The sequence below is a fragment of the Vipera ursinii genome (assembly GCF_947247035.1).
Source record: "Vipera ursinii genome assembly, chromosome: 2".
NCBI lineage: Eukaryota > Metazoa > Chordata > Lepidosauria > Squamata > Viperidae > Vipera > Vipera ursinii.
In genome coordinates, this window is record NC_139513.1 from 275,263,208 (window position 1) to 275,394,926 (window position 131,719).

At 39.9% G+C, this 131,719-nt stretch overlaps 1 protein-coding gene across 4 annotated transcripts; it reads left to right on the top strand.

Annotated features, from left to right (window-relative positions):
- Positions 1 to 21,459: 21,459 nt before the first annotated feature.
- On the top strand, positions 21,460 to 120,720 carry LIFR (LIF receptor subunit alpha). 4 transcript variants are annotated; one of them, XM_083356802.1, is made up of 21 exons: positions 21,598 to 21,615; positions 36,358 to 36,469; positions 58,038 to 58,188; positions 72,582 to 72,705; positions 76,143 to 76,306; positions 77,798 to 77,961; positions 79,336 to 79,510; positions 80,612 to 80,905; positions 83,284 to 83,413; positions 84,637 to 84,797; positions 85,821 to 85,966; positions 87,749 to 87,914; positions 88,711 to 88,778; positions 89,855 to 90,068; positions 97,732 to 97,908; positions 99,490 to 99,591; positions 100,567 to 100,734; positions 113,768 to 113,911; positions 115,582 to 115,675; positions 116,456 to 116,531; positions 117,811 to 120,720. In XM_083356802.1, the coding sequence occupies exons 3-21, from the start codon at positions 58,104 to 58,106 to the stop codon at positions 118,438 to 118,440; spliced, it is 3,282 nt and encodes a 1,093-aa protein (XP_083212928.1). In that variant the 5' UTR covers positions 21,598 to 21,615; positions 36,358 to 36,469; positions 58,038 to 58,103; the 3' UTR covers positions 118,441 to 120,720. The 4 variants fall into 4 exon arrangements, with proteins under 4 accessions (XP_083212927.1, XP_083212928.1, XP_083212929.1 ...); XM_083356801.1 differs by lacking the exon at positions 36,358 to 36,469 and having other exon boundaries at positions 21,460 to 21,615; XM_083356803.1 differs by lacking the exons at positions 21,598 to 21,615; positions 36,358 to 36,469 and adding an exon at positions 23,669 to 23,828.
- Positions 120,721 to 131,719: the final 10,999 nt, after the last annotated feature.

The following is a 131,719-nucleotide window of genomic DNA, read 5'->3' on the forward strand; positions in this document are numbered from 1 at the left end:
CATCGGGGTGCCCTCAACAGAGTTCTTAGGATTTAAAATTGATGCTAAGGGAATTCACCCCACTGAAACAAAAATCAAAGCTATTAAAACAGCACCAACCCCTAAAAATAAACAAGAACTTCAAGCCTTCCTAGGGTTAGTTAACTTTTATCATACCTTCCTGCCTCATAAAGCCTCCATTGCTGAACCCTTACACAGGCTATTAGATAAAGGCAAACCCTGGAACTGGTCATCTGAGCATGATAAAAGTTTTAATCTATTAAAAAACTTACTCTCCAGCAATACAACAGTAGCCCTGTTTAACGAACAGCTGCCCTTATGTCTGGCTTGTGATGCCTCCCCCTACGGCATCGGAGCGGTCCTAAGCCACTTAACTAAAGAAGGAACGCAGACCCCTGTAGCGTTCTATTCCAGAACGCTGTCAAAACCTGAGCGTAATTATGCTCAGATTGACAAAGAGGCTTTAGCTATAGTGGCTAGCGTAAAAAAAAAATTCATGACTACCTATACGGCCGACCCTTTACCATTTTTACGGACCATAAGCCCCTGTTAGGACTTTTTACAGTAAACAAACTAACCCCACAAATATTATCTCCCCGCATCCTGAGATGGTCTACCTTTCTGTCAGCCTATTCATACAACTTAGAATACAAGCCAGGGAAATCCATGGGCCATGCTGATGGCCTTAGCAGACTGCCCCAACCGATAGTCGACCCAGACCCAGCACCAGCTGGAAGGATACTGGCTATCTCAGACCTGCCAGAATGCCCATTATCTGTTAAAGACATCTCTGCAGCTACTGCTGCAGACAAAATTTTAGGCAGAGTCTTAGGCTATGTCACGTCTGGCTGGCAATACACACCCCCAGACCCACAATTCCAACCTTATATTTTAAAGCAAAAGGAATTATCCACCCATCAGGGGTGTCTATTATGGGGCAGCAGGGTAATCATACCCGACAAACACAGACTCAAGGTGTTAGAGAGCCTCCACGAAGGTCACCCTGGGACCGTCAAAATGAAGGCTCTGGCCAGAAGCTATGTCTGGTGGCCAGGATTAGACAAGCAGATTGAAGCACATGTAGCCGGCTGCTATTCCTGCCAACTTGTTAGAGCCGCCCAGCCACAGGCTCCCATACACAGATGGGAAACTACAAAGACACCCTGGTCTCGTATCCACATAGATTATGCAGGTCCATTCCAGGGACAATCGTTCTTAATAGTCGTGGATAGCTATTTGAAATGGCTAGAGGTGGCACCAGTGACTAGCACAACTTCAACAGCCACAATACAAGTTTTAAGGGGGTTGTCGCAACACATGGGCTTCCAGATGTTATAGTTTCCGATAACGGCCCCCAATTTACTTCCTACGAATTCCAGAGTTTCACAACGGCGAACTCTATTAGGCACACCACCACGGCTCCATTTCACCCATCCACGAACGGCTTGGCAGAGGTGATGGTGAAATCAACCAAAGAGGCACTGCGGAAAATCATCTCCGGCAACTGGCACCGAAGACTGGCTCAATTCCTTTTATCACAACACACCACCCCATGCACAACTACTGGAAAGTCTCCAGCAGAGCTCCGCTGGGGCAAAAGATTAACTACCAGACTAGACCGTCTACATCCTGACAGATCCCCTCCAGACCCAGAACTACCCCTCCAACATAGAACTCTCAACACAGGGCAAGCTGTCTGGGCAAGGAACTAGGGGGGGGGCAACAAATGGACACAGGGGGTGGTCATTGAACAAACAGGCCCCCTATCATACATCATAGACATTGGACATAATACCCATATCCGCAGACACATCGACCAACTTCGGTGTCGCAGTCCTCAAAACATAGGGGAGAGGGGGAACGACGAAATGCTGACAGAAGCACCGCCGCAAAGACTTGCACGCCAAAATCCCCCCGATCTTAATGTACCACTTCAACACCCCGCTCCAAACGACGCGGAACCCTCAGAGCCATGCCCCCTGCCCCCTGAGCCAGACCTAGAATCGCCTAGGGAAAGGGAACAACCAACCGAGACAACCCCCTGGCGCTCCGAAAGAATAAAAAGACCTCCCGCCTACTTAAAAGACTTCGAATGGGGAAACCCGAAAAAGAAACAGTTGGGGAAACATCAACTCAATCAGAGGGAGGGGTAAGGGGTGTTGTGTATTTACTTATTATTGTTATGTATTCACACATTGTGTTATGATAGAAATTAACAGGGCTGAGGTAAAAGCCGTGGCAGCTTTTGACAGCTGTCAAAAGCTGCCGGGCAGAACTACGCAGGCGCCAACCGACTGACAGCTCGACACGCGCTACCGATGACAGCTCCGAGCTGTCAAAACCTGCCGGCTCCGATTGGCGGAAACAAACGGCGCGGGAACTGACTCACCCCTGATTGGTTAAACTGTTGACAGCTGCCAGTATAAATAGATGTCATGTTCTTCTGTTGTTTGCCTGGTTCGGAATAAAAGGTTAAGCCGTTAACTCGCTGTCTCGCCTGCTTCTTAGTTAAAGCACTAGGAGACCATAAGTTCTAGTTCCACTTTAAGGCATGAAAGGTGGGCCAGTCACTTTTTCCAAGCCCAACTCACCTGACTGGGTTCTTGTGAGGAAAATAAGAGGAGAAAGGAGTATTAGGTGTGTTCACTGCCTTGAGTTATTTATAAAAATGATAATGGTAGATAGAAACAAAGATAAATCCCAGAAACTCAACCCTTACCTCTCCTGGGGGCACTCTTTTTGCCTAGGCTGGATAAGTCCTACTTCCCCTCCCCTAATCACACTTCCACAAATATTCTCTTCTGTTTATTTGTAAGATCTTTCAGTTGCAAAGTACAAAAGAAACAAAAGTTGTGACCTTGTTTCTGTGGAGCTGGCCTCTCCTTTTCTGTGGCAAAAAGTTTCAGAGGAATGTAGGAATCAAAGTGAAGCCTCTTCCTTGTTGCTTTGATGATAAACATAGCAGCAGAGCTATGATGGTACCCCATCAGGGGAAAAAAAACAAAATCTTTGAAAAGGTCTGGCTTTTGTACCAAGTGTCAAAAGATGGGATGGAAGACAACTCTAAAATGCATACATCTGGGAAAATCAAGGAAAGACATGGAGGCTGATGAAGAAAGGGGCAACCTACAATTTCAACAAATTAGGAATGAAGGCAAAAGTTATGTGTGTCCCAGGATAATGTTGTAGGATCCAATCTGGGTCAGTCACTGGCACCAGAGGTTTAGTCTCCTGAGCTTTTGGACTTGTGCTGGAGCCCAATTGTTGAGAGAGAGGGGGGGGTGGAGAGAGAGAGAGAGAGACAGAGACAGAGAGACAGAGACAGAGAGAGAGACAGAGACACAGAGAGATTCTCTCAGGATGGACTCCAGCACAAATCCAAAACCTCAGAAGACCTGGTGACTGACCCAGATTGGATTCTTCAACAAATTAGCTCTGAAGCTTCCAAGAAAGGAGCTATCAAGGAAGGCAAGCAGCAGAACATTTTTTTTCTGTTTACGTTGTATTATTTTAATTTTTTCTGTGCAGATAGTCCTCGATTTATGACTGGTCATTAAGTAATTGAAGTTACACTGGACCCTGAAAAAGCTACTTATAACCTGAATTCCAAGTTCCAACAGATGCCCCTTGCCCCTCCAAGGTCATGTGATCACAAATTTAGTACTTGATAACCAGCCTGCATTTATGGCCATTGGTAGCATCCCATAGTGATGGTGATTTATCATATTTTTACATTTACTTCTGGTGTCCTGCAGAAAATGTCCCTTAGTGGACAATAGGTTCATTTAACAACTGCAGTGTTCACTTTAAGATGGTTGGAAGAAAGGTCAAGAAAATGGGTGGAGTCACATGATGACTTGCTTAATGACCATCATGATTTACATCTATAACTGTGGGCTCAATTGTGGTCATAAATCAAGAACTACCTGTAAATAGCTTGCTTTTAATAGTTTGGAATAATATAATAAAGTAGATTTTTTAAAATAAAATAAAATAAACCCTAACCAAGTAAAAGAATGGGTTCACACAGGACCCAGTCAACCACATTTGCTTTCTCTGCATGGACAGGAAGGGCAGGAAAGAGGGGGAATGAGTCTTGCAAAGGCTCTAGTCCAGATTGGACACCAGGCCAGCCCCATTGCCAACCCACTGTACTCTAGACTAGAATTACTGAGGTTGTCTTAAGAAACAGATGGGAACAGCACGGGAGACACACAACTTTAAGCTGCAGTGCAAAACTGTCCTCCATCAAGTCCCTAGAATATTACAACAATGCTCTGGTTCCCACATACAACTTTTTCTGGGTCAAAAGCCCCCACCCTAAATAGGTAGCTGGTGGGACCAGGATGAAACTTAATTTTATGTCATTAAATTTATATTAAAATTAACTATACTAGCAAGGTGTAATCATGTATTTCATAAGGGAAACATGGAGCCTGAGGGAGAAAAATAAAGCACATCCAACAGGATTATTTTCACCATTTTTGCATTTCAGCTGAAGAAATAATTACTTTCTTAAATTCTGATCATCTGAGATGTCTGTTAAAAGGTTGCTGAAATGAATGTCTGTATATCTTTTCAATGAAGGGTATTGCTAATCTGGTAAACAATCATAAATATAAACTCATGCACTAATATCAGGGCTAATGACAGCCTTAAAAGAATGTTAATTACTAATGCATCATCTCTGCTTACTAGAAGCTCTTGCTTTGGATCCAGTTATCTGGATTAATTGTTTCTGCAAGACAGGATGGGAAAGCTCAGTTGTAAAGCAATCAGAATTCATAAAAGGGCATAACCTTATTTTTTTTTCTAAAGCAAATCCTTAAATCTTACCTCCATGGATCTTTTTTTCACTAAATGGCCAGTCTGAAAGCCTTCCTCCTCTTTATCCCATTCCAACCAATTACTAATTAGTAGCTGTCCCAATTCTGTAAAACTTGTGCAAGCTTTTCTCACCTTAAAATTACTAGAATTTGCAGCCACTTGATTTACTCCAATAATTGCACATTATAGAATTTCATGGGCCATAATCAGCACCCTTATCTTCACCAGCCCCCTTTTCTGTGCTCTTTCTAGAAACTCTGGAGTTTGCATGGCTAAATTCAGTAGCCCAGCACTAAATCAAAGAAGCATGATATGCCACCAATTTTAGCTAAACAAGCTTTTGGATAACCTTTGCATATTCAAAACAGAAAACCAACATAAATATCCAGTTGCTATGATGCCATTGCATTATTCGCTACCAACAGCAGTTCCAGAAATAATAATAAAAAAATCTCCTATTCTACTTTTCCAATAAACTTTGTGCCAGCTAAGAAGGATGCATACCAGATGTATGCTCTTCACTAAGAAATATACGAATGTGAGAAAGAAGCTTTATTGCATGTTTGTTGATTTGGGGAACCCATATGATGCGGTGAATAGGCTTTAATTATGGAATGTTTTACATAAATATGGACATGCACATTGATTGCTGAATTCAATAAGAAGGGTGCATTGGGGAAGTAAAGAAGGCTTGAGAGTGGCTTAACGCTGAGCTAGGAGTAAGAAAGAGTGATGTCCTTTGGTGGTTGAAGAATGATTTTGGGGAAATTACAGGTGTACCAGTTGGGATCTTGAATATATATGTGTTTTATATGCAGATTATGCTGTGTTCTTGTCTAAGAAACTGAATTATTTGCAGGCAATTAGTTTCAATGCTACCAGGTTCACCAGACTAAGAACTCAATGCCATGAAGTTCAGCATTACTTTTATTCTAACAGCCACAGCAACAGAATCTTGCAAGTCTGAAAGGTGAAAATTGGAAAGAATGGTGAAGTTTAAAGTTCAAAAGGCAATATATGAAAGGGCGTGTGGATTTGGTGGAAGCAAATATGGTTATAACCCCCCCACACACACACACACAGAGGGAGAGAGGGAGAGAGAGAGAGAGAGAGAGAGAGAGAGAGAGAGAGAGAGAGAGAGAGAGAAAGAGATACATTTGTAGGCTACTGAAAATTACATTAATGTAACATCATTACATTACATGGAAAAGATCAGTTTACATTCCAATTCCAAAGAAAGGCAGTGCCAAAGAATGTTCAAACTATCGCACCATTGCACTCATTTCTCATGCTAGTAAAGTTATGCTTAAAATTCTACAAGCTAGACTCCAGCAGTATGTGGATCGAGAACTACTAGAAGTACAGGCAGGATTTCGAAGAGGCAGAGGAACTAGAGATCAAATTGCTAACATACGCTGGATCATGGAGAAAGCTAGAGAGTTCCAGAAAAACATCTACTTCTGTTTCATTGACTATGCTAAAGCTTTTGATTGTGTGGATCATAACAAACTCTGGCAAGTCCTTAAAGAGATGGGCATACCAGACCATCTTATTTGTCTCTTGAGAAATCTATATGCGGGCCAAGAAGCAACAGTGAGAACTGGACACGGAACCACTGATTGGTTCAAAATTGGGAAAGGAGTCCGGCAAGGCTGTATACTGTCGCCTTGCCTATTTAACTTATATGCAGAGCACATCATGCGAAAGGCAGGGCTAGATGAATCAAAAGTTGGAATTAAGATTGCCGGAAGAAACATCAACAACCTAAGATATGCAGATGATACCACTCTAATGGCAGAAAGTGAAGAAGAACTAAAGAGCCTCTTGTTGCGGGTGAAGAAGGAGAGTGCAAAACTTGGGTTGAAACTAAACATTAAGAAAACCAAGATCATGGCATCTGGCCCTCTCAATTCCTGGCAAATAGATGGGGAAGAAATGGAGGTAGTGACAGATTTTATTTTCCTGGGCTCCAAGATCACTGCAGATGGGGACTGTAGCCAAGAAATTAAAAGACGCTTGCTCCTCGGGAGGAAAGCCATGACAAATCTAGACAGCACACTAAAAAGCAGAGACATCACCCTGTCAACAAAAGTGCGTATAGTCAAGGCTATGGTCTTCCCAGTTGCAATGTATGGCAGTGAAAGCTGGACCATAAGAAAGGCTGAGCGCCAAAGAATTGAAGCCTTTGAACTATGGTGCTGGAGAAGGCTCCTGCGAGTTCCTTGGACTGCAAGGCGATCAAACCGGTCAGTCCTAGAGGAGATCAACCCTGACTGCTCTTTAGAAGGCCAGATCCTGAAGCTAAAACTCAAATACTTTGGCCACCTAATGAGAAGGAAGGACTCACTGGAGAAGAGCCTAATGCTGGGAAAGATTGAGGGCAATAGAAGAAGGGGACGACAGAGAATGAGGTGGCTGGATGGAGTCATTGAAGCAGTAGGCGTGAGCTTAGATGGACTCCAGAAGATGGTAGAGGACAGGAAGGCCTGGAGGAACATTGTCCATAGGGTCGCGATGGGTCGGACACGACTTCGCAACTAACAACAACAACAACAACATCATCATCATCATCAACAACAATAATATTAATAATAATAATAATGATGATGATGATGATGATGATGATGATGATGATGATGATGTCAGAAGGGACCTTAAAGGTCATCAAGTCCAACCCCCTGCTCAGGTAGGAAACCCTGTACCATTTCAGACAAATGGTTATTTTAATATGTAAAATAATTGAGATAGTTCTATAATACTGTGACCTAGATCTCTTAGATACCTTTATTTTTAGTTCATTATAGTCATTATGGTATTTGTTAACCTAATTTGACTGTATTATATTTTGGGTTTTATATTTCATCAGATTTTAAAAAGATTTTAAAGTGAAAGATTAAAAAACAGTGAAAAGTGTTTCTTTTTTAAAAAAATTGTGAGCCCTCTTGGGATAATTATTCTTTTTGGATGAGATCTATGTGTTTTCTGATTCAGTAAAGTGACTTAACAGTATACGTCTGAATGGATAGTTCATAACAACTGCGTAATTTGGAGACAAACTGCTTATCAGCTACAGCAAAATGTCTCTAGAAAAATAATTAGACTTCAAAGTAATTCTGCTATCACTGCTTTTTTTCCCTATCACTGGGTTGAATGAATCATATGAACAACCTTCAGAAGAATTATAAACTGCTTCATCTCCACCTTAAACATATACTATCTATATCATCTTAATAGTACCTCCAACATATCAACTTTTGGGGATACTGAGAAATCACAGGTTCAGGATTCATAAAATTCATGTTCCTGGATGGTTTGATAAACCCATCCTCTGAGATAAAAAGAAACAGAAAATAGCTTTGCAGTGAGCTCGCTTATATACCTGTTTGAGTACGATAATAATAATAATAATAATAATAATAATAATAATAATAATAATAATAATAATAATAATAATAATAATAATAATATAAAGTTGGAAGGGACCTTGGAGGTCATCTAGTCCAACCCCCTGCTCAGGCAGGAAACCCTATACCATTTCAGGCAAATGGCTGTCCAGTCTCTTCATAAAAACCTCCAGTGTTGGAGCATTCACCACCTCTGGAGGCAGGTTGTTCCACTGGTTAATTGTTCTAACTGTCAGGAAGTTTCTCTTTAGGTCTAGGTTGCTTCTCTCCTTGACTAGTTTCCATCCGTTGCTTCTTGTCCTGCTTTCAGGTGCTTTGGAGAATAGCTTGGCTCCCTCTTCTTTGTGGCAGCCCCTGAGATATTGGAACACTGCTATCATGTCACCCCTCGCCCTTCTCTTCATTAAACTACACATACCCAATTCCAGCAGCCGTTCCCTATATGTTTTAGCTTTAGATGCAATTATAAGATGTCAGAAATCAAGTACTATTTTCAATCAAAGAAGCCATGCCTTGGAATAAGACACACAGTACTGCAGAATTAAAAACTGAAAATAACAAGGGGGCAGTGGTGGTGGGGATAATATCTCTAGAGATAAAAGAAGATAAAGACACTGAGACGAAAAAAAAAGAGAGTTATTTTATGAACTATTTACAGTCCTAGCCATGTCGGTCTAACCAAGATCATTGTCAGAGATTGTAGATTTCTAAAAAAAATATTAAATCATCAATGTGCTGCAAAAGATCTCTGAAACAATGGTTTCACTGCCCATTTAGATTTTCCTTTGCTGCCTTTGTTTTTATAGGATGCTTTCAATGTCTTGGTGCCAAACACGCTGCTTCTTATTTTATATCACCGCTTGAGCACTCTGAAGGGAAGGGTGGGACAGAAAAATAACAAACACAGTTTGCTCTTCTGTTAAACTCCTGTCCCTCCAGAATAATATGGTGCTTCCTTCTCTTCTGCAAACACCATACTGATTTTTTGTGGTCGTTAAAATCTCTAACTCTTTCAAATAAAAGGAGGTCACTTGCTCGTCTGAAGTTAAGGGCCCGATTCACTCAGCTTTCCCTTCCATCCAGTTTGCTCCAAACCTCACTCATGGAGGTGGGAAACAGTTATTCCTGGAGTTGCATGCCCATCAACCACAATCCTAAGAAACGTTCACTCGGGGACAAGTGAGAAGGAAAAGCAGTCCTAAGCGGGGCTGGCAATTTGACAGAAAATACTGGAGACAATAAAGGACAGAACAGATAAGCTGGGTGAGGCAGAGCTATAAAGAAAGGTGAAGGTTTGATGATAAATCATTCAGCGCCTTTTTCTTCAGCTACTTGACCAAAGAAAATGCTATGCTGATTGCAATGAATGTGCAATGCAAATTCCTTCTGTTCCTGAAATACAAACCTAACCATTTTTCTCACTAGGCAGAAGACTTTGGTCCTATAAATACAAATCAGTGCTTAATATTGTTTACTAAAAATAAATTATGTACTATGTTCCTTATGCAGACTCACTTATCCTCCAGGTTTCCAGGTCCTCTTCTAAGAAGTCTTGAACCTGGCAGAAGCTTCTCAGGCACTTGATTATTAGGTCTAAGACAAAAAAGTAGATTGAGCTCCAAAAGGTCCTTTTTTTCTATTAGTAACATATCGCTTCTCGGCCTTTGGGGTAAGATCAAGTGTAATGTTGTATTAGGAACATACGTTGGTTGGCTAGATTATCTAATGAGGCACTCAAATGTTTGCTTATGTAGGAGATCTACTTACTGGCTTATTTCCAGGATTGCAGCAACAGTGAAAGAGAAGAGTAGCATAGTGTCATAGATCCATACCATTATTAGGGATCCCACAGTTCATGTCCAACTTCATTGCCCAGAATCACTGGTTTGAGATAAGCAGCAATTCAAAATAAATAAATAAAGGAGATCCAATAATAGGGCATCATCCACAGTGCAATTAATAGGAATACTATATGGGACACCATACGAAGAGTCCTTGACTTACCACTACAACTGAGGCAGGAATTACAGAAATAGAATAGAATAGAATAGAATAGAATAGAATAGAATAGAATAGAATAGAATAGAATAGAATAGAATAGAATAGAATAGAATAGAATACAATACAATACAATACAATACAATACAATACAATACAATACAATACAATACAATACAATACAATACAATACAATAGAATCAGGGTTGGAAGGGACCTTGGAGTTCTTCTAATCCAACCCCCCGGCTCAGGCAGGAAACTCTATACCATTTCAGACAAATGGTTGTTCAGTCTCTTCTTAAAATCTCCAGTGTTGGAGCATTCACATAACTCATTGCGACCATAACTGGAGGCATCATGTGAATAGACCTATTTTTTTTTACATTTTTGCCATGATTGTTAAGCAAACACCACTTCTGGTAAATGAATGTTGCAGTTGTTATACAAGTTCATTTTTTCCCAATCATCTTATTTGGGAAGACAGGGACAGAAACTGCAAGTAAACCCCAGAAACCAACAAAAAAAGGAGCAAACTGCAGTCACATGATTACAGGACATTGCAAATGGCCATAAAAATGAGCTGGTTGCTAAGTGCCCAACACCCCCCCCCAGGAGGGAGTTTGCTGCTGCCATCATAACTTCAAAAATGGGTCAGATACAGCTCTGGGGGGGGTCCATCATAACCCTGTTGCCATGGGCACATATTTGTGACAATGGTAGAATAACCTAGGTCAGGGGTAGGCAACCTTGGGTCTTTTATGACGCGTGGACTTCAAGTCCCTAGGTGAGCTGCTGGGAGTTGAGGTTGGTACATATTTAGAGTGCCTGGGCTGAGAAAGGAGAAAAATAATAATAACAAAATAACAGATTTGGAAGAGACCTTGGAGATCTTCTAGTCCAGGGATAGGCAACCTTGGCTCTTTTATGACTCGTTGGACTTCAACTCCCAGAATTCCTGAGCCAGCATGGCTCAGCTTGGAAACTCTCCCTTCCCCCTCAGCATGGCTGGCTCAGGAATTATGGGAGTTGAAGTCCACAAGTCATAAAAGAGCCGAGGTTGCCTACCCCTGAGTAGAATGAAATACACTCAGAATGGTATAAAGGCAAAAGAGTGTATAAGAAACTGTAATCCAATAACAAGTAGTCCTCAATTAACAACTGGTCACTTAGCAACCGTTCAAAGTTACAGCAGATGCTCCCCTCCCCCCAAGTGATACTTATGACCTGGATTCAAATTCTGACAGCAATCCCCCTCCCACAGCACAAGATTGCATTTTGGATGCTCAACAATTGGCTGCAGCCACATTTTACACCCTTATTTGTGAAAATTAGCACTTTTGGTTTCCAGCAAAAAAAAAAGAAAAAGAAAAAAGTCCATTGTGGACAACGAATTCATTTAAGGATCATATTGTTTGATTTACAACTTCCACATTCACCTTATGACCACAAAACATCTAAAATTGGGTAGGTTACATGGGTGCCTTTACTTACAACCACCATGACATGTGATGGAAATTCCAGGCTCCGTTATGTTCATAAATTGAGGACTACCTGTAATTCATTCCCTGAAACAAATGAGTCCTTCTTCCTCCACTAAGGAATCAATCAACCCCAACTGAGCCTTGGTGGAGCCGTGGGCTAATGCCTCCTTAAGTAACACCAGCTGCCTGCAATTAGTGCAGGTTCGAGTCCCACCAGGCTCAAGGTTGACTCAGCCTTCCATCCTTCCGAGGTAGGTAAAATGAGGACCCAGATTGTTGGGGATAATAAGCTGACTTTGTAAAAATGCCGCTTGGGGCCCCCCGAAAGCCCTAATAAGCAGGCATATACATAGAATGAAGGCTATTGCTAAGCACATTGATTTGTGCTTCTTAGATTGTAAGCCGCCCTGAGTCTTCGGAGAAGGGCGGGATATAAATGTGATTAAAAAAACCAAAACCTGACTTTATAATAATGGTATTGATTTCCTAATCTGGTCTATCTTGAATGGCTGACAATCAAGAGAAGGAGATCTGTAGATTCCTGACTGATCCAGCCTATTTCTAATTCAGCTTCTTTGAATACAGACATCTATTTCCAAAGGAAGTGTGTATATTTACTTAATTATTGTCAAGAGAGGAAATTCTGGGGGTGGAACGGGGACTTGAAATTCTCTTTAAAATCAAGCTGGTGATCCTATCTCTAACTTTGGCAGCCCACGCTGACAGCTGATGAATAAATTGTTCTATGTCTTTTAAAAAGGTTCACGTTAATGTTGGAATTCTCTTGAGTAACTACAGTCTCAGGGAGCTGCAGCACAACAACACTTCTTGTTTCCAACACACTTCTGCACCCCTTGGGCAAAGCTGTTTCCTTGTGAATGAAACACAACACATGCACCATCCAGGGTCAGATTTGCTGAAATGTAAGTCTCTTTTTCAAATGATAATTTAAACAAAAGGATGTATTAAAAATTAGAATTTATAAAATTGCCACTACCAGCTAACGCTTTCCTTTCTTAGAGTTAAATAACTTACCTGTAAGAATCCAGATACCCAGGTTAGATTTTTTTAAAAAAATATTTTGCTTGCCGAAAAGTTCTGATAGAATTGCAGTTTTAGCAATATTGATATCAGATATCCTTAATTTTATTTTGGATAACCAGGAAGCTTTTACATTTGAGAACATTTTTGACTTTTTATTTTAAAAGGAAGATGTTACTTAATGAATAATAAAAAGAGAAAGAGGAAAGAAATGAGACTTGATATCTTCTTCTGTAAATATTTTATTTGTTCCATTTATATTCCACTTTTCCTCCAGAAGTTGAAGAAAGCATCACAGCAAATCTGTCATCACAATAACACAACTGCAAGGTAATTTTAATTTAAGAGACAATGAATGGTCCAAAATAAGCCCACTGAGCTTCAGGGCTGTGTAGAGATGCAAACTATGGGAGCATTTGCTTGACCTTTTTTGTGCTTATAAAACAGGACCAGGCCTGATTACTACCTGATTGTTTCACCGCCACAGAATACCAAACTAATCATTTCCATACTGCTAGGAAGAAAACTACAGATATTCCTCGACTTACAATAATTCATTTAGTGACCGTTCAAAGTTACAGCAGCAATGAAAAAAGTGATTTATGACCGTTTTTCACAGTTAGGCCCTTTGTCGGGGTGGTGGTGGTCCCTGACTTTTCGTATACCCTGTGGACATAAAATTACTCAAAAATATTTCTTTTTCTTTCTTTTTTAGTTTTTAAAAATTGATATTCTTTTTTAAAAAAAATTAGGAGAAGATTTAGGTTTGAGGAAGACTTCAGAGTTGAAACTAGGCGGAGAAGCTGGGAAGAGATTCTCTATAATCTGTATGGCAGATATCTTCCATTGCAATTTTTTTCTATGAAATCCCTATAAAAACTAAAGTTTCCTTCAGAATTTCAGGATTGGGAGAAAATGTCAGGAGTGCCACTTAGCAGACTGAGCAGGAGGATCAGCCACATAAATGCAGTGGAAATCTTGTTACATGCTCTTTGAAAAAAAGCCAAGTGCATTATTTCGAAATGAAAGGGGCATTAGACCCCTTCTTTAACACTATGGACTCCTAACTCCAAAACTGCCAAATTGCACTCTAGATGGCAAGGACAGAGTGGGTTTGTGGCTCCAATTCATTTCCACAGGACTTGAGAGCAGAAAGATTTATTTAGTCCTTAAAGTCCTTTGTGTCTTTAAAATGCTTACAGGAAACACAGGAGCAAGGCTGGGACAGGAATTGTTACTGAAGAATAGGTTTCCTATATTATCTCAAGGAAAGCAGATTTCAAATAAAGTCTACGGAAGTGGGGTACAATTATGGAGCGGAAAGGTCCCACACCATGAAGGCATCCGTTCCCTCCACACTGCCTCCCCCACTGCTCATCAATCATCCAGGCTCATTCTTTGATGAAAGCCAAGGCAAAACATCTCCAGGGAAATCTTGAAATGCAAAACACCTTTCTTTCTTCTGTGTGCTTTTCCTCTCATTTACTACAGCAGTGTTTCTTAACTCTCAGAACTTTAAAATGTATGGGCTTCCAACTCCCATGCTGACTGAGGAATTCTGGGAGTTGATGTCCCCACAACTGAAAGCTCCTAAGATTGAGAAACACTGCATTATCGCAGTTATCCTCCTCTATTTCTGTGTCAGCAGAAGTTTCTTTCAGCTACAATCTAGAAAAAGAAACCCACTGGGTAGTCTCATTTTTACGTGAACAATTCACTACACATCATGGATGGATGGCAGATCTCCTGTGCGTTTGAGCCTGCTTAATGAAAGAGACCGTTTGCCAGTGCCACTCCTGAGTAACCAGATGCATATCATTTCATGGTTATTTTAATGACAACTCCAGTTGACTCTGGGTGGATCACAAAACAAATAATATAAAATAATAATAATAATAATAATAATAATAATAATAATAATAATAATAATAATGATGATGATGATGATGATGATGATGATGATGATGAAGAAAATAGAGTTTTCTTGCTTGGCTTTTCCTTCTGAATTTGGGAAACATGCAGATTTTTCCTTGTTCATGAGTAGAATTCATAGCCGTTTGACCGAGTGAGAATCATGCAGGGAGTAAGCGCTTGGCTTCTAGATGATGCAAAAATTCAATTCCCAACAGCTTCAGCCTGTATAAAGAATGGGGAGGGATGCTGGGAATTGTAGTTCAACAGTAAATGGAGGTTTGCGAGTTTCATGTATGGAAACACATAGAATGTAGACAATAGAGGAAGACATTTATTATTTGATTTGATTTCTAATCCACTATATAAAATTGGACTGGCCCGAATCTGGAAAGTACCAGCAGGAGAGTTTCCTTAGCATGTTAAACAGCCAAAAAGCTGTCTGAATGCTTCAGGGGGGGTCATGAGAAATTTGATAGCCCATCAGATGCTCCTAAAATCAAATAACTCCAGCAAACATGCTAATTGTCAAGGATGGTGGGAATTATAACCAGAAGTATTCATAAGACCATAGTTTCCTCACCTCCTGCTTAAACAATCTAGCAGTCTAAACTTGTGTGAAAAATCATTCTAGAGGTTGTGGATGCTCTTATATCCCCAGTCGGTGATCAATCATTTGCCTATAAGATAATAATAAAGATCATCCAAAAAGAATGAATTGCAAAATAATTACAAGACAGCAATCAGGTTCAATCTCAAATATCAAAGATGTAGATTGATCACCGACTGGGGATATAAGAGCATCCACAACTTTCTAAAAGTCATGTGTCTTGGGTGGGGTGGGGAGATCCTTTTCCTGTTGAAACTGAGATCATGGGGGGGGGGGAGGGACCGTACTCAGTGAAAAGAAAAGAAATTCAGGGTGAATATTTAGGCAAATTTCCTGCTAAGGAGCAGTATAGTCTGTCCAGGACATTACAGAATGGCCTGTTTCACTTATTGGGGGCTTTCAAACATGGGTTGCTAAGATTGTTTCTATACACAGAGGATCATGTGGCCAATAGATTCCCTATGAGTCTATGGTTGGCTCAAGCATAGTTTAGTTAAAAAACCACACACACACTTGCCAGGCTTTACATAATGCACTAAATTCATTCTAGGGATTACTTTAAAAAAAAGGTGGGGTGTGTGTGGAATAAGAATGCATGCAGCTCACAGAGCTTCAAACTACCAATCCAGGCTTGTGTGCAAATACTATTATTTTTCTTAAACCATATTATTTTAATGAATACATTTTACAATTATTAAAATATTAAATGCACATGCACTGGATGGAAATAAATATGGTCCACAAAAGCTGATGGAACAATAACACTTTGAAAGAAAAGCACAACTTGTTCAGATGTGTTGAGCTTGTCATGTGTTTTAATTGGTGCAGGATGAACTTCAGTAGGGCAGAAATTAGTTTGCACATTATGGCACATCTGGTCTGCAGGATGGTAGAGGTGTTATCAGGACAGAAGGCAAAGGGGAATATAGATTTTTTAAAAAGAAAATCAAAAGAAGCAATAAACAGCTTTTATTCTTTTGAGTTGGCTGCTTTAGTCTAATGAAGTCCTCTGTACTATTTATTACAGTCACATAAATGATAAGAAGAAGAAAAATTGCCTTTACAATGTAAGGTTCCCTTCTTGGGAATTATGTTTAAAAGATTAACAAACCTTCAGCCTCCTCCCCCAATGTATACATCACATTAAGGGACTATCTTGACAATCAATTTCCTTTTAGCAAACAAAGTGTATGCAGCTTCCAATATTGCACTAAGCCATAGTAAATTTTAGTCATGATTTACCCATTTACATGTCCAGTGACATGTATGAAAGTCTGAATGTGTTCTGCTAACCTGGATAAACTTTCCTAAACTTATTTCACTGTAACATTAAAAGTTATTCATTCAAGCTTGACTGGGAGTTCTCCTGTATAATTAAGACTCCAAGAAGTGCAAAAGAGTCCTTGCATTTATTCCTTTGGCAGTTACCATTTCAAACTTGAGCAGAAGTTCAGCCAAGCTTTTCCAAGAAGGAGAAGTTGCTGCAGGTTCTAACTGTGAGCAAAATTGCAAACAGGGGCAACAGTTATGTCTCGTAATATAAGAGAAAGAATAGAATAAGATACGGAGATGATTCCATTTATGCTTCCTTGCGAGCAGCCTACTGAATTCAGGCTGTAAATTCATTTTTAAAAACATAATTATTTAAATTAAATTTAAATTTGATTTGATTTAAATGAATACATATTAGGTAAGGATGTAGGAGTGTGAAGTTATAAGAAAGTGAAAGTTTGTGTTAAGTCAGGTGTCCAACTTCATTTTTGCTGCTTATTTTAAGTTGTAACATCTTGTCTGGTAATCTATCCATGTTGCATATACTGTATATAGATTGTGGCCTAGTTCAGTGAACACACAGCTACAGGTATAATATGATCTTCTCGGGTTTTATGAATCTATCCAATTGTCAGTTATAGCATGTTGAATGAGACCAGCCAATCACGGTTTATTCAGTAAATCTGTGTAAAGCAATCATTTATTTATTTTATTTATTTATTTAGTTGCATTTGTATACCGCCCTTTCCCTGAGGACTCAGGGCGGTTTACAGGGAATTAAAAAAATCCAACATACAAAAGTTAAAACCATATTAAAAAATATTAAATTAACCCTGTACACAATTAAGACCCCAATTAAAAAATTTCTCTTCAGCCTGGGCCCGAGAGCTCAAAGAGCCAGGTCTTCAGGCCCCGGCGGAATGATCGGAGGTCGGGGGCAGTTCTCAGCTCCACCGGCAGCTGGTTCCAGAGGGCAGGCGCTCCCACTGAGAAGGCCCTATCCCTGGGTGTCACCCGCCGGCAATCTCTCACCGGCGGAACCCTGAGCAGACCCTCCCTGTGGGAGCGCACTGGGCGAAGGGCGTTTGATGCCGGCAGCAGGTGTTCCCTCAAATAACCCGGACCCAGGCCATGTAGGGCTTTATAGGTAATAACCAGCACCTTGAATTTCACCCGGAGGGCAACCGGAAGCCAATGCAGCTCGCGGAGTAGAGGTGTTACATGGGAGTATCGGGAAACCCCCATTACAACTCGCGCAGCCGCATTCTGCACCAGTTGAAGCCTCCGAGTGGTCTTCAAGGGCAGCCCCATGTAGAGAGCGTTACAGTAGTCCAAACGGGAGGTCACAAGCGCATGAGTGACTGTGCGTAGGGCGTCTCGGTCCAGATAGGGACGCAACTGGCGCACCAGGCGAACCTGTGCAAAAGCCCCCCTGGTCACGGCTCCTATGTGATCTTCAAAATTGAGCCGTGAATCCAGGAGGACGCCCAAGTTGCGAGCCCTATCAACGGGGGGTAACACCTCACCCCCCATCATTAGAGGTGGAATAACTTGGTTAACCCGAGACGCCGATATGCACAGCCACTCAGTCTTGGCGGGATTGAGACGAAGCCTGTTTCTCCCCATCCAGACCTGAACCACCTCCAGGCACCGGGACATCACGGAGAGGGCATCACTGGGTTGGTTCGGGGTGGAAAGAAAAAGTTGGGTATCATCAGCGTACTGGTGATACCCCACCCCAAAACCACGAATGATCTCGCCCAGCGGCTTCATATAGATGTTGAACAGGAGAGGCGAGAGAACCGACCCCTGAGGGACTCCACAAATGAGAGACCTCGGGGCGGATCTCTGCCCTCCTGTCAACACCGACTGCGAGCGGCCCTGGAGGTAGGAGAACCACCGTAGCACGGTGCCTCCCACTCCCAACCCCCTGAGACGCCGCAGCAGGATACCATGGTCGATGGTATCGAAAGCCGCTGAGAGATCTAATAGGACCAGGACAGAGGAGCAACCCCTGTCCCTAGCCCTCCAGAGATCATTCACCAGCGCGACCAATGCCGTCTCCGTGCTGTGTCCGGACCTGAAGCCCGATTGGTACGGGTCCAGATAATCAGTTTCCTCCAGGAACAGAGGGAGCTGATGCGCCACCACACTCTCAACAACCTTCGCCAGAAAGCGAAGGTTGGAGACTGGACGATAGTTGTTTAAAACAGCCGGGTCCAAAGCAGGCTTCCTGAGGAGGGGTCTCACCACCGCCTCCTTCAAGGCGGCAGGGAAGACACCCTCCTTCAAAGAAGCAGTTATTACTGCATGGAACCAGCCTCGTGTTCCCTCCCGAGCCGCATAAGCTAGCCAGGAGGGGCACGGATCCAACAAACAGGTGGTGGAGCTCAGTCTCCCCATGATCCTGTCCACATCATCAGGGGAAACAGGGTCGAACTCAGTCCAGATAACATGCTCAAGACCGCCTGATTCCTCCACATCAGACTCTGCCCAGTCAGAGTCCAAGCCGGTCCGGATCCGAGCGATTTTGTCCGTCAGATGATGACTAAACTCCTCGGCTCGTCCCTGCAAGGGATCCTCCCTCACCTCCTGGTTAAGGAGGGAGCGAGTCACCCTAAACAGGGCGGCCGGGCGATTATCTGCGGACGCGACAAGGGCGGCAAAGTAGTTAGACTTCGCCGTCCTTATCGCCGCAAGATAAGACCTTATAAAGGTTCTTAACTGCAATCGGTCGGATTCGGATCGGCTGGACCTCCAACCGCTCTCTAGACCTTGTCTCCGACGCTTCATCTCCCGGAGCTCCACCGAGAACCATGGAGCCCAACGGGATCTGCGCCGAGTCAGAGGTCGCATGGGTACAACACAGTCGAGTGCCCTGGTGGCAGCCGTTTCCCAGGCCTCCACCAGAGCCTCGACTGGGCTGTGGGTAAGGGTGATAGGTATCGGCCCAAGCGCCCTCTGGAACCGGTCCGGGTCCATTAGGCGCCTGGGGCGGAACCACCTGGTCGGTTCCGCCGCCCAGCGGCGGGGGATGGCATGCTGCAGGAATGATATTCTATACTGGTGACAGTGTATTCATAAAATTCAGTTGCTGTATGTCTGCCATGCATCTTAGAACAATTTGCTCAACATTGAGATCCACTAAATTTAAATCATAGGAGACTGCTCCAGGTAATTGTGAACCGGTTTGATGCTTTAATGCTGACTTGATGCTTAAAACTAGTGAGTCATATAGCCAGCCTTGAAACAGCCTCATGAGAAAGAGCAATGATAATAATCAGAATTACCTTGATATGTTCTCTCATTCTCTTTTGAAGTGATGTAAGAAAAATTGCATTTGTGGTGTCTTTTGAAGTACAAAGGATCTCTGCTGAAATTCTCATGGACGGAGCATGATGCTCTTGCTTTACTGAAAGGAGGGGGGGGGACAAGGATTATGATTCTCCTATTTTGCATCCACCTGGTGTCTTTAGGAAACTTCTGCACCCATCAGCTTAACTTCCAAAGCTATCATTAAATATCAGAGAAGACATCAGTATGAGGTCCTGTGGGCCTTTTTCAGGTTGGAAAGCAGAAATAGCCAGGCAGACTTCAGAAGGGAGATAATGCAGAAAGGTCCATAAAAAATGTCAGGATGATGTTCAGGATAGTGCAACCAAAGCTCTCCCTCTTTTTTTACATGTGCCTGTGGGTGACACACATCACAAAAAGGGCCCCCTGCCATTTTGCCTTGCTTGATTCCCTGTCCATGAAGAGATAGTAGCAGAACCCTTGGTAAGGCCAGTTTTGGTCTCCACGATGTAAAAAAAAGATGTTGAGACTCTAGAAAGAGTGCAGAGAAGAGCCAACAAAGATGATTAGGGGACTGGAGGCTAAAACATGTAAGGAACGGTTGCTGGAATTGCGTATGTCTAGTTTAATGAACAGAAGGACAAGCGGGTGACATGATAGCAGTGTTCCAATATCTCAGGGGTTGCCAGAAAGAAGAGGGAGTCAAGCTATTCTCCAAAGCACCTGAAGTACAAGGACAAGAAGTAATGGATAGAAACTAAACAAGGAGAGAAGCAACCTAGATCTAAGAAGAAATTTCCTGACAATTAGAACAATTAACCAGTGGAACGACCTGCCTCCAGATGTTGTGGATATTCCAACACTGGAAATTTTCAAGAAGAGGTTGGACAACCATTTGTCTGCAGTGGTCTAGACCAGCGTTTCCCAACCTTAGGAACTTGAAGATGCGTGGACTTCAACTCCCAGAATTCCCCAGCCAGCTGGGGAATTCTGGGAGTTGAAGTCCACGCATCTTCAAGTTCCTAAGGTTGGGAAACGCTGGTCTAGACTAGGGTTTGCTGCCCGAGCAGGGGTTTGGACTAGGAGGACTAAAGAATAGCCTTGAGGATCGTGCTAAACAGAGGTGGAGCTTCCCCATTTGGGGATCCGAACAAGGTCCCTGCCCGCTGCTGCGGTTTCAGCCTCATCCAGACCAGGGATCAGCTAGAGAAGGAGGTCGGGAGTGATGCCCAGACGGAGGAGGAAGCCGTCTCAGGGAGCCACTTCGGAGCAGGTAGGTGCTCCTGCGGGGTAAATCTGCGGGGTAGCCTGACTTAGAATCCAGCAGGCCAAGGGCCGGGCGGCTGCCTCCGGACGCCCCAAGCCTTCCACCGAGCAGCGTCTGTTGCCTGTCGACTCGCGGCTCCTCCTTCTCCGAGCCGTAGTCAGAAGTCAATCCTTCTCCATAGGCTGCTGCTGCCGCTGCTGCCGCCGCCGCGGCTCTTCTTGACTGCGCCTTTGCCAGGCCTCTCGCTGGAAGCCCATCCAGCAGCCGGGTGACCCTCTCGGAGCCCGCCTGCGGGCAAGGTCGAGTCCCAGGCTAGCTGGCTTTTACTAACAGGACTCCTCGTTCCCTGCACTCCCCCCACTCCCCCCCCCCACACACAACCGCCCCAGGCTTCCTGTTGGGACTACGTAATCCCGCCACCCGCAGCAGAGCGGAGGCCCGGCCCGCCTGGCATTGCTTTGCGTTATGGACAAGCGCGGCGGGAGGATAAAGGAGAAGCGGCGTTGTAAGGTGAGGGCTCTGGGTTTAAGGGCAAGAGGGGCCGGGAGGGTTTAAAAAGGGGGCAGAGGTTAGGGTGGAAAAAGCCTGGGATCGCCCCCGCGGTCTCTGTTTTTCCTCGCCTGGATCACCCCGCTCGGGTGCAAACAGATCCCCCCCCGGTTTCTCCCCGGAGGGAAACCCTAAATTAGACTTGGACCTGACGGACCTGATAGCTTCGCTCCAAATCGGCTAATCCCACCCACCCCGTTGGAAACCTTTCTGTGATCTGGGCACCACTTCCCGGGAAAACTTGGTGGGCTTCCATTGATTCGGGTCCCGTTTCCTGAGAAAGCTTGGAAGAAAGGGGGCAGTCCCGGACCGCCCCCTCCTCTCCTTCGTTGACACGTCGGGACCCCAAAAGGTCAAAGCGTTTCTTGGTTCCCAGGCAGCTTTTTCTCGCCACCCTGGACCTCGTAGCGCCCTCCTCCGCTATCCGCGCCTGTTTCTCTCAGGAGAGTAACTCCCACCCGCCCTCAAACACTGTCCCCACTGCCCCGACCAGCCCACGCGCGATTCCCCGTTTTCCTAAATGTCACGCCGTCTGGGACATCTCTTGTGTCTCGGGGAAGGGCTTAACGGTTGGCGCAGCTCCCTCCAGATTCCTTTTTGCAAGCATTTCCGCTGATTTCTAGTAGTAGGTGATGGATTCCGTAGACTCGCTCGGTCCCCCTTGTGAATTGAGATCCGAGCGGAAAAGAAAAGTGAGGCAGGAGGGAACGAGTGTTTGCAAATGAGGCCGGCTGGTTTCGATCCCGATTTGCTTGCTTTCGAGGTAGCCGCGGGGATGAATGCGGAGAGGAATTCTTTCTTTTTAGCCTGTACTGTTTATGTAGGTTGAAAGATTTTTTTTTCCTAAAAAAAAATGGTCTTGGGCATATGGGAACTCTGCGTCTTTGGGGGGGGGAGAGGTCGTGGGGCGAGCGTGGGACTGCGTGACACTACAGAAAGTGGGAGGAAGAGCAGAGTGACTCAGTGGTTCGTTTGTTCTTTCACTTGGGCTCCCCTCCTCCTTCCCCCGTCCCCATTTTTAGTACTGACGCGATATTGGCAGGATTTGTAGTGAAAGATATTTGTCTGTGTTCACTGACTGTAACAAAAGCTGAGCCACTGGATTCCGAGATAGTTTTAGCGGTTCTCTCACAACACTCTCTTTCTCTCTCAAAGAAACATATTTAATTATTTTTAAAGAGAGAACTGGAGAAAAATTCTGGCGGTCTTAGATCATAGCATCAAGGCAAATCCTTACTTTGCACACACCTTGCTAGCATGTATAAATATAAATACAGATATATAGGAAGAGAACAGAATAGAATAACAGAGTTGGAAGGGACCTTGGAGGTCTTTTAGTCCAACCCCTTGGTCAGGCGGGAAATCCTATGCCATTTCAGACAAATGGTTGTCCAAATTCTTCTTAAAAATTTCCAACGTTGGAGCATTTACAACTTCTGGAGGCAAGTTGTTTCACTATATAGGACAAGGCTGTTACAATCAGAATGACCGGAGTCATGCTTTGAGCTAAGCCTTTACTCATGATTTATTGAGTAAATTGCAACAAGTTCACGCATTTGGGATTGTAAACTAAAAGCCCAAAGCACAATAGGCTACCATTATTATTACATAGTAGAGGGCAGAATTTAATTTGATTGCCCTCACAGTACACTCGTTCCTGCATTTTTTTTAAAAAAATCCAGGCTTAATGAAAATAGCCTCTGTTTGAAAATGGCTTCAAGATAAACTAATGGTTAACTTTAAAATGGCCCTCTGATCAATAATTCATTAAGCTGCAGTGAATGTAGAAGGTTCTCTTAGATTTACATAAACAAGCTGTGTGTCTTCTGATTTTCTTGATTTGCAATGTAATTTGGATTATAAAATATATAACCTGAGCCTCAAAGGAACTCCATCTTGGCTTCCGACAATCAATTAACTAATTTCAGTAGCCCAATAGCAACTCTCATTAGAATGGTAATGTGAAATTGCTGGCAGTAAGTAACTCTTAAAAGCTTGCATACAGTTCAGTGTCTGCTTGGAAGCAGGTAAAAAAAAGGAGCCGGTTACAATTTCCAGAGAAGAAAACTGTTTCAAAGTCTCCTTCGTTCCTAAAGAACAGAAGACCTCGGAGCCTGAACTGAAAGGAATTTTGAAAGCTGAACCATACTTGCAGGAAAATTTATATCAAAAAGGTAATTCCCACAAAACTGACTTGAGAGCTGCTAAAACAGGAACGGTCAGTCCTCTGTTTTGTAACACATATGGATACCTCCCTTGGTATTTATCAGGTTGTTTGCTCCACTTGGGTCTTAAGGTGTTTTAATTTTTTTAAAAATAAAAAATGAAAAGCTGAGTAATTCAAGCACTGCTTATTTTTAGCAATGCCTCTGAGTCCTGTTGGGATGCTTAGAAAATAGCTTTGGTAGGGGAAAAGAAACATACTATAATAATCAGTAGCATTGTGGGAAGCTTCTTAAAGTAGCATGTGTGGCTTTGTGGCCTGGGAAAATGTGGATTAAAGGAAAGTTATTCCTGACAACATATAGGCCCGCATGCATTGTAAAATATTTTTAAAAAATATCTGTTTACTTGATCCTAATTGACCTTTGTAACTTGGGGCACTAAGGAACATTCTAGATGGCTAAAGACTGAATATTTTGCGGCTGGCCATGCTCAGCGTTGGTAACTGTTTTGTGAGAATGCCTGCAACATTCAGAAATGTATTGTGGATTGGACATTGGCTTTGCATTAGGAAAATGTGGATTGAGGGCACGGGACCTTTTAAACCATAGTGTATATGTTGAATATATTTTTCTAAGTTATCAAAGAAAAACATTTCCTAATCTAGCCGGCATCGACTTCCCTCCGCCCTGTGCGTTCCCACAGAGAGGGCCTCCTCAGGGTGCCACCGGTCAGAGAATGTTGACTGGTGGCCCCCAGGGGGAGATCCTTCTCTGTGGGCGCCCCGGAGCTATGGAACCAGCTACCGGTTGAGCTCCGGACGGCGCCTGACCTTCGCTCCTTTCGCCGCGAGCTAAAAACATACTTTTTTGAACAAGTTGGCCTGGCCTGATGAGGGGATTGGGGGGGGGGTTTGCTATTGTTATTTTACTAGGTTTTATAGATGTATTTTAGTATGTGGGCATTTATTTAATCTAGTTTTAACTTTTGTAATTTGTATTTTTATTCTTGCCCTGTTCACCGCCCTGAGTCCTTCGGGAGAAGGGCGGTATAGAAATATTATTAAATATTAAATATTAAATAAATACTCTCCCAAATTAATGCTTGAAATTAAATTCCTCATAGCCATGCTATAGAAGTGGAAAGGGTCTATTGTTATTTATGTAGTATTCCTATAAATGTCTGAAGACATTTTTATTAAAATCATGTTGATGACAAGCTTGTTTAAGTTGGATTTACATATGCAGAACAGTGGATTATGTCAAATAGGATTATTGGTAAATCTTATCTGAATCCTGTTCAGTATAATTCTTTTCAATATTTTGGAATATATTAAGATAATAGTTAATATATTTTTTCTTTTTCATTTTTCTGAAAAAATAGGCAAACTAAAAATGTAGCACCCTGGGAAGATTCCCCCCCACCAAAACACTATTGATCCCCCCCCGGGTTTTCTTGAAAATGATGCTTTCTATAACTTCATTTGCACTGATATAGTTTTAGCTGTCTATCTTCTCACTTCTGTCTCTGAATACAAGACTGAAAATGCCAACATCTGCAAACTCTGTCATAGTTCTCAATAGACTAATGCAGTAGAGATGTTAATAGAATTTGTAGAAATTATCTTTAATGTAAGTTGTCTTAATGTTAAACTTTTAATAATTTCATGGGCTGTCCATATAGTTTTGACAGCAGTATATAAAAATAGTTTACACTTTCCTTTTTAAAGAATATTTGTACCAATCTTCTAACAATTGTAAAATATAATAGAAAAGGGGTATGGAAAATGATTCAGATCTAAAATGTTATGAGGCACTGGTGAGGGATGGACAAAGCAGAAAATAAATGAAATTTTAAAGCTGGAAAAAATATTCCACATACTGCTGTTTTTATATGATTTCTGCACCTTTTCCTTTAATTGTGCCTGGTGCCCTTCTTACCCTAAAGTTCCAATTGTGTTGGCTGATGCTGCTTATTGATTAAGAAAAAAATCTGTTTGGATCCTGGGATCCAGGATTCTGGGATTTTTAAACATACATTTCCTCAGCTTTGTTTTGTTTTTCATTCTATAGGAAATTCTTTATTCTCTCTCATGGCAGCTTGCAGACTTGCTAAAATATCCATATGTTCCTTAGCAGTTCCGCCATATGTAGAAAACTATTTGGGGCCAAGCCAATCATCTGTTTAGTTTGGTATTTTTCAGACTAGCTGGAACAGTCTCAAGCAAACGATTAAATCAGGGAGCTTTTGCAAAGCATATGCCACTGCTTAGTCATCCTCTCGGTATAAATCTTAAGAACACTTATTTGGTGAATTACACAGCATCGATCATATAACACTACTTTTGTATGCCTGATAATTTATAAAAGCATACAAGACCCAAATGCCAATTGTTTTAAAGAATAGATCTCATTTTCTTTTTAAAATCATTTTCCCATTTAGTCTCTTGATTTCTATAATGTGTATCATGGTGGCATTTTTAATATTCTCTTGCGCTTTGTAGAGCTGGAATGTACTTGAAGGTTAATAAGTCCTCCAGTTTTTCCTCATTCCTTCTCAAGGCCTCTACATTGTTAGGCTGCTGCTTTCTTTTTGTACAAAACTACTTTGTGTCCTTTTTGCAGAGAAATATACAACATTTTTTTAATGAATTCCATGTTCTCTTTCCTTCCGATGAGCTTTCCATGAACCTTTTAACTATCTTACTAATTTCTACAGTGCAAATAATGCTTTTAGCGCTGAGGAGATAAAGTGCATTGAATTCACAATTTGTACTGACTATATAGAAAGGCCTGGGGGGTGGGGGTGTCATTTGCTTTTCACTCTAAACCTAACCCTAGTGATTTGCTCCAAGTGGATTTTAAAGTGCAGATTTCCTGTTGCATCTGTCCTGATTTTCTTTGGATGTGCTGGATTTTATCTGGAAATCAATGATCAACACATCTGGAGCTTACTAGAGTAGTTTGGGAGATGCTGAATTTGGTTCTCTGCCCAATGAAACTTAATCCACAGTAAAATGGGCAGCCTTGACAGCCTTGTGATTCAGACAGCCTTTTTAGTTAATATTACAGTGAATGTTCTTTCCAGTGAAGATTAGTGACAGAAGAATGTAATTTAAACACAAACTGTAAGAATGGCTTAGTCAAAGGATTCAATTCAGCAATCGGCAATCACGGCATATGCTGCCTTGGCCCTAATATGGGAACCTTTTTTCAAAGTGTTTCAGAAGTTCTGTGAGAGTTTGGAGGTGGGAAAGAATTGGAGGCAAGAAAGAAGGGGATTACATGTGAAAAGGAGATAAATGTTCCATCCCAATTGCAACTGGACATTCTCTCTTTCTGCTTCAGTCCTGTCTAATCATCCTGTATGTGGGAATGACCTTAGGAGAAAGCCACAGACTGGACAACCAGCATGTAAAAGTATCTCACTCCACAGAAGCACCGGAGGAGGAGGGGGAGAGAGCATATGGGAAGCATTTAAGAAAAGGGAATCCCCAGTTTTTGGAAAATAAAAGAAGTGGGGAGAAATACTTTGTCTTGCAACCTTGGCAACTTTAAGATTTGCTGGCTGAGGAATTCTGGGAGTTGAAGTCCACAAGTCTTAAAGTTACCAAGGTTGGAGACCCCTGTTCTAGTTCAACCGCTTGCTAAATAGGATACCCTATACCAGGGGTAGGCAACCTCAGCTCTTTTATGACTCATGGACTTCAACTCCCAGAATTCCTGAGTCAGCTATTCTGGGAGTTGAAGTCCATGAGTCATAAAAGAGCCGAGGTTGCCTACCCCTGCCCTATACCATTGCTTTATTTTTATGTTATGTATCTTGTTTCAAGGTTCTTATCTCTCCCAGTGTGACTATATGCTTCACACAAAATACTGTTGTATGAAAGTTCTGTTTATCAGGCTGCCATCTCTTTCTCCCCTCCACAAGGCATATAATATGGTTAGAGCTGGTGTTGCTTGTTGTCCTTCTTGTCTGAACTCTGCTGAAAGGCTAACTCATCCCTTGAAAAATGGTTCTTAATAAAAGTCACAAAATAATTGCCCATTTGCATTTTATGTGGAGTCCAAACATTGCAAAAAACCCCCCAACCCTATATTTTTACAGAGAATCCCTCTGATATTATTAAAAGCTATTTTGTGTGTGCCTTTAAGTCAGTATTGACTTCTGGTGACTGCCTGGATAGGTCTCTGCAGTTTTCTCGCCAACATTTCAGAAGAGGTTTGCCATCCTCATCCAGGAGCTATGGTCACCCAGCTTTATTTGTGCCCAAGGTAGGATTAGAACTCCTAGTCTCCCATTTTATAGCTTGGTGCCTTAACCACTGTACACCACAGTAATTCTCAAAGGTGAAATACCTGTCTTAAAAAAAAAGGTCTTCACTATGTATCTAGCCTACCAGAGTACTTGATTTTTGTAGTGGCCTAATGTGTTTACACACCAAAAATTAAACGGATTTAAATTGGAGGAAGGGCCATTATAACTATGAATGACAGTGGGGGCACGTTTTGAGTTGATAGCTTTGGAGAATGGTTTTAGCAGCATTGTGGATCTTGCTTGGGATTGTGCCATGGGATAGACACAATTTATCACTGCATGACGGAAGAATTGAGAATACACATGTTGAAAATAAGCATGGGCACACATGCTTAATTTATGTTTGGAAACTGGTAGAGTAGAACTCCATATTTTGGCCCTTGGATTTTTCTTTTCTTAGTGCTGGAGGTAATGAAAAAGACCAGTGAGGAGCAATATACTGGATCAAAAAAAATCTGGTTTAAATAACATGCTAATCCAGATTTTCTTAACCCATCATTTTGAAATAAACTGTAAGTGGTCAGGCTAAGTTAGTCCAAACATACTATATATTAGTGCTCATGGGAAGCAAACTGATGGGGTTAGAAAACCATGGTTTTGAGCAAGCAACCACAAAATGGTTGTTTGCTCTATCTCTGTGCTATATCTAGTGGTTTTCTGTATTTGTTTTTCAGACCAGATCTGGTAGCCTTACTTTTAGTGCAATCATGTCCTACAAATTGCAGTGTCAAGCTATGTTTCTCAACCTTAACTTTAAGATATGGCTGCATCTTAGCTGGAGAATTTGGGGAGTTGAAGTCTACCTTTCTTACAGTTGCTAAGGTTGAGAAACTCTGGTATAAAGTACATTCAGGAGACATATTTTCCCAAGTAAACAATATTAGAATTGCAGCCTGTTGGAAAGAAGTCATCTAATTCTCTATTTTCTCAAAGTTCTTTAGTTCTCAAAGTTTGCCTCTTATTGGGGTTACTATTACTGGAAAGTTCAATTTATTTTACTAGAATCACTCTGGTAATTCTCCTTAGCATGGAGAATTGCATACAGCCTCATTGTATAACATATTTTTTCCCTAGCAGACAGAAAGTTGGCTGCTGTTGATAGTTGGATTATAAATAACTTTGGGGGTGGGGAGGAGAAAACACTGATATGCCAATTAAGATATATTAGCGTGTTTTAAGAAAAAGGAAGCACTGACAATTATGGAACAATCATGCATGTACTAACCCCATGTGATTTATTTTAAACATTTTACCACATAAAGCCAGATATACTGTATCTTGCCTATCTTTCTGTCTATGTGAATAACCATAAAAGGTAAAGGTAAAGGTTCCCCCGCACATGCGTGCTAGTCGTTTCCAACTCTAGGGGCTGGTGCTCATCTCCGTTTAAAGCCGAAGAGCCAGCGCTTGTCCGAGGACGTCTCCGTGGTCATGTGGCCAGCATGACTAGATGCCAAAGGCGCACGGAACGCTGTTACCTTCCCACCGTAGTGGCCCTTATTTTTCTACTTGCATTTTTACGTGCTTTCGAACTGCTAGGTTGGCAGAAGCTGGGACGAGTAACAGGCGCTCACTCTGCTACGTGGCACTCAGGATTCGACCCGCCAAACTGCTGACCTGATCAACAAGCTCAGCGTCGTAACCCACTGAGCCACCCACTGTGAATAACCGTAGTGAAGGACAATTTTGCCAACCTCTGAAGATTCCAAGCCAAACTTTAGTTGCAAGATAGGAGGAACATGTTAATGAGTACTTTTGTCTTGAGAAGCCTGGGAATTTTTTTTCCAAAGCCAGTGCTGTGATATTTGGGGAGTATTTTGTAAAGGAGTGGCTTTATAATGCAGTGGTGTGAATACTGAATGCAATGCTTTCCCCTGGAAGGTTGCTTTGGCTTCCTCTGTTGCCAAGTTTTCAACAATGACAAAAGTCAGTGGGAAGCAGCACGTAGGTGATTATTCATCTCATTTAAAAATAGCTCAACCTATTAGAAGGACCTCTATTTTAATAGAAAGAGTGCTTCAGTATTAATAAATTCCTCCTATGACTTCCTTGTTAAACACCGAATAATAGATTTTCAATAAGGTATGCATGTTATTGTCTGTAAATGTACTGAATTTATCTGAAACGAAGATGAGTGTCTACAGATGGATTCAGATTTGGAATCTTTTCTTATGTTTATTTGGTAGTAAGTTATTCTGAGCTGAATGGTACATCTAGGTAAGGATCCTGGCAAGTCTAACTTCCAAAATGTAAGGTAGCATCTGCAGCCATAGAATTTAGCGGGATGGAAATTGAGGTCTCTTGGCCCCAAGGCAAACATTTAGAAGAGACCACCCACCCCATCATTAGTCATCATTTAAAGAGCTAGGTGTGAGTGAGCAGGCCTGTTTGGGTGTCTGGAGCTTGGACCCATGTGTTGCTCTGAGGGATGAGTGGCACCTGCAAAGGGGGGGGGACTCTGGTGTTTTTTTTTGGGAGCGGGGAGGTGAGGTGGGCAGAGCAGTGTTGATGGGTTGCTACTACTGTAGATCTTGGCTGCAGGAATCTGAACCACCATTAGATGCAGCAGAGTTAGAATTTTCTGTATGTCATTGTTGTCATCAGAATGCACTGCTGATCAGAAAGGGTAGACTGGAAAGAAGGAAATTTTGTTGTAATTTTAGAGAGGGTAAGATATCAGTGTACGTACTTGTAACTGCTGTTAAGATCAGAAGCTGCTTCTTTATAACCTCTCATTATCCCATCCCATCCCATTCCATCCTTTTCTATTTCTTCCTTTGCATTTTTCCTTTACTTATTATTTTTCTTTATATTCCTTTTCATTTTAAAATGTGAAATGCTTTTTTATTTTTTTAAAAGTTTCTTTGATAAATTTTTTAGAAGAGGATGCACTGCTGCTTATATATTCACCCATAACCCAGTTCTACCAGCTGCCTAGACCAAGATTTAGGTTCCTGTCTGAGTGCACACAGGCTCCACAACCAAGTTTGTTTTAATGACTGAAGTCCAAGTGGGTTTTCCTTTATCTGCAAACCGCAAGGTAGCCACCACTCCTTGATTATATTAGTGTAGCTGGATTTGAAATATCTAATATAATCGCCACACACACTACACATTTTGTGTGTGTGTTTTATGTTTATGTTTTTAAAATAACTCTGAACTTGGATGTATATATGTGGAAGATTGGACTATGAACAACTCTACTTTACAAAAGATATATAGAAGTACTTGTAAAAGCGATGCAAACTCAGGAAATATCACTAAAGAATTATTATTTCTCATTTCCAATGCTCCTTAACTTTCTGTGTTTCTGCTATCGCAAGAGTTAGTAGGTCTGTTTAAAAAACTGAGTGATGAAATGGTTACAATACCTCTTCTGAAAAAAGTTGGCCTTGTTAAAGAAAAGCAAAATACAATATGAGAACAGGAAGGAATCTGTAGCAATTAATGTATATCATCAAACTGTGATGCGTGGATGTAACTGTTAAGTCACCTTAAGAGGAGGCAAGGTTGGAACTAGACCAACAGTGGAGAAACATTGTTCTCTTTAAAGACCAATTCATTTGGCTAGAGCGATTAATTTAGTTGTAGCAGAATGAGTCATATCTTATTGTTTCCACAGTTATGAGCTGTGGATTTGCTGGGCACACAATGCCGGTCCTGAAAGTTATCAGTTGGGAACATCTGTCTGAACATATTCGCACATTTGAGCATAGAACAACTCAAAGAAGTGCTGCAAGATTGGAAGGCATGGAGAGAACCTGGCCCCTAGAACTGCCAAGAGTCAGACATGACTGAATGGATAACATCATCCTCATTGACACATAACAAAACATTGACAGTTTTCTCAGTGTGGCATCTTCCAGACGCATCCTTGCTGCATCCTCTGTGATATTCAGGCTGTTGTCCAGGACATCTGAAATGGGAACGGGAATGTGAAGAATCTAGTTTTATAGAAATATCAGGGGAAAAAAAATTTCAAATAAATAATGGATTGTATTGGGATTGTCAGAATAATGCTTTCATAATGGAACAATTGTTGGGAAAGTTCAAATGATTTCAGACACATGAAGTAAAATGCCAATCCAGTGGAAGAGAATACCTGTACCTCAGGGTTTTGCTATGAAGTCCATGGTGCTCTCTGAGCTTAGTTTTTTGCTCGTGGGTATTTCAATACCCAACTAGGTAATATCAGTGCTACAGAGTATGGGGTTTGCTGGGGGGGTTTTCTGGCAGTGTTGGTGGGGATGTGGTTTTCTCCTTGGTAGTTTCTTGATTAGAATATTATTTTCTGTTTGATTTGTTTGTCTGGTGTTAATCCCTGCTTATCAGGTTGCTGGGTACTGGAAAGGATGTGTTCTGTTTGTTTCTTACACAATGGTGTGTAAATGTGTTTATTTCTATATGTCTATTGATGTGTCTGATTTGTCTGAGTTTCAAGCTTTCAGGAATTTCCTAGCGGATACACAAACACACACATGCACAGCTGAAGATCAAGGCACACTCCCACGCTGTGAACCTGCTCTTTCAGATTAATGCAGTACAATTGTCCAAAACAAACTGCATTTACATTCAAAGCATTCCAAAATGATGTACAATATTTGTATAAAACCAGAAATTGGATTAATTTGGGAATGTCCTCAATAGATTTTTTTTAGAGTAGAACAGTATCTCTTACATAAGTGAAAGTGGGGGAGCAGGGAGGGGAACAGCCAAGGACAATGCTATCAGGCTTGTACTCTTGATACTGTTCTGAATGAAACTCTTCTGAATGGATCAATAAGATTGATAAAGAATAAGGTGAAGGTTAATTGTGAAGGTTAGTGATATGAAGGGTGTGTATAGAACTTACCTCTTCTTTTAAGAAGATAAATCATTTATCTAGCTGAAGTATCAGTAGTGGGGAAGCTGTTGCCTCACTGATTGATTTATTCAATTGCAGATAGACATCTGGGATGATTTCTCTTTGTCTTCTCCTATCAGCACACCCCAAGGAAACTTTTCTAAACTTTTATTGACTTTTTTTTAAACCTAAAATAGTGTTCCTTATCCTTATGTCCTCTGAATGTGTTGATTGACCCATGCTGGCTGAAGATAATGACAAGTTTAGTTAAATAACTTCTTTTTGGAGGATTCTAGGTCACAGAATTGAGAGGTGTATTTTTTACATGTTGTTTCTGATTAAAGCAAAGGAGAGAGAAAGGTACTTGTTGATTGTAATTGTTAGTACAATTCTAAGCTTTTTCTTTAGTACATTTCTATTTTTTTCTTTTAGAAAATGTGTTTTGTATGCATTATGGAGCTGGACCGTAGAAAGAAACAAATATCTGAACTGATCAGAAATTTGGCAGTTTTCCACCAGCTTCTCTCAAACTGGAATTCTTTGCATAGCTCACATGCTGAATAAAATTATACACAGATTCTCAAGACAAATTCCATAGCTTCTTTTAGCATTTTATTCAATTTATTTGAATCATAAGTATGGTTGACCTATTTTTAATATATACTTTACATCATCTCTACAGAGAATCTGGCTTTTAGGTGTACATGTGATTATGATGATGATAACTTTATTGTCACTTTGAATGTACACCAATCGGCATACATCAAAATGAAATTTCGTTGCATACAGCTCTCAAAGGGTCACCACCTCCGATATATACTCCTTGTTCGGGGCCTGCTCAAATTTCACATTGTCCATTTTAGTCTCTAGGGAGTGAACGATGGCAAACAGGACAGATGGAAATGGGGCTCCATGTGGATTAGCCCTCAAATTTGCTTGTATTCTGACAACCTTGCCTTCTTTCCTTTTTCTGATCCTGACTCTTCCACCCTTTCCTTAAAGAGGCCTTGCTTCTTTTCGCCCCTGGAGCACGCTGCTGCTGCTGCCGCCGCCAACTCCTCCAAAAGCCTCTCTCTCTTCCTCTGGGCCTGCCGACAGCCTCATCCAGTTCCTTCACTCCTTAAGCTCCAGGTCCTCTCCTCCTCTGCCTCCTCTGGAAACAGCCCTGATTTGCAGTAGAATCCATCACTGGGCCAGCAGTCAGATCTTGCTGCTGGCAGAACAAATTCAAACAGCGCCAACAACTTTTAACGGTCTCACCAACAGTTCCAAAACAACTAGAAACTTGCCAGGCCAGCAAAGATTGTCGGTCGTATGTCATATGTTACCTTAGTTCCACCATGTTGCTCAAACACGTTAAAATCTTCCTGATCATGTGGCCTATAGCCCTTACTATCCCTCCCAAAACTATTCACCTTCAAGAGCCAATGCAGCCGCAGCCATTCCAGGCGCCGCCATCTTAGAACAATATACCAAAGTGATAGGATAACAAAATCCTTAAAAACAACATTGAATTTCTGACTCTTAGCACATTAAGCTAATGGCAACTGCTTTGAAATGTTGGTCTTCTCTTTGCAGGTGTTCCTGATAGGTGAGCTTTGGGCAAACATTTGTTGACTTGAGCCTGCATTCAGAAGTAAACAATACAATTGATGTTCTATAAAGCATATGTTTTGGCCCTTAAAACTATTCTCTTGAGGATAAGATAACCATGTTTTTCCTTAGCAGTATTGAAATATATCCTTTGACCACAGGGACAAATATCTTTTTCTCCAGTCTCCAAAGTTGCTGATTATTGTCAAAAATCATTGGGATAGGACCCCAAACAAAGAGCACATGAGAAAAAAAATCCATGTGATGCTTCTATATGAGACACAGCTGTATCCAGTTTACACTGATGCCTTCAGCTGTTGTAAGACTGACTACTCCTGTCCAATCCCAAGTCTGTGTATGGTTTGAAATAACCTAACAGCATAAAACTACAAGCCAAAATTTGTACCGTACAGTACTGTTATATTTTAGAGGACTTCTTTTTTGTTGTTAAATGATTCCAAAGATTATATTTTGTAAGTAGCCTGGAGAAATTTGAGAGTAAGCTATATATAAATAAAATAATTAAAACTGAAACTAGAGAGAATTCATGATGCTGATTCTTGTTCAATAACTATATGCACTTCATATATACACTTCATTATAGCTGAAGAAGTTTCTTTAATGAGAAGAAAAAAGAAAAAACAAAACGAAGTCCAGTTGCCTCGTGGAAAAGCATCTTTGGGATATATGCACTTCACTTCCAAAGTGTGGCAAGCTACACATGCCTGAGTTGTGGTACCTCTCCACTTCTCTTCCTATTCCAGCAGGAGCTGGAGATCACTTGGTGTGATGTAGAGCACTGCATCTATCATAGCTATTCATTTTTTTGATGCCTTCTCATGTCACCTTGCATAGAAATTCTGGGAATTGAAGTCTAAAACATCTGGATAGAATAGAATAGAATAGAATAGAATAGAATAGAATAGAATAGAATAGAATAGAATAGAATAGAATAGAATAGAATAGAATCTGGAAGTGACCTTGGAGGTCTTCTAGTCCAGCCCCCTCCTCAAGCAGGAGAACAGACAAGTGACTGTCTAGACCAGGGGTGTCAAACTGCCAGCCTGCGGGCCAAACACATCAAAACGAAACCATGCAATGGGGAAAAAGCTCCAATATGTCACACAGCGTCACATGACGTTGTGAGTTTGACATGTCTGGTCTAGACTCTAGCCTCTTCTTAAAAGTCTCCAGTGATGGAGCGCCCACAATTTCTGAAAGCAAGCTGGTTAATTGTCCTCAATGTCAGGAATGTCCTTTAATTCCAGGTTCCTTCTCTCTTTGATCAGTTTCCAACCATTGTTTCTTGTCCTGCCCTCTGGTGCTTTGAAGTGACCCCCTCTTCTTTGTGGCTGGCCCTCAAATACTTGACTCATGTCTCCCATATTTCTTTTTTTCTTTAGACTAGCCAAACCCAAGTCCTGCAACTGCTCTTCATATTAGGCTCCAGGCCTTTGATCATCTTAGTTGCTCTTCTTTGAATTTTTTCCAAACTCTCAACATCTTTTTTGTGATATGGTGACCAAAATTGGCTGCAGTATTCCAGGTGTGGTCTTACTAGGGTTTTATAAAGTGGTACTAATACTTTGCGTGATCTTGATTCTATGCCTCTGTTTATACAACCCAGGATTGTATTAGCTTTTTTGGCTGCTGTAGAACACTGCTGGTTCATAGTCAAATGATTGTCCACTAGGACTCCAAGATCCCTCTCACAGTTACTGTTTTTAAGCTGAAGTATATTGCATATTTTATAAAATATATTTTAATGACATTTTTTATATTTCTAGATTCTAAGAAGGAATATTGAAGGGGGCAAGGAGAAGTAGAAAGAGAACAGAGGGCCCAGGATTGTCCCATGGTCCTAGTGAAGTATAGATGGACTTTCATCTTTCTACATAGGTTGTGGCAAAACCACTTTTGTGGATTACTTATTTACAAAATCATAGTTGACTTCTGTGTTAAGTTGGCAAGCCAGTTTATTCACCCAATTAACTCAGGAGATGCTTCATTTACTTCTATTGTGCTTTTGTAGGTCAGCCACATCCACTCAGATAACTCTTACTTTGTGCTACCCTTTAGTGTTCATTTGAATTTTTGTGGCCCAGGTATAGCAGCCATCACTGAAGGAACAGTTCATATATTGTACTGAGATGTGGTTTAATGTGTTATAATTAAAGTTTGAAGTACAGTATAGTTCTTTATTCTTGTAGAGTTAGGTGACTTCTAAATTGTTAATTAAATTAAATTAAACCTGAAAAGCTTGATGTTCACAATAAAGTAAAAACAAACCTCCAAATCTTGCATTATAAATTAAGATAAATGTAAATGAATATAATCCCTTTCTCATTTATGCATATTTTTCCCCCTCGTTCTTCCAGTAGTAATATAATGACATATTATTTTTGGTCAATTGCTATATTATACAGATAAGATCATTAGTGATAATATGTGCAAATAGAGCATTATACTGTAACAAGAACAAAACTGTAGAATATCAGATCCATGGTATAAATTGTCTCTTGCTCTGGCAGGGAATTGGAATAGTACTGATACTCCAGATTTTTAAAAACGTTCTTTTTTAAATAGAACATACATGCAATCATGTTTTTGTGAATGGGAGATTGTGGTCATTGAACACCCAGTTAGCTGAAAGCGGCTTTAAAGTTGAAACCATGAGAATCATTTACGGGAAGTAAATTGATTTCCTAGTCTTTTACGGATTCCTGAAAGCACAAATCTATACATTCTCCTTAAATTATGCTTAAAATCAGCATCATCTCCTAAACTTTGACCGTGATGTTTACTGATTCTCATCTTGAAGGCCTGGATCAATTGCCCTAAACAGTAATTTCCATGTAACTTTATTGGGTATGTCAGTAATGCAGTGATTTCAAAATATGAAGTGTTGCCCTTCCTGGGAATTGGAGAGAATTTACAGGATGGGAGGGTAAAAAGAAATAAAGTTCCAGGAAGTGAGAGCTTCTTTGGTCTCAATGGGGAAATGATATAGCATTAACTTAATTGCTTGGCTATCCATTGACCTGCACAAAGGCAGAGAATGTTCTTGGTCTTCTGACTGCAGCATCTCTTTCTTCACTTTCCTCCTTTTATTCACTTTACCCTTGATTTTTGGCTCATGTTGCTTCCCTCTTTCGCAATGTCACTTCTCTGCACATCAACTTTGCAAAGGCAAAGTTAGTTGCAATATACTTCAGCATGTTGTGGTTATTACACATGTATTGATTGAGAATACATATCATAAACTAAGTTTGAATTATTGAATGTTCTGCACAAATATAGAGTTTAAGTTTGGTTGCTGGTGATGAGAAAAGTTACACACACACACACACACACACACACACACACGAAAAGTTACACACACACACACACACACACACACACACACACACATATATATAAGTAAATAAATTTGGATTGCTGACAAAGAATTAAAGGGAGACTGATATAGCTATTTCAAGCTTCTTTGCTCTCAATCAGTCAGCCACACCCTTCCGAGATTCAAACCTGGGCTGCTTTGGATGTTAGGCTGTTGTTTTAACCTCTAGGCCACAGGCTCTTTCTCACTTTGTCAGCTGCATTAGGGAGGGAAGAGACGAGGGGAGGAGATATGTCTTGAGTGTTTTGAACACCTCATCGACCCAAATATGGGCGAACTCTTTTGCCTATATCAGCCCAAACTGGGGCCATCCATAGGCGGCAGTCGCAACTGAGACAATTGTTTATATTAAATAAATTTGGATTGCTGACAAAGAATTAAAGGGAGACTGATATCGCTATTTCAAGCTTCTTTGCTCTCATCAGTCACCCACACCTAGTTTGGGCTGATACAGACAAAAGATTTCGCCCATATTTGGATCAACGAGGTGCTCAAAACACTCAAGACATATACATATATACATATATACATATATAAATATGCATATACATATACATACACACACACACATTATAGAGATTAAAGCATTTTTTGTGAGAAAAATTGGATGGTTAAGAGTAATGAGGGCAAAATTGACATGCCATGATGTTTTGAAGTCAAGGTGCAAGCCTTGGCAGTACCCCTATTCAGAATGGTCAAGATTGTGGGGGGTGGGGGTGGGGGTGGAATAGAGAATTTCTTCTCTTTGTTTTGGGGGAGGTGACAACCAACAGAATCAAGTTAGGCATTTTCTGAATTTTTTACATGGCAATCCCAAAGGTTCATCATCACTGGTATAGAGACCATAGAAGTATAGTACGGTTTAAGTATAGCCTGAATTCAAAGTGGCCAGTTAAGAAAAAAAAACTATTTTGAGGTAGTTTGATTATATGACTGAGGATCAAACTGCAGGAAAAAGGAAGAGTGAGGACAGGTCATGAGGAAGGGCAAGACTGAGAAACTTATGTTTGGATGGAATTAGATTCTCAAAAAGGAGAAAAGTCAGGCGATAAAAGAACAAACACATGAAGTGGTAGGTGGACATTATGAAAAGAAGAATGGTTCACAAATATCGAAAGGTATGAATATTGCTGTTCTAAGCTAATCTTACCGATGATTCTTTTTCTTATCCTGTGTAATGGATATTTAATGTACATATGCTAATTCACCTGGTAGAAAATATGTACCGGTACTTTGGGTAGATTAGAGACTCTCTCTCTCTCTCTCTCTCTCTCTCTCTCTCTCTCTCTCTCTGTGTGTGTGTGTGTGTGTGTGTGTGTAATTGATTTTCAGTTGATTGATTTGCAGAATAGGACACTCTGGCTGGATTCAGTGTAGGCTGTTCAGGATTGTGGATGAATTGTATGCAGTGGAAGTGGCTTTTGGATTCCTATGCTCATAGGTTCATAGAATTCAAGGAGATTCACTTTTAGCAAATGCATGGGCACAATTGCACTCTAAATAACACACTTGGAAAATGGATAGTTTGCCAGAGTATGCAATGCACTCTTCATATACTATGGTATTTGCAAATGGTGCTTCAGCCTAATGTTTTTTTCTGGTGGTAAATGCATTTCGGAAGTGTGCCTCCATTTTGGTCTTTGAGATATATTAGCATTTATTCTTCTATACCATATCATTATAACAGATGCATTTATCATTCAGGAATCAGGGGCATGAAAACCATGTTGACTTTTAAGTGCTGCTCAGGACAATATTCATAACAGAAAACATACTCTAAGAATTGCATTAGCCATTAAGAACACAGTATTGTTTTCTTTTGCCATTTTAATCAGAATCTGAAAGACTGTGAATCAATTGTTAAAATAATGAATCTTTAGAAACTTTGTTTTAGACCTATGTCATGCAATTCTAGCTATGTTTCTTTCGAATAAGCCTGAATTGAGTAGGAATATCTGAATAGCTTTCATTTGTTGCTGCACCTAAGTACAAGAAAACCATACCTAAGAAGGTATTAGGTTTACCAATATTACTATTCTGAACTAACTGTATGCTTCCTTGTTTGGGCAAAATGTAATTCTTTTTTCTGATATGATATCTTGTTCCCTGCCTCTTAATTCTGTGTTTTAAAAAGGATTTTATTTTCTTTTGACCCACTATTTGCCTGCATATGAGGGATGGACAATGGACTAAAAATATGTCCATAAAGAAACTGTTTGGTTCGAATTGACGAGGACTCAGAGTGGTTAACACTGAACGAGTTTATTGAATACACAAAGTCAACTGTCAAATGTCAAATGTTGCAACCCTTTTATAGAGAAAGCGTTTGAACTGTAACCAATACAAACTGTCTGTTTTCCCGCTCCTTGGTTGTGGCGTCCAATGATTGCACCTTATTTTCCCGCTTTAAACCTTGCAAAGCTGCACAGTGTTTGCAATATCTTCTCTGGCTTATTGCTAACTATTTACATACACAACACCCCTTACCCCCCAGTTGGTGTCATTTCTTTACAAAGTCCTTTAGGTATTTTGGTGGCCTATGTATTCTAGAAGGGTATCTGTTACTTTGGCTGCTAGGGGCCCCTTTTCCTGGTTGACTGCTTGGCTGCTGGTTACTATGCTGGTTACTACTGGACCTGGGCTCAGGGTTACTGGCTTCAGATGTACTGCCTTGTGTATTAGGTTGTGTTTGGGATTCAGTTGTCACTGGCCTACTTCGCAGGGGTATTTCCCAATCAATTGGACTGAATTGTTGTTGATGGGCATCTGGAAATATGTCATCTTGCCCCACCACTACACCACTTTCAGGCCTAATGTTATCTGTACTGTTTGCCCTAACTGAGCTTTGGTCCCCCTCAGCTGGCACACACCCACTAGATCTTTTCCTCAGCTGGTCTATGTGTCTTTTACAGACCCTATTCCCTTCCCCCTCAATGATGTATGATAAGGGACCTAAGATTTCAGTTACCACCCCAGGAATCCACTTATCCCCTTGGGCGTAGTTCCTGGCCCAAATCAAGTCCCCCACTTCAAATGTTCTGTTAGGAATGTCAAATTCAATGTTTGGTTGGAGTCGGTCGGGGTGTAGTCTGTCCAACTTGGTCAAGATTTTTCTTCCCCACCTCATTTCAGCTGGACTTTTCCCTGTAGCCGAACAAGGGGTTGTGTGTTGGGCCAACAAGAACTCAGCTAGTCTCTGATGCCAGTCACCTCGAATAATTCTTTTAAGCGCGTCCTTCGTGGTCCTCACGTTCCTTTCAGCCAATCCGTTGGTGGAGGGGTGGAAGGGTGCAGAAGTCTTATGCTTAATCGAGTTGGCCTTGAGGAAATCCTGAAATTCAATAGATGTGAATTGTGGCCCGTTATCAGACACTATTAAATCCGGCAACCCATGAGTGGCAAAGAGGCCCCTTAATGCCTGTATTGTTCTGCCTGCCGTTACTGAACTGACCGGTACTACTTCTAGCCATCTAGAGTAGCTGTCGACCACTACAAGGAACGTTAACCCCTGGAAAGGTCCAGCGAAGTCAATATGAATCCTGGACCAAGGATTCCTAGCTAACTCCCATTTATGTGTGCGGATGTGTTGTTGTTCAGGCCTGGAACGTTGGCACAGATGGCAATTGGCGACGCATTCCTCAATGTCTTGGTCCAATCCTGGCCACCACAAGTGACTCCTAGCTAAGGCCTTCATCCTTACTATTCCAGGGTGTCCTTCATGCAATTCAAATAGAATAGCTGATTTGTGGATTCCTGGGATTACTACACGAGTTCCCCAAAGTAAGCAACCCATATGAACTGATAGTTCATCCTTCCTTCGGAAAAATGGACTGTATTTTACGTCTGGGTTGGCGTTGGGCCAACCGCTCATGACCCAGGCCATTACTCTCCTTAAGATGGGGTCCTTATTGGTTGCCTCCGCTATGTCTTTAGCAGTTAGGGGCAGATCAGGAATATCTTGTAGGGACATTACTTGTCCCACTGGGGCAGGGTCCTCCTCTGTTGTGCTAAGGGGCAATCTGCTAAGAGCGTCTGCATGACCCATGTCTTTACCTGGTCGGTATTGGAGGGAAAATGAATATGCTGAGAGGAAAATGGACCATCTCAGCATCCTGGGAGACATAATTTGGGGAGTCTGTTTATCTGTGGTAAACAGTCCCAGCAGGGGTTTGTGGTCTGTCAGGATTGTAAAGTTCCTGCCATACAGGTAGTCGTGGAACTTTTTAACTCCTGCCACTATGGCTAAAGCTTCCCGGTCAATTTGAGCATAGTTCCGCTCTGCCTTGGTTAGTGTGCGGGAGTAGTAAGCAATGGGTCTTTGCATTCCCTGGGTGTCTAAATGGCTGATTACTGCCCCGACGCCATAAGGCGAAGCATCGCACGCCAGGTAGATTGGTCTATTTTCTATAAAGTGGGTTACAGTTGAGCTACTGGAAAGGATATCTTTTAAGGTCTGGAAACTCACTTTGTGCTTGTCTTGCCAATGCCAAGGGGTCTTCTTATCTAAAAGCCTGTGCAGTGGTTCTGCAATGGCAGCCTTATGTGGCACAAAAGTGTGATAAAAATTTACCAAGCCTAGGAAGGCCTGTAGCTCAGCCTTGTTCCTTGGTTCAGGAGCCCCTTTTATTGCTTTAATTTTTTCAGGGGTAGGGTGGACCCCGCTTTTGTCAATCCTGAACCCCAAAAAATCAGTGGATTTAACCCCTATGCTACATTTTTCCTTTTTTAATTTTAATCCAGCCTTTCTAAATCTACCCAGTACCTGTTCCAGCCGCTCTACTAACATTCCTTCATCTTTACCAGCTATTAGGACATCATCAAAGTAAGGGCATACTCCAGGTATGCCCTTTAAGGTCCTCTCCATCACTTCTTGGAAGATGCCTGGAGCAGCTGCAATCCCAAATTGCAGTCTGTGGACTCGGAACGCCCCCTTGTGGGTAACAATTGTTTGCGCCTCTGCAGCCTCTTTGGAAACAGTCAACTGTAAGTACGCATGCGCCAAGTCGAGCTTGGCGAAGATGGCGGCGTCCTGGATCGTGGCGAGGACCTGCTTCACCGTCGGGACCGGGTAAGCATGCTTTTTCATTCCAATGTTGAGGGTCGCTTTATAGTCGGCGCAGATCCTCACATCCCCATTGGGTTTGAGGGGTGTGACGATCGGCGTCTCCCATAAACCGCCCTCAACGGGTTCTAAAACTCCGAGGCCTACAAGCCGGTCGAGCTCGGCCTCGATTTTTTCTTTTAAGGCAAAAGGTACCCTCCGGGCCTTTAGCCTGATTGGATTTACTGAGGGGTCTAGGTTAAAATTAATGGGGGGCCCTTTGTACTTGCCTAGAGATCCATCGAATACGTCTGCAAATTCTTTGCAGACGGATTCGAGGGTCTTATTTTTAATCACAGAATTTATTCCCCCTATCCAAATTCCCAGGGCAGGAAACCAATTAAGCCCTATTAAGCTAGTCCTATTCCCCTCCGTAACTACCACATCTAAGACCCCCTTAAATCCCTTAAAATTAACTCTAAGGCTGGTCTTTCCCTTTACGATTATTGGACTTTTTTGGAAGTCCATTAATTGAATATTTGTTGGGCTAAGTGGAATTCTTTTTCCACTTAGTTGTTCAATTTTTTTCAGGGTTTCAGTGGAAATTATCGACACTGAAGCCCCAGAGTCGATTTCCATTCTGCAAGGAACCCCTTGCAGAAGGACTGTGATTTTTAATTTTCCGTCCGGAAAATTGTGCCCCCTTCCCTGCCTTTTCCGATTGACTCGGGCCACCTCCCCTGGGTTTGAAAATTTCGCCCGGGATCTAGGGGTCTCCTTGCCACTAGCATTGGGGGTTACCTTACCCTCTGGCCACACATCGACTTCATTCAGACGGGAGTCCCGGACGCGGTTTCTGCAGATGGCCTGGATGTGGCCGGTCTTGCCACAAGCCCTGCACTTGGCGGTGCGGAATCGGCAGGCAGCGCGGGGATGGTTGCCGCCACAGCTGCCGCATCGGTTCTGGGTGTCGTTGTCGCGCGGTCTGGTTGCGGTGTCCCGCCACGGTCGTTGTGCCCCGGTCGGTGGTCTCTGCGGTGTTGCGGGTTGTTGCCGGCGGCCGGGTTCGGGCCCTTCGCTTCTAAGTTGTCTGGGTGCCATCTTCCCAAATCGCCTGGAGACTTCGGCGATCTCTTCCTCCCACTGCTGATCCACCTCCCCGCAGTCCACATAGCCCTCTTGGTTAATTTCAGGTGCTGTCGCCATGCTACTGCGGGGGGGGTCGCGATACCCGGTAGACTCATACGTTAGGAGTTCGTCGAGCACTTCCTGTAAATCGCCAGTAGGTTTGGCGATTATTCTGTTTTGTAATTGTTCATCGCGTAAGCCTAGCACAACTCTGTCCCGAATCCTAATTTCTAAATTATCGTATTTGCAACGAACTGCGGCTTCCCTAACGGCAGCGACGAATTTCTGTATGGATTCCCCCGGTCTCTGATTTCTCTTCTCGAAGATGCGCCGCCAAAAAAGTTCGGACCTTCGGGGAGTAAAGTGCACCTTTAGTTTTGCAAGGAGGTCGGCATAGGGCACGCTGGAGACTGGTTGTGGCTGGCACAGCCCGACAGCGACTCTGTAGACCGGTGTGCCGCAAATTGTCAAAAGTGCCGCCGCTTTTTTTCGGTCGTCGGTGATTCCGTTCACTAACAGGAATCCTTCGACCTGACCAATATATTCTTCCCAATCTTCGGGGAAGTTAGGGTCAAATTCCTTCAATGACCCGATTTGCGCCATTCGGAGAATTTTTTTTTCCTATTCTGCCGCGGCCGCTCGGTTGACTGTGACTCGCTCAGACTTTGCCGCCTTCACGACAATTCTTCCTAATCTCTGGTCTTCTGTCGATCCCACCTTCGTCGCCAGTTGTTTGGTTCGAATTGACGAGGACTCAGAGTGGTTAACACTGAACGAGTTTATTGAATACACAAAGTCAACTGTCAAATGTCAAATGTTGCAACCCTTTTATAGAGAAAGCGTTTGAACTGTAACCAATACAAACTGTCTGTTTTCCCGCTCCTTGGTTGTGGCGTCCAATGATTGCACCTTATTTTCCCGCTTTAAACCTTGCAAAGCTGCACAGTGTTTGCAATATCTTCTCTGGCTTATTGCTAACTATTTACATACACAACAGAAACCTTCATAGCGCAGGATGGAGGGAACAGGCAAAAACAGATGAAAATTTTTTAAAAGATGGTTTTCAGGTATTCTGCAACATACTCTTGAGTCTTTTTCTCTTTGTAGTTGGTGGTGTTTGGAATTGTAATCTACCACACTTCTGAAGAGAGTTATGTCAGAGAAGGTTAATTTAGAAACGATCTACCAATGATTCTGGTTCAGTTCATAACTGGTATTAAATGTGGTGATAAGAAAGAACCATTTCACAGTTTGCCAAGTGTAGTCTATAAACCAGAGATTTGTACTGATTCCTTTGAACAAATCTGTGTTAACCATTACAGAGTAGCATAACATGAAACAAGCCATCACAAAAATGTTATCAGATTAAATTTCAATTTCCTCTAAATTCCTGTGGCAAGATCAACAAGTTTTATAAAATGAAATGCAGAAATCTGTTCAGGTTTTAAAATTTGCATTTACATTTTTCATGAGGAAGGGGCCAAATTAGTTAGAGATGAAGTGTTGGATGGATACGGGATATTGATATGGAATTTTCCCCTTTTGCATTTCTGAGAGGATTTTGTGGGATCTTTATCTTGTTTCAGGATCTCCGCTATGTATTTTAAGTCTTTCCCATTTTAAAATAACAGGAAACCCCATTTCAGCAGAGGTGGCTCTGAAGGCTGTAACAGCCCTAGTCTAGAACTTAGGACAAAGTGCAAACTTTGCCAGTTTGTGGTTTATTCCAGAAACCATAGTTGGGTTTTATATTTGATACTTTTCACAGGGATGAATAACAAATCAGTTACCCTAATCCTTTAAAGTAGCCAGAGAGAGCTTTTAATTGCAGTGTTAACAAACCCACAACTGTCTCAGTCTTCTCAATTGTGAGTTTTCCTTTTCTTGCTGAAAAAAATTCACAAAAGAAATATTTTTAGCTGAATTTTAGTTTTTATTTACTTAGAAATAATTAGTTTTCTGTGAATGTGTATGCCTATCCATGTTTGGATTTAAGAAATGAACTTAAATATTCTTAGATCTTTGTTTGATGTGACTAGGATTGCCCAAGAGGCTGAGTCTAACAAGCCATAACTTATCCTGAGATATGAAGCTTAAATAGTTGCCCCCTGCTCTCAAGCTTTTTTTTTTCAAATGGAAAATCCCACATCTTTCTTTTCCCCAGAAATAACAGTAATGACACATTCTAAAGAAACAGCTAGGAACACCACAACATAGAAAAGGATGGAGAAAACAGACACAAGCAAATGTGTCAGAACCATTTAAGACAGATTGCTTGATTTGTGTTTTGTCCCCATGTTTTGGTTCAAGAAAAGATTTTCAGTGTTAGGAGTTGTGATGGGAAAGCAGTACAGGATCACAGAAGTGTCTTAAGCGATTGACCAAGCTACTGTTTTGTCTTATTGCCAAATCCTTCAGTTTCTTTCATCTCTCTGACCCGCTTGGATTATTAAATAGAAAAACAAAGTCTAGAATTGCCCCACAATTATGAATGTCTTACCGAAATAAGCCAGTCACAAGGACTGTGGATCTTCTGCTATCTCCTTTCTGTCTCTTCTCCAATCTTAGTAGCAGTTGCTTGCATGTCAGTCCCGCCTGCCCCAGGGATTGTAGATGATTTCCTATCATTGCTGTGATTAGTTCTTATCAATTCTTTGTCGGATACAAATCCTATGACGTGGATTAGTTATTTCAATACATAGGAAGCTAGATGGAAGATAAAGACAATATTGGTCAAACAAGGAATTACTGAGTAAAATATTAAATCTGGCTTGATTATCACTACTATTATTATTTTGTTTTCTTTGGGAGCAAATTTTGTTCAATATCTAGGGAACCAGTTTAGCTAAGTTTATTTCTTAAAACTTTAAATTTATCAACTGGGTGAATTCTCTTTTATTACAAAAATCACAGAATACATGTCCAAAAGAGTTTCTACTCTACTCTTTGTTCACTGCAGGGATCCATTAAACATTCTCAGATGGTGGGTATCCTGCCCATTAAAAAAAGAGAAGAAAATGATTCCTTAATGTGTCATAGTGTGGCAGTTTTTTGCATTGACAGAGCAGTATTCTAAGCGTCACCTTTTATATTTGATTGCAAAATGGCAACTATGAAGTAAGCATTCCTCAACACCTGATTTTGCATTAAACAATTGTGATAAGGTTTGTCGGTGTTGCTTTAACACAATGTAGAAAGCAAGCCAATTTGGTTTGTAAGTTGTGATTTATGGTTAGCATCAATGTGTGAAACCAAGGATTTATTTTAAGTGATCTAAACTTAAGAATTGTTAAGAGTGGTTAACAGAAATGTTTTAGTGTGGGATTGCTTTTAGCATTGGATTTTGGTTTTTTCTAGTTGACAACTACTTAAATATGAGCCAGCAGCATGGTGCAGCTGCCAAAAAAAATCTCAATGCAGTCCAAGGCTGCATAAACAAAGAGATAGTATCAAGATTGGGGGTCCCTGGCATTCTGGTTGTTTTCTTGCAGACATTTCATTACCCAAACTAGGTAATATCATCAGTGCTAATATCAAGATGACATGAAATGTTAGTACTGCTTTATAATGCTTTGGTAAGACCACATTTGGAATAGTGTGTCCAGTTTTGGTCAACACAATATAAAAAAGATGCTGAGACTCTAGAAAGAATACAGAGAAGAGCAACAAAAGATGATCAGGGGACTGGAGGAAGAACGGTTCTGGAATTGGGTATGTCTAGTCTAACAAGAGAAGGACGGAGTAAGGGTGACATGCTAGCAGTGTTCCAATATTTGAGGGGCTGTTGCAGAGAAGAGAGGGGATCAACCTATGCTCTAAAGCACTTGAAGGTAGGACAAGAAGCAATGGATGGAAACTAATCGAGGAGAGAACCAAACTAGAATTAAAGAGAAATTTCCTGACAATCAGACCAATTAATCAGTGGAATAGCTTGCTTCCAGAAGTTGTAGGTGCTGGAAGTTTTTAAGAAGAGATTGGACAGCCATTTATCTGGAATCAAATAGAGTCTTCTGCTGGAACAGTGGGTAGTATTAGAAAACCCTTCCAACTGAAATTGTGTTATTCTGTTCTGTTATTCTGTTGTTACTCTGTTATTCTGTTTCATACTCCATTGTTATTTGGAATTTAATTATATGTTTGCTGTGTTAAGAGTTTGATAACCCATGTTGAAAGAGTTCTCGATCTAAAAATAGCCTATAAGTGATTTAAAATAGATAAATAAATTGGAGGGTGGAAAAATTGGACGTTGTTTTGCAGTCGACACATGGCAATTAGCAATAAATATCGCATCTGGATGACAAAAAGCCAGATGACATGAAATGGCAGCAAGTGTTAGAGTTCCATCTAGTGGTCATCCAGATTTCTGTGGTTAGACGTGGCAGGCCTAATTAAGACTTTTCACTCTTCTCTTTGCAGAAGGTATAATTAAGCCAAGAAACTTAGATCCATAGATTCATGTCCAAACTGAAACTTTGAGGTTAACAGATTAAGAATGGTTGAAGTTTGGATGACATGGGAAGTGTGTTTAATTAGAGAATATTTGCATTGTAAATGGAAGAGTCAAAATATATTTAGGGAAACTTTGATGATGAATGTTGTTAAAAACTGGGATGACAACACAGAAATGAAATTTAAGAAATCTTAACCCCTGTGTCTTGCATTATGATTATCTTCATGTGTGAAATAGATATAGCTCCACCCTGGCATTGCCTACTTTTGAAGGGATTTCAGGCACTGATGGCCTAAAGCATCAGTACCTTAGGGAGTACCTTAGGGAACACCTGCTGCCGGCATCGACTTCCCTCCGCCCTGTGCGTTCCCACAGAGAGGGCCTCCTCAGGGTGCCACCGGTCAGAGAATGTCGACTGGTGGCTCCCAGGGGGAGATCCTTCTCTGTGGGTGCCCCGGAGCTATGGAATCAGCTACCGGTTGAGCTCCGGAAGGCGCCCGATCTTCGCTCCTTTCGCCGCGAGCTAAAAACATACTTTTTTGAACAAGCTGGCCTGGCCTGATGAGGGGATTGGGGGGGGTTGTTATTGTTATTTTATTGGGTTTTTAAGATGTATTTTAGTATATGGGCATTTATTTAATCTTGTTTTAACTTTTGTAATCCTGTATTTTTATTCTTGCCCTGTTCACCGCCCTGAGTCCTTCGGGAGAAGGGCGGTATAGAAATATTATTAAATTAAATTAAATTAAATTAAATTAAAGCAGTGATTTTCAGCATTGGCAACTTTAAGATGGGTAGATTTCAATTCCTAGAATTCCTAGCAGCAGAATTCTGGAAATTGAGATCTTAAAACTGCCAAAGTTTAGAAATACACTGGCCTAGAGTAAATTCCATTTGAAATCTATTCTCACAATTTTAAGACGCGGCAATGCAGTTTTAACATTTCTCCTTACATTTTCCCCCCAAAATGTAAACTTCAATTGGTCAAATGAATAAAGGACAATTTTAGAATAGAGTACAGATTAAGCTTGTTGTAATAAAGAATGAAAGCCAAAGGCTGTAACAAAGGAGTTGGTAGGATTTGCGCATAAGAAAACAAGTCCATTTTCTATTTATGTATCTTTAGAGTTACTGTCAGGCAAATTGGCAATTTGCTTTGCTTTCCCAGAAATATGTAGTACTTCTGGTGTGGACTTGTAATTAAGGGGAAAATTTGGAACCTTTTTATGTTGGCAATAGCAACAGGATATGTAATATGAGATAGGCCTCTCTTGAGCACTGCTTTCCTTTTGCTGCTAAAATAGAGTACCATTTAAGTATATAATTTATATTATATAAAGATGATCAATGTCCCAAAGTATCCTCCAAGAGATTGTTTAGCTAACGCCAATGCTCTTAATGTAAATATGAAGCACTAAATTTCTCTTTCCTTAATAGGACTTTAAGGCAGATCCTACCATTGCGGCAAAAACTGATGATGTTTATTAACTTCAGGATCAGACCTTTTGTTTTTAATTCCAAAATAAAATAAATTTGATTTACTGACTTAGGTTTTTCTTGTTCATTACAAGTAGCTAACATTTTTAAACCACAAAGTATTAAGGATTATAGCTGTGAAGTTAAAAATCAGATTCAATTTCATTTTGTTGAGATTTAATTGTGAAAACCCTTTTTAAAAATTCACCTAATGCTTTCTAATAAAATAGAAAATGTGTCATCTTATGTACCAGTCTTAGTTGTACCCATGCACCATTCACTGTAACGAAAAGGACAGTAGCAGTCATTTTGGGCACATTTTGGGCATGCCAGGAGATCACCCAAAATCCTGTTTTACAATCAGTCTGTGCTATGCAAGCTGGGATTTGTAACACAGAGTAGTGGCCTCCAACCTTTTGGGCTCCAGGGATCGGTTCTGTGGAGGGGTTTTTTCTACAGAGCAGGGGAGGCATGATTTTGCATGCTGCCTGGGTCCCACACATGTGCTCGCTTGCACAACCCAGTTCCTGGCTGGCTGCAGACCACCACCAGACCCCTGATCTAGAGACTGCCTTGCAAACCAGCACATTGTTGCTTGCATCTTAATAACTAAAACTTACATACACAATATTAACATGTACTCAGGATGCAATAAGTTTGTTTTAGTAAAGAACAAAAGGCACTATAGGAAACGGCATACAGTATGTGTGTAGTAGAAGTAAAAAAAAATAGTTAGAAAGGTTAGAAAGATTTGGAGAGCTTTTTGGATAAAATTATCCACTGAATGCATTCTCATGAAGCCTGATCCCTCTAATTCAGGGGTTTCCTAGGGGGCATAATATGAAACTGGGACTGTTGTGGAGATCTGAATCAATAGTGTGAAAGTTTGTAGGCATGAATGCACGCACATATGTATTTTGTTTTTAAAGTCACCTTTAAAATAAAAGCAATCCATGCCAGCCAGCCAGGCACAGCCAAAGGATCATAAGTGGTGATGGTGGGGAGGCATAAAATGCCTAGGTCTGCTATAACCAATATATACACATAACACATCACATATTTGCCAATGTCAGGGCCAGTGCTAGACATTTTGCAACTCTTTATTGCAATTTTTCTAGCATACATAATTGTTAAATATTGAAAAGAATTTGCAAGAATCAAGTTTGTGAATCTGTCTTCTAGCCTTCAAGCTCAAGGCACAGAGTGGGTGACTGCTGACCATTCCAGAAACAGATGGTACTATTAATAGTTAATACACTGAGTTAGAGAATTCAAGGATCTGGCTTGATATAAGGAAGCTTCTGGTGCTCCCATGGTTTTCTGCTTGAAAAAAAATTGTTGTCGTATTCTGTTAGTTCTCTTTTTAGCAATTTTTATGGATCCACAACTTTTATTGCATATTTATCCAGTGGGAATAACTTGGAGGCAGTTATTTGAAGGGCCATCTTGTCCCAATTACATTTTATTTGTTTGTTTATTTCCTGCCTTTATTACTTTTATAAAAACTCAAGGGGACAAACATACCCAATACTCCTTCCTTCTCCATTTTCCCCACGACAATAACCCTATGAGGTGGGTTGGGCTGACAGACAGTGACTGGCTTTCATGGCTAGAACTCACAGTCTTATACTTTCTAGCCTAATGCCTTAACCACTAGACCAAACTGGCTGTCAGATTAAATTACAGTGAGAAGGTTAAGTATGTTATGGATCCCCTCTATTAAGGAGGTCGGTCTAATGGGACCAAGAAGAAGAACTCCTTGCCTGTGATGACTCTTTGCCTGTGAAACATCATCTCCACAGAGATAAGATTGGCTCCCATCTTTCAAAAGTCCATGAAGACATGGCTTTACCATTCCGCCTGAGGATCCCGGGGTGATATGCAGCCCATCAAATGGTTTGTTTGATAGTTGCTGCCAGGGGAGTGAGGTATTTGACCCTTTACTTCTGTAAGCTGTCCAGAGTGACTGTGAGTGAATTGGGTGGGCATATAAATTTACTTAATAAATAATAAATAAATCATTGCCTCACCTTTGTTTGGCTCAGATATATAAAAGACAGCTGCCCATCACATTCTTAACCATTGGCCATGTAAACCCGGATTGCTAGATATTGGAATTCAGTAACATCTGGACTGCCACAATTTAATCTAGTTAGTCTAGTTCTGGTTCCTGTCAGTGTCAACTGGAATGAATTGAAGTAGGCCAGTTTTAACTGAACTAGCTAGAGATGTAAAATACTCTTTCTCAGGATTCATAGATGTGATGCTTCCAAAATTTTCTTAGGACATTTGTTGCATGTGGAAGCTGTCATTTGGAAAAGTGGAAGATGATGGTCATCTTTAATTGTGGCAACAACAAACATTCTTTGGTTAAACAAGGCGGCAGTGCTGTTTATGTATTAGAGATGGCTTTGAGCTTATTCCATGTATTTTTCTAAACTTACATGCCAATATGATCTTATATAAATATGATTATGTACAACCCTCTAATTATCTGCCTGGAGAGTGCACTGTGAGAGCCGAGGAGTATATTTTTAAAAAATGTATTTTTTTTAAATTTGGCATCATTCACCCTTGGTTAATCAAAACTAAACAAAAGACCTTATGAGCACAAAACTGGCTGAGAAAGTTTACAAATTTGGAAGCCTCCAGTGTTTTCCTTTAACAACATATGTAACCTCTGGAACATCCACAATTGGCAGCTTGGATTGAGAAGTAAGAAAGCATTCTTCTTTAATTCCAACCAAATTGTCGTCTCCAGTGCTTGGGAATTTGTGGCTCTCCAGATGTTGCTAAACTACAATTTTTGCAGTATCTTTAGTCTTCCTAGCCTACAGCTAGGAATACTGAGAATTGAAGTCACCACATCTTCAAGCTGCTAAGATTGAGAAATATTGGTCTAGTCTGTGAGGGATGCTTGGAATTGTAGTTCAGAAGCATCTGGAAGGTGGTAGATTTTTGGTCCTACTACTCTACTAAGTGGTCAGGCCACTTAGAGGGCCAGTAGTAGTTATGGAGTAGATAGGAATTAGGTGGTCGGAGGAGCATTTTAAGTTTCCAAATAGAAGGGTGAATTTTATTTTCACTCAGAAAATAAACTGAACTACATTCTGGTCTTGAAGGAAGTGACTCGGCAGCAAACTTATTTGGCTTATTTCTGAGCCAAAGCCAATATGAGCCATGGGAACGGATTGTCCACATCTTATAAAACACAACATCAGTCTCTTTATATCCTGTAAAACTTTGCTTATTATTGCTTGTTATTGCTTAGCCTCTCTCTCCCCCGGATCCCCTACATATATCACTCTGCAGGTTAATTTCCTTGTTAACATTCAGAATTAAAAGGGAAATTGTTATGTTTTTCCACCCAATATTTGCTGTCATGACTGAGTCAGCATTGGGTTGTTACATGCTTAAAATAAATTTTATATCATTCATCATCTTAGCAGTTTTTCCTGTCCACTTTCAGCTCACATTAAAAAGGCTATTGGATGTACAGTAAATATAGTTTTTCTATATACAATTAGAATACAGATTCTGTTCAAATAAAATCGGAAAAGGCTCCTTTTCTTCCTCTACCATCACATAGCCTTTCCCCATGAAATCTGGATAAAATTTAGAAATGCTAGAAAGCATTTCCACCACCCAATGAAATATTTAAAAATGCAGTAAGGCAAGATGCTTAAATATTGATATTCTTTATTATTCCCAAAAGATTTCCAATAATTTGCATGCTGAGGATCAACATGGGAAAACTAAAAGAAGCTTGTCTCTGACTGGACAGGCTGACAGTTTTCTGAACTGAAAATCTATTAAGAGGGTAAAAATGAAGTCTCAACCTTATAAGTAGTCGACAATACTGATAGCCTGATTGTTCACAAATTCAGCCTGAGTAGATAGTGGGAAAATTTTCATGCGATGAACATGCTTGTTATTTCCTGTTTTCCTTGGCTCTTTTTCTAGAAATGTGAACAGATGGAGGAGTCTAAGGTCAGAAAACAACACTGTTTTATTATCATATTGGTGATAACTTTTTTTCCCTGCAATGTTTTTAACCTGAAAATATTGAGAAGCCAGGCTTCTAAAAGCTTTGCATCCTAAAGTTTCATTCTAACAAAAATTTAAAATAATGCTAAGTAAAGTCAGTTATTAAACTAATTGAAATTTAAATTGTAATTAAAGTCAAACCAATCTAAAACTAAATTATCATTTTACATCCAATAAATATATTATCGGATGCTCTGAATGAACAAATCAGGCAATATAAAATGTATTTTCTTGGTGGAGCAGTGGGCTAATGCCTCCTTAACTAACACCAGCTGCCTGCAATTAGTGCAGGTTCGCATCCCACCAGGCTCAAGGTTGACTCAGCCTTCCATCCTTACGAGGTAGGTAAAATGAGGACCCAGATTGTTGGGGGCAATTAAGCTGACTTTGTAATAATGCTGCTTGGGGCCCCCCCGAAAGCCCTAATAAGCAGGCATATAATGAAGGCTATTGCTAAGCACATTGATTTGTGCTTAGATTGTAAGCTGCCCTGAGTCTTCGGAGAAGGGCAGGATATAAATGGGATTAAAAAAATAGCAAAGTGAACTTAGAGCGATATAAAATGAATATTCCATACATTTCAATTCTCTCTAATCTTTTTTTCCCCTCCATGGTTCAATTCTTCTCTAAAATTACCTTCCCTGAGTCTCTGCATTGTAATTATGTGGATAGTTCAATTTTTCTTCTGTCATTTTCTTTTAACTTCTCAGAAATTCTCAAAACTGTGCGTATTGCCTCTCAACCTTTCCTGTTGCCCTTGCAGTAACCAGCTAGAGGGTTGAGGCAGACCTCCATGGAACTTCATGTTCAAACAGAAAGGATGTGGGATGTGGTTTGTGGAATGTGGTTTAAGGACCTTCTTTGTTGACCGTCACTTGTTGATGCACCATCAAATAAGTGCTCAAATCCATTGATTAAAGCAAAAATAACATTTTCAAATTGATGAAAGCCTATGTACAAAATCTGCTCCTGCTCTACCCATTAGCTTTATGTCCCCAACATGCCATTCTGCTGATGAGCAGCCTGTTCCTAATGGAGCAAAGAGCTTGTTTCAACATGCTAGGCTGAGATCAAACCTAAATATTAGAAATATCCCCAGTCTAGTTTCTCTTTCTGCTTTTCAAGTAAGCCACAAAATATGCAGCTTGAAGGATCATGTAATGTAGCTAAATGCTCTTAGTCATGGGGAGGAGAGGTAAAGGACTTGAATTTGTACGTTTTTCCCCCCTCCAGTAGCTAAAGACATGACATAATTTATAAAACACCCACACGATTTATGTTGCCTCTTTGTCTCTTGATAACAGTATACATTTCAACTTGTAAAAGCCAAGCCTGCAGTCAAAAGCCTAGTCTTTAAAAAAATGCTGGGAAAGCCCATATGCTTAAAAAATTCATGATGCTCAGTGGTGTTTGGGAGTGAGTGTTAAAAAAAAACACAGATTGATCATTTACAGGCCAAGTGTTTGAGAAAAATACTTCTTCTAAAGCTTAAGAAACTTGTTGACTTTAACGCTATACCAGAAAAACTTTACTTTCTTTTTTTTCCACAAGGTCCTATTGCCTTTTTTCCCATCATCTCCCTCCCCTGTAACTCTTACTTCGTTAAAAATTGTATTTCAAGTTTCTACAGCATTTTTCCAGGGAAAGAAAAAATTATTTTTCTATTTAATGTATGTTCAAGTTGCTTTAGACTATTTACCCCTGATTGAAACTTAACATTAAGAAAACCAAGATCATGGCATCCGGCCCTCTCAATTCCTGGCAAATAGATGGGGAAGAAATAGAGGTAGTGACAGATTTTATTTTCCTGGGCTCCAAGATCACTGCAGATGATTGTAGCCAAGAAATTAAAAGACGCTTGCTCCTCGGGAGGAAAGCCATGGCAAATCTAGACAGCACACTAAAAAGCAAAGACATTACCCTATCAACAAAAGTGTGTATAGTCAAGGCTATGGTCTTCCTAGTTGCAATGTATGGCAGTGAAAGTTGGACCATAAGAAAGGCTGAGCACCAAAGAATTGAGGCCATTGAACTATGGTGCTGGAGAAGACTCCTGCGAGTCCCTTGGACTGCAAGGCGATCAAACCAGTCAGTCCTAGAGGAGATCAACCCTGACTGCTCTTTAGAAGGCCAGATCCTGAAGCTAAAACTCAAATACTTTGGCCACCTAATGAGAAGGAAGGACTCACTGGAGAAGAGCCTAATGCTGGGAAAGGTGGAGGGCAAGAGAAGAAGGGGACGACAGAGAATGAGGTGGCTGGATGGAGTCACTGAAGCAGTAGGCGTGAGCTTAAATGGACTCCAGAAGATGGTAGAGGACAGGAAGGCCTGGAGGAACATTGTCCATGGGGTCAGGATGGGTCGGACACTACTTCGCAGCTAACAACAAACAACAAAATTTACCCCTGCTCTTTTGAGCTTGCCTGTTCTTTGCAGTTTCAGTGGTGCAGCTGCACAGATTTAACTTGCGTATTTCTGCATTATTATTTAGCTTTCCTGGGTTTCTTACTCCCTAAGCTGAAAAAGCTGCAGGAGAGGAAAATGATTAAGATTTAATTTAGACTTGAGAAGTAGGGAATCTGTGATGAGTGAAAGATGGGTATTTGCCCATAGGTCTTGGCTCCCTTTGTAATAAGTGCCAGAATGACGCATTCCAACCATGAAAACAATTTTTCTTTTTAAATAGACAAACACTTTCCTATTAATTGAAAGATGAGTCCCTTTTGATTTAAGGCAGAAGCACCTAATATATTTTGAGTTGGTGCCACAGTCTAACTTTCCAATTTGCTTGTTTTTGAGGGTTAAAGTGGTTAAGGGCAGGGATGGGAGCGTTTTGCTTGCAAATAGTTTTCTGCTTCCATTCCATCATTAACAATTCTCAGACCCTCAACTTGAGCAAAATTTACCACCTGTGAGAGTTGGATAGTTTGCTGCCAGGTGTTTGTGATGCTATCTTGGAATATTTTAGGTGTGGGAGAGGAGATGCTTGTGGGAACATCGGACCACTGCTGTATGCCCGGATTAAGAGGAGACTAGAATACAGTTCAGTTTTACACACAAAGTTGTAGGTTTGATGCTGCTAAAAACAGTAGCTTGATTTCCCAACAATTTAAAGCAATTACAGTTAGGATTCTGCTAATATCTAGCACTGATCCCACTCAGCGTCTATAGTAGAAGAAATGTAAGGAATGGAAGTATGAGAAATTGTTGTTCACTTGTCTATATGTTGCATTTGACTTACAAAAAGGTGGTTGACTATTATGAAAAGGGGAGTAGCGATTATAAAGCACAACATCAAATGATTGTTCCAATTTACAACTGCAGTTCGGATAGTTCTTGCTGTTAGGTGAATCCTGCATGGTTGCAGTATCCCTCTGTCACATAATTGTTATTTGCAACCTGCTGCCAGCTTCCCATTGCCTTTGAATGTGGGAAGTCAGCAGTGAAGATTGCAAATGGTGATCCACATTGCTGTAATTACAAGCTAGTCACTGAGCACTCAAATAGTGATCACATGACCATAAGGACACCATAAGAGCTGCAGCTACATGGACCCAGTCAACATCATCATAACTTTGTTGAACAAGTAGACATTAAACAAAGACTGTCTGTAATGCAGGCCTCTCTCCTTCCCTTCCACTTCGTCAAGTTACTAGCGGTTGGTAGTTTTCACCTGTATTAGGCACAGTCTCACACTGTATCAGTTTAATGCTAATTTTCCATGCATCTGCTCTACAAATAAATATTTGAAGTGATATGTTTCTTTTGGGATGACAGTAAGAAGCAGATTTTACCTAAGTCTACAAGTCTACAACTAAGGTGAATGAAATTGGGCAATGTAATATATAACATCTAAGACATTCTACGCAGTGTATCTTATTGAGAAAATAAGCAATAACATTATTCAAATGTTTCTTTTTATTATTAGAACTTGCCTGCATGAAGGAAAAAGACCACCTGAAGTGACCTGTTTTCCATAGTGAATTGCAAAAGAATGTGGATTAACCAAATTCCTTGCTACCTACTAATGGTAGCACATTTGTGTTTTCTGAACCGGTTTGTCTACAGCCAAGAAAAAGGTTGGTGTGATTTGATGTTACTTTGCTCTTTACCTGCTATCTATTGTGACTTCCCAACAGGTTCTCTGTCTCAATTGGGGAATATATGGCCTCCAAATCTTGCTAAAGTACAACTCTCAGTATCTGTTATCAATGATGGGAATTGTAATTGAACAACATCTGGAGAACCACAAGTTCTCCTTTGTTGAATTAACAAATATAGTGCTTAATGTACATATTAGGCTACCTTGGCAATTTTAAAATATATGGACTTGAACTCTAGAATTTTCAGCAATGGCCTTATTGGAATTCCAAGGACGTAAAGAGGGTACACCTTTTATTTTGTCAATTTATTGGAAAAGTCTGCTTACTTTTTCACACGGGTTTCTTTGGATAGTTCTTTCAATGCATACTTTCCCAGGCAGCATAATTTTATACCATCAATGGAACACAGCATTGATGTAAAGCATGAGACGATGAAAATGGTGGAAATAACGCTAAGCCCTTCAATGACTCATGCTCTTTTATTTTCCCACACTCATTGTTTTACGGGCTATGTTATATTTATAATAATTATATGTGTATGTATATGTATGTATATATATATATGTGTGTGTATGTATGTATGTATATATATATATATATATATATATATATATATATATATATATATATATATATATATATATATATATATATATATATATATAATGTTTTCGTAGATTCTCGCGGGTGTCTGTATGTGTAGATCTAAAGTCTCGGGTTTCTTCCCGCGTTCCTTTCATCTTCAGAAAGTTGTGGCGACGTTTCGACGAAATCCCATCTGTCATCATCAGGCCGGAGTGTTCCTCCTGCTGTTTCAAATGTTAACTATTTAGATTACCTTGCTAGGCCCCAAACATGGGGCAAATCTTTATTTCCTGTTTTCAGCCTATCTTGAAGGCCATCGAACAGGCTATAGTCACACCGGACAGTTCATATATTTGTGTAAATTACTAACAAAGTCTCGGGTTTCTTCCCGCGTTCCTTTCATCTTCAGAAAGTTGTGGCGACGTTTCGACGAAATCCCATCTGTCATCATCAGGCCGGAGTGTTCCTCCTGCTGTTTCAAATGTTAACTATTTAGATTACCTTGCTAGGCCCCAAACATGGGGCAAATCTTTATTTCCTGTTTTCAGCCTATCTTGAAGGCCATCGAACAGGCTATAGTCACACCGGACAGTTCATATATTTGTGTAAATTACTAACAAAGATTTGTTAGTAATTTACACAAAAATATATATATATATATATATATATATATATATATATATATATATATATATTCAAAATTTTGTGGCTGACAAAGAGTTAAAGGGAGACTAGTATAGCTATTTCAAACTCTTTAGCTCTCATCAGCTAGTCATACCCCTATGGGATTCAAACCTGGGTAGCTTGCATGTTAGGCAGCTGTATTAACCTCTACGCCACAGGTTCCCCTCACTCCTGTCAGCAGAAACCAGGGAGAATGTATATCTATATGTTGGGTGAAGCACCCGGTCTACCAAATATAGGATAAAGCAATCTGCTCTGCATTTTGCTCCAGTCTAGGAGCATTTTTGCAGGCAGATGTCACTACTGTTGTATTGTAGCGGCAGGTTAAGGACCACGCGAGACAGCTGGCACTTCAACGAAGAGTTCTTTATTCAGGGAGAACAGGATGGCTGACAGCGGGTTAAAGTCACCCTTTTATACACAAGCTGTCAAACCCTTGACCAATCCCTGCGGCGTGTTCTCCTGCCGCGGAAACTCTGACCAATCGGCTGTCGGCAGCCTTTGACAGCTCTGAGCTGTCATCCGGGTGCCGCGCGTGCGCAATCAGCTGGCGGCAGCTTTGACAGCTGTTAGCTGTCAATAGGCTGCCACGTGTGCACCCGATCTGTCAGAACGCAGTCAGCGGTTTTACCTCATAATTACTGTTGTTCCATAAACCTTTAACACTTGAAGTAAACACAACACAACACCTCTTCCCCCCCCCCCAAAACAGGAATGATTATCGTGAACTAGAATTGCATTTGTATAGTGGATGGAGATTTTCCCCTGTGGTTGATCTGAATGTTCCTGGACCATTCGTAATCATTTAGATAGGTGGGGGCTCTTCTGGTCCTGCAGGAACGGTGGAGGGGTACTCCAGTGTCCTGTTCCCCTTCCGCCCTAACAGGAGAGGATGGTGGGGGTGTATATTCGGCCCCTATGTCCCCGGATGTTGGGTTGCTTTGTGGGGAAACAGCAGGGTTAGGGTCCTGAGGTGTATGCGTGGAAACAGAGGGGTACTGTTGACCCAGAGGCCTGTTTGTTACAGTGGGTGGAGATACGTCTCGGGGGGGGGGTGAGGGTAGTTCTCTATGACCCATTTCCTGAGCTGGTCCACATGTCTCCTGATGTGGCTTCCCCCCCCTAAGTCAATCATGTAAGATATGGGACCAGTTTGCTCGAGGATGACTCCCTGGACCCATTTGTTTCCCCCCCCATAGTTCCTTGCCCAAACAAGTTGACCAGTGACAAATGTCCTTGAAGGGATGGGTTGCTCAACTTCAGCTGCTGTCCTGTCCAGATGCAGTCTGTCCAGTTTGGTCACCAGTCGACGGCCCCAACGTAGTTCAGCGGGTGACTTCCCTGTGGTTGTGCAGGGGGTGGAATGCTGGGCCAGTAGAAACTGGGCCAGCCGCCGGTGCCAGTCCCCTCTGATAATCCTGCATAGTGCATCTTTAGTAGTCTTTACCATAACCTCTGCAAGGCCGTTCGAAGATGGGTGGAAAGGGGCCAAAGTGACGTGTCTAATTGAGTTGTCCCTGATGAAAATCTGGAAATCATTAGAAGTAAATTGGGGGCCATTGTCTGAGACCAGAACATCTGGAAGACCGTGAGTTGCGAATAGCCCCCTCAGTACTTATATGGTGCAGCTGTGGTCATGCTGGTGACAGGGATGACCTCTAGCCATCTAGAGTAACTGTCCACCACTATAAGGAATACTTGTCCTTGGAAGGGCCCTGCAAAGTCTATGTGTATTGTGGACCAGGGGTTCCGCGTTGTTTCCCACTTGTGAACTGGGGCATGGGGTTGTGCTGATCTAGATTGTTGGCATAGATAGCACCCAGCTACGTGTGCCTCTGTATCTTGGTCTAGGCCTGGCCACCACATGTAGCTATGGGCCAGCACCTTCATTTTGACTATCCCTGGGTGGCCATCGTGTAATGTTTGGAGGGCCCTAGTTCTTTGTTTGGCTGGGATTACTACTCTGCTGCCCCACAGTATGCAACCTAAATGGGAGGACAATTCCTGTCACCTGGCAAAGTAAGCCTGGAATTCTGTTCCAGGGCTGTTTGCTTGCCATCCTGAGGAAACCCAGGCCAACACTCTGCTGAGGATTCTGTCTGTACCCATTGCTGCAGCTATGTCTTTTGCTGAAAGTGGACACTCTGGCAGTTCTTGTATTGCCAGGATGTGACCTGCCGGGGCTGGGTCAGGGTCGGTGCTAGGCAAGTGCAGTCTGCTTAGCCCATCTGTGTGGCACATTTCTTTCCCTGGCTTGTAAACCAGCTTAAATGTGTAAGCTGATAAGAATTTTGTCCACCTCAAGATCCTGGGAGACAGGATTTGAGGTGTCTGTTTGTCACAGGTGAATAACCCTAGCAAGAGTTTGTGGTCAGTAAAAATTGTAAAGTGTCGGTCGTATAGGTAGTTGTGGAATTTTTTTACACTAGCTACGATTGCTAATGCTTCCTTAACAATTTGGGCATAATTGCATTCTGCCTTGGAGAGTGTTCTTGAATAATAAGTGACAGGTGATTGTACCCCGTCGCAGTGGTTTTGGAGCCTGTCAAACTTTTGAAGGATGGCGTCTACTTCGGTCTCGTTCTCCTTTTCCCAATTGTCGTAGACTCTTACGATGTCCTGATGGACTAATCCGTTCGGGCTGTTGCCTGGTGGGGCCGAGTTTTCTTGATGGCTGTCCTCGTATGCCATGATTTCCAGGGTGACCTCTGCTAGGTCTATTGTAGGCTTTGCGACTATTTTTTGCTGCAGTCGTTCATTTCTTAGTTCCACTATTATCTGGTCCCGAATTCTGTCCTTGAGGTCGGGGAACTGGCATCTGCGGGCAGCGTGGCGTACCCCCGTGATGAAGGCGGTCGCTGTTTCCCCCGGTAGTTGGCACCAACGGGTAAAGTTTAGGCACCAGTAAAGTTCCGACCGCCTTGGCATGAAATGCTTGCAGAGACGCTGTGTCAGGTCCGCGTACGGCACAGTGGCGATCGGGTCTGGGCTGCAAAGTCCGATGGCAATGTTGAACACTGCCGGTGCACTGAGGCACAGAAATGCCGCGGCTTTAAGCCAGTCTTCGGTGATCTTGTTCACCAGGAGGTAGCCTTCTACCTGCCCCCAGTGTGACTCCCAGCCCTCAGGGTGCCGGAAGTCGAATTCCCGGATGTGTCCGAGGTTAGCCATGCTGTCCTGGTCCAATTTCTGCTTCACAAGAGAATTGGCGGAAAGTTTCCTTCTTCCACAGCCAGTGGCTCAGCGAGTGACTTCACAGAGACTGGTGGAATTGGTTCTCCTTTCTCAGCTCGGTGACTTCAGCTCAGTGACTTAGCTCTGTGAAAGCAGACCCATCCCATCCTCGTCGCCAGGTGCATTGTAGCGGCAGGTTAAGGACCACGCGAGACAACTGGCACTTCAATGAAGAGTTCCTTATTCAGGGAGAACCGGAGGGCTGACAGCGGGTTAAAGTCGCCCTTTTATACACAAGCTGTCAAACCCTTGACCAATCCCTGCGGCGTGTTCTCCCGCCGCGGAAACTCTGACCAATCGGCTGTCGGCAGCCTTTGACAGCTCCGAGCTGTCATCCGGCTGCCGCGCGTGCGCAATCAGCTGGTGGCAGCTTTGACAGCTGTCAACAGGCTGCCGCGTGTGCGCCCGATCTGTCAGAACGCTGTCAGCGGTTTTACCTCATAACTGCTATTGTTCCATAAACACAACACAACACAACTGTGATAACTGTAAATTCACATATAAACATACACACACACACACACACACACACACTACATATTTAATTTTAAATGTTTATTATAGTAATACTGTATATATTTATCATAAAATAAATTGTAACCTACTGTATTAATGTGAGCTGGGAGGGCAGTGGTTATGACTGTAGATTTAAGCATTTAGTGTTCCTATTCTTAAAAAATTATATAAAATGCCACTTATCACCTCCTAAAATCATAATTTTAAGTTTGAAAACAGACACAAATTAAACTAAAGACAGCAATATTTCAGACTCCTGGATCCAATGCTGTAGCATTTCTGCCACAAATTTCTCTTATAATAGAGAAATATAACCATCATTTTGCCTTTGAGTATAAAACTTTACAGAGCTAACAGCATTCACTTTGCAACCCATAACATGTCAAGGTGTTTTTTTGTTGTTGTTTTTGTTTAGGAAGGGGAAAAGCTAGGAGGTTATAGCTTCTGGGGAGCATCGAGGCACCCATTTTGCTCCTTAAAGTGGCTTTCCTGGTCTCCCCAAAATGGGAACTTGCCCTGCCAACTTTCAAAATATGACCCTCACAATGTTGTGCAACATCTGGTGTACTCCGCCCCCAAACTGATGGAAATTGCACATTCCCATTGAGAAGCAAAAAGACTACATGACAATGTTGAAACTACTGTCAATATTTTCATTTGCTTGGCCTTGAGAAGAGATGTGTTTGTTCTAGGTTAATCTTAGTCTATTTTAAGTTTTTATTGCAAACTGTCTTGAGTGTCTTTAACATGTATAAACAATATTAATATTCAAAGGGCCTTGGTGGAGCAGTGGGCTAATGCCTCCTTAAGTAACACCAGCTGCCTGCAATTAGTGCAGGTTCGCATCCCACCAGGCTCAATGTTGACTCAGCCTTCCATCCTTCTGAGGTAGGTAAAATGAGGACCCAGATTGTTGGGGGCAATTAAGCTGACTTTGTAATAATGCCGCTTGGGGGGGGTGTGAAAGCCCTAATAAGCAGGCATATACATAGAATGAAGGCTACTGCTAAGCTTGTAAGCCGCCCTGAGTCTTCGGAGAAGGGCGGGATATAAATGGAATTTTTAAAAAAATGGAGGTATAAGATAGGGCACACATAGGTTGACAAGTTGCATAATCAAAAAATTATGCAAATATGCTTAAAGTAAACTTGAAGAGGAATCATGGCATATCTCAGTTTGCTTCCTGAAGCAGTTTGATGTGACTTAATACAGGTAATCCTTAACCTACAACCACAATTGAGCCCAAAATTTCTATTGCTAAGCGAGACATTTATTAAGTGAATTTTGCCCATTTTATGACTTTTCTTGCCACCTCTGTTAAGTGAATCATTGCAGTTGTTAAGTTAGTAACACGGCTGTTAAGTGAATTTGGCTTCCCCATTGACTTTGCTTGTTAGAAGGTCACAAAAAATGATCGCATTACGCTGGGACATTGCCAGCCTCATAAATATGAGTCAGTTGTGAAACATCCAAATTTTAATCACATGACCATGGGGATACTGTAATAGTTATAAGTGTGAAAAATGGTCATAAGTCACATTTTTCAGTGAAGTTGTAACTTTGAATGGTCACTAAATGAATCGTTCTAAGTTGAGGATACTTGTACACGCATGTATTTGTTTACACGAATATATGTTTCATAAGGATGTTCTGAACACAAGTTTACAGCTGTGCACCACCAGCATGTCTGGTCCATTCTGCACAAGGAATATCTGACCCCCATGAGCAAGTGCACACCTGAAACAGTCTGGCACATCATGAATTGATAGGTCTCTGCTGAAACTTTGACCAGGCCTAATTGTCTGCCTCAAAGTCACTGAGTGGAAACTTCATACTCTAATTGCCAGTGACTCATTGTGGTCCCCCGGATTATTTCAAATATCTGGTGATGCGGTCAGGCATAAATTAGAGAAAACATTTTAACAGCTTCCTTTTGAACTTTTATACTGAGATATAACCCACAGTTTGGGGGAAGTCCATACTAAAAGCAACTGCTTTTACAGACTGTCCTTGGAGAAGTTTGCCCTTCACTATTTTAGTAGACGAATTCAGTCTCCTGTTATATGTCAAGTACTTTAGAATGAGCACGGTTGCAGCCATCTTTTTCCTTCTCATTCCTAGTTGCCACATAGCACGGAGGGAGGGGGTTTGCCAGGTGTTGTGCTAGACAAAACAGACTTTCTCTCTCAGACTTTCTCTCATGGGAACCAAGGTCATCGGCTGCAGGCTGGGCGTTTCATGAAAATCCCACCAACAAGCTGAGTGGGGAAGCATAGTTGCTTGCATAGCTTTGGGGGAGGGATTTCTTAAATTTGTACTGGGGAATGGTTATCCATCTCTTCAGACTTGGTTTCACTTTTGAAGTACCAATACTCTGTATCAATAAACATGTTGTTTGAGGAATTTGCAAGCCTCGGATTTATGCTTTATTTGTCTCTGTTGATCGGAACCTTGACATTATACATGGGTTCTGATGTAATACACATGATGCTTTACTGTGATCTTCTTGACTTAGCACCTTCTAGAAAGTAGAGCTTAACCTCCAGGATCCCTAACTATTGGCCATACTGTTTAGACCAGAGGTGTCCAATCTTGGCAACTTTAAGGCCTATGGACTTCAACTTTCAGAATTCCCCAGCCAACCATGCAGAGGAATTGAAGTCCGCAAGTCTTAAAGTTGCCAAGGTTGGACACTCCTGGTTTAGACTCAGAGTCTAACACCTGAATCTAGTAGGTGCAGGTCACTGTTAAGAGAATTATTCTTTATGAACCTTTGACTTGCAAATGGATCCTCTTCTCCTTTCCCACAGCTTTTCCTTCTATTTGGCTTGCAGTGCATCTCATGGCATTTGTCCAAACTTGTGTAAGCTGTTGCTTTATCTATAGCTGCTGCAGGAATAAACAGCTTTTCAGGGATTCAAAGCACATTTTGAAAAACAGGGAGCATATTGTAAGTACTTTTAGCATGGTGTTACCATGCAATGATCATAGTTCAGTACAAGGCAAATTGCTGAAGGCAGAATACAATCATTCTCTGTTACTCAAGTGGACAGCCAGACTAAGTGGTGATAAGCCCCTTCTTTGCTTTACTTCTTTGCTTTCAGATGTAAAATTCAGAGATATTCTGCATCCAGAATGTAATAATGATTGAGTTTACAGAGTGTGCTAGCTAGAGTTGGCTGACAAACAGGTAGTCCTCAATTTACAACCATTCATTACAGTGGCAAATTACAGTGCCACTAAAAACAGTATGATCGTTTTTCATACTTGCGACCATTGCAACATCGCCATGGTCATATGATCAAAATTCAGGTGCTTGGCAACTGGCATGTATTTACGACAGTTGCACTGTCCCTGGGTCATTATGAACACCATTTGTAATCTTCCCAACCAGCTTCTGACAAGCAAAGTCAATGGGGGAAGCCCAATGCTTTTCATGACTGCATGATTCTCTTAGCAACTGCAGTGATTTGCTTAACAACTGTGGCCAAAAAGATCACGAAATGGGGCAAAACTCACTTAAGAACTGCCTTGCTCAGCAGTGGAAATTTTGGGGCTCCATTAGTTGTGGACTTACCTGTACTTTTTAATTGAATTCCTGCAAAGAAAAATTCGTAACTGAATTCTTGTCCTGAACTTTTCTTTCAATACCGATTGCTTATCACCGTAATAAATTGTGCTATTTTCTCATTCTTCTTTTCTCTTTTCTAAACAAAACAAATATAATAGCTTCTCTGGCTCACTCCCTGCTTTGTTTGGCATTTGCATGTTCCTCTGCATTCCAGAGGGCAATGCCTATCCACAGAATGAATTAATACTTTGTGTTGGCTATAGTCCTCAGGCTTCAGCTGGTACAGAGTGCAGCTGCACGAACACTTTTGGGGGCTTCCCGATACTCCCATATTACACCTCTCCTCCGTCAGCTGCACTGGCTTCCAGTTGCCTTCCGAGTGAAATTCAAGGTGCTAGTGACGACATACAAAGCCCTACATGGCGTGGGTCCGGATTACCTACGGGAGCACCTACTGCCAGCGTCAACACCCCTCCGTCCTGTGCGCTCCCACAGAGAGGGCCTCCTCAGGGTGCCACCGGTCAGAGAATGCCAGCTGGTGGCCCCCAGGGGGAGAGCATTCTCGGTGGGTGCGCCAACCCTTTGGAACTGCTTGCCAGCCGAGATCCGGATGGCCCCCGACCTTCGCACCTTCCGGCGTGACTTAAAAACCTATCTATTCCAGCAAGCCGGCCTGGCCTGATATATTTGGGGTTCTATTTGTTTTATTATTGCTTTATTGTATACTCACTTTGCTCTGTACACCGCCCTGAGTCCTCCGGGAGAAGGGCGGTATATAAAACAAACAAATAAAATAAATAAATAAATAAATAACATTAGGAAGCTCCCTTCATCCTTGCTATGCATAGTCCAGAACTCTATTAGTGGATTCTGAGACACACAAAGTAACTTTGCTTTGCAGTCTTAATTTTGTTGTGAGTTACACAATGACAATAAAGATATTCTATTCTATTCTCATTTAGGACAGGAAAAGGGAACCTCTCTGGCTGCTAAGCATTCCTGACTTATGCCCATATTTGTTAGAGCTTAAGGGTCTGGGAATCTAACAGCACCTGGGTTGGAAGGCCAAATGTTAACTCAGCAACTAGCAAGCCAGTTTTACTCTTCCTGTTCCTTGAGATACACAAAATGTGTATGTTTTTGTAATGTTCTTCCAGCCTTCATATGTAATTTTCATAGGGGAAGTGGTCTGAAATGTCTAATGATCTCTTGGTGCATTAAAGTCAGGAGTCTTATTTTATTGAGAAGAAAATTTCCCTCAGTGAAATGCCAGATTTTGGACAATTGATCCATTACATTGATCTTGGTTCAGGCTTAACTCTAAGAATTGTGAAGGAAAAATGATGTTATTTTGGCTTCTTCCTGGAACTGGAAGAGACGTCCACACCCTTCCCCCAAGTGAATTTCCTGCTTGAATACATCTTTTCTTAGCCTAGTTGATTTTGTTTTGCACCAGTTTCTTCTTCATGTTTTAAAAATAAAGTTAAAGGGGATGGAGGAGCATGGAGATTTGTACACACACGCACAAAAAAGTGATTACTGTCACATGGGGGCCAGTGCTTAGCACATCATGTCCTCCTATTCTACATATTAAAATGAAAGTTTCCTTTGAGCTGAACTTGAGTTCAGATATTTTATGAAATATGCATTTGGCTTTCTTGGCAACAATATGGAAATGGTTGGTTACTGCCTATTGCTTTGGTTTTCTTGATCTTCCAACTAACCTGAGTTACAGGCTGTTGAATTGCGGTACATTATCTCCTATAAACTCAACCATAAGTTGATGTCCACTGATTGATAGCAGAAACAAGCTCTGAAGTTGGTGACTCAAAAGAGCAGGGAGACAATGAACAGCTCAACCACCTCTTACTAGAGAACCATATACCTTTAAAAGTGACTTTCAATGCTACTTGGAATTATGAGAAATGAAATTCATATAGTACCCAGGTTGGAGCATAGGAATTTAAAACAGGTAGTCCTTGTCTTACCACTGGTCACAGTTCAAAGTTGTGATGGAAGCACAAAAAGGTACTTATGACCCAAATTTGAAATTCTGGTTCCCCCCTCCTCATGGTCACATGATGGCATTTTGGGTGCTCAGCAACCTGCCCTCCTTTAAAGCTGTTTGCAGTGTCCTGTAGTCATGAGACCACAATTTAGGATGCTTTTTTTGCAAAAAACCAAACCAAACCAGAGTTTACTTCCAGTTTCTAGCAAAATACGCCCATTGTGGACAATGGATTCACTTAGCAACCCACAGGGTTCACTTAATAATCATGTCATTTGCTTTATGACAACTGTAAAAAAAGTTGCAAAATCAGATCGGTCATGTGATAACCCTCTTAACAACTGGCCCAACTTATGACTTAAGTTGTGGCTTAATTATAGTTGAAAACTGAGGACTACCTGTATGATTCTTTGGAACACTGAAGGGCTTCCATGTACCATTTGGTTTCCTGCTGAGAGGACCCAGGTGGAAAGATGAATCCCAGATCTATTTTCCAAACAACTTATATTTTCAAACCCAGAATCAGGGAATTGTCCAGTTCTAACAAGGGACCATCTTTGTAAAGATGTAGAAATGTTTTAAGTCTTCGTCTCAATCCTGCCAAGACTGAGTGGCTGTTCATACCGGCATCTCGGACTGACCAGCTTTTTCCATCATTAACAATAGGGGGTGAGGTGTTACCCCCCCCCGTTGATAGGGCTCGCAACTTGGGCGTCCTCCTGGATTCACGGCTCAGTTTTGAAGATCATATAGGAGCCGTGACCAGGTTGGCTTTTGTCCAGGTTCGTCTGGTGCGCCAGTTGCGGCCCTATCTGGACTGAGATGCCCTACGCACAGTCACTCATGCGCTTGTGACCTCCCGGTTAAACTACTGCAATGCCCTCTACATGGGGCTGCCCTTGAGGACCACTCAGAGGCTTCAACTGGTGCAGAATGCAGCTGCGCGAGTTGTGATGGGAGCTTCCCGATACTCCCGTGTACTCCGGGAGCTTCATTGGCTTCCAGTTGCCCTCCGGGTGAGATTCAAGGTGCTGGTAAATGGCTTGGGTCTGGACTATCTAAGGGAACACCTGCTGCCGGCATCATCTTCCCATCGTCCTGTGTGCTCCCACAGGGAGGGCCTTCTCAGGGTACCGCCGGTTAATGAATGCCGGCGGGTTATTCCCAGGGGAAGGGCGTTCTCTGTGGGTGCGCCTGCCCTATGGAACCAACTACCTACGGAACTTAGGACTGCCCCTGACCTTCGCTCATTTCACTGGGACCTGAAAACTTGGCTCTTCGAGCTGTTTGGCCCAGACAGAGGGGTTTTTAATTTTAATTGGGTTTTAGATTTACTTTTGGGGCTTGAATTTAATTAATTGTTTTAATTGATCTTAATTTTTGTATTTCATGGTTTTAACTGCCCTGTAAACCGCCCTGAGTCCTACGGGAATAGGGCGGTATATAAATTCAATAAATAAAATTAATTAATTAATTAATTAATTAATTAATTAATTAATTAATTAATTTGCAAGATTTATATGGCCACCAAATTCAACCAACTGAGCAGCATACAAGAGTCAAATATAAATGCCAATCCCACTGCCCCAAACGAAAAGAAACACAATACTTTAAAAATCAACTAAAACCATCAAATGGTACTGGATTGAAATGTATTGCAACTAATAATTTAGACTCCATTCATCTGGAACCAAAGACCTGGAGAATAAACAGCCATGTCTTAACTGCCTTTCTACTTGCCTTTATTAAAAATGAACTTTGCTGGACTTTCTGACATTCAGAGAGTTCATATAAAGTTGATTGTAAAATACTTCCTGTTTTTTACTTTTATATAACTCTGTGTGGTTTATGGTTCAGTGGTTTGTGGCTTGTGCTGCAGCAAGATCACCAACCAGAGAGTTTGCTTTTTAGTGGTAACATGTTTTGATTCTTCTGTTTTTGTTTTTATGGGATTTTTTTATATTGCTTAGACCAGGGGTAGGCAACCTCGGCTCTTTTATGACTCATGGACTTCAACTCCCAGAACTCCTGAGCCAGCCAAGCTGGCTCAGGAATTCTGGGAGTTGAAGTCCATGAGTCATAAAAGAGCCGAGGTTGCCTACCCCTGGCTTAGACTGTTGTATCTTCTTTGTAACTAATTTCACGATAGGCTTTCCACCTGTGAACCTTCCCACCCCCTTTTTCCTAAGAGGTCATGGCTACATACCGGGGATCTCTCTTCATTTTATCCTTACACCAACTCTGTGATGTGGGTTGAACTGAGTGGCCCTTGAGTTTGCATGGCTGAAAATAGGCTTGAATTTCAGTCTTCCTGTTCTAATCCACTCAGTATACCACACTGGCTCTCAGTTGTTTGGCTACTGCTTGCATTCTTGTTTTTAATAATTTGATTAAGTGGTGTTGCTGTTAGGTGTTGAACTAGAGCCATGTTGAAGTGTTTGATTAGGCTTCAGTCCAGATTCTCAGTTGATCCTAAGGTACTCTGGGTACTATTGACCAAACTGGTAAATGTATCACAACCTACCTCATATGTGTATTTCAAAAACTGTATTATTCCACCTTGATCTGCTGGGAAAAAGACAGAATATATTACATGCAGTAAATCAGCAGAAGTCAATAGAATAATATGGAACTGTTAGCATGGTAACATCTACCTGTATTGCTGAATTTAGGAAGGAATCCTGCTTAACTCACAATGCAACCATCCTAGGAGAAATCTGGTTTACATTTAATGAAAAACTCTTGACCATTCAGCTATAAGCTTCAAGTCAATCCAGTAGGGTATTTTTTTTAGGAAACATAAAATAAAATAAAGTCTGTTGTTAATATTGAGGTTTTTTTTCCTTCCTGATATTTTCCCTTAAAATTCAGGGTCCACTTTTGTTTCCAGGTAAACCAAAAGTTTATCTATTGGTTGCAATAGGAATTGACCAATCAGTCCTAAGCCTTATATCATGGCTTCAGAGAGAGAGTAAATGGCCCCAAATCACCTTTGATGCCAAGGCAGGACTAGAATTTACAGTTCCCTAGTTTCTAGCCTGGTGCCTTAACCACTAGTGCTCAGGTGCTCATTCTGTTTTAAAGAATCAAGGTTAATTTTCTAAAAACCTTATTAATTTACAGTCTGAAAATGAACTTTCCTGATTCCAGACACAAAATAATACATAAGCAGTTCTATATTAGCTTGCTTATTATGGCTCCCTTCAAACTGGCTTGAGACAATAAATGTTGAGGGCAATATTTTGCATTAAAGATCACTTGATCCATTTCAGAGAGTGACATCTTTGAAAGTTCAATAGAAGATAGTAACTGTAGCTCAGGATTCATTGAAGGACTTCACATCATTGAAAGTTCTCTGGGAAAGGGAATTATTATTAACCCATTGTAAAATATGTTTGAAATATGAGATGGTTTGATGAGTCGAACCATTCCATAGCTCCAAATATATTCACCAGGCATTTATTTGATTGATGGATTGATTTTTATTCTCCCTTTCTTATTTTTATAAATAACTCAGGGTGGCAAACATAATAATGCTCTTTCCTTCTTTTATTTTCCCCACAATAACCACCTTGTAAAGTCAGTTGAGCTGAAAAGGGTGACTGGCCCAAGATCACCCAGTTGGGTTTCATGCCAAACCTAGAACTAGAACTTGGTCTCCTGTTTTTTAGCTTGCTGTCTTAAACACTGGACTATCTTTTGAGTTTTCATAGCTTTTGGAGCATAGATTTTTGAAGTGGATGTTCATTAACATTTTTATTTTGGTTCCAGATTCTTCATATTTGGCTCAGAACTTGACATGTATAACACACAACCTTGACAATGTTGTCTGCACCTGGACTACAGCTGCTGGAGATGATTCAAAACTTACTTATGAATTCTGTTACAATGTCAGGTAACGATATTGATAGCTTGAACAAAATCTTTTTCATAATTTGATACTGTGATGTATCGAGAATTGGTTTAAGAAATTGCTCTTTAGAGACAGAGAACCAATGGAGTCTATAGAACCAAAGGTTTGCCTTGGCCTTGTAAATAAACTCAATTTATTCATGTTTGACCTGTGCCAATGGTCACTACAAATATGTCTCAGGTATGATAGTGAAGTAGAAAGGACCGCATTCTTCAGATTGTATCACCACTGGTATTTTCATTCACCACAACACTGGCAAATTGTCTTCCTCAAATGAATCAGAAAAAAAAGAAGGGATTTGTTTTAGTTAAATTTTAGTTGCATTTCAGATTTGAACTATCTTCAAGGACCATACTACAGTATATTTCTAATGCATGTAGTTAATCCAGAAATTATTAATCCATGGTTTATTGAAGGAAGTCTCCAGGAATGAAGGAGACGATATAAGTAAACTACCCATACTCTAGCTTGCTCCAGATGTCTAGACTTCAGATAGTGTAATTCCCTAAAGCTATCTTGGATGAGAGTTGGTCCAACACAATTAGAAACCTTCAATTTTGGAAAGATGGTGTAGAAAATGCAATAGATTTAAGCTGGAAATAGTGTGACTTGGAAATTTAGAACTACGGTAATGCCAACTTGAGGTTCTTAAAGAGATGGCTCTACAAACAAAAGAATGTTTTGGGTACATTGCTTGCTTGCCATTTTAAGAGTCAAATCAGTTTCATCTTTGTCTTTTTAAAATTGTATTGTATCAGCCTTCATTCAGGGAAAATAATTCACAGTACTGTTCAGGACTTCCAGGTTTTTTTAAATAAGAATTTTGAGGGAAATGAAAGGAATGATATGAAAGAATGTATGGGGAAAATACCATAGTAGAAATCAGCTGGCAAATCCTTGGGAGTTTCATGGAACATCCCAAGCACAGGGAGCTGACTCACTATCTTATATTTTCCTGTTGTCAATAAATACAAAAGAGACACTTGGTAATATTTCTGAGATCTGAAGAAACCATCATTAAAAAAAACATCCATACCCTGGTTTCTTTAAAACCATAGCAAGATTTTTGTGTCAACTACAAAGAATGAGGATTCAGAGGTAAATAGTGTTCTGCTTTTTCCAAGAATCCTGTGATAGGCATCACCAGACTAAATATTCTTCCAAGGGACCATAATCGGTCTGAATACTTCTGTGAAAGGGCATTTGACATAAAACATTTTGTTCTGTGAAAAGTTTCTCAATATATAACAGGAAGTTGCTATGCAGCAAGCATTGTTACAGTCTTTAATTAAAATACTTGGTACCTGGAAAATTCCATTGTACATCTCTGGTCAAATGCGGTGATGAAAAATGTTATCACAGCCACTCAATAAGATATAAACCCGTCTATGTTTGTCAAAATTTGCCCAAAGTTCTTTTTTTTCTGTCAATACTCCAAATATTTGTCTATTATGTGGTATTAAACCAGTTAAGTCCTCAAAAGATCTCCTTTGTTTTTGCTGCTAAGAGGTTTTCAGCAGGAGACAAAAACTTGCTTCTAATTTAGCAGATTTGAGGGTAAGACAACGTTACCTTTCCCGAAGAGCATGAATCATGAATCACTTTTTCTGTTTTTCTTTCGATTGTGGCTTTTTTCTTATGCAAATTATTAGAATTTTAACCAAGATTGGACTTGTCACATTTTTGTTTAAGTAGGAAGAAGAAAATGAAGTAACCCATTCACCTTTAAAAAAAAAAGTTGAAAAGCATTATGAAGCAGTATGTAAGCCTAAGTACTGTTGCTATTGCTATTTTGTCCAGAATTTCCATTTTTGACACCATACTTAATGGTGGTTCAGTTTTATTTTTAGAGTTGTATCGCAAACCATTGTCAAGCATGAACAACCAAACCTACACTGTGGAGTTCAAAGTAGTTATTGTTTTAATGCCTATTTCATAGAAATCTTCCAAGTCTGGCCTGGGAAAGACTAGATCAGGCTCAAAGCATGTGGGGAAGTTATTTATTTATTTATTTATTTATTTATTTATTTATTTATTTATTTATTTATTCATTCATTCATTCATTCATTCATTCATTCATTCATTCATTCATTTATTTATTTATTTATTTATTTGATTTATATACCGCCCTTCTCCTGAAGGACTCAGGGCGGTGTACAGGGCAATAAAAATAAGAATACATGATACAAGATTTAAAGTTAAATGATTGTGCCCAATGTAGTAGGTTAGTTTTTAGATCACGCCGGAAGGAGCGAAGGTCAGGGGCCATCCGGAGTTCATCCGGTAAGCGGTTCCAAAGTATTGGTGCACCCACCGAGAATGCTCTCCCCCTGGGGGTCACCAGCCGACATTCTCTGACCGGTGGTACCCTGAGGAGGCCCTCTCTATGGGAATGTACAGGACGGAGGGAAGTTGACGCCGGCAGTAGGTGCTCCCGTAGGTTATGACTGTGTCCTCTTGTGTTTATGTAATAAATTCAGGCTAATTCTTCATTTGATCCTTCCTCCTGACTGGAATGGTTGCTCTTAACAACCATCTTGAAAGGAATGGGGAAAAATCTTGCTTGGTTCTTGGTTTTTGAACAAATTCATTAAGACTGCACTTCCTTAATCTGTACATGAGCTGATATGTAAGTGCTCACTTTCTAGGATCTTCAGAAAACATCTAAAATAAGTACTTTAAAAAATAAATCCCTGAAAAGATAGCAATAGCACTTAGACTTATATACCACTTCAACAGTGCTTTACAGCCCTCCGTAAGCGATTTACAGACTCAGCATATTGCCCCCAACAATCCAGATCCTCATTTTACTGTCCTTGGAAGGATGTAAGGCTGAGTCAATCTTGAGCCAGTGCTATTTGAATTGCCGAACTGCTGGCAATCAGCAGTCAGCAGAATTAGCTTGCAATGCTGCATTCTAACCACAGCATGACCATGGCATAATTAACTTTTTAACTGAAGTTTTTTTAATTTTTTTTAGTATTATAGAAATGGATTCGGATATTTAAAAAGTGTGAAAGTTGTCATTTGGCCCAAGTTTTCATTTTTTCCTACTCCAGATTGCTGTTACACTTTATTAAATACACAATGAACTTGGAGTAATTTAATAGCCAGTGAGTCTTTTGCATGTAAAATAGCGTTTTGTTCATTTGCTTGTTTGTTTTTTGTAATTTTGGCCGCCTTGCTATACATGTGTTTCAGGAACACCAAAACAGAAAAAAATGTCCTGCTTCTCTGGAGTGCTTTTTAGCCTATGGTTAGACAATACATTGGTAAATTCAATTTATTATTGAATTTGACTTTAGGTAGAGTTTTAATCTTCAATCAAGATACTGCGAATTACTCTGACTTTTGTGATAGTTGTTCTCCTATAATTTAAAATTATTTCCAATAGCTAAGCTGAATTTTTTCTTTTGCAGTTTTTCTGAACCACAATGTTCAATAACCAAGGAAAAAAAGGCAACATTTGCATTAATTATCTTTGAACATATGCAGATTGAGATAACCACCCTCAATTCATCTAAGGGAGAACAGGAAGATCCCCTAGCTGAAAATGCCTTTTTGCTTTCTGAAAAAGACATTTGTAAGTATACTTTTTTCTATATTCAAGACTAAAATGTTTGAAATTTAATGGCTGAGTTTGGAATAATGCTAAGAATCAGCCTAGGTGGGCTTCAGGCTTACATTAAACTTCTTATACTTTTATTTTCATGCAGTCTAAAATAAAGCATTACCTGAATTCTCCAAGTATTTCCTTTTCTAGATTAAAGTATGTTTTATGCAATCCATAATGTGAAGTTTATAATAAATACAGAGAAAATGTAATCGTTCAATTTGGGATTATTGTGTTTAGACTGGGAACTCTTAAACTTCTACTGCACCAGTTCATCTATATTTTTTTCTCCTGCTGCACATTATTATTATTATTATTATTATTATTATTATTATTATTATTATTAATAATAATAATAATAATAATAATAATAATAATAATAATAATAATAATAGCATTTCCAGTGAAGTGAGTTGCTTTGTTAAAAACTTTGATGTGAAGTAATCTAGAGATAAAATAGTTGGGAAGACAGAGTAAGGACCTTTTAATTTGGGGGTCCAGATCCTGTTTGAGATTTCCTATGCTTCCTCTGCTGATGATCAGGGCAGCTGAATACTAGATGTAACATGTTGTGACTGCTTTATGCTATCTCCAGAGATTCAAGACACTAAGTAAATAGATTTCTTTTGTCCAATAACAAAATATCTATTTCTGATCATCTGGTTCTTTCTGTCTGTTATATAGAATGACAACTAAGGCGATACATGAATGAAATTATTTCAGATAATTTATACCTATAACATAGTATGTTATATGATTTCTATGTGTACTGATATTTCTCAGAATACATATATCCTGTTTTCAAGCTTTGAAAGGTTTGATTTTGCTTGTTTTTCTTGTTTATAAAATGGAAAGGGAGTTTTCTCCATTTTAAGAATACAGTGGTAGAGGATAGATTAGAGATGATGTTCTAGTTTGGAATTCTGCCAAACAATAATTTCCCACAGTATTTCATAATAATTTGGTTGTTTATGATTTAGGAAACCTTACAGTTTTATGAAAATGTAAAACTGTTCTGCAGTTTAAATGGTAAGATTTGATGTACAGTTTCTTTCAAGAGAGCATGACTCTTGAATTCAAATATTCAGTGTGAAGCCCTGACTACAGCTGTGATTTTTGAGTGCAACCTAATTAAAGTTAAAAATAAAAGTACATATATCATTGTGGCAAAATATTATCTTGTTTTCTTTTTAGCTTGTGGTTAAAGAATACACTGTCAAATTCAATTTCCAGTAAAATCCTTTACATTTGTCAATAACAATATTATCAGTTGTCACACTTTTCATGTTACAAATTTGCCTTTGATGAAATCATTACTGTAAAAGAAACTATGGTACAGTAGTTATTTTCACGAGTTTGAAAAATTCCAGTGACTACATCAGGAAGGAAGAGATCTCTGTTCAGAACACTTATTGACATCCAGTATTTCTGAGTCCAATTAACCTTTTTTCTTCCACCCAGTACTTGTTCCTCCGAGGCCTCATATTCATAGACTGACTCCAGATTTTTTAGCTGACACATTGATTCTGGAATGGAATGATGGCGGATCAGTCTTTCAATACAAAATTGATTGTACTTGGCAAATTCAGATTCTGCGTAAAGATCCAATGGAGGAAATAGCACTAGTAAGTTGTCTCTCTTTACACCTCTCTGTTTGTGTATGTGTATTTGTGCAATCTGATAGTCTGTAGCGATAGAGAATGATTGATCCCATTCTCAGGTGACAGTTGTAATCAAAGACCCTGAATGGCAGCATCTTGAGCTAATCATTACAATCATCAATAAAAGCAAGTTTAATCATTAGAGAGAGAAGCTGATGATAAAAAGCAAAGAGTTAAGGAAGAAATTGCAAGGCAATTACCGTGATCCACTGTAAGCCTGCAAACCGATGAAATGGAAGTAGAGCCGCTTTGAAATGTTGGAAAATTACAGTGAGACACATGGCACAATGATTGCCTTCCTCAGAGTCCTGGTGTTGACTTTCTGCCATCATCAAGCAGAAGCTTTCATCATGCTGCTATGGGATATGAAAATTATAATCCAGCACTTTTGCACGTCAGCAGGTTGGGCTAAAGTGTTTGAATAGAAGATCCTGTTTAACTAGGAAATTCACTGAATTCACATATATGGTAAGGCATAGCTGGTTTTAGATTAAAAGCAATGGATGAAACAGTCAGTATTCTTTATTAACCAAGATGTACTGCTTAACTATGTTACTCTGGGTTGTTATACAACTCACAGGAAAACAAGTCATAGCTTAGCATGATGTGTCATAGTACCAAACCTCTTTTAAGAGTCTCCCTACTTCTTTGCTTAAATTGTATCCCAAAACCCTGCAAGAATAAAAAGGATGTAGGAAAATGTATGTGTTAGCCATCGTAAAATGAGAGGCTTAGCAATGAGGGTGGGGTATTTTTTTAAAAAAAGTATTTATTTGATTTTATTTACAAATTACAAGAAAAAATGACAAAAATTAAGTACACTAACCTCTCCAGATAATTAATGTCCATGCCTAAATTAAACTTAAAACAACAAACATAAACACTGCCAGAAAGAAAGAAAGGATTGGGGGAAAATCATCAAACTAAAAAAGAGACAAAAAGGGAAATAATTTCTTATGTATTATACTCATCAATAGTCACTGTTTTACTAAGAATTATTATATCCTACTATAAAAATGGTTGGTACAAAATATTATTGTAAAACATCACAAAATCTCTGCATAATAATACATATTTCTTCATCCTTTGAATGGCAGAAATTGCTACCTTTTCCAAAACAGATGGATCACATATTTCTGAAATCTGTCCCTTAATATCTGAAATAATATCAATAATATCAATATGATATTCCAATTCAACATGTTTCTTTTAGTCTTAATGTAGTCTTTAGTGTTAATATAGTCGTCTTTTTGCCTAAATTCTGTTCTTGCACATCAGCAGTGCAATGATTAGTTATGTTGGTAAATATAAATTTGGAACAAATCTTGTGTTTTTTAGGAGACATATAACACATCAGTTGGCAGCAAAGATAATCTCCTTCGTTGGGAATGGACATCAGATCTGCCTTTTAATTGCACCACTCACTACATTAGGATTCGCTGTTTTCTTAATGAGAACAATTTTGATGGAAAGAAGATGTGGAGTGAATGGAGTCCACTTTCAACCATTCCAGGTAAGATGATGCAGATGAGCCCAGCATTTGGAATAAGAAGAGTCTTATCAAATATGCACCTACTGATGGATGACTAGCTGACTCATTCTCTTCTTGGTACTCACAGTACTGAGAGTTTCTGTGCATGTGTTCCTGTTTTCTAAATGGGCGAAAGACTGAATTTTAATCATCCATCTAGCAATCTTTTGTTAGAAATAGAAAAATATGGGCAAACTATGGAAGATTTGGTTTACCAAAAAGTAAAAGTGCTTCCAGACCAATTTAGATTCTATTTTAATTTTTACTTTTGGAGGCATGTTGTTCCACTGATTAATTGGTCTCACTGACAGAAAATTTCTCGTTAGTTCTAGGTTGGAGTTTAGTTTGTTTCACATTCAAAATCGGTGGCTCTATTTTTCTAAAGACTGAGATTTTTCAGGACAAGTAGAGCTTTTTTCCCTCATAGAACGCTCAAAACGGAGTTCCGGCACCTTTTTTGGATGGAACCTTGTAGGGTAGGCAAGGTGGGTTGTATGACATGTGTGAGTTCCGGCACCTTTTTCTTTTACAAAAAAAGCACTGAGTAGAGCCTTGGTGGAGCAGTGGGCTAATGCCTCCTTAAGTAACACCAGCTGCCTGCAATTAGTGCAGGTTCGCATCCCACCAGGTTCAAGGTTGACTCAGCTTTCCATCCTTCTGAGGTAGGTAAAATGAGGACCCAGATTGTTGGGGGCAATAAGCTGACTTTGTAAAAAAAATGCCGCTGGGGGTGGGTGGGGCGAAAGCCCTAATAAGCAGGTATATATGTACATAGAATGAAGGCTATTGCTAAGCACATTGTGCTTTAGATTGTAAGCCGCCCTGAGTCTTCGGAGAAGGGTGGGATATAAATGGGATTTTTTTTAAAAAAAGTAATTTTAGTTAATATTGTTAATTTAAGTGTACCTTCTTAAAGGCACCTGTGTTCTGCTGTGCTTCCCGTTCATTGTGATGGAGATTATGGCTCAGTGGCTATAATTCTCCAGAGGCTGAGCCTCTAAATGGATTGTTATGTGCAGCTGTTCTGCTGGATAATCAATGTTGCCAATTCTTTCCTTTCTCAGTCTCATCTTTCTGTTGCAGGAAAGGATACTGGCAATTTCACAAAAATGTACCCTTTAGATAAAGTGGTGGTTGGAGGTTCCAATGTGACTTTCTGCTGTATGTATAAAGCTGAAGACACTTTCATCAATATTAACTATGGGAATTGGTGTGAAAGTGAGATCTGTAAGGGTACCCCTCTCACCAAATGGAGCAAGTCACTCTTTGTGCAAAATGTCACTGCTGCCGCTAATTCTGGATATAATGCCTGGTGTAAAATCAAAAAGGGAGGAACAGCCAAGTTCTTTGTTACTGGAACGGTTTTATTTGTGGGCTGTAAGTATTCTTTTTTCCCCCCTTATATTTTATGGTTTACATATTCTGTGTGGATCCATGTGTGGGTAAACAATTTGGGTGGATGACAAAGATAAAAAAAGTTGGTGAAAATAATAAAAGGAGAAATGAAATAAAATGTGTAAAAACTGCTTTCTACATATGGGTCTTAATGTCAAGAGCAGGAAACTAAGAGTCCGGGCAGTTCAAATGAATGTATAGGTTCGTTATATGCTAAAGCTCTATACAAGAATTTGAACTATTAACAGGCAAAGCAAACAGGCGATGGATAAGAATCAACAGAATTCAAGGCTGCCTGAACTTAGAACTCTTATAGGTGTGAAAGGATCTGAGAATGATGATGTGTTTGAATCCTCCCTCGGGCTCAGCGTGGCCATCTCCTACACTTACATTTCAAAACGCAACTCTCAAATGATTTGGAAAACTGAAAGTTTTATTATTGAAAACAGAGCAGTGCATATTATCCTAGCATGGACCTCTACAGTGAAGAAGACCTTTCTACATTAGGAAATACTTTGAAAGAGCCTGAGTGAAGATGATCAAATTATTTCAGCACGTGTATATAGGAGAAAATATTCCTTTAGGTATTTTGGCCTTGAACTGCTCAGTATGTAGAATTAAATGAATCAATTCAGAAATATTTGGCATGCCAGCATTACCTATCCAAACTCATTCACCCTCCATCCTGGTGGCTTATTTTGATTTGATCTTGATTTGCCTCTGAAATTCAAGAAAAGTTAATATTATTGATACTTCTTGCTACCCTTTTTGTATTCCCTCCCTCCAAGAAAATATATTTTCAAAAAAGGCACAATGGCTTGTGCAAATGGAGTTTCACACGCTTGCCTGCCGCTTGCCCACTGCTTGCCTGGCCTGGTTCCCAATGGGCCATGGCCTGGGGGTTGGGATCTCTGCTGTAATGCTTCAGTGTTGCAATTGAAAATCATTCCTATTATACTTGAGTTAAGACTACCGTGTTTTCCCAAAAGTAAGTTCCCCCCCAGAAGGTAAGCCCCAGCTTGATTTTCAGGGGTGGGCATAATATAAGCCCCCCTGAAACTAAGCCCTAGTTTTGGGTGAGGTGCACACCTAAAGATCAAGCTAGGGCAGGGGTAGGGGTGTGAAACTGCCCCACATGCCCCACACCCGCTTACCTTACCGGTAGGACCACCACAAGCCCCAACACTTGTCAAGGCGTATGGCTCCTCACGCCAATGCCGCTGCTTGTGGCAGGAGGTTGCACAGTGCTTTGGGCCATTTTCGCTGCTCGCAGCAGGATGCTTCAGGGCACTTCAGGCCATTTCTGCTGCTCATGGCAGGATGCAGCATGGTGCTTTGTGCCATTGCTGCTGCTCATTGCAAGAAGCTGTATGGCGCTTTATGCCATTGCTGCTCGTGGCAAGAAGCTGCATGGTGCTTCGGGCCATTTCCGCTGTTCACGGCAGGATGCCACATGGCACTTCGGGCCATTTCCACTGCAGCATTTAGCCAGACCAGTGGAAATGGCCCAAAGCACCATGTAGTTTCTTGCCACAAGCGGCAGCAATGGCACAAAGTGCCATGTGGCATCCTGCCACAAGCAGTGGAAATGGCCCAAAAAGCCATGTGGCATCCTGCTGCAAGCAACGGCAATGGCATGAATTGCCATGTGGCTTCCTTCTGCGAGCAGTGGAAATGGTCCAAAGAGCCACGCAGTGTCCAGCCGCAAGTGGCGGCAAGCAGCTGCTGAAGAAGTCAAGCAATGGCGCAACAGGTTTCGGGGTGTGGGAGGCCTGGCTTTGGTGATCCTAAGGTAAGACACCAACCCCAAAATAAGACCTAGTACCTCTTTTGGAAGCAAAAAAATATATATACTGTATAAGACCGGGTCTTATTTTCAAGGAAACACAGTATTAGTTTAACAATGGTTCTAAATTATGAGAACACTGAAAAAAGTGACTTTATGACCTATCCTCTAAATTATGACAATTGCATCACCACCCCAATCTTGTGAACACAATTTGGGCACTGCCACCCTTCCTTAGATATTTTGTTTGCTTTTTTATTCAAGCCATGAATGTCTGCATAGGGACACTAATGTATGCTATTAGCTGAACTTCTTCCTAAGCTTTAAAGCCTATGCTTGATTGGAATAAATCCAGAGCAGATTTTCTTCCTAACCCTCCATGTTTGTTGAGACTTGAGAGTTTACAAGGGTGATGCTACATGGAACAAAACTGTGACTGAATTTGTAGAATTCTGTAGAACATCCAGAATAATCCTTTGATAGTAATTTCCTTATTGAGTTATTGTTGAGATGAGACAAAGATTCAACTGATATGTACATTTAGGCAAAACTTCTTTCTTATTTGTTATTATAGATCCTCCAGATGTTCCACAAAATTTAAGCTGTGAAACACAGAATTTTAAGGAAATAACATGCCGCTGGCAGGAGGGAGAGCCCACTTTATTACTTGGTGCAAGAAAAACCAAACATGCCTTATTTGAAGGGTTTGTTTTCATGTACTTTTTTTTAAAGCAGGAGAATATATATGTTAAACTATAAAAATGTGACATATTTGGTATAAACATTCTGATTATTCAGATAAACAGGTCATTTATTTATACGTATGTTTAGATTGCAGGTTCACCCAATGGGATATGTCGGTGGAGAGCTAATTATAATTGACCATATATCTTATGTCTTCCTTTTGGTTTTCTAGGGCCATCAAAGTAACATCTATGATGGCCTAATAGGAGTGTGAACCAATATAGTGTAGTGGTTAAGAGGTTGATGTAGGTTGAAGTCTACTCTCAGCTACGGAAAATCACTGTCTTTTAAGCCAGCCATTTTGTCTCAAATGTCTATGGAGATTCAGGTGATAGTTGTCCAAAAGGTGCTTTTTCAAGAGGCAACTGGACTTGATGTTTCACTTCTCATCCTAGAAGCTTCTTCAGAAGTGTTCTTCAGAACAGTTGCCTCTTGAAAGAATTTGGGACATCCTTTCTCAAAGTTGGTGGTTTTGAGCACATATATGGAAGGAATGTTATGTAGGAAAGGCAGGCTGTAAATTGAATACATAAAGAAATAACACATTTTCTAAGACCCTTTCTACAGATCTTAAAGGTGGCTCCTTCACATATTCACACAATTGGTAAAGGAGAATATTTGTAGCTCAGCACTGAAATGAGGGGACCTTGGTGTTCCCTGAGCTTGGTTGTTTTCTTTCATATGTTTCATTACATCTGCAAGAAAACAACCAAGCTCAGAGGACACTAAGGACCCCTCGTTCACACAATCTATTGATGATTATAAGATAGATGATGAAAGAAATAAGTGATGTGGGATGGAGATGGGATTCCGTAGAGGATGGAAAGTAGATGGAGGAGAAAATCTTTTACTCAGGGATTCTTCAGATTCAAGTACTATATTTTCATTTAGCTTTGGAAAATCCTAGCCGCCTTCATGCAGGCATTCCCCCCTCCCTGCTTCCTCCCCCCCCAAGCCTCCCCTCACAGAAAGAATGAAGAGCAGAAAACCAATTTCCTCTCCCTATTTATAGCAGGTCTGATCTGGAGTAGAAAAACAGAGGGCCAACAAGATAAGGTTTATTTAATGACATTTGTTTTTGAGTCTTATTTTCCCATTGAAATCATTGCATAACTGCGATTTGTCTGAACTTTTCTATGAGATGTGTCCATTTTTAACCATAATTTCTCTTTTAACTTTTCAGAAACTCTGGGAAAAATATCACATGTGCAGAAACAAATCGTAAAAGTTATCACTGTAATTTTACAATCCTGAAGAACCAAACAGAATACAACTTCACACTACATGCTTCCAATCATCTTGGCCAATCAGAAGCTTCCCACATAATGGATATTAGGCATAGAGGTGAGATTTTTTTTTCTCTGTGCTGTGGTGAAGATTTTTTTTAAAAAAAATTGAAGATAATCTTCATTAATTAAAGTTTTATTTATCTACTGTGGAAAAGATGTGTTCAGTGTATAGGTTCCTCCTCCTCCTCCTCCTCTTCTTCTTCTTCCTCTTCTTCTTCTTCTTCTTCTTCCTCCTCCTCCTCCTCCTCCCTCCTCCCCCCCCTCGCTTTGTGTGTTTGTGTGTTTATGGTTTAATGAATAAAGTATTAATTTAGAAACAAGGAAAGCCAGCTTTGAGTCCATCTTCAGCTGTGGAAGCCACTGGGTGAATTTGAGACATTCATTGCTTCTCATCCCACTTATCTCAATGGATGTTGTTGTTTTTGAAAAGTAGAAGTAGAGATAGCACTGTGAATTCTGTCCTGAGCTCCTGAATGAATGGCAGGATATAAATCTTAACAAATTTCTGATATATTTTAGTATCATTCCTTTCCCCTATCACATTCAGATTGCTCCTATTTTCTCCACTGCAACAGCCTGAGAAAGAATGTGATGGAAACATTTGTAGGATGATCTTGGAGAAAGAGTGGAAGAGAAGCTGCCTAGGAAACAATCAGGCAAGAAGGGAGGAGCCCCCAGTGGCTTAATGATCAGCGGAAGAAATTTTGAAAGGACCCGCTGCCTTAATGGATCAAGCAGTTAAAAGTGGTGGTGGAAGTTTTGTACCTTCAGATTAGGTTATTGCAGGAACAACTGAGAAATAGTAGGTGTGTGTGTGTGTGTGTGTGTGTTGGTGTGTATGTGTAGAGAATGATAAATGCTAGCCAGATTTCATTCTAGACAGAATTTATGGGTCATCATGGATCAGTGGAAAATTCAAATTTATTCCTAGCAAGGATTTTGGTGGAATGTAGAAACAAAATCCTTACTGGTCATATGCTAATTTGTTAGTTTACCGTTTTGTGCTGCATTGGTTTGCCCTCTAATAAACACAAGTTAGGAATTTTTTTAATGAAATATGTTTGTTTTTGCTTTCCAGTTTACCCACATACTCCTACAGACTTAAGAGTGAGCAGTGTAACTTCAACCAGCTTCAGACTGTCTTTTTCTTTGCCTGGCAATTTCAAAGAAACCAAACTGCAATGTCAGGTTCAAATTCCCAGTGGCCCTTTCCGAGAAGAAAGGGTAGGCATCCTATGACATTTTTATTATATATTATTGCCATGTCTAAATGGCAAAATTATACTCATCCTTTGGCGCCTCTTCTTAGACATGCCCTGACTCTGTCTTTATACTTGGATTATACATATAGTTTAGCTAGTGACCACTTCTCCTGTCTTCCTCTTATAAAGAACTATTGTTTATTCTTTTATTTGCTTAATTTATATGCCATTTTTCTGTCCAAACAAAGCGCATGCCCCGTGCACATGCAGCATTTTTGAAAGACCTGCTGTAGATCCTACTGGTTTGTAATGAGAAGGACAGTCCCTCAAAAGCCAGATCCCAAGCATTTAACAGGAACGGGATCTTCTACACAATCACTGGAATTTTCTTTTACCACAGTTGCTGAAGATTGATGATGTATTGCTGATCATCTACAGGTGGAAAAGCATATGAAAGCTGTACCCAAAGCCCCATTATATGCTTTGGATGTCAAACACTTCAATTGCTCCCCAAAGCAAGAAAAACCCACCCCACTTGGCCTTGCTTCCTTGGCCAACTTCAGGTCCCCCTGAAGTGCCACAATCACACCAGACCAAATAAAGATCTCTCTTTCTGCTCAAAAGGGGAAAGCCCCACTACTGTAAACTACTGTAAATTATAGTACAAAAAAAAGTAATGCAACTCTTTCAAGACTGACTTGATGATGCCCTGTTTACCAGGTTCACTGCTGCATTGACCCTAACATGCTCTTGAAGGTCAGCCCATAAAAAATGGAATTAAATCCTTTCTTTCATTTTTATAGCTTTACCATTTGCTGTACAGCAAATAGAGCTGTACAAGTGTTGGTGAAGGTTTCGTTGACTTCAACCCTTCAATAACACTTGTGCACTGGTAAAGTTGTATTAGCTAGAAAAAAATGAAATGTGGAAAAAATGTTACCATCCTGTTAGTTCCTCTTTTATTCATCCTTTGATTTTCTTTCACCTGTCTGTTTGCTCATCATACAAGAACATTTGACTACTGGCTTCCTGGAAATAATGAATGGTTGCAAGCATAGTTGATTGGATACATCAGTGCTCTGCCTTCTGCCAGGCACTAATTAAGTGGAACCAGTAGATTGTTTTTGCAACATTCATTGGTTGCACAGCATTCAGAGGACCATTAGATCTCTCTTGCTGTGTCTCATATTAAAGGGATCTATGCATTTTTTCCCCTTAAATTTGTACGCTCCTACAAAAGAGTGATACACACATTATATAAATAGCCTTTCATGGCATGGATCAGGTTATCTGAGAAACCAGCTCATTCCAATGGGATTAGCCCACCCACCCCCCATCTGCACTGGCAGAAAAGAATGCTGCAGACCCCATTGCTCAGGGAATTGTGCCTGGTGGCATCCAGAAGAAGCTTTTCTATCAAGGCACACAGCCCCTGAAGTATCCTGCCTCTGAGTGACATTTCCCTCCCACTTTCTGGACTTCCAAAAGGGCTTAAAGGCCTGAGGACCCAATGGGAGAGTGGCATCTTGAATTTAGTGGACTAATTAGATGCCACCTATTCCCCATGCACACACTGCTTCTTTCCTTTCCATCTTGGTTAATTAAATTTTAATTGAATTTGAAATGTATGGTTCTTCTTTATTGTTATATGGTATTTGAATTGTATGACTATAAGTTGCCTAGAGTCTCCTCAGTGAGGTAGCATAGAACTTTAAAAATAAAATAAATAAAATCTGGACCCACAACGATAATCCTAATTATCAGCTCTTTGACATAAAGTTATCTTCCTGTTTTCTTCTTTAAGAATGTACTGCTGAATGATTCAGAAAATTCACGTTACACAATCTTAGTTGACAAATTGCGTCCATACACAATTTACACTTTCCGAGTTCGCTGTGCAACTCCAGAGCCTTTCTTTTGGAAATGGAGTAATTGGAGCAAGAATAAGACCGACACAACTCAACAAGCCCGTAAGTTTATTAAATTTTGGATGGCTATGAATGAAAATTGAAATTAAACATGAGTCCTCATGATTTTCTATGATTATGAGATTCACCTGAAAGCACCAGCAGATATCTCTAAGCACTATGTGCATCCTAATAATTATGGATCTGAACATTTTTGGCTTTTCCATGCGACAAATCATGCATGAATATCCTCTTCACTTTGCATGATTTTCACTTGGGATCAACATGAAAACACTGTAAAATTGCAGAACTCCTCCAAAACACAGATTTACTGTAGTGTTACACTGATCTATTATTTAATAGTTTCAGATAAATTCTATGTTAAAAAAGTTCCAAAAACAGAAGCAGAAATAATAATAGATTATTTAAAAAGCTGCTCCTCAGTAAAACTTTATCTTACCACTTTGAATCAAACTTTAATACATAAATGAAAACATTGAAACTCACAACTCAAAACTTCACAAATTTCAAACCATCTAATTTGTACTACTAAAATGTTTCAGCTGTTTTGCAATTAATTAATTGAAATGTTAGTAGTAAGTTATATTTGGTGTTTCCAGAATATCTTTAGGCTAAACGATATAAGAAAAGTCTATGTCTCTATAACTATAAATAATTTTCCCCCATTGTTTTTTTTCCAAACAATGAGAAAGCTTCAGGGTTGCAAATTGTACAATGCCTGATGAATAAAAATTGGACAATACATAAACTTTTTTTAAAAAAGAAGAAAACGTACCTACTATGTATGCCTATTAACAATTAATACTTTCATTAATGCAATTAACCACTCTTCTCCTAGAACCAGCAAGAAAGCTTGATATCTGGAGAGAAAAAGATGCCAATGATACAGTCACTCTCTTTTGGAAGGTATATATTGAGATTTTTGTGTCTAAGTTCCCATTAACTCTGTTTTGAATATCAATTTTTTAAATGTATTTTATTAGATTTTTCTAAATCACTCTTTTATAGAGCCTTGGTGGAGCAGTGGGCTAATGCCTCCTTAAGTAACACCAGCTGCCTGCAATTAGTGCAGGTTCGCAGCCCACCAGGCTCAAGGTTGACTCAGCCTTCCATCCTTCCGAGGTAGGTAAAATGAGGACCCAGATTGTTGGGGGCAATTAAGCTGACTTTGTAATAATGCCGCTTGGGGGTGTGTGTGTGAAAGCCCTAATAAGCAGGCATATACATAGAATGAAGGCTACTGCTAAGCTTGTAAGCCGCCCTGAGTCTTCGGAGAAGGGCGGGATATAAATGGAATTAAAATAAAATAAAAAATAAATTACTTTATAAGTATCCCAAGGCCTCAAACATAGCTAATACTCCTTCCTCTTCCTATTTTACCTGAAAAAAAGTGGGTTGGGCTGAGAGACTATGATTGGCCCAGTGTCACCCAGTTGGCTTACATGGCTAAGGAGGGACTAGAACTCTTGGCCTCCTGGTTTTTAACCTGGTGCCTTAACCATTGGATCAAACTGGGTCAATATTTAACTGACTGAAAAATGAACTTTCCTTGAACTTTCACATAACTCTTTCAAAGGCATATCAGCACCATTGGGGAGATTTCTCTTCTCAGCAGTCACAGGAGAAATGGTTTTGTAAAAACATCCTCAACACGGTCAGATGCAACATTGTCAGGAATATACATGGATGGTCAACCATGGTGGTAATTTTGGCATGTGTAGAATGTCTTTTCAGGCAAGACATGCTTGTGTCGCCAAGATTCCTTTGACCTTTCCCACCAAATGTTGCCTTCTGGACCATTTGTATGTCTTTGTGCAATAAGGACAGTTGTATAGCAGTGGTTCGCCCAGTGCTTTGTAAACAGAGGACGATGAGGAATATTTATGACAGACTTTTTAAAGGCATTTGTTTACTGTCTCGCTTCCTTTCTCCTTTTTCTTGGAATAATTATCTGCTTGTGTTTAAAATATTTTTCTGGGAAGCCACTCCCTATTCTTGAAAGCAATGGATTGATAGAGACTTATGAGGTATATTGGACACTGCCAGATAAATCCACAAAGAACGAATCAGTTCCTGCATCCCAAAACTCCACCAAAATAAAACTTTGGAGCAATGATTACATATTTACAGTGAAGGCAAAGAATAAGGCGGGTGTTTCTCCTCCTTCTTCAATCAATAGTGCTGAGCTTCCAGTGGGTAAGTAAGAGAGGAAATTGACATTGCTTATAAGTTGTGGGAGGAATGAGCAGAAAAGGTCCAGTGAGACTTTAGGTTTAAAAAACAACAATATCACCCTTTCATGATTTTTTTTAAAAGCATGCTGGTTAAAAAATAGATGGTATTTGCAGTATTTCAGTTTCCATTAAAAGTCCTATAAACAGCAGACGTTTGGCACAAACATTGGATGTTCTACCCGCTCTGAGAGTGTGGGAAAATTTAGATGATCCTGCATTGCTTTTATAAGCTGAATTTTGAACAAGGTTTTTTGGCAGCATATATTTCTCCTCTTCTTGAGCAAATAAACAAGAAGTCTTCCATTAATTGCATTTCCACTGAATTTCTAATGAGCCTGGATATGGTGAATAACAGCTTTCAAACAAGTCAGAATAATGAGCAATGTGTGTAAACAGTGATCCTATTGCCTTGTTAATGGGGCCAGATTGAAGCTTGCTTGTCCAAATGTGGAAGTTTTAGTGTCAGCATCCACCTGAATTTTAGTGTATGTCCACCTTTTTCAGGAAATTACTTCCTCCCAATTCTTACTTCTTTTCTTATAAGACTCTTCACATGAACACTATTTAGTAATGCAATTATTTTTAGAAGAGAGCAGAAACAATAGAGCTGACCACTGTGACCTTTATTTTATTTTATTTTATTATTTTATTTTATTATTTTATTTTATTTTATTTTATTATTATTTTATTTTATTTTTTATTTTTTATATTTTATATTATTTTATTATTTTATTTATTTTATTTTATTTTATTTTATTTTATTATTTTATTTTATTTCCCATTTTATAAACAAGCTTGGTTGGCTCCCCATCAAAAGTAAAAACAACATAAAAACCACAATAAAGCTATAAAACTAAACTTTTTAAAAACATAAAAAGCAATAAAACCCTAGTCATCAAGTCTCTTACCCCAATGCTTGGGGGAAAAGTCAGGTCTTCAAAGCTTTATGGTATTTATTTATTTAAAACATTTATTTAGCCATCCATATTATTTTTAAAATGCACAGCTTAAACAGAACATGTTCAGGTGTAAAAAAAACTTAGGCAATATGTACAGAGCTAATATTTCTTAACATATCTTAAATGTATGTATTTTCTAAATACAAATTATTGATTATCCAACCCAGGATTATATTCTTCCAGCCATGTTTTCTCCCTTTAATAGAAGGATGCTATAAGTTGCATGTCTACTGAACTGCAAAAGTATGATTCAGTCATACAATAATTTCCATAATTGAATTTAAAATATTTTCTATTTTTGTAACAAAGCGTCAATAAGATGTGGGAGTTTTAAAAAAAAACCTAGGATCCCTTAATTTGTCAATCTTATAACTAGGTAAGAACATAAATTGAAAAAATTAAAAAATCTACATGATATTTCCACCAAGACCAAGTTAAGAGCAGATCCACTCACCTACAGATTGGCAATGAATCTTCTTTTCTTCCTTCTTTAGGGAAAATGGCTATGTTGGATAGGACCAGCCATGGGTTTTATTGTTTGCACAGGGCAATCTCCCTAAGAGTTCTGGGATCATAATATTCTGAAACTCTTGATAACACTCTTCCTTACTTATCCTGAAGCCCGTGGTTGAAAGAAGGGGAAAGAGGACAAACAGTCTTCCTGTGCTACAGTTATATGAGAATGGGCATTCTGAGTTTTTTTTAATGAAGGAGAAGTCAGCTGTACTGAGCTATGACGCAACTTATTCACATTTGTGGACTGTAACTTACTTCTTTGAATGTCCTTCTTTGTTATCCTTCAATCCTGATTCTTATAGACCAGGCATGTCAAACTGCTGACCCATGGGCCGGATGCATCATGCCAAAACCGCACCCACCCCATTGCCAGCAATGGGGAAAAAGTCCTGATACGTCGTGCAATGTCACATGACATTGTGTGTTTGACATGCCTGCTATAGACCCAGAGCTGGCTGGAGTATTCTGAGTCTTGAAATCCACCCATCTTAACACTGCCAAGTTTGAAAAACACTACTATAGATTTATTATTATAACACATTCATCTTCCTAGCTTTGGCATACGAACACTTAGAATCAGTGAGAAAAATTCTTAATCTATATTCTATTAAGATGGATTAATGATTACTCTTGTTCAGGCAGTAAGAAGCTCAATTTCCTTTTTGAAATTTCCTTTCTGGAGAATTGACAATGCAGAGTTGACAATGCTTAGCCCAACTGTGATTTTAGGCAATCTCAGTTTTAACCCCAGCTTTCTGGAACATTTTCCCTTCAGTGATGAGGGTGGGCCCAACCCTGTTGGCCTTTGGTAAGATATAGTTATATGCCTCAGCCTGAGGCCCATAATGTGTTAAGAGCCCCATTTTTTCGTTATATTGATATTTATTATCTACTTTTTCTTGCTTGTTATACATATGTATTTATTTTTCTATTATATTTGTATTTGGTTTTAATTGATTTTATGATTAACTACCAAGAGGAACTTATTTGAGATTGGCAGCTATAGAAATTTAATAAATAAATCAAAATGTACCTTGAGATAGCTAAGTAGGGTTAAATGTGAAAACTCCAGGACTTTAAATTAGAGTGCTTCTGGAAGCAGCAAACACCAATAACTTATGTACTATTGTTAAGAAAAACAACAACATGACCCTGGCTATTTAGTTATTAGGGAAAATCTTGATGCAAGAATTTTTCTTTTTTAAAAAAAGAATGATGGTTCTTATTAATTAGAGCAGGGATGTCAAACTGTTGGCCTGCAAGCTGGACACATCATGATGAAACCGTGCCTACCCCATTGCCGGCAATGGGGTAAAAGCTCCGATACATCATGCAACGTCACGTGATGTTGCGAGTTTGACATGTCTGATTTAGAGTAGTGGTGCTCAGATTTTTTCCCCGTTCTATTTTATAATTTTAAAGTTTAACATACAAACATTTGCAAAATTAAGTGTGCTGATACTTAGAGCTTATAAATCAACAAACTTTAGGCATATATATGCTAATCTAGATGCATCATCTCCCTTCCTTCATCCTAGATTGACACCTTCCCCCCCACTCAATCTGTCTATTGTTCTATTTAGTTGTGTTTCCTATGCCAGAAGAGTAACCTTCAAAAGAAAATCTTGGAGCCGTGGAAATAGCCATGTTTTTTCTAGTTTTTGTAGAGAAGTATTGAAACTAAGAATTATACTAGTGGACAATATATTCAGCATTCATTAGGTTTTCAGGAACCCAGCTTCGCACAAATTATTTACTGAAACTTCAAACTACTTCAAACCTCTAAAATGGGAAAGATGATGATGATCAACATAACTTGATGATGATACCAACATAACTTGTAGGCTCAAAATAGCCATGTGCTGTCAGCATGTATCTGAGAATGTTTAAAAACTTGCAGACATTTTATGATCAAAACTTACCCCCCCCCCCCGAAGCAGTTGATTTATTAGCATTGATTTATATGTGCCTGGCACTTCACAAAGAACCAGTCTGACAAGTCACTCCCTCAGTGGATTTATTTAACTAAGAAAGAAACAACAAAGAGATGGCGAGAGGAGTTTTAGATAAGGGGAGGAATTTTCTATTTCTATATTCTAGTATTATGGGATCAGACTTAGGTTAGATAGAATGACATATACCTTTGAAGTAGGTTTTGTACTAATCAAAACTCAGATGATTTTTCTTTTTTTTTTTTAATGATAAACTTTACCTGAACAGACTGATGCTATTTCTAGAATAATGGAATTTCCTTGTAAATTATACCAGGGATTTTTTTTTCCTGAGAAACCATTAACTGCTATTCCAGGTTCTGTAATCTGTAGCTCTGAGTGATATGAACAGCTTACAATTCTTATGGCTCATCTGATGTTCCTTACAAAGGAACATATTTGGATGACTAAATATGTCTTTGCATTATTGGTAACGTGAGAGGCATTGTGAGTAATGAATCAACATTGTTGAGGCTAACTCATCTAAAAAACAGCATGAGGAATATGCTGGCTGTTGCTTCAGACTGGACTTTCTACTTTTTGCAAACATTACAGATGCTTATGAAAGACAGTGCTTCATTTCGGTGTAGGTGTATGTGTTTTGCTTGAGATATGCTTGCGTTTTTTATGAGGGAATTTAGAAAGGAATGCTGTCAGCGCAGTTGGCAGTACAAAAGCTGGAGGGGCTGAGCAATAGTTAAGGAATAAAATATCTCTCTCCTACAAAAGTCCAGGATAAGGAGAAGCATACAGTATATAACGAGATGGGGGAGGTTGGGTAACCCATTGCCTAGTTGGCTGATGGCCCAAAGCCCATCTGTTTAAGGGATGAAGATCATAACTGGAAAGGGTGCTTCTGTTATGCTTTGATTCTACTTTGCTTTCAGAAAAGAGGAAATAGGTCTGTTCTTTTCTGTGAGTGCCACTGCCATTAGTTATTTACAATGCTAAAGGATTCTTGCTAAGTTGAGTCCATTGTCAACCAACCTGAATGGCCTAAACCCATTCAGATAGTAAATGGAAAGTGTACAAGGAAGCAACTCCAAGTATGCTAAACCTTAATGAATATGATATATAGAGAGAATGTTTTCAAGAAAATCATCAGCACCATCACCAGAAAGTCCAGCACAAAACCCAAGCTCACAGCCTAATGGGGATACCTTGAAAAGATGCTGTGATTCCCTGAAGCAAAATTGGATTTCTTCTGAAGTAACCAAAATCAAATTTGTCAATTTCCATAGAGTGCTTTTTGTGAAAGTTGCTGATTGTATTGCTTCCATGGCTTCTGTTTGCTTCTCTTTCCACATTCCACCTGCAACGCTGCTGTGGATAGCAAACAAAAAAAAACAACAACCCAAAACCAGGCTTTTGCATTAAACTCCGTTGCTGAAGAGTAGTTGTCCTGTTCTCTCCGTAGCATGCTAGTTCAAGTCCACATTTACTATTTGATGCTAAGTGGCTTAGCAGTCTACTACAGTGTTTTTCAAGCTTGACAACTTTAAAATGCATGGACTTCAATTTCCAGAATTTCCCCCAGCCAGCCTCCTGTTAGAGAATTCTGGGGACTGAATCCATGCATTTTAAGTTGTGAAGATTGAGAACATCGGACTAAGCTATTCCATTACTTAGAGCCAAATTATATGAGGAAAAGAGAAGTATTTTTTATAAAATTTAACACTGCATTCCCATTTTTTAACTCAGAATGTCATTGATTTTTATTGTGGTAATATCTTGTAGAATTTAATATATTTGCATGTAAAAATACATCAGTTGATCCAGTTTTCTGCTTTGAGTTGTCCTGAGCAGAAATTATACTGAAGCTAGGGCCATAATGATAATAGAATTCAAACAGACAAGCATCTACCATGCAATACCCCAGACTTAACAACTGTCATTAAGAAAAGGCAAAAAAAAAATCTGGATAGTGGGCACAGCAAAGACAATGGCTGTGACAAAAGAAAGAAAAGATAACTATCAAGGTACCTTGGTGCAATCTCAAAATATCTAAAGCACCTCTTGAACACGACCAGCATTGACAAAATTGCCATCAGTTAATTGCAAAAGGAAGCTTTACTTGTGACAGCTTACATTCTGTGACTGACACCTTTAACAACATCAAACAACAGCATCTGCCTATCCCAGGTCCTTGAGAAGGATTCAATAGGTGGATAAAAATGTCAAAACCAGTCTAAACATCTGGCACACTGTGACAAAACATAATACCTGCATTCACAACAAACTGTAATATTGCCAAAGTGATGAAATATGCATAGTGATGTCATAATGCAAACAACACAATTATCTAACATCGGATGCAAGTACTTAAGTCACCATATTGGTGTTATGACATCATCATGCACATTTTGTCATATATTCCTAAAGTTCTTTTCCTAAAGGGGAAAAAAAACTCAAAAAGCATGGGAAACTCTGAAAAATCTAAGATTTCTTTGACTTCAAAATGTTGTTCTCCTTCCACCATGATGGAGGGTGGTGGTGGTGGGATTTTTGTTCGTAGGGGTGATTGTTGTTCTCTCTTTATTAAACTGCAGTGAAAGGTTGGGTGTATTCATCTACGATTTTGGGGTAGTTCTAATTCAACTGTTAATGGGTTTATGATTTTCTTAATTGGAAAAGGTCCAATATATTTTGGTCCTAGTTTTTTACAGGGTTGGAGTGATTTCAGGTATTTTGTGGATAAATATACCATCTCTCCTACCCTGAATGTGTGGGATCGGTTCTTTTTTTGTCTGCCTGTGTCTTGTATCCTTATCTTGCATCTTCTAACGCTTTCCTAACCATTGGCCAGGTATTTTGTAATTGAGCAATCCATTCCTTCAGTTCGGGAATGACCGGTTCTTTTGGGGTTAGTTCTGGTATTGGGTCGAAACTCTGGCCTGTAGCTACTTGAAAAGGAGTGTAACCTGTGCTTGAGTGGACTGCATTATTATATGCTACTTCTGCGAAAGGCAGTACGTCCGTCCAATTAGATTGCTGGAAATTAATAAAACATCTTAAATATTGTTCAAATACAGAGTTAAGTCGATCAGAAGCCTCGTCCGTTTGAGGGTGGTGACTAGATGACAGTCCTTGGGTGGTTCCTAAGAGGGATAAAAATTCTTTCCAAAATGCCAACGTAAATTGCACCCCTCTATCAGATATGGTGTGTTGTGGTACCCCGTGCAATCTGTAAATATGCTGTACAAAAAGTTTTGCTAATGCTTATGCAGTCGGGATTTTTTGGCAAGGTATGAAATGTACTTGCTTAGAGAACAGATCTGTGACAGTCCAGACTACGGTGTTTCCATTACTTTCTGGCAGTTCTACGATAAAATCCATGGCTATTTCTTTCCATGGGGCTGAGGGGTTTACCACCGGTTGTAACAGACCTGGCGGTTTCCCTTGCAGTCTTTTGGCCATCATGCAAATTTGACAGCTACCCACATAGCTTTCTATGTCCTTTTTCATAGATGGCCACCAAAATTGCCTTTTAGTTAAGTGTAAGCTTTTTACAAAACCAAAGTGTCCTGATGATTTTGTATCATGGCACAGTTGCATGAAATTGATTCTCTGGGTGGCAGGTATATATAGCTTCTCCCCCACCCACGGCAGTCCATCTTTAATTGTGCACACATGTCTATTTTTCTGGAACCATTCATCGCTTTCCAAAGACTTCCTGAATTCTATTCCAGTTCGGCTATCTACCTTTGGCTTCATTTTTTCTTGTGCCCTGGTGGTAACTGGTGCTGCCAGTTGTTGTTCCGGCACAAGTGGTTTCGAGTGCCCCCCTCTGGCATGCGTGCCATAGGTTCACCACCACTGGTATAGGGTCTCCTGCTTGAACAGGGGGTTGGACTAGAAGACCCCCAAGGTCCCTTCCAGCTCTATTGTGATTGAATTGAATTTTCTCCCTCTACAGATACTCACGGCTAATGGCCCCTTTAAATCAAAGTTGCATGAATACCCCTGCCTAAGGAACTTAAGATTGTGTGGTCACCTAAAAGGATCTTGTGTTATTTGTGTTCATTGAGATCAAAATGGTATTTGAAAATGTAGCCCACATGATATATTGTATGGGCCATATCTGCATTATAGTCCTAATTAGCATACTATATTTGTGCATAGTTCTAAGGAATAATCTTTTATATTACTTTTATAACAGGCGATATTTCCATAGAAAAGGGAATTGGAAAAGATGATAGTATTTATCTTGCTTGGCACCCGGACCCCAATGTAACTTGTGGCTACGTGGTGAGGTGGTGTTATGGTCCTGAGCCGTGTACAGCTGTTCAGTGGGAAACGTTTTCTTCACATGTGACAAATGCTGATATTAAATCAGGTAAGAGCAACACTTCAGCTTTCCTTTCGAAATTAAGGCTAAAGTGGGCAAAGAAAGGCAGAAACCTTTTACAATATAAATATTTGAAGAAGCCAAGTGGCAACTAACAAGGAGATACTCCCTTTGCTTAAGGAGCTACCTTAAAGCACCCAGCTCTCCATCCCTACTACACGCTACTTTGGTCCGCTGGCTCTTGCTGCATGCTGATGGGTCACAATAGCACATGTTAAATCATGTCAAGTCATGTCATACAGACATGCAAGCCCTTCTCAGAAAAGAGTTATGTACCAATAATAAATCAATAAATAATAAAGTAAAAAGGAAACACTCCAAATAAACTGCCAAATTTATTATTATTTTTTTATTAAAGAGTTTTACAAAAACAAAATTTTACAATATATCCCCAAATCCCTCCCACCCCAAACCCACCCACTTCCCAGAGCTAAATACAGGATTATAGTTACAATAATCATATTCTAAATAAAAATTATGCATAATATACAATTAACCAAATTCATAATGCGCTTTAACTCTCTTTTAGCATAACTACAAACAACGTACCAATAACAATATCCCACTAACATATACTCATAAGCCAAATGGAACTTTTTAGTCCCATATTTGTTTTGAATATAATTTATCCATCTCCTCCAAACTGAAAGGTATCTTTCCTGTGAATGATCCTTCAAATAAGCAGAAATCTTAGACATTTCTGCAAGATTCGAAACTTTAAACACCCATTCTTCTACAGTGGGCAAACTATCCTTCTTTCAATATTGTCCCACCAGTAACCGTGCTGCCGTTATCATGTTCAACATCAAGTTAGTTTCTTTAACATCACAATCTACAACAATACCCAATAAAAACAATTGCAGGGAAAACTTTATCTTTCTCTTTTGAATGTTCCACCAAATTTTAATCCAAAAAGCTTTTATATTTCTACAAGTCCACCACATGTGAAAATAAGTAGCTTCTAAACTACCACACCTCCAACATTTAGACTGTAAATTAGGATACATGTTGGACAACTTCTTGGGATCCAGATGCCATCTATAAAACATTTTATAAAAATTTTCTCTTAAATTTTGAGCCTGGGTAAATTTAACATTTCTGACCCAAATTATCTCCCAGGTGTCCAACAAAATTGGTTCCTGAATATTTTGTGCCCACTTTATCATGCAGTCTTTAACCAGTTCCGTTTCCGAATCCAATTCAATTAAAGCATTATATATCCTCTTTATATGTGCACAATTTGAATTTCTAATTTGCTTTACTAAATTTTGATCTGTAATTGTGATGCCAACCTTTTGATCTGACTTCCACCTAGCTTTCAATTGGGTAACTGCTAAATTTATTTTGAGGAAGATGATTATTACAGCTTACTTATGCTCAACAAATTCCGTTCAAAGGTCCCAGTTGTTAGATAAGTTGTTAGAAATTTCTCAATTTCTATTGTAAAAAAACAAACAAACATTCCTCTAATTCAAAAGATTGTTTCCTGCGTGCTTGGTATGAAAATATACCTTTATTTTAAATGTAGCGCCATAATGAAAATTTATAAATTACATTTTTGTGTTGTAGCTGTCTTCCAGCCTGGAGTTCGATATACGTTTTCTGTCTTTGGCTGCAAAGAAACTGGATATCAGCTACTGGGATATCTAAAGGGCTACATACAAGAACTGAGTAAGCACATGTTATTATTTTTTGTTAAAAGCTGTTGGCAGAAACGTGTTCATTAATGGAAGTGGAGATTGTTGAACAAAAGCCAGGATATGAAATAAGAGCCAGCTAATATTAGCTTTGAGCTTGCATTTAAGCACGTTTATACAGCTGGTTGGCTCAGATCTTTTATTTTCAAACAATAGGATACAATTAGAAGAATTACAGCTCTCTCTTGAAAATAAAGGGGAAAAGAAGATAGTGTATAAACAGGATTCAGCCATTTGAGAAAATGCTACAGTAATCTAAATCTAATCATTAAATCCAGTCCTTAATGTTAAATGTAACTTAAATGTCTATAGGTCTAGGTAGAAATAAAGGCAGCTCCAGAAAGGAAACGTGTCTCAGAGTGCAATTCTTGAACTTTTTTCCCATGTTGAAAATGATTCAAAGAATACTTGAGTGAAGAGCTATTCTGGACTCCCACTTTTCTTGCAGACCAGAATTCTACTAAACATAAATCATAATCCTTCTTTTAAGATGGGTGGAGCTCATTAGAATTCAAGAGGGTTGAGATAATAGAGAATGAAATGCCATCAATAATTGTATTATTTCTTGGAAAATTTATACAACAAAATGGGTGTCCCAAAGGTGCTTTTTCAAAAGGCAGCTGGATTTTCTTTGTTTTGAAGATGTTTTGCTTCTCATCCAAAAAGCTTCTTCTGAAGAAGTTCAGCTACCTAGAATTACCTTCTGTTTGCAAAAGGCATGTTTTACTTCACTATAGCCCGATGATTCAGTCTTGATAACTTTAAGATGGGTGGTCTTCAACTTCCAGAATTCCTCAGCCAGCATGGAGAATGGAAGACCATCCATCTTAAAATTTCTAAGGTTGTGAAACACTGCACAATTGCTCCAGTGGGTAGAGGAGGATATTCTGAGTAGGAGGGGAATCTGTCCTCTCTACATTCAAGGAATATTTGGTTGTTTCCTATCCAGGTCCCAAAAAGGCACCTGATTTTAGCGTGCAACATACCACCTCTGATTCTATCTCAGTAAAATGGAAGAATATATCTGTTGAAGACAGACGAGGCTTTTTACAAGGTTATGCGCTTCTTTGTGCCAAAGGAGAAAAAGATGGCCCAGCACCAAAATATTTTCAATCAGGTAAAAAAATATCAGTTGGATTATTTTCATTTCCCCCCCCAAAAAAAAAATGTGACCTTTCATTTTAGGATTATAGCCAACATTGCAATCTAACCACAGGGAAACTGTTGAAATGGTAAATTGAAACACATGTATAAATGCTCCTGCTCCACAGTCATTTTTATACGTGGCTTACTAAAAGGAACAGAACTATCCCATGTTTAATCTTCATGGCCCTACCAGGTACCATGCACAATATGGACAAAAATGCTTATTATATGATAGTTGTACTGATAATCTTATTATGACTGTAAATATGAAATGAAGCACACATACAAGAATTTGGAGGATGCAAACAGTGGTTATAAATACTATTTTGCAAGAGAATACAGTAATTCTCTGAAATTTTTATTTATCTATTTTTATTTTAATTCCATTTATATCCCGCCCTTCTCCGAAGACTCAGGGCGGCTTACAAGCTTAGCAGTAGCCTTCATTCTATGTATATGCCTGCTTATTAGGGCTTTCACAAGCGGCATTATTACAAAGTCAGCTTAATTGCCCCCAACAATCTGGCTCCTCATTTTACCTACCTCGGAAGGATGGAAGGCTGAGTCAATCTTGAGCCTGGTGGGATGCGAACCTGCACTAATTGCAGGCAGGTATAGGGCACAGGTGTCAAAGTTAATTGTGTCACATGACGTATTATGACATATAGCGACTTTTTTGCCTTTGCGGAGCCAGGATGGGCGTGGCCTGCATGTGACACATCTGGACTGCGGGCTGCCAGTTTGACACCCTTGGTATAGGGTTTCCTGCTTGAGCAGGGGGTTGGACTAAAAGATCTCCAAGGTCCCTTCCAGCTCTATTTTGATTGAAAATGTCTATACACAGCATTGATTAAGAATCATGGGTACTATACCTCTGTCACAGTCATAACTGTGATAAATCATGGTTTAATCAGCTTAGCTTTCATGCATTATATGAAAAAAACTCAAAAGGGTTGGGGAAAAATTGGCTGCATGGCTAAAGAAGCCTAACTAATATTTTGAGATGTCTCCTGCCCTCTTGCTGTCTGAATGGGAACTGATATGTCCTATCTTCATTTTTCTTGCAAAGCTTGGTTATAGTCTAGGACACAGGTCTGCAACCTGCGGCTCCGGAGCCGCATGCAGCTCTTTCAGCCGTCTCCTGCGGCTCCCAGTGCAGTCCATGTGCAGTCCAAAAAAAAAAAGTGGGACTAAAAAAGTTCAACCAATCAATTCAAATATGCAGGGTAGGTGCATATCTCGCCTTGGCTCTACTCTTCAGTCAAACCCTGTTCTGCACATGTGCGCATGTACGCGCATGCGCACACATTTTTTGCGGCTCCCAGTTTTTCCTTTTGTGAGGGAACCGGTTCCGAGTGGCTCTTTCACTGTTTCAGGTTCCTGACCCCTGGTCTAGGAACTACAGATAACAGATAAATAAACTTCATAGGTTGCTCCCAGAACAGTTTTACCAACAAGGCCATCTTTTAAGAAGTACACCTGCACCAAAGGACCAAGATTGTTGGGGTCAATATGCTGACTCTGTAAACTGCTTAGAGAGGGCTGTAGAGCACCATGAAGTGATATATATACGTCTAAATGCAATTGCTATTGCTATCTCTGAAAATTGCTAGAAAGTAATTTCACTCTTTTTAAGGAAATATTTCCTGCACATTGCAAACTGCTTTTACAAACTCAGCTACGTTACTGTGAAAGAAACTGGATCAAATAGCTTAGATTAAACTTATGTTGGAAAATAGACAAGCAGAGCATAATATTTACTTCAACAATCAACATGCAACAACTATGGAACACCACAAACCTCTCCATAACTGGAGAATCCTTCCTTATTGGGACCAAAACTGCATTGGTTGAACTCATGGATGATCTCTGACAGGAGCAGGATGGAGCTGGTACATCCATCTTCATTGTCCTTGACCTCTCAGTGGCTTTCAATGTCATCAACCATGGTATCTAACCCAAACTTAGGGATTTGGGGGTGAATGGCACAGTTTTGTGCAGTTATCTCCTTCTTTCAAGTCCGTACCTAATAGGGACTGAGAAATCCTGTTCATGACCCCTCCTTTGTGGGGTATCAAAGGTCTCTGCTTCTTTTTAACATCTACATGAAACCTATGGGTGAGATCATCAGTCTCTCTATATATCACCAATACGCTGATGATATCGAGCTAAATATCTCTGCCCCAGGTGAAGGGAATAATCCAGTGGATGTCCTTTCATGGTTCCTGGGGTCTGGAGGGGTCTGGATGGGAAACAACAGACTTCAACTGAACCCTGATAAGACGGAGTGGCTGTGAGTGGGCTCCTCTGTATCCAGGATGGAGTTGTGCTACCCTAGAAAGACCTAGTCCATAACTTTGGGGTCCTTTTAGGCTCATGACTCCTGTTCAAAGAGCAGGTAGCAGGTGTGGCCAGAAGAGCCTTTGCCCAATTCCACATTGTACACCTGTTATGCTTCTTTGGGTCCAGTTCATGACCCATCCCACTCAGGCAAGGAAGGTAGTCAAAGAATTTCAACTGGTGGGGTCTAGGAAGAGAGCTTCTCTGCCGCTGCCCCCGCATTATTGAACAACTTGCTCCCAAAGGTGAGATGGGCCTCCATGCTCCTAGTCTTCCTCAATGGGGTCAAAATATGGCTGTGCAGCCTTGCATGGGGGGCACAGAGGGCCACACAACCTTAGGACTTGTTGGCCCATGAGTACCACTCCTCCACCTTATTAACTATTGCTAAATATCCATCTTGGAATTTTTTTACCTTTTGGAAATGTTATACTGTTATATTTTATCATCTAAAATGTTTTGATCGTAAATAAATTTTAATATTAAATATAAATAATATTTATATGTTGATTGCATTGTATATGGAGAAGATGGGGAGCTAAGAAATAGGAAATTTAAATAAATGAAATATTTCCAGCATCTCATTCAGCTTCCATGGAGGAACAGTGAAGAATCCAAGGCAATCCTTGCTCTTGAATGTCTATGGAGATTCTCAGTCATCCAGGTCATTATTATCCCAAAGATACTTTTTCACAAGGCAACTGGATTTTCTTGTTTTTCTTTGAAGACATTTTGCTTCTCATCCAAGAATCTTCTTCAGCTCTCTTGTTCTTGAATTGGATTTTGAGCCCCATCTGAGAAAAGAATATTGTTGATGTTGACTCATTGAAGATGACTGACATTACTGTGTACTTTTAGAATGTTTGAAGAAACATATAATGAAGATGATTGATTGCCCCTGAATCTGTTATATACTTGTAAGGACTGATTCTTTGCATTCCATGGCTCTGTAGACTTTGTAAACCATTTGGGGAAAAATGTAGAGAGAAAGAGAGAGACACAATAGTGGCTTTCTGCCTTTCCTCTGCATGGAGGAACCCATGTGGAGTTTTCTATTTCTCTTTTTTCTCTCTTCTCTTAGAGGCTCCTTCTTCACAACCCCTTTTTCTGTGCAGAAAGTAGGAAGGGACTCCATGTTCTGTATACAAAAGACAGGTCAGGGAGAGCTTTGGGGAAAAAGACAGTCAACATCCTGAACTTCACAGGGCATAAGCTGAGTCTAGTGGATTTTATAGAGTCTAGATGTCCAAGAACTTATCCTCAGAGTATACAGTAATTATTTTTTAAGGGGCAACCTAAGACATGAAATGTGAACTCTACTAAACAAAGACTTATGTCTTTGAATGCCCCAATTTTATACTGCAAAGTTTTCCAGACCAAGGTACATATATATTTCACTAGTAAAGCAACACAGCCCCTCTACTGAAGGCTTGCAATTCTGACATCTGTCCGTCTTGGTACCATTGTTTCCATGAATGGGGGAAATTCTGTTACAGACCTGCAAATGACCTTTTATTGCTGTGGGTCTATGCTTCTGTTGGAGAGACTTTTGCCTCATCCTGCTTCTCATTTCCTATGTGACTACCCAGTTCATTCCTCCACTTCCCCAATTCCTTCTTTGTGACAATATACTGGTGTGGTGGGAAAGAGTTGTAGAATTGCTGCAATGTTTGCATTATTATTTGCAAGGCTTTGGAAGGCCTCCTAGGTTTGCTGCCAGATTTTTAGAGTTTTAATGTGTTTTTGTTTAATTGATCCTCCCTTAGGCAGATGGCCTCCTAACTGCATCTGTTTTTCCCCAAAAAATGCTGACAGATGTTCCCATACTAACATAGAAATAGTTGGAGTATAAGAGGTGATGCTTGCTGATTATTTTCTGTTAAACCCATAAACATACAGAAATAACAGGTGGTCCTCGACTTATGACCACAATTCTGTTAATAAGCAAGACAGTTGCTAAGTGAATTTTGTCCTATTTTATGACCTTTCTTGCCACAGTTGTTAAGTGAATCACTGCTGTGGTTAAGTTAGTAACACAATTGTTAAATAAATCTAGCTTCTCCCTTGGCTTTGCTTGTCAGAAGGTTGCAAAAGGGGATCACATGACCCTCGGACACTGCAGCCGTCATAAATATTGAACCAGTTGCCAAGCATCCAGATTTTGATTACATGGCCCTGGGGATGCTGGTAGGTGTGGAAAAACAGTAATATGTCACTATTTTCAGTACTGTTGTAAATTTGAATGATCACTAAAGGAACTGTTGTATATTTGGATTAATCCCCAACAGTCAAAACCCCGTTTAGGCCAATTTTAAGTTTATATCAGGAACAGCCATAAAAGTTGAGAAAACTGTCCCTTTAGCTCTGTAGACAAATCCAAAGTTATCGAGAATAGCTAAGAAGAAATTCTTTATTTAGGAAATCTGCTGTATAAACCTATATAAATCTTCATATAAACCTACATCTGTTTCTCCTTTCTCCTTTTTGAGTTGACTATTGGCTGATCTTTTCTTGACCTTGAATCTCTTTGCCATTGGTTCTTTGTTTACTAAGCTGCTTTCTCTGGTCTGGGAACCGAGGGCAACTTCAATCTTTACAATAATTACTTTCTGACCCTAAGCTTTGTCCAGAAAATAAAATCTATTTTCTTAAGAGAGAGAGAGAATACAGCTGTAAGCAATCATCTTACTATCTTCAAATCTGTAAGCAATAGCGAAAAATTCAACTTCATTTCTGTAAAAATAAGCCTTAATTTGATAGAATATAAAATAAAGTGTTACTGTTCATCCTGCCTTGGTTCCAATCGACAGAGACAAATAAAGTAGAACTCTGAGGCTTGCAAATTCCTCAAAGAACATGTTTATTGGTACAGAGTGTCGGTACTTCAAAAGTGAAACCAAGTCTGAAGAGATGCATAACAATTCCCCCATACAAAAGAAATCCCACCCCCAAAACTATGCAAGCAACTACGCTTCCCCACTCAACTTGTTGGCGGGCTTTTCATGAAACGCCCAGCCTGCAGTCTCGGGAGCAGCCGATGACCTTCGTTCTCATGAGAGAAAGTCCGAGAAAGTCTGTTTTGTCTAGCGCAACACCTGGCAAAACCCCCTCCCTCCATGCTATGTGGCAACTAGGAATGAGAAGGAAAAAGATGGCTACAACTATGCTCATTCTAAAGTTGACAGTCGGCTCCTCTGCCGAAAGAAAGAGTATCCTGCAGGGGAAACACAAATCAGGTTATCCATCCCCTCGCGGTTTGTGAGGGTACTTATCATAAAATTCCTTTATTAACCTATCCACCTTCACATTCGTACATTTCACCCATGTAGCCTCTGAAAGGGGGTAACCTTTCACTGGCAAGGTATTGTAGTTTTCCTTTGTGCAACCTAGAGTCCAGAATACATTTAATTTCATAATGTGTCTCTCCCTCCACCACCATTGGTCCAGGCAGCTTTTTCGGAATGGGTCTTAAGGTGGATCCTGACACTGGCTTTAAAGGACTGCAATGAAACACAGGATGAATTTTCCCCAACAATCGCAGAAGCTTTAACTCCACCATCACAGGGTTTGTGATCCTGACAACGGGAAAAGGACCAAGGAACTTCGGATCCAATTTCTTGCTAGGCAATTTTAACCATAGATATTTCGTTGAAAGATAAAGTAATTGCCCAACATAAAAAGGGGTTTGAGGGGAACGTTGTTTGTCTGCTTGCTCCTTGTAAATCTTTGTAGCTTTAGCCAATACTTTCTTCATGTTCACCCAACCCCCCTGGAAAGATGTCACCCATTGGTCCAAGGTTTGGGAAGTAGGTGGCTCCTGTGGGAACTCAGGCATGGGCATAAAATCTCTACCCATCACTATTTTGAATGTGGTGAGACCGGTACTACTGTGCATAGTATTGTTGTAGGCTACCTCTGCAAAAGGTAAAAGGTCAGCCCAATTTGACTGCTAGTAATTCACATAACTTCTGAGATACTGTTCCACCATTGTGTTAGCTTTTTCAGGGGCCCCTGGGAGGACCCAATCAGTTTAACAAATTCCCTCCAAAATTTTGCAGTAAACTGCACCCTCCTTTCAGAGATAATTTACTTTGGGGCAGCATGGAGCTGGTATATGTGCTGCAAAAACAGTTTGGTTAGTTTCTGGGCAGAAGGAAATCCCCAAGCAAGCGATGAAACATACCTGTTTGGAAAATAAATCAGTCACAGTCTATATCACAGTGTTTCCCTTACTCTCAGATAACTCTACTATAAAAATCCATGGCTATCTCCTCCCAAGACTGAGAGGGGTCAACCACTTGCTGCAATAAATCTGGCAGTTTTCCAGGATATTTTCTTCATGGTAGCACAAGTGGCACCACTTTTTACATAACTCGCAATGTCTTTTTTCAATTTTGGCCACCAGAATTGCCTCCGTACTAGATCCAATGTTTTTAAAAATTCAAAATGACCCACTTGCTTAGTGTCATGACTCCATTGCAACACCTGGAGTCTGAGGGTTTCTGGGAGGTATAACTTAGAACCTTTCCAAGCCATGGTTCCAATCGACAGAGACAAATAAAGCAGAACTCTGAGGCTTGCAAATTCCTCAAAGAACATGTTTATTGGTACAGAGTATCGGTATTCAAAAAGTGAAACCAAGTCTGAAGAGATGCATAACAATTCCCCCATACAAAAGAAATCCCACCCCCAAAGCTATGCAAGCAACTACATTTCCCCACTCAGCTTGTTGGTGGGCTTTTCATGAAATGCCCAGCCTGCAGTATTGGGAGCAGCCAATGACCTTGGTTCCCATGAGAGAAAGTCCAAGAGAGAAAGTCTCTTTTGTCTAGTGCAACACCTGGCAAACCCCCTCCCTCCCTCTATCTGGCAACTAGGAGTGAAAAGGAAAAAGATGGCTGCAACTATGCTCATTCTAAAGTTGACACATCCATTACTACTTTCATCAGCATACCTAAACTGCTAAAATGGTTATTCTGTTAAAGGTAGAACCCGGTGGGTCAGAATTGGTATGATATTGTTTTTGCCAATTTAATATTCCCAGCACTATAGGCCTGTTAAAACATTAATAATGTCAATAAAGTAAAAGTTAATTTAAATAACAATAACAATAACAACAATAACAACAATAACAACAATAACAACAATAACAACAACAACAACAACAATAATAATAATAATAATAATAATAATAATAATAATAATAATAATAATAATAATATAAAAGTTGGAAGGGACTTGGAGATCATCTAGTCCAACCACCTGCTCAGGCAGGAACCCTATATTATTTCAGACAAATGGCTGTCCAGTCTCTTCTTAAAAACTTCCAGTCTTGGAGCATTCACCGCTTCTGGAGGCAGGTTGTTCCACTGGTTAATTGTTCTAACTGTCAGGAAGTTTCTACTTAGTTCTATGTTGTTTCTCTCCTTGATTAGTTTCCATCTGTTGCTTCTTGTCCTGGCTTCAGGTGCTTTGGAAAATAGCTTGACTCCCTCTTCCTTGTGGCAGCCCCTGAGATATTGGAACGCTGCTATCATGTCACCCCTTGCCCTTCTCTTCATTGAACTAGACATACCCAATTCCAGCAACCATTCCTTATATGTTTTAGTTTCCAGTCCCCTAATCATCTTTGTTGCTCTTCTCTGTACTCTTTATAGAGTCTCAACATCTTTTTTACATCATGATGACCAAAACTGGATGCAATATTCCAAGTGTGGCCTTACCAAGGCATTGTAAAGTGGTATTAATACTTCACATGATCTTGATTCTATCCCTCTGTTAATTCACCCTAACACTGTGTTGGCTTTTTTGGCAGCTGCAGCACACTGCTGGCTCATATCTAAGTGATTGTCCACTAGGACTCCGAGATCCCTCTCACAGTTACTACTAGTGGATGGATTAACCAGGAAGCAATGTCCATTCATAAAAGTAAAAATTAATGTAAAGATGATTAAATTTATTTTGTTTTGACTGCTCCACGCAACCCCCCCTCCCCTTTCCAATTGGGTAGGACAGCTGCAAGGTATAGCTATATACAAATATATACAAATCTATTTTTTAAAAAAGCAATCCCTATTACTAATCTGTTTCCTTTTTTCTTCTGGTATGCACAAATATTCCTTATGAAATATCCAAATATTTAAATGGGAGCAATGAAACTTTATTTCAGTGCAGCGAAAAATAAATTTAGCAGGTTAAATTGACATGTTAAGAGAATGAGACAAAGTATGGTGTAGGCAAAAATATTTCTGCAAAATCTACTAAACATGCTAATACAATGAGACAACACTGAGGTACACTTCAGTGTGTTTCCCCCCCCCCTCTACATTTATTTAAGCGTGCTAGCAGATTAAAGTGACACTTAGAATTAACTGGAAAACACTTTTCCCCCTAAGATTTACTGTGTGAATCTACAGAATGGGAAAATGCTATAATTTTTCAAGACTTATTAAGCATTTATGTTGAGTACAATAACACAACTGTGTTCTCAGGTGTTATTTTGCAAAATCTGCCAGATATTTCTTCTGGATGAGACAGTACTACAATGCACTCAGACAATTTTACAAGATATACTAGATGAGCTTGCTGAATGAGACATTATGTTGCATTTAGAGATTAATTTGGAAGACAAACTATATGGTCTTCCTGGATGAGAGAACTTTGCATCCAGAAATAATTCTGCAAGATCAACTGAACATGCTTATTGAAAAAGACAGTGGTTTGCCACACTGAAAGTAGAAATGTTTGCAAGATTTACTAGGCAACTGTATTAATGGAATACAGATTCCTTCTCTTCTTTGCTTGCATTTGTAGAAAGTTGAATGGAATAAGACAGACTTTTGTAGGTAAAGAAACTTGTGGGAAACAAGTTTATACTCTTTATCCATAGTATTTATTAAAGTATATGCTTTATTGCAATTTGACTACTCTTTACTATTTAAAATAATTTCCTACTATAATTAGAGTAGGAATTGCTTATTGAGTAAGGCTAATAAAATAGATTCCCTATTGCAATTTGAGTACCCTTTATTTTTAAAAACAAAGTTAATTTCCTACTATAATAAGGTTATTGACCAAATACTTATCTTTGGGGTAAAATGTTCCTGTTAGATATTCATCATCAGACATATATTCCATCAGCTAAAAGCATTGGTGATTAAAATACCCTAAGGCCCAGTTTTGTATCATCTTGACTCAGTCAATTATCACTAGTAGATCTTGCAATCAATTCCCATGTTACAAAAGCAGTTGGTCTTAGCTTGCAGATTAAATATCGCCCAGGAGCAAGTAACCCTAAGGATCATTTGTCAACAAGTACAGGAAACAGATTCCAGTCTGTCAGGTTCTTTTCAGAGAAGAGTAAAGTTCAGATAAATTGTATTGCTCTGCAGATCCCTCTTCTTGACACAAAAGAACCCTCCCTTATAAATTGCCACTCCATTCAAGAGATTGTCCAAGCTGCCTGACAAAGGTGTCTTCATGTTGCAGGACCCCTTACTTTCTGTATCCTGTTATATCAGAGGCAGTACTTTGAAAGTTTTGCTTCCAGGCATCCCAAAGTGGGTGCTGTCTGCTATGATCTAGAGTAATTCAGAGTTTTCTCCAAATATATGACTAAAAATTAGCTCTTCCAGACATTCATCTGTAGCAATCTCCTGTGTATTATGCAACTGGTATAATAATAGCTTCAACTACATGTTGATATAGCTGTTATCAGAACAAGAGATCAATTGGAAACTGACCCATTGAACTCTGAAATGTTTATGGTTATGAAAAAACAGGTCCTGCCAATGGATCCTCAGTCACTCCTATTGATACAGGCTTCTTGTCAATGCTAGATGTTGAAGAATAGGATAGTCCACATTTCAGTATTGTATTCACCAAGGAGAACATTTCATCTATGACGATATTGGCATAGCATAGCAGGAAATTGGATGAGGGAGAATACTTCCATTGGCTAAGTTGACTTTTATCCTGGGCTTCTTATCCCAAAAGTCAGAGAAACCCAAAATTCCACAAGCTGCTTAAGCATTCTGCTTAAGGAAAAAAAGACTGTCCCATAGTGCTTTCCTTGCAGATGTAATGTGGGGTGAATTTAGGAAAGTGATGGATGGATTTCTATAGTTTTGCTTCCCTTACTTATTTACTCCAGCTGTTGGGGAAAACAACCATCTTGGTCTCCTTTCCATGTGATGTGATAGGGTTAGACAAATATAGGATTCAGCCATCTTGAAGCCATGAGATAGCATTAAAACATGATTACTGGAACATGGTCAAACAGAAGTAGTAGCCTTATGATCTGCACTGTCTTTGGTATCACATCCTCAATCTGTTGCAATGACTGGATAGCAGGGGTTTAGTTTCCTCCAGGTAACATAGTTTCTGCATTCATAACAACTCAGTTAAGCAGAAAAAACCCCTTAGCATCATTAATTAAATTTGTGAAGCAGAAATCTTCACAAGTTTAATTAATAATGCTAAGGGACCTTTCATTATTTTCTGAATATTTTTGTCCTAAAATTAACCAGGAGAATTTTACGTTCTAATGATAATGTGTTTATTTTTTATTGTGGGCTGCTTGCTGTTCCACATTTGAATGGAAATATCAGGTTTGTAGGAAAGTGCAAAGTTGGCAGAAGTGTTAGAAATCATTGTACTCAAAAGTCTTACACAGGAACATATTTCAAAACAGTCTGTTGAAAATAGAACATCCTGATTGGTTGTAAAATGCTAACTGATGAGGAAGAAAGAGTTGAAAACCAAGGCTGAAGATTTTGGAAAATATGATTGGAGGGGTTCTTGGCGCTCTCCAAGCTTGGTGGTTTTCTTGAAGACGTTTCATTACTATGTAACATCTTCAGTGTTAGTGAGGAGAAAGGTTTGCTCTCCGTTTATATTCTATCTAGTGGCTTAACCCATCAGCGTTGGTGGAAGAATTATTCTACTTTATCGAATATATGATTTCAAAGGGGGTTTCTCCTGAGACATTATATTTCTTTGTTGTTGTTGTTGTTAGCTGCGAAGTCGTGTCCGACCCATCGTGACCATATGGACAACATTCCTCCAGGCCTTCCTGTCCTCTACCATCTTCTGGAGTCCATTTAAGCTCACGCCTACTGCTTCAGTGACTCCATCCAGCCACCTCATTCTCTGTCGTCCCCTTCTTCTATTGCCCTCGATCTTTCCCAGCATTAGGCTCTTCTCCATTGAGTCCTTCCTTCTCATTAGGTGGCCAAAGTATTTGAGTTTTAGCTTCAGGATCTGGCCTTCTAAAGAGCAGTCGGGATTGATCTCCTCTAGGACTGACCGGTTTGATCGCCTTGCAGTCCAAGGGACTCGCAGGAGTCTTCTCCAGCACCATAGTTCAAAGGCCTCAATTCTTTGGTGCTCAGCCTTTCTTATGGTCCAACTTTCACTGCCATACATTGCAACTGGGGAGACCATAGCCTTGACTATACACACTTTTGTTGACAGGGTGATGTCTCTGCTTTTTAGTGTGCTGTCTAGATTTGCCATGGCTTTCCTCCCCAGGAGCAAGCGTCTTTTAATTTCTTGGCTACAGTCCCCATCTGCAATGATCTTGGAGCCCAGGAAAATAAAATCTGTCACTACCTCCATTTCTTCCCCATCTATTTGCCAGGAATTGAGAGGGCCAGATGCCATGATCTTGGTTTTCTTAATGTTAAGTTTCAACCCAAGTTTTGCACTCTCCTTCTTCACCCGCAACAAGAGGCTCTTTAGTTCTTCTTCACTTTCTGCCATCAGAGTGGTATCATCTGCTTCACTTTCTGCCATTAGAGTGGTATCATTATATTTCTACTAATTCCCAAATCAGATCATTTCGTTTGCTCAGCTTTCATTTTTTGCCCTTTTTTTTTTGCATTCTCTGTCATACTACTGATGTTTTCATGAAAAGGCAAGCAAACCTTGATGTGATTATGCATGATTCCTTAAATATTGTTTTCGTATTATGTGTGCATAAACTATGTGGATACAGCTTGATATGCAGTTAATATGGAAAAGAGAATTCACAAAGAATCAGTGATTCCCTTTCAGGAGTCCCAGGATTTGAAAACAAGTCTAGACAAAACTTCCAGTTGAATTCAGTTGAATTTATGTTTTTTGTGACCCATAATTAGGCCCCAATTTTTACTATATTTTTACAGGTATCATTTATGAATTTATGGAAGGGATTATTGTAGTTCAGAGTTGAACTGTGGAGTCATTGGTGTTCTCTGAACTTGATAGTTTTCTTGTAGACTGTTCATTATCAAACTAGCTAACATCATCAGGACATGATGATGGTGATTAATAGTTACAATGTGATGATGTTACCTAGTTGGGTAATGAAATATCTACAACAGAAGTGGGGAACTATGGCCCTTTTATGACTTGGGGATTTCAACTCCCAGAATTCCTGAGCCAGCCATGTTAGCTTAGGAATTCTGGGAGCTGAAATCCACAAGTCATAAAAGGGCCATAGTTCCCCAGCTCTGATCTACAAGAAAGCAACCAAGCTGAGAGAGTACCAAGGACCTCATATTTACATCTTTATTTATAAAATGTTGATGGTCACCCATCTTATAAACATGCTTTCTGTTGTTTTATGATATTTCCTAATTCTTTTTCTTCTCCCCCTTTTTTCTTGCAATCATGACACACAGAAATGAACATTACTGATCTAAATAAAGATTCGATGACGGTATCAGGCCTTCAAGGGAAAACCGGTTACCACCTGACTTTTAGAGCCTATACAGCTGCAGGATATGGACCTCATACAACCTTGTATGTGGTTACAAAGGAAAATGGTAAGTAATGAGACAATTGGATGTTTGTTCTGCACTTAGGTATTGTCATGAGTTGTTAGAACAAATGGGTTAATGGTGTATAGTCCTTAGCAAGCATCACACTGAGGTTCAATGTTTGTCAAAGGGAATCATATCATTAATATTGTTCACCACTTACTTATGATATTTGTTAAAATTCCAAAGTATAACTAAGTTGTTACAAAACTTGTAAGCTTTTCAAATGATACCCTTTTTTGATATAAAAAAATGGAGTTGAGGATGCTGGCTGGCTACAACATTAATTGCTGCAAGTGGAGGAAATGCTGGCTGACTCAATTGGAGTGGCCTATGTGGTGTAGTGGTTCAGGGGTTGAACTAAGGTTGGGAAGGTCCAGGTTCAAGTTTAGCTTCAGCTATGGAAGTTCACTAGATGACTTGGGGTGGTTCATTTCCTTTCAGCCCATCAATCTCAGAATGCTGGTTGTGAGGATTAAATGCAAACGTGTGAGCACCACAATTAGAGGCAGGATCTAAATCTATAAATAAATAAAAAGGGCAAAGGGGAACCATGGAATGTGGCTCAGCAGTATAAAAACAGAGAGGATGCAGTGGCCTAGCAGTTAAGAAGCTGGGCTTGTCGATTAGAAGGTTGGCCGTTTGAGACCCAAGCGATACAGGACAGGGTGAGCTCCTGTTCTTGCCCAATTACTGCCAACCTAGCAATTCAAAAGCTTGCAAATGCAACTAGAAAAATAGGTACCACTTCAGTGGGAAGATAACAGTGCTCCGTGTGCCTTGGCATATATTCAGGCCGGCCACATGGGTTAGGAAATGGAGATGAGCATCTCCCCCTAGTCAGAAATGACTGGACCGGGGAAACCTTTACCTTTACCTTAGTATGAAAACATCTTTAGGGTTGCAGGGGAAGTGAAGTGAAAGAAGACTATAGAATCCAGAATAATGGGTAGGGGCATTTTTCATATATTTAAAGTTATCGCATGTGCGGGGGAACCTTTACCTTTACCTTTATGGAAAGAGAGAAGAATGGTTGTTAAAGACAGATCCTTATAAATTGGAAGCTAAGATAAGAGAAACAGATGGTATTGTTCATTGGTCCAATTCAATGAATCAAACTAAAGTCAGAATGTGAGACGTGAATTAACAGAAAAAATAAAAATACTCTTTCCAATATATTTACAAGAGGTTCATCAGCATAAAGCTAGCTTGTATATTTTTGAAATTGTATCAGAGCTGTGGTTATTGTGTCAATGATCTTTTTGCTTAGTGTCATCGATTGTACCATTTCTTTTGTTAGGAATATGAAATTTAAATGAAGGAAGGAAATATTTTCTGGATGCTTGTGATACTCCTGCATATGTTTTGTTGTTGCTGTTGTTGTCTTGACTTATTCTGTTATTTAATTAGGTAATTTAAATTATAGAAATATCCCTCAAAAAAACCAATAATGAATAGAGTATTTTAGCGCTTTCTCTGTGCATAAACAGCAAGAGGGAAATTTGCCAATCAATTACTTCTATTTCAATTAAACTGTTTAAAGCAACATTGGTTATTTTCTGAGAATGTGACAATGTCAAAAGACACTCTAGGAAATTGTTCTATAGGCTTGAGGGAAATTGCTGACTAACTGAAATATTGCTTTCTTACTAGCTTTTCTCTCTTATACTTTTCAGCTTTGGGATTGATCATTGCCATAATTATCCCAGTGTCTGTGGTTCTTGTGTTGGCAGTTGTAACCGGGATCCTCTGCTACAGGAAGAGGGAATGGTAACTTTGGCATTCAGCCATCTTAATTTTGTTTTTCTTCTACAAATAGAAACAGATTCTGGCGTATGTTCTTGCATTAAGCTATTAGATACACTCCAGATGTGATATAAACTTTATGTTCCAAATAGGTGAAGATTTATTGATAATAGGCACACGCTAAATCTCCTGCGCTCCAAGAATTGCATTTCAGTGGGCAAGATTTTGGGAGATGCCACTAGAATTTGTGTGGTAGCTTTGTTGAGGATACTGATATAGCCAGACTCAGAATTGCCAGTTGGTTGATGCTAAAATAAACCCCTCTAGGTATTCTTTTGGAATGGGAACGACTCCTGAAGTTCATTCAAAGCTTCTTGTAGGGTTTAAGAATATGAAGAAACAAAACTCTCTATCAATAAAGGAGAATGTTTGTAGCCCAGGATTGAAATGAGAGGTCTTTGGTGCTTTCTGAACTTGCAGATGTTTTATTATCCACACTAGGTAACATCATCAGTGCTGCACTGATGAAATTACCTAGTTTGGGTAATGAAACTTCTGCAAGAAAACAACCAAGCTTAAGGAATGCCAAGGATCCTTCAAAAATCTCTATAAATATCCATTGCTTAAGACCCATCTTTGGGAACTTTGAGTTCCTCTCAGTCCCACATAAATTTTTAATGAGTGATTGATTTTGGGAGAAAAAACAGGAGGGGAGAAATGTGTCTCATTTTGATATGGAAAATAAATATTTCAGGAGGTTTGATGGCAATTCATAAATTAACATTGCTTCCCTTATTTCAAAAGGATTAAAGAAGTCTTCTATCCTGACATTCCAAACCCAGAACACTCCAAAGCTTTGGATTTCCCAAGAGATTCAGAGGTAATCTGTTCCATTTTACCATTCAAATAATATCATAAGAATGCTGATGGATGGGATGAGGTTGGGGAAGGGCAAGACAGAAAATGTTTCACTTTCAGAGTGAAAGGATGTGGTGTTTCTTCACTTAAGATTGAACATGAATGCAAGGACTGAAAAACTGTCTTCAGCTCTTGAAGAAATGAGTTGGTGGCAGGAATAACTTCAGGATTTTGGGGTATCCATAGGGGGGCAAGGGACAATCATGACAAAAGTGACAGGCATAATGTAGCTTGCATATTTTCATAATAACTTCAAGTGTTTCTCAACTTTAAAGTGTTTCGCAATTTTAAAATGTATGGAATTCAACTACCAGGATTGCCCAGCAGCTGAAGACCATATATCTTAAAATTGCTGGGGCTGAAAAATACTGATGTATGTGATATCATTGTGCCTCCTAACAGATAGCTATGGAATGACAATAAATGTTTAGTCAATTTTTAAAACCTCTAATTATCAATTGCTTTTTTCAGCCCACTAAATGCTTAGATGAAATGCACAGATTTTTAGCTAAAATATCATAAAATGTGCTATCAGTAGCTCCTTGAAATTTTTGCATTTTTTAAATATATTCTGAAGAACTTCATTTTTCACCTGTTTTGTATAAATAAATGTTATTTTCCAGATCAAATTCCATTTTAAATTTTCACAACCAACGTCTAAGATATATAAGGGTATTTTAAAATAATATTATCATATATACTTGTGGATAGGTCCATCCATGGATAAGACAAACCCAGTTTGAGATTGTATTGTGTGCCTAAAATTCTTGGCTTGTCCATGAATATATATGATAAATAGTTTACATTTCTATCATTTAAGTTAGATCTTATTTGCAGTGAACGCCCAAGTTTGTGAAAGTTTGAGCAGCATTCTTAATTAAATAGCATGTCATTGCTTTGGCTATTATTGTGTAAATCAGCCTTCTACTATTGACCAGTTAGCTGGCTTGCAGCAAAATAAAATCCCAGGCTTGATGGAAGATGATGTGAAATTTGCAATATTTAGCATTACATAAAAATCTGGAACATTTTTAAGATCACCGTCCAGCACCTGAAGCTAAAATAAAATATTCATGTAAGAATAAACAGTTCATTTAAAAAGAATAAAAAGAAAAAGAAAGACATACAAATGAGCAATAAAAAGAAAAGAGATGTAATTTTCTTTCCACTCCAAAATAATGCAGTTTATTTACATTTGCAAGTGCTGAGTATACTAAGCTTATTTTATTTTCTGATTGTAGGGGAACTCTAATTCTAAAACCTTGGAGATGAACCCATGTACTCCCAACAAGATCGAAGTAATTCAATCCCAGTCCCAGGGTCTGAAGATTGAAGACACGGCCATTACATCACCTGTTATGGAAGACCCTCCTGAAGATGGCTTGGAGTCTGAATCAGGAAGCCATGTTGTGGTTTCCTATTGTCCACCAATCATTGAGGAAGTCATATCTAATCCACCAGAGGATGAATCTGCAGTGTCTTCCCAGGTGGTTTATATTGATGTCCAGTCAATGTATCCAGCTCCAGTTAAACCAAATGAAGAATTAGAAGCTGACTGTGTGGTTTCAGCAGGTTATAAACCACAAATGCAACTCGCAGTTAATAATTTCAGACAGTTGGAGGAAACATCAACAACAGAAGAGGACTCAGACAAGGGTGCAGGCTATAGACCACAAGTGAATGCATCCTCCTGGAATACAGGCTGTCCAGATTCTCCAGAATCCACAGAAAATGTCTCATTTGGGAGCCCTTGTTCAATTAATTCGCGGCAGTTTTTGATTCCTTCTAAAGAGGAGGATGACGATTCTCCCAAAGCTATTAACTCAGGATGGTCTTTTGCTAACTTATTTCACACCAAATCAAATGAGTAAGGCACGGTTGCCCTGGAAATTGCTGTTTGCTTGGAACTGGTTGTTAACAGTTTTGGAAGTACTATCCCAGAGCATTTATTATTTTATTTTGGTAAAGCTCAAAGTTACAGTGGACATTTTATAACTGGTAGAGATGCTAATTCACAGCGTCTCAGGGAAGGTAGTTCTAAAACCAAAGGGCAGCAACCAGTCTGCAATTACCTTTCAACAGTCTTCCTTTTACCCTGCCCTGGCTGAACGCTGTCAGTCGGGTTCAATGTTTTTTTATTTGTGACTATATTTATGACTTCCTACGTATGCCAGGGGAAACATAAGCAAATAGAAGCAAACGTTATTTCTGCAGGTATCAAAATGCCTATTAAGCCTCAAAGGGATACATATACAGTATATGCAGGTGTGTTCAGGATTGGGACCTTGTTGTCTAATCAAGCATATGTTTAAATTTTAAGAAAGTATATTTAGGTCAACCTTTGTTACAGGATCCTATTGCTAAACATGCACCAGATGGAGGTTACAGGAGTGAAACACTACAGAACCCATACACTACAAGTTCCAGCCAGACACGGAAAGTCCCAGTCACCAAAACATTACAAGATCATAGGGAAACACTACAGCATCCAACACTACACAAGTGCTGCTGATGGTTTTGTGGCATTAGATTTCCAGCTGCTTTGGAGAGCTGTAATGTAAGGCAGTTTGTTCCTTTTTAATTCCAGTAGAGCCAATTTAGATTGCTTGCCAATCAAAGCTTGCAGTGTTATGTTTATGAGCCTGCTGTATGCATGTATATACAATATTTTTGACTCAGGATACAACAAAAGTGTAACACTGATTTTAAAGCTTAGTCAGGTATAGATAAATGTTGGACTTTTAGCATATTTTTTTAATAAATTTTATTTTTCCATACTTAAAAAAAATACAGCGTGTGCTATGTCCTCACCTTAAACCGGATAGATTACAAACTGCCTTCCTGACATCCCACTTTCTAGTGCTCATGTGGTTTCTGTGGATCTAGACGTCCTACTGAATACTTGGTTTTAGGAATACAGAGGACCCCAATGCCCCATCTATGTCTCTTTCAGAAAAGATTGATGAATGAGACTGGGCCACAGAGATGTGCAAAATGTTCCATACACTCTATAGGTAGGACAGCTCATTTTAGGTGATTTGTGACCCCAACTGAACTATGCATATTTTGGATGCATGGATTAAAGCAAAAGTTTTTTGTTTTGAGCAAAAACAGTTGGGGAACACAGGGAAAGAGCCACAACATCAGCATGTCATGGGAGAATGAAAAGGAGGTTGCTAGATACATCAGTGGGATATGCCCACTGGTGGTAGCAGTGTGACTGAGAGAAGGGAGATAAGGCCCTGGGAAGATAGGGATTAGCATGTGTCATATTGGGACTTTGGTGATTTCTGAGAGGGGCGTAAGGAAAGGGAAATTACTGGGAAAGAGGACAGTGAAGAAAGATATACTATGCCAGAAACTGTAGAGAGAGCAGAATGTTTTCCCCATGTCATCCACACTCTTATGTTGCAACAGTCTTCCAAAATCATAGGCTGCATAAATATTATTTTGGAATCGGCCTTCAGCAGCTTCTCTTCCATCATCTCTGGGGAAAACCATTTGCTTTGGGGAATGGCCAGCTACAATACTCAGTTGCCTCCAACTCTGAATTTCCCTGGAAACTTTTACAGGGAGAAACTAGGGAGCAAATTGTGCTTTCGTGAGCTGATATTGAAATTCCTCTATAAAATACTAGCGAACAATTTAGTTCTTTTGGATGCTGTCAGGTGGACTAGTTTTAAAACAAATCTTTGCACCTAAGAGTGTATTTCTGACACATGTAAAACTGCAGTTTCACAGAATTCATTAAACTGATATATATGCACACTACTTCTTTCAGGTGATTAACCAATTTAGCTTTTGTAATTAGCAATTTAACATTTCCTGTGCAGATAACCCATTTTTTCCAGGTTATCTTCACCTTATCTGTATTCAGGTTTACCGTATTTGGATAGTCTTTTTAAGTCTTTTTAAGTTAAATGATTAAAAATGGATGGAAGTTTGATTTAATCTTGAGTTTTCAGAAAAGGGTCAAATTTAGAGTGTGCCTTTAATGTATGGGGCTTTTATTTAATGCTTTCATTCTCCTATTCGGTTTCCATATTTATCATCTTTAAAAAGATGTTAGTAGCATTTGCCCTCAACAATTACATTTTTGTAAGCCTTTTGAAATCTCTGTTTTCAGAGATAGCAGTTGAGGTATCTGCATTGATAGTTTAGTTTAGTTTAGTTTATTAATATTTCTATACCGCCCTTCTCCCGAAGGACTCAGGGCGGTGTACAGAGCAAGAATAAAACATAAAGTTACAAAAGTTAAAAAGTTATTAAATACATGCCCATAAAAAAATAATAAATACATTAATAAAACCCCCAATAAAATGATAATAAAAACCCCAGCAATCCCACCCTCAGGCCAGGCCGGCTTGTTCGAACAGGTATGTTTTCAGATTGCGGCGAAAGGAGCGAAGATCCGGCGCCGTCCGGAGCTCAACCGGTAACTGGTTCCATAGCTCCGGGGCGCCCACAGAGAAAGATCTCCCCCTGGGGGCCACCAGTCTACATTCTCTGACCGGTGGCACCCTGAGGAGTCCCTCTCTGTGGGAACGCACAGGGCGAAGGGAAGTTGACGCCGGCAGCAGGTGTTCCCTAAGGTACTCCGGCCCCCTGCCATGTAGGGCTTTAAATACCATGACTAGTACCTTGAATCTCACCCGGAAGACAACTGGCAGCCAATGCAGCTCACGGAGCAGAGGTGTGACATGGGAGTATCGGGAAACTCCCAACACAACTCTCGCGGCTGCATTCTGTGCCAGTTGGAGCTTCCGGGTGGTCCTCGAGGGCAGCCCCATGTAGAGAGCGTTGCAGTAGTCTAGTCGTGAGGTCACGAGCGCGTGAGTGACCGTGCATAGATCATCCCGGCTTAGATAGGGCCGCAACTGGCGAACCAGGCGAACCTGGGCGAAAGCCCCCCTAGTCACAGCTCCTATATGGTCTTCCAGGGTGAGCCGTGAATCTAGGAGGATAGTGACAACAAATGTTTCCAGTGCTGCTTTTACAATTAACACAGTGGCCTTCATTTTATTAAACTATTTTTGCAGCTTTCCAGAGTTTGACGGAATTAGATCCTGCTAAGCGCTGCATATTTTCAATACAGTTCTTTAATAAAATGTGTGATGAAATGAATCTATGTACCATGCAGTAAGAGATTAATATGTGTATGTCTTCAGTGTAAAGCTGGTGTCTTGGAAAGAAAGCATCTCTGTGGGTAATTGCCCCTTTTCAAGAGAGTGATCCATTCCAACATATCTGAAATGTGCAAAAGTTCCCAGATTTGTAAATGTTTTCCATAAATACCTTTCCCAACCAGGGCTCCTTCCTTCAACACTCAGAATTCCCTGGTTAACATGTTAGTTGCTAAGGATTCTGGGTGTTGAAATCTATTAGGCTGGAAAGGGTTGCTCTATATATGGTATTTAAAGCTTGATGTCTTAGAAAAGAGAAGGGAAAGTAAAGGGGCCCTCCATTTATTTATATCCCTCCAGTTTATAATTTTGTAAACATTATCTAGAATTTCAGGTGCCAGACTCTGCACTATACACATTGCCTTAATTTAGCCATAAGCCCAGTTCGTTCTCTTTGTTTCTGAGATGTGTGATGGAAAATCAAACAAAAATCTATATAAAGAACACTATCCATATTATACCTCATAAAGGACATAATTGAAATTCGTATGTTTTCAGAGATTCTGAGATCCTTATATCTAAAATGTCAGTTTGGGAAGGGAGATATATTTCAACATATATATTTTTTTGAGTAAGTTTATTTTTTTTAAAATGGGGATGCTGCTCAATTGGTTCTGGAGAAGCTTTCAGCATTGAGCCATGTATTTCATGTGGGCGGGGGGGTGAGCTATTTTGTTGTTTTTAAAAGGGTTTTTTTTGAAGGGCATAATTACATTTAATTCATTATATGTTTGTTATGTGTTGACATATGAGGGAAAGGACTGTGAATTTTTAGTTGGACTTCTGTCTCTTTTAAAATTTGGATTTGCATTTTGGAAGAATGGGCATACATTTTTAGTTATCCTTTGATATACCTCATAAAAGTGATTTATCAGAAAGAGTAAGCTACACTAACCTTTGCAAAAGAGGATTTTCTTATTCATGTGAAGACACAGATTTACTGGGGAATGTTCTGCTGTTCATTGGTTCCTTGCTTTGGAGGTAGAATAGACTGGTAGAGTTAGCCTTTAAATAAATATATTGTACATAAAACCATTGGGCTGCCCTTACTAATTAAGCAGGGACTACTACACCAATGTGCATTATATCATGGATTTGAGTGCCCATTATTATGTTGTAGCACGCATCATCAAAGTTTTCAAAGACGATTTTACTCTGATGCTTGATGTTAACTTTCAAGGACAGTTCATTCCACTCCTGGCCCTGACAATCATTTAGATGGGCCAGTAAAGATGGAGCAAATGGCACAACATAAAGTGTCAGTTTACACAGCAAACCTATAGGTATTCTTTAACTGGGATGGCATATCTGGAGGAAAAGAATTGTCTGTCTTTCTCTCTGATGATTTGCGTAAGTTGATCACCCAAGTGCTAAAGTAAAGATGTGGAAACTGCCATACAGCTATATCCAAATACGTTTGCAAGCTGTTTGCTCACAGATTTTTCTTGCAAAAGAAAATAGAAACAGACAAAGAGGCACCTGACTTCTATTAGAAAGTGGCTTTTTGAAAGTTTTGGTCTTTCTCAAAATTATTCTTTATCTCAGTAAGGCTTGAGGGATGTTGATAGATATTTTGCTTCAAGCCCTTCATGATCATGAACTCTTGATGATTCTGGCTGCGCCCATGGAGTTCAATAAACTATTCCCCATGGAATCTTTTGTGTTTCTATGCTCTGTATTTGAACTGAGGCTTCAAGTTAACTGGACTCCAAATCATTGGCATGTTCAGATGTAGAGGTTTAAAAAAAGTTTCCTGGAGCATTTACAACAGCAGCTTTAGAATTATGAAATCTTAGTTAAATGAACAGCACGTGTTGTTCACGTGCAAAAAAGCATCATGTGATCAGTTAGAACGAACTCCCTGTTCACAGAGGTGATGTTGAACAGTTCTGTGCTTTCTATGAACTGAGTGAGCCGCTACAAAATGGTACACGCTTCTCTTCCAGATCAGAAGGATTTTGTTGGTCAGCAGATCTGTCATTGTGGAATGGTTGGTTGAATGTTTGCAAACTACCACCTGGTACCAGTTTTGGTGTCCGGGTGAATGGATTGTTTATGGTAGCATTCGTAGATTTTGTTATTTCTTGCCACTTTTCCATGAAGTCATATGGTCTTCATTCAGGGCCTTCGTTGTGAATGTGAAATCTCCTGCAGTGAGATAAAACAGAGACAGGAAGGACATGTAGAGGGGGAACTATATTGGGTGAGTGCTAAAATGTGGGGTGGGGTTGGGGAACATTCTTCAGAAGTTAATTGTAGATAAAGAAATAATGCTTGTATAATATATAACTGTTTTATAGCTCAATAAATTCTGAATGTTTTTATTCAAAATCTTGCAGCATATTAAACATATAATACATAATAAATGTGAAGGTAATCTCAGTGCTTATTGAAATATTAAATAACCATTGTAATATTGAATCAACTGGAAGACTCAATGTTGCTTAATGTTTTTGTATTTTCCTCCCCCAGCAGTTTTATTTCTTTTCGCTTCTAGTCTGTAGAAAATGGGCTACTGATTCTGGCCCTCTGATGCCAGACAGCTCAGGTATCTTAAGCAAACCTTAAAATGTATGTAAACCATTCTACTCTTCTTATTCTACTGTACATATTTAACTGGCAAAACTGCCTTTCTGAAATTCATTTCCATTTCACCTTGTTCACTCACAGATTAATGGTTTATTGCTGTACCAAAAGACACGGTCAGTTTGCAGTTTAGGAAAATTCCTGTTAAGTCTTTAAGACAAGCTTAAATACATGAATATGAGTTGCATCCAACTCCGTATTAAAGCAATGCATCTTAAAAACAAAGGGGGTTGATAGGACTTCCCCATTTCCTGTGTTTGCTGTGCTAAACTCTCTTGAGTAGATGTATGCAACATATTCAATGGACTGAGGCCAGTGTTGTGTAGACATCATTATGAGCAAAACAACAGCTATATGATTGCTGGTGAAGCTATCCAAGCAGTGAGTGATAACTTTAAGGATAAACAAGGAGGAAAAGAGGAGGGAACATTAAACTATACAAGTAATATAGCACTAATGCACTAAATTTGGAATGAGTATGAAGCTAATACGCTACCATATAGCCAGACAGTTCTTATCCCTATAATATGCATGTATTAAGAATATTGGCCAGAAATACTGTCATGAAGTTTAATAAATGTATTTTCTTACCCTTTAAAAGTGTGGAATTTTTTTTCTTATCCATTTGATTTGTTTTTGTTTCTGCCTCTGTAATCTTGCAGTTCTTACTCAATAAAAGCATAATGTGGGATACCAGGCTTTCAGTAACCTTGTTGTGGCACTAATTGCTTTCTAGTTGTAGCCCAGACATGTCAAACACAAGGCCCGGGGGCCAGATCCGGCCCGCGAAGTGGTTTCATGTGGCCCGCAAAGCCATCCTGGAAACAGTGAGGGAACGGCCCCCACTGCCTTGGCCCTGGCCCAGAGACCCTCCTCCTGCCAGAGACCCTCAGATCTGTCCCACTCCTGCCCAGGCCCCCATAGGCACCCTTGATGCCAACGATGTAGAGCTGGCCACGCCCACCCAGTAGGCCATACGCACTCTAGCCACGCCCACCCAGGCCACACCCACCCAGCCTCCTGAGGGCAACTGCAATGCTGATGCGGCCCTCAATGAAATTGAGTTTGACGCCCCTGTTGTAGCCTGTTTCTTCTCCAAGTAATTGAAAACTAGCTCTAATCCAAACAAAGTAAAAATTTTGCTGGCCATGACTACAAAGCCATTATGATCACCATTGGTGATGGCCATCTTCAGAAATGCTTCCTTACTGCTAAGCTTGTAAGCCGCCCTGAGTCTTCGGAGAAGGGCGGGATATAAATGGAATTAAAATAAAATAAATAAAAATAAGGCATCACCTTACACAAAGCCAGAACCACTCTTATAAGAGCTGATCAAGGCAATGAGGTCACCCAAGGTAGCATCTATTTAACTTTTAGGATGGCGATGGTTGTTTTGTAAGGCACTTGTGGGAGATGTGTTGCTGTGTGTGTCGTGAAAGTGAAGCAATCCTGGTATCCAGGACTTCTCTTCAAAAAACATAGATGGAAGTGTGGGGAGCTGGATATCCCAGTGTTATGCAATGTTCACTCTCAAGTCTTGGCCATCTCAGGCATAAAGTCCCTTACTTAACCTGTTTATTTACTTCTCTTTCTTGAATAAACTTCAAGGGCCCATTCATTTTCTTTTTAACTGAATAAAAATTGGTGGGAAAATGTAGGTTAATTTTTATGCATGGAGCTACTTCCAAGGGAAGTGTATATGAAGGCTACAATTGCATGCCTAGGCAAGATTTGAGCTTCATGATTGATTTTGCATTTGTGACAGTTGCAGAAGTTCAGAAATTGTATAGCTTCTTTTCTAAAAGCACACAATTTGAAGGACTCTTAAAATTATGTGGGATTGTTATGTGGGATTGAACAAAAAGTACATTTAAGAATTTAAAGTACTTGGTGCAGAATAAGGGAAATAGTCTTCAATGCATAACCAATTTACGAACAGATGCTACATTAAGATGATTTTCACCATGTTCTGCCAGTTTTATGCCTGGATATTTAAACAGTCAGTAAAAATTGGTTTCATTAGAAAATATCTGTAGTTCAGGGTTGAAGTGTGGAGTTCTTGCAGCTACCCAAGCTTGGTGGTTTGCTTGCAGATATTTCATTACCCAAAGATAGACACAAGCAACTAGATCCACTTGTGAAAGATCCAGGCAGCAACTTTATTGGGTTCTACCTATATTACAAGAATCTTCCCAGATTACTTGCCTTCCCAGATAACAACCAGATAATATTTTATGGAACTTAGCAGGGCTCAGAATTATACCTCTTTGATTGCGCAAGGACTCAAGGTTAGTTCCCTGCTTGTACCCTCCTTCCTGCCTAGCTGAGAATTCCCCCACCGCCAAAACTAGGTAACATCATCAGGTCACATCAGAGAGCATCAAGAGCTCCACAAAATTCTGGTTTGAGGGAGAGTACTTCTGAAAATGTTTGGGTTCATCTCTGTGTTTTTATTTTTAAAGAGCAAAAAATCTCCTGAATGTTCCCTACACTTCTAAATGGACCATATGAGGCTTCATTGTCAAGTCACTTTTCAAGAAAGACTACAAAGGAACAGTAGTCTCAGTGAAGATTCCCACACCCCTTTGAGTGTACAAAGCTTTTTCCATGGGGTTAAAGGAGCCAAGAATCACCAAACACTTTGTATTCTTCAAAATATTTATTTATTTTTGTTGGAAAAGATGGACCACTGGACAAGTTGATTCTTATGTTTTCTATCCTACTATTGATCCATGGGACCAAAAATCTCATCATGATTTCTAAGAACTGGCCAAATGTATAGTTCAAATCAGTGAAGCCGAAACAATGATTTCTTTGGTGTTTGAAATTTCTTCAAGACCTCTTTATAAATTGCAGCGAAATAGACATGTAATTTAAGCACCCTTGCAAGATTGTCAGGATGGCAAAAAAGCCAGGACATTTGAATTTTTCTCCCCCACTACTTTACAAAATTCCATATCTAAATAAAAACTAGTAAACTAGATATATAGTTGGAGAGTTTTAGGGGTTATTATTCAGTCTATTGCACCAAACATTCTATGTATATTTATCTCCCTGCAAGATAGAAGTCGTGGGTCTATGATTTGTTCATTGAGTTCATGGTTTTCAAGAAGCAAGTTCATTCAAGGCTGAATTGGAGAAGCTGAGAAAGTAAAAAAATGTTAGAAAAGAGGCCTCCAAGAATGAAACAATTGCATCTACTCCAATCATAATACCTTAGCAGTCAAGGAGGATTAAATCCCATTGTAGGAGGATGTCACACCAGGTAGCTTTCTCAAAGAAATGCCAGTAGCATACCAATTAGATAGAACTGAGTAGTATTAATCTGTGGATTGAGACAATAGTGCTAAGAGAAGGGGATTAGAGTATTAGTATGGGATCATGTTTTGAAACAGCCAGCTCTGTTCAAAGAACAGCCTCTGCTTGAACATAATCTAACAAATGAGAAGCCAGTCAAGAAACAAGATTCCAGGGGTGAAGGTATAAGGCCCAGAAAATCAGAGGGTGATATGCACAAGGATTTCTTTGGGAATGCCATGTTCTTTTGAAATGAAATAACAGGATGGGAATACTTCATAGATTTGCCATTTTAGCTTCATAAATGGAGCAAACTATTCCACTGAATCTCTAGGGGTAGCCATGTTAATTTCTCCAAATTACTTTTGTGGTCATACTGTGCCCTCCCAACCCCAATCAAGAAATTAAAGCTGACTTACAAATGGAACACTAACTTACAGAAGCATATGGAAAATAAATATTCTAATAGCAATGGACAATTTCAATCAGGCTCAGGGGAAAACATAGCAATAAGACCTTAGTCTTATTGCCATATATCCTAAATGAGGATATATGGCAATAAGACTTTCTATATATCCTAAATGAGAAGTCCCCAACCCCCAGTCTGTGGACCAGTACCAGGCCATGGCATGCCAGCAACTGGTCCACACAAACAAGGAAAACCCCATCCACAGGATGCAGGCAGCACACAAAACCTCTGGTCCACGGAAAAACCTCTCTCCATGTAACTGGTCTCTGTTACCCAAAAGGTTGGGGACCTCTGTCCTAAATTATTAGACTCCTGGAGCAGCTAATCAGAGACCATTGAACTTAAACCTAATAGTGCCTAAATTTTATTTCAAAATCAAACTGACTAATCACAATACTGTATTTTTCAACAGATGGTGAACTCCTGCCTTAACTTCTTTCCAGAAACAACTGAAAAATGGCTCTTCTGGAAGGTGTCTGAGGCATCATGCTCCAATTTTGATTATTTTATTTTTCTAAGTTAATAAAAAATATTTTAATGGCGGCTTCTTTCTGTAAATTGCGGAGAGCCTCATAGGACTTTGGGGGGGGGTATTTCTGCATGCTTTCATCTGACTAGATACTCCCCTTTCAAAAGTTTAATTTGATTTTTAAAAGAACACATTTCCTAACAATGAAAAGCTTAATGAAAATAACCTTTTAGACTTTCCTTTGAGTGTCAACCATATAAACAAGAGTAACCCAACAGAGATTTTATCCTTAGATTTTTAAAAAAGTCCTTTGACAGAGCCCTCAACAAACAGAGTAAATCAGTCAGTGTTTCTCAATCTTAGCAACCTTAAGATTTGTGGACTTCGACTCCCAGAATTCCACAACTAGAAGGGACAATCCCTATTTTCTTGGACTGTAAAGAGGAAGGGGGAGTGATCTACTATCAGGCCTGCAAGATTCTGTTAATGTAACCTTACAGTAAAGTAGAGCTAGTATTCATGGGCATGCTTCTTGTCTGGACTGCCTCCCAAGACTGGTACCTATACATTAATGGGATCTGAGTAGACAATGACTTAAAATCGATACTGTAGACAGCCAGATGAAAATGTCAATCCAGAATGCAGCTACTGTAAAGGACAAAAATTACATGTTTTGCAGTTGGAATGAAATTGAAAATAGAATGGGAAAATAATACCGTATTTTCCTGAAATTAAGACCCAGTCTTATATTTTTTTTGCTTCCAAAAGAGGCACTAGGTCTTAATTTCAGAGAACTTCTTACCTTAGGACCACCACAGCCAGACCTCCCACACTCTGATACCTGTCACGCTGCTGCTTGACGTCTGAGGCCGCTTGCCACCATTTGTGGCTGGATACCATGTTGCACATTGCACCGTTACTGCTACTCATGGCAGGAGGCTGCATGGTGGTTTGTGGCATTTCTGCTCCTTCCGGCAGGCTACCGCATGGTGCTTTACGTCATTTCTGCTGCTCACAACAGGATGCTACGTGGCTCTTTGGGCCATTTCTGCTGCAGTCTCCTGCTATGAGCAACAGAAGCAGCCCAAAGTGCGCAAGCAGTGGCCCAAAGAGCACAAGCAACAGAAGTAGCCTGAAGTGTGCAAGCAGAGAAAGTGGTTCAAAGCGCTGCACAAGCAGCGGAAGCAGCCCGAAGCATGTGAACAGCGGAAACAGCCCAAAGCACCATGCAGTATCCTGTCACAAGCAGTAGCAATGGTGCAATGCACCACATGGCATCCAGCTGGGTGTAACTTTTGAAGAAACATGGTAGTGTTCTACAAATGCATGTTGAGACCATCCTGTTGTGTGTAGTTCTGGTTGCATCTTCTTAAAAAGACATTTTCTACTTACACAAGAAGAAAATAGGCCAAAAAAATTATAGGAAGATAAAATAAAAATGTCCTAGGAGTATATAAACGGTGTGTGGTATAATGTAGATGCCAATTCCACCCCATCCGCCAACATATATCAAGCAGTTAGCAGAAGGTCATCCATGAAAAGTAAACACAGAGACTCCGGACGACCAACCATGCAGAACATTTTCACATCACAGGTGATTCACTATTAGAACTTTGGTTATGTCAGACAATCTGGATGGTTTTAAAAGGAATCTGGACAGATTCCTAGATGACCCGGCACTCAATTGCTGCTAATGTTGATGGCTGTTTACTGCCTCTTGAATCATAACTGAAATACTGCAGAGATGTCAGAGGTCTTTCCTTTCAGCTCAGATTTCTGAACTTCCCAAATGCATCACATTAGCCACTGAGGGAGAAGAAATGGTAGACCACTTGGACCTGCAGCTGATCCAGGAGATCTTTTTTTGATGTACTTAGGCTTACAAAGAGAATGAGGATAACACAGCATGTCACAGAACACAGTTTAAGATGTTTAAATACTTTCCAAGCCAAGAAAATATCATTAAATGTATATTTCCAGCTCTTTATGTATACCCTAAAATCTTCAAAACAAATTGTAAGACAAGTTACATTTCACACTTTCTGAAATTATAGAAAATACAAAATCTGTGGTTCCCCTATAGCATCCTCCCCTCTCAAGTATTTTGGGGAACAGATAAAACATGCTAAATTGTGTCTTACATCAGTTTGCAAAATTATCTAGCTGATCAATGCCACAACTGTTGCTATATAAAAATATACAAGTATAAAAGTAGTGCTATAAAATGTGATGGTTGATTTTTCATTGCTTGTTCTGAAAAAAAAAGGTATTTTCTTTTTAAGAATAGGAAGATTGTCCTCTTCAGCAAAGAGTACAATTGGGGGAAAAGTTATGCTGTGAATATTTACATTGGAAGGTAAGGGACCCCCAAAATATATTTCTGTGTAAATATCCTCTCTTGGAATACTATCAGGAGTGTCCACAGGATAGTGGTAAAAAAAATAAATCAAAATGAGGCTGCAATGGTGAAATTTGAAGTTCTGCTTCTTTTTTTATGTGCCATCATCTTGATTTCTTTTTCAACCACGTTCTGTGGACCCCTCTGAATAGTATGGAATGCCCTATTCTTTAGCAGCTTTTGACACTGTGTTATGTAATCAACCTTTTATGTTGGCCATCACGGTACCCTTTTTTTGCAGATCATTTTACCTTTTTGTGGTTGTCAGTTCAATTGCAACATAATGCCCACACAATTAGTTTCTATGATTCATTTGATAGAAGACAGTTAGAGATACAGAAATAGACAGAAACTCAATGTTACCCCATTCACATTAGTTAGTTTTTCTTGATGTAACATAATCGTATGTACCCTGCTTTCCATCTCAATATCTCTTTTCTTCTAACACTTCCTGGAATGCCTTAGCCATTGAATGCATACACACACTGGCATATCATACTTGATGTGCATTAAAAAAAAACTCCCAAATTTCTAAATGCAAATGTTCAGTGCCCTTTGACAAGTCCTCTGACCTAATAGCAGTATTCCTAACTGTAGCTGTTTTTGCAAAACAGCTGTTTGTATGGCAGGAAGATGTCAGCTAAGGCAATGAATAGTCCTAGAAATAAATGAATGGGAATTGTTGCCTGCGTTTCTGCACTCTCCTCAGAATAAGTAATATCCTAGGAATATTCACTAGCTTAGTCAC

Coding starts and splice junctions, on each gene's coding strand:
- LIFR (XM_083356801.1), top strand. CDS start 58,104: ATGTGGATTAACCAAATTCCTTGCTACCTACTAATGGTAGCACATTTG. Junction 77,962..79,335: donor CAATGGAGGAAATAGCACTA/GTAAGTTGTCTC, acceptor TGTGTTTTTTAG/GAGACATATAACACATCAGT. Junction 90,069..97,731: donor TAGTGCTGAGCTTCCAGTGG/GTAAGTAAGAGA, acceptor CTTTTATAACAG/GCGATATTTCCATAGAAAAG.